This window comes from Melitaea cinxia, chromosome 19 (assembly GCF_905220565.1).
Source record: "Melitaea cinxia chromosome 19, ilMelCinx1.1, whole genome shotgun sequence".
NCBI classification, from domain to species: domain Eukaryota; kingdom Metazoa; phylum Arthropoda; class Insecta; order Lepidoptera; family Nymphalidae; genus Melitaea; species Melitaea cinxia.
Window position 1 is genome coordinate 7,495,956 of NC_059412.1, and position 144,179 is coordinate 7,640,134.

At 35.8% G+C, this 144,179-nt stretch overlaps 9 protein-coding genes, 1 long non-coding RNA gene and 1 pseudogene across 11 annotated transcripts in view; 6 read left to right on the forward strand and 5 right to left on the reverse strand.

Annotated features, from left to right (window-relative positions):
* Window positions 1-2,167: 2,167 nt before the first annotated feature.
* On the forward strand, window positions 2,168-3,511 carry LOC123662709. Its single transcript, XM_045597513.1, has one exon. The coding sequence runs from the start codon at window positions 2,168-2,170 to the stop codon at window positions 3,509-3,511; it is 1,344 nt and encodes a 447-aa protein (XP_045453469.1).
* A 15,803-nt stretch (window positions 3,512-19,314) lies between these two features.
* LOC123662710 lies at window positions 19,315-22,880 on the forward strand (annotated as a pseudogene).
* A 6,059-nt stretch (window positions 22,881-28,939) lies between these two features.
* LOC123662651 lies at window positions 28,940-41,192 on the reverse strand. The gene is made up of 2 exons (XM_045597461.1): window positions 40,324-41,192; window positions 28,940-29,242 (listed from the first exon to the last, which is right to left on the reverse strand). The coding sequence occupies exons 1-2, from the start codon at window positions 40,730-40,732 to the stop codon at window positions 28,995-28,997; spliced, it is 657 nt and encodes a 218-aa protein (XP_045453417.1). The 5' UTR covers window positions 40,733-41,192; the 3' UTR covers window positions 28,940-28,994.
* Window positions 41,193-42,810: 1,618 nt separating this feature from the next.
* LOC123662652 lies at window positions 42,811-58,002 on the reverse strand. The gene is made up of 4 exons (XR_006744535.1): window positions 57,909-58,002; window positions 57,222-57,227; window positions 53,079-53,085; window positions 42,811-42,821 (listed from the first exon to the last, which is right to left on the reverse strand). It is a non-coding gene; the product is annotated as an uncharacterized LOC123662652 (long non-coding RNA).
* A 19,675-nt stretch (window positions 58,003-77,677) lies between these two features.
* LOC123662711 lies at window positions 77,678-78,103 on the forward strand. The gene has a single exon (XM_045597514.1). It carries the CDS (start codon window positions 77,678-77,680, stop codon window positions 78,101-78,103), a length of 426 nt encoding a protein of 141 aa, XP_045453470.1.
* A 4,671-nt stretch (window positions 78,104-82,774) lies between these two features.
* LOC123662712 lies at window positions 82,775-83,842 on the forward strand. The gene has a single exon (XM_045597515.1). It carries the CDS (start codon window positions 82,775-82,777, stop codon window positions 83,840-83,842), a length of 1,068 nt encoding a protein of 355 aa, XP_045453471.1.
* A 1,172-nt stretch (window positions 83,843-85,014) lies between these two features.
* LOC123662967 (telomere length and silencing protein 1 homolog) lies at window positions 85,015-89,286 on the reverse strand. The gene is made up of 2 exons (XM_045597733.1): window positions 88,403-89,286; window positions 85,015-85,720 (listed from the first exon to the last, which is right to left on the reverse strand). The coding sequence occupies exons 1-2, from the start codon at window positions 88,824-88,826 to the stop codon at window positions 85,230-85,232; spliced, it is 915 nt and encodes a 304-aa protein (XP_045453689.1). The 5' UTR covers window positions 88,827-89,286; the 3' UTR covers window positions 85,015-85,229.
* A 664-nt stretch (window positions 89,287-89,950) lies between these two features.
* On the forward strand, window positions 89,951-98,823 carry LOC123662966 (malate synthase, glyoxysomal-like). The gene is made up of 7 exons (XM_045597732.1): window positions 89,951-90,201; window positions 90,847-91,105; window positions 91,513-91,840; window positions 92,095-92,269; window positions 93,928-94,036; window positions 96,459-96,713; window positions 98,518-98,823. Exons 1-7 carry the CDS (start codon window positions 89,951-89,953, stop codon window positions 98,767-98,769), a joined length of 1,629 nt encoding a protein of 542 aa, XP_045453688.1. The 3' UTR covers window positions 98,770-98,823.
* Window positions 98,824-104,743: 5,920 nt separating this feature from the next.
* On the reverse strand, window positions 104,744-109,048 carry LOC123662968 (AN1-type zinc finger protein 2A-like). The gene is made up of 6 exons (XM_045597734.1): window positions 108,732-109,048; window positions 108,597-108,639; window positions 107,588-107,774; window positions 106,834-106,988; window positions 105,996-106,098; window positions 104,744-105,592 (listed from the first exon to the last, which is right to left on the reverse strand). The coding sequence occupies exons 1-6, from the start codon at window positions 108,784-108,786 to the stop codon at window positions 105,446-105,448; spliced, it is 690 nt and encodes a 229-aa protein (XP_045453690.1). The 5' UTR covers window positions 108,787-109,048; the 3' UTR covers window positions 104,744-105,445.
* Window positions 109,049-115,627: 6,579 nt separating this feature from the next.
* Window positions 115,628-126,189, forward strand: LOC123662965 (probable pyruvate dehydrogenase E1 component subunit alpha, mitochondrial). Of its 2 annotated transcripts, none has more exons than XM_045597729.1 (8): window positions 115,628-115,810; window positions 115,922-115,996; window positions 116,322-116,490; window positions 117,341-117,564; window positions 118,041-118,212; window positions 122,042-122,191; window positions 123,746-123,921; window positions 125,460-126,189. In XM_045597729.1, the coding sequence occupies exons 1-8, from the start codon at window positions 115,754-115,756 to the stop codon at window positions 125,637-125,639; spliced, it is 1,203 nt and encodes a 400-aa protein (XP_045453685.1). In that variant the 5' UTR covers window positions 115,628-115,753; the 3' UTR covers window positions 125,640-126,189. The 2 variants fall into 2 exon arrangements, with proteins under 2 accessions (XP_045453685.1, XP_045453686.1); XM_045597730.1 differs by lacking the exon at window positions 125,460-126,189 and adding an exon at window positions 123,945-124,124 and having other exon boundaries at window positions 123,746-123,840.
* A 928-nt stretch (window positions 126,190-127,117) lies between these two features.
* The window catches only part of LOC123662969 (multidrug resistance protein homolog 49-like), a 37,683-nt gene continuing 20,621 nt past the window's right edge, over window positions 127,118-144,179 (reverse strand). The window contains exons 8-24 of the mRNA XM_045597735.1: window positions 141,338-141,462; window positions 140,621-140,810; window positions 139,475-139,696; window positions 138,897-139,138; window positions 138,699-138,786; window positions 138,283-138,491; window positions 137,804-137,973; window positions 137,233-137,495; window positions 136,669-136,820; window positions 136,419-136,533; window positions 135,665-135,914; window positions 133,873-134,068; window positions 132,921-133,083; window positions 132,311-132,505; window positions 131,336-131,545; window positions 129,103-129,249; window positions 127,118-127,808 (exon numbers count right to left, since the gene is read on the reverse strand). Of these exons, the coding sequence (XP_045453691.1) occupies window positions 127,566-127,808; window positions 129,103-129,249; window positions 131,336-131,545; window positions 132,311-132,505; window positions 132,921-133,083; window positions 133,873-134,068; window positions 135,665-135,914; window positions 136,419-136,533; window positions 136,669-136,820; window positions 137,233-137,495; window positions 137,804-137,973; window positions 138,283-138,491; window positions 138,699-138,786; window positions 138,897-139,138; window positions 139,475-139,696; window positions 140,621-140,810; window positions 141,338-141,462 (3,180 nt within the window). The 3' untranslated portion in view covers window positions 127,118-127,565. The remainder of the gene's footprint in view (window positions 127,809-129,102; window positions 129,250-131,335; window positions 131,546-132,310; window positions 132,506-132,920; window positions 133,084-133,872; window positions 134,069-135,664; window positions 135,915-136,418; window positions 136,534-136,668; window positions 136,821-137,232; window positions 137,496-137,803; window positions 137,974-138,282; window positions 138,492-138,698; window positions 138,787-138,896; window positions 139,139-139,474; window positions 139,697-140,620; window positions 140,811-141,337; window positions 141,463-144,179) is intronic.

Genomic DNA, 144,179 nt, shown 5'->3' on the forward strand with positions numbered 1-144,179 from the left:
AAAATGAAGGGAGACCCTAAGGAGTACATAAATTAATAACATTTAATTGTACTGTTCCTATATTGGATCTATATGTAATTGTTTTTTCTTTTTCAGGTAACCGATATAAGAGCTCTTAAATATGAACCATCTGGAGAGATTTTTTACAAACTTAAATTTTCCGACGATTATTAATTGCTCAATCAACGAAGGAATGCCCGAGTCAACAAAATTCCATTTGAAAATATAACAAACTTATACAACTTAGCACTCTTGCAAATAGCGCAAAATAAACTCATAAAGGTTTTATTCCATTATGACTTTTTAACCTCAACTGACAAAATTTATAGAGAAACTAAGATAATGGTCATTTCGCAAACTTATATATACAACACTTGCATATCGATTCGAAAGATTCTTAATAAAGATATACATACTCACCTAACTTTCACAAAAAAATCTGTAATTAGTAAAATTAGGCTTAGGAACGCAGATCACATTGTACTACATAGACCGCGAACAAATTACGGTAAAAAAAATATAATGTTTGAAGGCGCTCAGCACTATAATAAACTACCTCTAGATATAAGAAATTCTAAGACGATAATAACTTTTAAAAAGCTTTTAAAATTTTATATTCTAAATAAACAAATAAAATAAAAATAATATATAATTAAAATAAAGAAATAGATATTAAAGAAACAAATATTAATAAACACTACATACTAAATAAATTACGCAATAATAATATACACAAAATTAATATATCTTTAAAGTACACACATGCCACATCCAGTTTCGCATAGTCTGAGGAATCTTTAAGCATAATATTCATTTGTAAACAAACTTTATGTAACTACCTCCAATATTTTTTACATTTTTTTGATTGTACGTAGCTGCCTACTTTTTATGTTTTTATGTTTAAACTTTGTTCTTATGAAAGTGAATTATTCTTATAAGAAATAAAGTTCTTAAACCTTACAATGAACGCCGAAAAATAACTAAAAAAAGTATTTAGATTTACAACAGTTAAAGAACTCAATGCCACGAGACTACCAATACGTACTATGACAACCTTCCTCATGAAGACTAAAATTTAATATTATTAAAAAAGTGTTTATATTTTATTTTACTCAATTAAACTTATTTTTAGATGATAACCAATAACATCAGCTATTTAATTTTTCCTGTAAAGTTAATCTTTGTGCAGAGCAGCCAACTCCTAGATTACATATTTTTACAGGAGAGGTAAAACGGATAACTACAAAAAACGCTGTAGTATTGTAATGATAAGGTATAAAGGATTGTATATAATTATAAATAATAGCCTAGGACATCATGTACCAACGGTATTTTTTATTTTTTCATTAGTAGTCTAAAAAAATATTACAACGTTTTAAGTGTCTCCTGAAAAATTTACTCAAATGGAGTTGGCTGGTTTGCCAATTAAGGTATCGACATAACCAATCACTCACACCAACACAATGAATTGCGACACATAACAACTACATACGAGTACACATTACACCATCACACGAACAGAAGTTACACCGTATTCTTCAAAAAATGATTGTTGCAATTACAGGTACAAGGACAAATATATCATTTGCATGGTTCAATGGTGCCAACACCAGATGAACCGCATCAATTTCTGCGAATGTATTTCATTTCGTCGATGGTGGATCAGCTGAGTGTGCGGTGCAATATACAGGGAACACAACAGTTAAAGAGACGAATTATTGAACAGTTGCAAGCATTTTTTCACGCTAATAATGCTGTGGTTAATATGTTCAAAACGGCATTGGAACGAATGCCATCGGATAAGCACAAATTTGTCATAAGAGCGGATTGTACCCCAACAGGTGAACATGTGCGAAGATTCAATGCACCCACCGTTAATGATGTTGCTGCAGTTATTGTTGGCAATCCAACTAAATCGTGAGACATTGTCGTTCAGCGAAGAAGCAATATCATGCATCGTGTAAACGAGACACATCGTTTGTACGATGCGTTACAATATCCAATCATTTATTGGCAAGGGCAAGACGGATACAACATCACGTTGAAGATGGTCGATCCAATTACAGGTACAATATTCACACACTAATTATTGCTATTATTGGTTTCCATTAACAATTCATTTAATTTTGCATTTTCAGGCGTATCAACGAATAAATATCTAAGCGCAATGAATTTGATTCGAACACATGAGGAGAATGTCATTCTGAAGTGCCATCGGCTATTCCAGCAATTCGCTGTTGACATGTATGTCAAAGTCGAGACCGAACGTTTAGCGTTCATCCGATTCAATCAGGCAAAGCTACGATCTGAGTACTATATACACTTGCGTGATGCTATTCATTCAGATGGTGATGTTCAGAATATTGGACGTCTGACGATTCTCCCATCATCTTATATCGGAAGCCCACGCCACATGCACGAATACGCTCAAGACGCTATGACGTACGTGCGAAATTATGGAACTCCGGATTTATTTATTACGTTCACATGCAATCCGAAGTGGACGGAAATTGAACGTGAGTCGGAACCGGGCCAAAAACCGCAAGATCCCCATGACATAATCGCCAGAGTATTTCAGCAAAAACTCAAGGCTATGATGGATGTGCTTACTAAGTATCGAGTTTTTGGTGACACACGTTGTTATATGTACTCGGTGAAATGGCAGAAGCGTGGACTACCGCATGCTCATATCCTAATTTGGTTGCTAAACAAATTACATTCAAATGAAGTGGATGACATCATATCAGCTGAAATTCCTGATTCAGTCACTGATCCCCATCTACACGACATTGTGACGACACAGATGGTGCATGGACCGTGCGGTGCATTAAATCCATTATCGCCTTGCATGGCTGATGGAAAGTGCACAAAACGATATCCGCGACCGTTAGTTGCTGAAACAGTCACAGGGAACGATGGATATCCAGTTTATCGTCGGCGTTCAAAAGAAGATAATGGTCGAACTATCAAAGCTAAAGTTCAAAATCAAGAGATTGAAATCGGAAATGAATTCATTGTACCATATTGCCCGCTGCTATCACGAATTTTCGAAACACATGCAAACGTTGAGAGTTGTCATTCGCCCAAATCAATCAAATATTTGTGCACGTACGTCACAAAAGCCAGCGACATGGCTGTGTTTGGTATTGTGTCGGAAAATGCGATTGACGAAATCAGCAACTTCCAAATGGGCAGATACGTCAGTACTAATGAAACACTGTGGCGATTATTAACATTTCAAATTCATGAAAGATATCCCACAGTTGTACATTTAGCAGTGCATTTGGAAAATGGCCAGAGAGTTTACTTCACTGAGGCTAATGCAGCACAACGAGCTGAGAGACCACCATCGACAATATTGACTAGCTTCTTTGCAATGTGTGAAGCAGATCCATTCGCAGCGACGCTGATGTACGTTGAAATGCCCAAGTATTACACTTGGAATCAATCGACAAAGAAATTCCAACGTCGCAAACAAAGAACCCCAGTTTCAGATTGGCACTTCCACTGATGCACTAGGTCGCATGTATACTGTTCATCCTAGAAATGATGAATGTTTTTATTTGCGACTGCTGTTGGTAAATGTACGTGGACCAAAATCGTATCGACCAAAATCAAAGTCATACAAAAAATATCCAAAAAAATTAGCTAAAAATTATTTAACTGCCCTACCGAATCTACCGTCCTATTTCTGCAGACAATCTACGTCAACGTTGCACTTAGAACCAATTATACAATCAAAATCACAATTGTATCGTCTTTATATCGATTACTTGGTTTCGGAAAATAAATCTGTGGCATCTACAAAAGTATTTGAAAGCGTTTTGTATGAGGAGAATATTTTATTGTTTCAACCAAAAAAAGATGCTTGCGAACAGTGCTGTGCTTACAAAATTGGTCATTTCAGATGAACAGAATGCTAAACATATCGAACGAAAAGACTTAGCTTGAGCTGTTAAACCGTCTGACAAAGAATTAGCACAAAAAGGAATCATACATGCATTAACAGAAGATCTTCAGCTAGTCAAACCATCTCCTTTCCTCAATGCCAGTGCCCTTTACTTTAAAACGAAACTCGCCATACATAACTTTTCTGTGTACAATCTTGGCAATAATGGAATCACGTGTTACTGGTTTGACGATACAGCATGCGATTTACGGCCGATTCCAATATTCAAACTTCGATCTAGAGATCGTGGCAATCCAAGATAGAATTCTTTTTCTCGATCGATCCTCGATCTGCGTTTCAATACAACGATCTTCAAACGCCAATCGAGTTTCGACGAGCATTTGGAGATCAATCCGTACCCTCCCGTGCGTTACATTCTAAGCAGTATTTATGTGACTGCGTATTACTCATATTTCTAGATTTGAGAGCATTTGATAACTTTTTTTATTTCATTTATATTGATATTCCCATTTAATATACTTTAAACAACAGATTATATTATAATTTTCTAAATATAATGTTATGTTTTATGAAATAACATAACTTAAAACTTTTAAACCACCAAAATTGTGCTTTAAAAAGTAGGCAAACTTAAGTTACAAACTACAATATTGCCTAGCTAAATATCTTTTAAAATAAATAAGTATCAAAGCAAAAGTTTTCATACTCGTTATGATTATAATTTCTTTGCTACTGTATTTTTCACAAAGTCTTTAATTACTATACAATATTATTTTAGATATCGTTAGGCATAGTTGTGCAGGTTTCTCCGAATTTACATACAAAAGTGAATATGATGTAGGGTTGTCAATGATAGATAAATAAAAGAAAATAACATATCATAACGAAATGTATTTTCTGTATGAGATAAAATCAACAATGAAAAACATTTTCATTTTACATAATAGGGTGCTTACCTAAATTGTAACCAGTCTTTTCTTCGCAAATATCCTTAAGTCCTTAAGAAAAAATATCTATCTATCTTTTTTCTGTTTAAGGTTTCAACGAAGCCCCTAACGAAGGATGAACAAATACTTTGCTGTATTTTATAGAAAGCAGCAAAATAATATGCAATAAAGCTACCAATGCTATCACCAAAAAAATGAAAACGGAGGAATGGAAACGCATCGCCGACCAATTTGATGCAGTTTTTACATCATGCCACCGTACACTTCAACAACTGTGTTTAAAGTGGGAAAATTTAAAAAAAAATCTCGCCAACGCCGTACATTAATTAGGATGAACAACATTAAGGCCTCCTGTATTATAGATTATGTATTTCGATACTTGCTTTACTGTTTTGTATGGGTCGTACATGGTTATGGTTAAGTTTTAAAAGTTATCTTATTTTGGCTAGGCTTAAGATTAAGAACCGCATTTTGAAGTTGGATGGGTTAGGATTATTTTTTGTTTTTGTTTTTTTTTTATCAAATTATGTCGATAAACAGTCTAATTTGGTAGTTAGATAGGTTAGGGTTATTTTTTTTGTAACGAAATTATGCTGATAAACAGTCAAATTTTAAGCTTACAAGGAAAGTCTTTCCGCTGACCCCCTTCGATTTCAATTAAATTGAAATATGTTATTCTACATCAAAATCTAAGAGACACGTATTTTTTTTTATCGGCGGAAAAACGTTTCTAAAGGGTGAAAATATCCCCTAAAGTTGAGACCTCCGAGGGTAGTTTTCAGGTTTCGCCTATTTTCACTCGAGATAAGCGAATGCACCCAAATGGATAATCAACTTAATGATAAACGATGGAAAATGCAACTGGTTTCATATCGGGGGGTTGCACAGGAAAAAAGTTATAGGGGTTGAAATTCACAAAATCGTTATAACAAAAAAACTATAGCACCTATCTCGATGGTTTCAATTGCATTTTGAAGAGGGCAAAAAAGTAGTAGATACGGGTTTTTGCGTTTTTACCGCAAATGAAGTTAAGGGGGTGAACTACCCCTATATATGTTTACAGTAAATCTCAATAAAACGGCAGTATTTCTTTGTTTTCTTATTTCTTCTCCTTGTGATACGTGTTTTCTTTCAATTTTCAACGTCTACATCTCAAACGATGGATAGATTTTTCTGGAAATAGCATTTCCATAACTGGTGAAAGCGATAGAACCAAAAGTGTGCGCCCAATCTTAATAAGTTGTTTTTTATTTGAAGGCAATTTAAGACACTAGTTATACTTAAAAGATTTAATTTCCAATGTATTTAAGCAATGAATTTTACCTAATTGAGCAAGGAAATTTTGAAACAATAAAATTTCCCTCTGAAAATTCTACCACTCTATCAATTTTTTATTTTTTGTCACTTTTTACGGTATCCATACCAATCACATCCGTAGTTTCAAAGAATTTTCTTATTTATTTATTTTTCCCGAAAATTACATATGGGTTAATTTTTACGGATCACCATTTTTTTTATAAGTCAATATTGAATAAGCCAGAAGATGAATTCCAAAAATATCTACACTTTTTGATCTCACGAAAATTTAGTAAATATTGACGCAGTTTCATAGTTATCATAACTCAAATTAAAAAAATTCAAAAACAAACTTGATAAAATTCATTTTGAATCTCTAAGAAACGACAGTAACAAGTTAATGAAGGAATGTTATGATAGATATATTGCATCAATTGAAGATAATTTGACGAAAAATCCTAAAAGTTTCTGGACTCATCTAAAAAATATGAAGCAGTCAACAAATACATATCCCGCAAAGATGAAGCTTGGTGATAAAATTGCCACTGATGGCTCTAGCTTATGCAATCTCTTTGCGGATTTCTTCGCATCAGTCTATGACTCGAGTGAATATTCACAAAATTACTCACATGTCTTGAATGTTATCTCAGGTAGCATTTGCAATATTAAAATTACCATTGAGGATATAATCAGAAAGCTGAAAGGACTTGATGTAAGAAAAGGATCAGGTCCGGACAATTTGCCTCCTTTATTCATTAAGGAATGCGCTGTTCCATTATCATTACCACTTCACTTAATATATAACAAATCTTTATGCACAGGTGTTTATCCTGAGATATGGAAGTTAGCAAGAATAGTCCCTGTTTATAAGAATGGCGATCGTGAATCTATAACCAACTACAGGCCTATATCAATACTCTCGACACTATCGAAAGTCTTCGAATCTTTGCTACATCCAATCTTGTCACGCCACGTTCACCATGCTCTCTCAGAATCTCAACACGGATTTATTGACTGTAGATCTACCATAACAAATCTAGCTAATTTCATGAACTTCGTTACAACATCTATAGATGCGTGTAGACAAGTCGATGCAGTTTACACAGATTTCTCAAAAGCATTTGACAGGGTAAACCACAAACTGCTGGTGGCAAAACTCTCAACTTTTGGCATAGGAGGGCCTCTTTTGTCTTGGATTTCTTCATATTTAGCCAACAGACGCTCATACGTAGTTATCAAAGGTCACAATTCTCTATTTTATCTCGCTGTGTCTGGTGTTCCTCAAGGATCAATTTTAGGACCATTACTATTTAATATTTTCATTAACGACATTACTAATTGCATCAAGAATTCCAAATGTTTAATTTATGCTGACGATTTAAAGCTTGCTAAAGAAATTACAAATAAGCATGACGTTAAGTCTTTACAAGAAGATATCAATAGAGTTTTCGAATGGTGTAAGTTAAATGGAATGGAGCTTAACCCTTCCAAATGTTCATATATTACTTTCACACGTAAACGATTTTTTGTTGAGGGAAAATATTTTATTGGTACGCACCAATTACAGAAATTGGAGTATGTTCGCGATTTAGGTATTACTATTGATGGTAAGTTACGTTATAATGTACATATTGATAACATATGCAGGTCGGCACGCAAGATGTTGGGGTTTATTTTTAGAAATTCTAAACAATTTAAAAAACTGAAAACCAAAAAAATTTTATTCACTACATTAGTAAGGAGTAAGCTAGAATATGGAACGCTCATTTGGAACCCTAACTACCAGACCCATAAAGATAGATTGGAAAGTATACAGAGACGGTTTACGCAATTTTATTCTATTGGACAGGACAAAAGAATGCCCTACGACTCACGGCTAAATAAGTTTCGGTTAAACTCACTCTCTAACCGGCGCAAGCTACTTGATATGGTATTCTTACACAAACTAGTGAATGGAACTGTGGATAATTCAGAACTCCTAAGCAAAATTTCAATTAACGTTCCCTCTCGCATACCACGATATCCCCTTTCACTATTTGCTTATAAAACCCAGAGAACAAACCTCGGTTATTATTCCCTCATCCCTAGACTGAGTAGGCTCTACAGAGAATTTACAGTTAAAAACAAGTCATTAGACATCTTTGCAGATAACTTAGCTGTATTTAAAAAGAAACTATTAAAGTCATTTGATTCCTCAAATCAAAAGTTATGTAGCACTAATATTAACTTATCTTAATTTATAATAGTAATAGTTATGTATTTAGTTCTTTATTTTGTATGTATTTTTTTTTTAATTTAAATCCTATATGTTTAAAATCTTTTGATGCTGATCAACTCACTCAATTGTCAAAAGCGCATGCTGTAACTACCTTTAAGAGGAATTATATGTATATACTTAATACCTTTGCATATATCTAATTGTAAATTTTTTAAACATGCAATTCTGTTGGTGGTTCTAATTAAATAAATAAATAAATAAATAAACTCCCCTCTTTCTTAACGGTGTTATCTGGGAATCACTTCTGTTCAGTTTGTGACTCGCTCTCAAAATTAGATTTCAAATACGACGTAGAAGCAGTAACAAAACAGCGATCGCGGCATATTTTCACCACAGTCGGCTATTTTTTTTTACAGGAAAGCAGGCACTTGTAATTCGAGACTATTTAAAACGAAATTGTAAATATTAATCAAAATGAAGATAAATCCTTTGAACGTTATTAGAATGCTTCTCGCAACTTTTGAAGTTATGCATTTACCGGATTCACCAGTAAATAACGATGAAATACAATTGAAAGAAAACTTTGAAAATATTTTGTTGACTGCAATGAACGAATACAGTGTTTTTTTTTACTGCAGTACTTACAACGGCTAGAATAGCCTGCGATTATATATTCGCTTCTATCTATCGCTACAGTGATTATTTTGTTAGACTGTTTACCTATCATCAATAAAAGATAAAAGCATGTTGCACGTTTTCGTTTTTTTTCGTTGACTACACAGTTTTTCTATGTGACATCCCGAAACTTTGTCTATCTACCGAAACAAATATGTGTAAGCGCTTATCGTACGCCTATATAATCTCATTGCCAAATATAAATCAATCGGAATTATCGATAAGCCATATATGTATACTTTTTCATCGAAAAATCGATCTATAAATAAGTTGGCTTCTAGATAAAACCGTTCATTTCATGATATATATGTGGCACGGTTGTTGTAAATTTGAAGAAAACACGTATCACGAGGAGAAGAAATAAGAAAATAAAGAAATACTGCCGTTTTATTGAGATTTACTGTAGACATATACAGGGGTAGTTCACCCCCTTAACTTCATTTGCGGTAAAAACGCAAAAACCCGTATCTACTACTTTTTTGCCCTCTTCAAAATGCAATTGAAACCATCGAGATAGGTGCTATAGTTTTTTTGTTATAACGATTTTGTGAATTTCAACCCCTATAACTTTTTTCCTGTGCAACCCCCCGATATGAAACCAGTTGCATTTTCCATCGTTTATCATTAAGTTGATTATCCATTTGGGTGCATTCGCTTATCTCGAGTGAAAATAGGCGAAACCTGAAAACTACCCTCGGAGGTCTCAACTTTAGGGGATATTTTCACCCCTTAGAAACGTTTTTCCGCCGATAAAAAAAAATACGTGTCTCTTAGATTTTGATGTAGAATAACATATTTCAATTTAATTGAAATCGAAGGAGGTCAGCGGAAAGACTTTCCTTGTTAGATAATTCGACGGTTCTTAATCTAACCTTTTACACCCGAAGGTATACGATAGTGCGTAGTGCGGGTACTTTAAAAAAAATCTCAAGACCGCGCGGATTTATTTTTGTGAACACAATCGACAACAATCTATCGTGAGAGATGTGTATTCACTCGTAGTGTAGCCTGATTCGTGAAATAGTAATCGAAGGAACAATATAGCCGAGTTTTTTTGATCCAACCGGCGGCACGCGTAAGTATCGTGTTTATTGTGTTTATTGTTATATTTTGCGAATCCTTTTTGTTTTATTTTACTATTGAAACATTAATCAAATGAAATACAAACTATTATTATTATTTCGTTTTATAAGCTAGAAATAAATTGCAGCTAAACTTCAAGTAGCACGATCGTGACTCTTCGATTATGACTCATAAAATGCATTTCAACGTAGTTTTTTGTTTATTGATTAAAAACTGGTATTGTGGGTAAGCAGTTGTCTTGTCTTTTTTATTTTAGTGCTTCCTATATGTGATGAATGTATTTTGGAACTCTTTGGCGATGGAAACGAGTCAGAAGTTGAAGAGTTTCACGAAGAAGAAGATCTTGAAGAAGAGCCGCGTGTTCTCACTGATCTTGTTGGCAAGGACGACAATTCTGAAGGTTCATGCGCTAAAATGGAACCCGAACCTCCAAGTAAGGTAATGAGATCAAATAGAACACCCTCTCCTAGTACTACTTCGCTGCATATTGGAAGCAGAGGGCATTCTAGTGGCAATGTCTCGCAAATAATGCAATCACGCAGAGAACGTTCTCGTACTACGGTGACTCGACAAAATCTGCAGCCACATGGTCGTGGGGGACACCTGGAAGAATATTCCTTTTACTGATAAGCCACAGAAATATACTGCAAATTTACCAAAAAAAAAAAACATTTATTTATTAAACACCATCCGAATATCTTGATGATTATTTTGATGAACGTTTTTAGGAGGAGGTTGCTCGTTGTACTCATTTATATTGCAAGCGTAAGACTGGCCAAGAAATGAAAACTACAAAAGCAGAAATAGCCAACATGTTTGGTGTACATATTCTCATGGGATGCCTATCATACCCATGAATGCCGATGTACTTTACGCGATGCTCTCTATGTAGTTGATCACAATCAGCCAACTGAAACTGAGATGAACAATCAACTTTGGAAGGTGCAACCGATAATCGAACGGGTTCAGGATACCTGCAACAAATTGGAAAAAGCTCCATCTTGTTATTGCATAGATGAACAGATGATACATTTCAGTGGCCAATGTTCCTTGCGTCAGGTCGTCAAAAATAAACCACTAATAGAATGTTTAAAATATTTTATTCTTGCTGACTCTCTACCTAATTTTCCGGTATAAGACCGCCGCGAAGACGAAAACAAACTACCTCCTATCAATAGACAATACAAACCGATACGCCCATCACACGGCAAAAGATATGATGGGTATGATCACATCGCTGTGTTTGATGACATGAAAACACTAAGGTCTTGTAAGATGGAGGGATGCCATAGCCGATCAAAGATTAAATATTCCAAATATTTACCTGTGTCTTTCTCGAAACTAAAACTGTTTTCAATTTTATCACCTCAAACCATAATATCCAGTTACGTCTTTTCAAAATATGTTACATTTTACTATTCCTACCATATTAAATAATTTGTGATCTCGTTTTTGTTCCTAATAGTTAATATAATTGTAATTTTGTAATGTTAAAATTTTTAGAGGCTGATTTTGTTTATTTTACAAACTTGATATTTGTTATATAATTATTTTTAAGAACGCATTTTTTTTTTGTTTAAATATAAAGATAGATTAATGAAGAGGTCATTGAAACAAATAAATAATGATAATTAACTAATTCGTTGTTTATTTTTATGAAAATCAAATAAAAAAGATAATACTCACGATCGTGAGACTTGTAGGTTGCATCTAAGTGTCTTGGGGGTGCCTTTTCAGGAAAACTGAAAATTCAGGGATTTTTTATGCATTTTTCCTATCAAAGATTCAAAAGGAATGCTTGAATCAGTCTGCTTTATCTGTCATGCAAGACTGCCCTACACGGTATAATCAGTTTATCTGTTAACTAATATTATACATATTTCCATTTGGTTTGTAGAGAATAAATATTCACCTTATGGAAAGCTACATTATTTTAGCAGTAATTAATTATTTAATTCGTTTTATTTTCAGATGGAATAGCACATTCTATATGATGTAAAGGTTTTCGAAGCTCAAGGATTCGATTGTCTTGTACCTGAATGCAAATGCAATTGTTATAATCTCCCCTGAAGACTGGGTGAATGTTTTAAAATTTGTACAGTTAATGAGACCTTTTGAAAAAATTACTAGAAACTTAAGTAGTTCTCAAGTGAATATTTCATCAGTCATTCCCTTGATTGATGTTCTTATCACCACCTTACAACAAGAAGAGATGAAACCTGATACTTCAGAACAATTCCGAAATTTGACGAGAAAATTTTCCTAAAGACGATAAATACACAATTGCGACGTATTTAGGTCCGCAGTATAAGTCTTATTTTTTTCCAGCATCACTACGGGGCAGGTTGAAGCTAAAATATTAAAAATGACGATCAGCAGAGTCAACTAACTCCACTAATGATGATAGTGTATCTTGTGTAGTGTACCCCAAAAGGTGCCGAACTCAAATTGAGAATGAAGTCCAGCCGACGTCATCATCAATGATGAATTCATCATTTCAAATGTTAGAATCCATATTAAGTACGAATGAAGACCAAGAAATCTCGACTACAACTAACGAAAGCGACAATCTCATTTCGGAGATACAGTCAAATCTTCAGGAGTACAAAAAAGAAAAGCGATTACCTTTAAGTGAAGATCCTCTTGTGAGGTGGAAATTAAATTCACACAAATACCGTAATCTTTTGCCATTAGTGCGCCAATATTTGTCGGTACCCCTCAGCAGTGTCGCCAGTGAGCAATTATTTAATGGAGCTGGTCTTATATTCGAAGAACATCGAAACAGATTGTTAGGTGCAAAAGCGGCCAAATTACTTTTCATAAAATATAACTTACCACTACCAAAGGGGACTGTCCATTTTCGGCCCAGCGTGAACAGAATTTATACAAAAAAACAAATATACCAAAAATTTTCATATATTATATCATGATTATTCGTGATTTTCAGTTGTATCAATAAAAACTGATAAAAAGTTTATATAATAAGTATTTTAATTCATTAATTATATACGTCTAGTTTATTTCCGGTTGGTGATTTGATTATACCACGTTGCCAGTCTTAAACAAACAATTATTATTAACGAACAATCGATTTTGAAATATTTTTAAATCAATTATTTGTTAAAATCGATTAAAAGTATTGTTAAATCGAATTATGTAATTAGAAAAAAAGTCTATAAAAGTGTATTTAGTAAAAAAAAATTAACTTTGATGAAAAATAAACTATTTTAGAAACATTGTTATTGACTACATAAAAAGCAAGAAATTAATTATATTAAATTCGATTATCGATTTAATCGATTTATTTTGTTTATTGAAAATATTATTTGTTATGGCAACCCTAAACTACAGACTTTTGCGTCATACATTCATTTGACTTCCATATTCTTTCATAGTGATATAGCAACCTACTGAAAGGTTTTCCGTCAACCGAGAATTCATCACTACTGCGACGTAAAATACACAGTAGGCATATTTATAAGTAGGAAAATATATTTTGTATTTATTTTATATGTAAACAATAAAGGTCAGGCAGAGAAGCCATAAAAAAACATTATTGCAACTGCATGGTAGGTCGACGTACAGTAGGTTGTTGTGCCCATGTCATGACAATTATTTGGTTTTTGGGCTGGAAATGGTTTCAAGATTTTATAAATCTACCTGCCTAGTTTTTAGATAACATTCTGTTAACGTACGAATCCAATAAGTAGAACAAAAATAACAAAAACAATGATTTTTTATTTCAGAAACCTTCTTGTAATTATCCACAAAAAAAACAAAAAAGAAACACCTGGACACAAAACTATATCATTTTTCTAATTCCTACTTGTTAGTACTACTAACATAATATATAATTATTATTCTCAGTGACTGTCCACTCGGGGCCGAAACCCCCATACAAAGTGGACAGTCCCCTTTGAATATTAAAATAATTTTAAGTTGCAATATTGTTTTCTATTGTAGATTTCTAATATATCTATATCTTATCTAGGCTTGGTGTGTATTTAATACTTAATATGGAAATATATTTGTAAATTTATTGATTTTTTTATTTACATTTTCGTTTCTGCATCCGTTTCCGTTTCCGTTTCTGCTAAAATTTACTTTTGACATCTGTTTCCGTTTTTGGTTCCGTTAGTTCTTACCTGCCAAAAGGTTGCCAACCACTGATTTAAATAGTGATATATATTTTTCTTCCAATCTTCAACTTTCATACCGTAGTAAATTCTTTGTTTTGTAATTAGAAACGTTAGTTATTAGATTTAATAAAAGGTGTTTGTTGTAATTGTTTTATTTTTATTTTTTTAATTGTAATTTAAATTCTGTCGCGACAATTCACAACCACGGTAGGTGGCGGGCGCTCCTCTTGGGGCGTAGTGGAAGGGCCTCCAGACGGGCATATGGATAGCGGAGGTTCTAAATTCTAGGCACCTGCTCTGCATTGACAATACGAGCCTGGAGTGTCCACGTCACGCAGAATACTCTTCCGTTTTCTCCGAGGACTACACGGCTGCTACCTTTACCCATTCGGACACGGAGTCCCACGCCCTTGTTCCACGGCTGTTTCAGGGGAGTAGTCCTACAATTTCTAAGTGGCAGAATCATAATTAGGCTCTATTATTCGCCATGGGAACCTATCATTAAAAAAACTTATCGTCCATCATTGTAAACTATTATTGTACCAAATTGTAATAAAATTAATAAATTTAACACCGGTTTATTATTTACCCAATAACGGCAGGTCTTACAACCTCTGAATATAACTTAAGGGCAACTACAGACACCACTTTAATAAGAAGCGAAATAAAATCGTGACTCATTTCCAGGAAACAAAATTATGTTTATATTCTAATTGAAAATAACGGTTATATGGTTAATGGAGTATAGTCGAAAACTGTTGTGATTGTTTAGTTGCTCGGCGTACTATAAGGTTGTTGTGCACACGTCATGACAGTCGTATGGTACCTAGGATGGGCCAGGCATGGGACAAATACAATATTTGCACCAACAGACTTTCTCGATGACATAGTCGTATGAGACCTAGATGATGGAGAATAAAAAAAATATCTAAATTTGTCAGTGTGCCATGGGCTGAAAAAGATTGAGAATCACTGCTCTAGATCATTGACGACCTTTTTTTTCTTGCTGTTAGCTTCAATGCTAAAAACGCCTTATTATATTATTATTACTCATTGTTGTATAACGACAGAAGATGATAATACACACGAACTCTTCGCGGCAAGAAGAAAACCGAAACTTTTGAACAACGGTTTGATCGTATGTGCTTTTATTTGATGAAAACATGAAGTTTGACAAACAAACTTGACTGTGTACAGGGCCCTATAAACTTTCAGTCAGACCAATCCAACGTTAAGAGTGATTGGGCATGGTGGGAGAGTACAGACGGTCACATGCTAGTTACGCAAGCGATGTAGAGACAGCAGCTGTTTGTAGTCAAGATGGCGTCAGTTTTGTGATATTGGTGTATTCGTTGCTGTTTTAATGTTTTTAACAAAATTGTGTTACAATGGCTAGAGATAAATTAAAATGTGTTTTTTGTAAAGAAAAAAATTGAAAAACAATACCTTTTGAAGAAGATAAATTAAAAAAGAGTAAAGTTTAACAAATGCGTGTAAATGGTAAACTTGAATATGGATAGTGTACAGTTACCAGAGCAAGTTAATGGCACTGATGGATATCAGAGACATTGTTACAGCACTTTTACAGCTTTAATGGCAAAATACCATAATTAAATTGAAATTTATTTCTCAGCAGCACGTAACAGATAGTGCCTATTTATTAGTGGCACTAAACGCCAGGTCACAAGGACAACATTTTATAAGCCATTTTTCCAAAGGAATAACTACTGCATCCTAGTTCCTTGTCGCTAAATGTCAGGGATTGCAATGCAGCTAACGAGGATATCACCTCCAAGCTGTTCTACGATCCGCTACCTATGGACCCCGGTAGTAGCTAACAGCTTCGCCCCACCAATCAATCAATATTTTAGTTATTTAATTAGGTAGGTATAGAGAGTGTCGGTGAACTAATATCTAGAGTCTGCATTTCAAGTGGGAGTATCGCATTCAGTACCACGTCCCGCCATGTATGTATTATGGCTGATGTACAATAATTCACAAACGGATAATTTAAATGTCAAAAAGTCGTAAATTCGTAATACATTTAATCAGAATTATAATTTGGAATTTAGGTCACCTAGGCCGATGTATGCTCGATTTTCATGCAGTTTAGTGAAAAAAAAAGGATAATTGTGTTCGCAATAAATTATTAATAAATCAGAGCATACACAATTTCATGTCAAAGAAGAGCAATCTGATTTACATACGTTATCATTTGACTGCCAAAAAAATTTGGGTTTACCGAAGACTCCCGATCAGTCAGATTATTATTTCTCTCGCCAAGCCAATTTATTCATCTTCATTATATATGGGATCATCGAAAAGAAAATTAGAATTTGGAACCAGCAAATGTTTTTTGCTAATTGCTGGATAGAGAATTCATTCCCTAAAGCTTCAAACCAAATCGCAACAGCTCTTTACCAGCTAGCTGAGGCTCCTCGCCATGTAAGGTCTTTAAAAGTTATTCGTTGCGTGTTAGTTGTGCGTTATGGATAAAGAACAGTGTCTTACATTAATACAACTATATGGTGAATATAGACGACTTTGGGATGCGCAATGTCCTGATTACACAAATAGAGGACTAAGGGAAGATGCATGGAGAAAAATAAGCCAGGAAATGAACCTTCCAATAGCTGACTTAAAGAAAAAAATGGACTCTTTACTAGGGTCTTACAGGAGGGAAAAGTCGAGAGAGAGAAAAAGCCGAATCACAGGATCAGGTATTTATTATTTAATGTTTATGATTAGGGTTAACAACATTCATTTTATTATATCCAAAGTTACACCGGTTTTTATATATTTATACTGCAGGTCTTCTAATATTATTATTTTTATTTTATACTGCAGGTCGTGGTGAAATATATGATTCGAATTGGTATGCCTATGAAGCCTTCAGTTTTCTGGGACATATAAATCACCCAGGAAATACACAAGATACCTTAGGTGAAGAAGTGAGTACCTATTATTTACTGATAATTATTCTGCCAAGAAATTGCTCCGTTTGTTATGAAATGTCTCCCTAAATGTAAACGTATTTCTTTTATATTTGTTGAACCTCGCCGTGGTATGGCTTGAATAGATAGCATTGATGACATTTCTGTATCCTGTCGCCATCGGCCGGGTATTACTGTCCCTTCAACTTCGGCATCGAATGATCCTGTGGGAGTGAACCTTTGTGAGGAAGCTTGATCTCTACGCAAGTAGTTATATAAGCATATGGTAGTCAATACGACTTTCGTAGCTTTTTCTGGTTCTAATAGTAGCGGCTTCCTCAGTACTCTAAAAACGGAGCTTAAAATGCCAAAGGCATTCTCCACAACTCTTCTTGCTTTGGACAGCCTGTAATTGAAAATCCTTTCCATTGAACCTCTTTCTGGGGTACCTTCATAAGGTTTCAATGTGTAATCATTGAGAGCAAAAGCTTTATCGCCTAGAATAAAATAGGGCACTGCAATTTTATACGGTATTTGTAATATTTCTGGCGGAGGAATGTTCAATTCCTTCTTTTCGACCTTTTCATATAAATTGGTGTTTTTAAACACACCGCCATCTGATATACGTCCCTTGCTGCCAACGTCTACGTACAGAAATTTATAGTTAGCGTCAACTAAAGCAAACAGCACTATACTTGGAAACATTTTGTAACAGTCATAATCATTGCCACTATTTATCGACGACTGTAATATAACATGCTTCCCATCCATTGCTCCTATGACATGTGGGAAATTCCATTTGCTCTCAAACTCTTTCGCTATGGTAAGCCATTCTTCTTCGGATGATGGTATCTGTGAATAAAATTAAGTAATAATTTCTATCTTTACAGAATGCAAGTCTGGATAATACTCGAAATGATTACAGTCATAACGAAGAAAGAAATGAAACTTCAAACTCGACGATAACGGAAGGACCTAAACAAAAGTCAACTAGACCTATAAAGAGATCCAAAATGAATGAAAGTGATGATCTAACTGATAACGCCATATCTGAAGCAATAACACTTTTACAACAGTGTGCAAGCGATAATATATCGGAAAAAATGATCCCTATAATGTGTATGGCCAATATATAGGAAATGAGTTGAGAAAGTATGATAAAATTACATTAGCATACGTAAAAAATGCAATAAATAAAATTATCTTTGATGCAGAGACATGGGAGCATACAGTGGTTATGGTTATTATACTCAATCATATGGTGAACACGACAATTTAAGATATATGTCTCATCCCTCTTCCTCATCGACGCCATCTACATATTCGATGCCTGCTGCCTCACCAATGCCTTCTACCTCACTGATGCCTCCTACCTCACCGATGCCTCCTGCCTCATCGATGCCTCCTACTTCACTGATGCCTCTTGCCTCGCCCATGCCTCCTACCTCACCGATGCCTGCTGCCTCACCGATGCCTCCTATCTCACTAATTTCGATGCCTCCCCTCCTCCTTCTCCAGCTCCTCATCATTAAATATTTGTTTGTTTAATTTTCTTATATTATTTGTCCAATTTTCTAATTTGATTAATAAAAAAATAATAATAATATGTAATTTTATTTTACCTTAACATAATCCTTTAACACCTCAATTATAGCATCACAGACTTCAGGAACTATAACCGATATCCTTTGTTTTGATATACGAAATAGATACTGTAGACTGGTATAAGAATCTCCTGTGGCCAAAAATCTCAACGTCACTAATAATCTTTCCCTAGCGGATATTGCTTCTCAAAAATTTGTGTCCTTCTTGCTAATTTTGGCGTTATGAGAGAATACACATTGTCAAATTCGATTTTACTCATTCGAGTGAAATTTTTTTCTTCGTCATCGAAGCACAACTCTTCAAACAATCTTCCCAGCCTGTAATCTATTTTTGTATAAGAGTTTAGTCCAAAAACGTTTAGTTTTCTGTTTTCTTTTTTTTGCAAGCCTTAGAATTATTAAAAAGGCAGTGGTAGCGACAGCTTTCCGAATGTGCGGCCTCATGGTGGTCTCGGGCAAACTATACGCACGCGCGGTCTCTATTCGACTTCAAGTTAAACTGAGCGTCAATGCTCACGGCCGAGCCACCGTGGCTCGGCCTTGCCGCGCGAGGCAGCCTCGGATTAGAAAACTTACAGACCGAGGCCGCCTCGCGCGGCATACGTACTGCGGCAAATGTCCGAGGCTGCCTCGCGAAGCCGCTCGCTTGGGGAAATTGTGTACAAACTTTATACAAAATCAACCACGTACAAAATTCTTCAAAACGCATTTTTCAGATATTTTAAAACATTTCAAGCACTCTAAACTTTTGTGCTTACTTGCAGCGCCACCGAGATTATTTTCTGCTATAAATATAATGAAAACTTAATTACGCATCAAAATATCAACCGTAAATACACATTAAATCTTCAAATTAATAGCAAACGGTTTAATTCGAAATATAGAAAGAAATTTAACAACAATATGTATGGTTTTAAGAAATAAAGTAAGTCTGAAAATATTAAGATGACGCAATTGAGAATGAAAGTGGAAAATAATGTTACTTTAACAATGTATGTGAGTCCTGATAACTAATGAAAGTAGGTAATTATTTTAATTACACGAGGTAAGTATGAAATCTACCTTTTTTACTTTACCAACTGTTTTCTCCTGTTTTTTATTGGTGAGCTGCTGTTTTTTAGTTTCTTGGGGTTGGCAACACAGGGTGCGACAATATCGTGATATTATCAATAGAGACTTAAATATTAGTTTTCACAAACCCTAAAGAGATAGTTGTGAAGAATGTCACATATTTAAAAACAATAAACAGCATACAGAGCAAGAAATAGCAAAACAAGTAAAATATTTCGCTATAAAGTTAAAAGCAAAAGACAGAATTAGCACAACAGAAACCCCACCGGACTTACCCTATGGAAACATTGGCACAATTTAGCATAACTCGTTTTCGAATACAGTAATACAGTAACATTATTCGACGATTGGCGCAGCGGTCATAGCACTGGCTGTTACGCTGGCGGTCGCGGGTTCGATTCCCGCTCACGACAGACATTTGTATCGGCCATATAGATGTTTGTCGTGGTCCGGGCATTGTGTTTAGGTATTGCGTGTGTCCGGACCCCCCAACACAGGAGAAAATCCTACTGGGGATTCGTTGAGTGTGAAGCGTATATTAATTAATTATAAGATGACCGAGCTTAGCTCGGTAGTTTTAGTAAATCGTGTTTTTTAGAAATCATATTTAAATACGCATTACATATTTATAAAATATGAATAATATTTTTTTAAAAAAATATTAAAAAAAAACAAATAAATATAAAAAATAAAAAATTATAATGATAAAACATGAATAATGTTTTTCGATTTTACTGACATAATGATAAAAATTAAGAACTGGCTATTTATATAAAAAATAATGAGTGCAATTAGAAAAAAAAGAAAAAATTATAGTCGATCTGGAAAATTTGAGAATTTGAACCATGTTCTTTCCAGTCGCAGATTGCGACCGTCGATTTCCCACCTGCAGGCTTAGCCAAGTTGACAATCTACAATCGATAACGCTATTAGAAAACTAACCAAATGTATAGGAATGATATCATCTCAACGTTAAGTCACGTGATCACAACAAACGAATAGAAAATTCGTAGACAAGTTTACTCGTTCGCAATGTTACAACGAAATGTAATCGTTTCTACAACGACGATCACTACATCCCATACAAATGGTAGCCATGTTACAGTTTTGACAAGCGCTAGCGAAACGATGTCGAACTTTTTCAACAATAGCTAAAAGGTTGCCGAGACCCAGTAGTAAACGTTATAAAATGACGTCTACTATGATAATTTGAAAGATAGTTGATAGTTGTGTTTGGACCGAGAATTGTTTACTTAAGATAATTTTAAACTATATTTAGCATTAAGCATTTAAAATGCATAAATTAAATATGTTGTGATGCGCTCATAGTGAAGAAGTGTGGCTTAGGTGCCAAAAAAGAGTCTTAAATCGTCAGTGCATGGAGACAATACGCGAAATGCCGGAAACGTTATTTGTGCAGCAATTTCGGCTAGACAAGACTAGAAGAGAAAACGACTTTCCAAGCCCTTTGTCAAGAACTCCAACAAAACACTTCTTTAAAAGGAACCAAGGAGATTCCCCTAAGTTAAGGTTAGTGCTTATTATGCTAACTGTCAAAAAGTATTAACAATTTTTTTTATTACATATCCATCATTTCAAGTCCTAAATATTTGTGTTTTTGTAGGTGTTATGCGCTCTTAGTTTCCTAGCCACAGGATCCTACCAGCGAATTGTTGGCGTCACTCACCATCTTGTCCAACGCACAGCTAGTTGGTGCATCAGACAAGTTGTTGATGCTTTGAACCACCCAGCTGTCATGGCAAAATAGATTATGTTTCCGAAAACACGACAAGACAGAGCGTTAAGAAAACAAGAGTGCGTACTTAACAAACGATTTAACAAAATTTTTAGTCCATGTAATGTAATTTAAATTAACGATTAATGTTTCAGGTTCCAAAGAAGATTTGGCCTGCCTGGTGTAATTGGGTACATTGATTGTACCCACGTAGCTTTAGTAAAGCCCAATGATGATGAAGAGCATCTTTTTTATAATAGAAAAGGGTATCATTCATTAAACGTTCAAATGGTAGATATTATATTTATATATTCTGGTTGGTATGTTATAGCTAGATAAAACATTTCTTGATAAAAGTTTTATTTTTCAGATTTTTAACAGTAACCTTTTGATTTTAAATGTGAATGCAAAGTTTGGTGAAGCTACACACGATTCACATATATGGTCTTCCAGTATAGTTGAATCATATATGCGTGAACTTCATCAAAATAATGAACAAGTATGGCTATTAGGTAGGTATCTAAAATAGTAAAAACATCCAATAGTAGTTAGTTTTCCTCTGTTTTGTCTACAGAAACTAATTTTTCAGGTGACTCTGGATATCCACAACGCCCTTGGCTTATGACACCTATCCCCAATGCAGTTCAAGGTTCTTGAAGAACGATACACGCAGAAGCATGTGCAAGCCCGTAATAATAATAATAATAATAATAATAATAATAATAAATACTCTTTATTGTACACCACAAAGAAACATTACAAAAAAGTGATACATGAAAAGAAAGATGTACAAAGGCGGTCTTATCGCTAAGAGCGATTTCTTCCAGACAACCTTTGGGCATAGGACATTGCGAAGAAAAAGAGAAGCGGGAGGGAAGTGCACAAACAGTTGATAAAGAATTGGCGTATATTTAACAAGCAGTATGATATTAACAGAAGTAAATATACATATACACATATATATACATACACATACATAACTGCATTGAGCGCTGTTTTGGATTACTCAAAGCACGGTGGAGATGTTTGCTTAGAGATAGGGTTCTTCACTATCATCCTCATGTAGCTAGCAACATTACAATGGCATGTTGTGTGTTACACAACATAGCTTTAAAGGTTGGCTTACCTCCATTACAATCACTTTCTGTTGCACATGACGATGGGGATGATATAACCATGCAAGATCCCACACCCACTGCGACTTTGGGCAGCCAGAGTGAATTAATCCAAGGAAGAGCCATGCTGAGATGTTTATTAAATAGGTTATAGTAAGATTATTTTAAGTTAATAAGATTTTATTTACATTGTCTAGTTATAAGCTTTTATGTAAGTACATATTTAATTTATCTTTTACCATAGATGAAGTAAAAAAAAGTAGATAATGCGCGGCCTTTGTTGTTACTGAAGCCACAAAACTCGGCTCCTTCAAGTAAACACACGCGCTCACGCACACATATGCATCAAACTACGTTCATTTTCGTCAGTATCTCACGGGGCCTCGTACAGTAACTTTGCCTGCAAAATGCCGTTCTTTTGTAATTAAATGGTGCAAAAACAATACCAAAGTGAACAAAAAGTCTGAAGAAATATCGTTTCACACGTAAGTACATACAAAACTTTATATTTTTTGTTATTCCAAAATAATATTGAGGTTATTCGGAACTTATAATCTCCATGTCCCGAAATGACGTACCGAGGGAGTGTTACCAGTAATTCTTATTTCCATTAGCCCAAAAGGCGGGTAAGTAAATTGTAGGCAATCATAGAAAAATAATTAAGTAGAAAGTGGACATCATTATTGTGTTTTTTTTTTTTTATCGTGTGATTTTATGTTTTACCTAAATTGAAGTCAAGCTAAATATGAATTTTTAACTCGTTTGTGTCTGTTTAAATTTGTGAATTAACTACTTATATTTTACTACTAAATATCATGATTTTAGGTTTCCAACGAATATTTTAATAGATGAATAGGTTTTTTTATTTTTATATATCACTAGGTCGGCAAACAAGCGTACGGCTGACCTGATGGTAAGCGATTACCGTAGCTTATAGACGCCTGCAACACCAGAAGCATCACAAGCGCGTTGCCCATCGAATCCCCAATCCCCCAGGAGCTCACCTTACTCACCAACAGGAACACAATACTGCTTGAAAACAGTATTATTTAGCTGTGATCTTCTGTAAGGTCGAGGTACTACCCTAGTCGGGCTGCTCCATATTTTGAGCAGGAAATTCCTGCTGTGCCCTACCTCAGGTAGCTGCTGTACGACTGAGCCGAAATGAACTACAACGACATCCATCCTCATCTAGTATGGTTTGTTCAAACCATTATAAAGCTGACATGTATGGTACAAAACGTGGACTTCACAGAGTTCCATCACGTAGATACTACTACTTACTACTACGTATTTTAATGTTATACTTTTTGTTTTAGGACCTACCGGATGAGTCTAAAATCAGTCGTTAACCAAGATTCAATCTTTGATACACCTAGAAAACATTAACTAAGAGAAAAGTTTAAAAAAAACATGAACTTTATTAAAAAAAATGTAAAAAAATTAAATTATTACAGCAAATAGTTAGACGTCTTTAAAACAGGAACTTGCCCTTCAAAGGAATCATCAATTACTTAAAAACACAATTTTCATTGACACGGATTTATATAATTCATTAAATCAAAACATGGCTGCAATAGATTTATTTAACAATTTGAAGCGAAAAAAAGAGTAAATATATTTAAAACTATAAACAGATTTTTATTTTCGCATACCCATTTTACCACCTATATCAAATTAATTGTGTTTAATCCCACTTAATAAAACTTTCAGGGACTTTTTTTAAAAAGTGTCAACACTTCACTCACTCACACATATTTAAAAAAGTGGCTTCACTTTTTTGTTCTAAGTGCGTTATCTATTGTTTTACTTGATCTATGTCTTTTACCTACTATATGATTAATAAGTTATTGATAGTATTTTGTAAATTTCCAGTTAATTTTATGTTTAATGTAATGTACCTACTTAAATAGAAAATAATTAATAAAATATCATTATTATTACAAATAAGTTTATTATTATTTTTATTAAAACATATACACATTAAACGAATATCAATTCGTAGCATGCACAGTTGAAAATAATTGTGTTTGCAGGCAAACGAAGAAAAACCGACTTCAATTATATCGACAAGTAATACAACGTAGGTAGACGAAAAAATAGTCAAGTAAATACGCATTATCAAAGATTACTTCAAAAGTTGTAAATCTCGAGGAAATTTGAATGTGACCACATGATAAACATCGGCTTTCGATTAAATTAAAAATCATCAAAATAGGTATACCCAGTAAAAAGTTATGCGAATTTTTGAGTTTCCCGCGATTTCTCTGGTATCCCATCATCAGTAGGCCTAGCCAAGTTACAAACGTTTTGTATCGAACGTCTTTCTACAATCGTTCACGTCTCGGCGTAAGTGATTTTAAGATCCTGGTTTCTTTATCATGGTACCAAAGTAAGAATATCTCCTTTCCAACAAAAAAAGAATTATCAAAATCGGTTCATAAACAACGGAGTTATCTCTGAACATACATATATATATATATACAAAAAAGATCAATTATTTTACTATTAAGGTATATTAAATAAAATTTCATAGGGCCAGGTAACCCGAAAAATGTATATTTCATGAAATCTTGTAATTTAAGGATTATACTGACCCTTGGAGTTATTTTACTGCCTTTAATGATTATAATTCTGAAAATACCATACATCTTACGGCCGCCAATCATACTTTCATCATTACATCATTACAGCCTATACAGTCCACTGCTGGACATAGGCCTCCACAAGTTTACGCCAAAAATAACGTGAACTCATGTGTTTTGCCCATAGTCACCACGCTGGGCAGGCGGGTTGGTGACCGCAGTACTGGCTTTGTCGCACCGAAGACGCTGCTGCCCGTCTTCGGCCTGTGTATTTCAAAGCCAGCAGTTGGATGGTTATCCCGCCATCGGTCGGTTTCTTAAGTTCCGAGGTGGTTGTGGAACCTTGTTATCCCTTAGTCGCCTCTTACGACACCCACGGGAAGAGAGGGAGTGGCTAAATTCTTTAGTGCCGTAGCCACACAGCACTTACTTTAATCAAAATAAAACCTAATACTGACTTGCAAATTGCAAAAATTTCGCGGGCTACCGTGGAGGTTCCATCTTAACTTAGACGAAATAAAAAAATTTGGGAAAAAGTTGTAAAATTTAGAGGTGGTTGATTGGATTTAAAATTTAGAGATGGTTGATTGGAATTTAGAGGTGGATTAATTGAGGTAGGGCACAGCAGGAAATTTCCTGCTCAAAATGTGGAGCAGCCCGACTAGGGTAATACCTCGACCTTACAGACGATCACAGCTAAATAACACTATTTTCAAGCAGTGTTGTGCTCCTATTGGTGAGTATGGTGACCAGAGCTCCTGGGGGAACTGGGGATGGGGTCGGCAATGCGTTTGCGATGCTATTGGTGTTGCATATAAGCTAGGGTAATCGGTTACCATCAGGTGAGCCGTATGCTTGTTTACCAAAAAAGATGAGAAAAACAAACAATTGGAATAGCAAATATACAAACAAAAATTAATTTTTCCTCTGATATTGCAGGCAATTTAAAACTGTTCATAGCCCTCAGCTGAGTTCACTATCACTACATTAGACATTTTAAGGAATAATGTCTGTCGAAGGTAGTGATGATGGTCTCAACTGTGGTAAAATTTGTATCAAATTGTCTAGAGTATCAGTTAAACGACTTAAAATTACATTTCGGCTTTCTTCGACTGCTATCCTTCGCGATTCTAGTCCCAACCTTTCCGTTTCTCTTTCGTGGAATTTTGTTTCCCGGTCTGCCTCTAATTGTAGCTGGCGATGCTCAACTGCCACGAACTCGCTTGTAGCTCGTTCAAAAGGCGTTTGTGTTCGCCGTGTGCGCGCTCGAAACTGCCTGCGGCGCTGCGGCGTGGATGTGGTGGGCGACGGGCTTACCTAATACCGCTGCCGCTTCAGAGGCCCCCGCGATGTGAACGCGGTAGGCGACGTCGCTGACGGCATCGGCGCGGATGCAGTATCGGGCGGACTCGTAGGCACAGGTGGTGGAGGATGGCGTGGAAGTTCTCCAGAGGGTGGCAGTGAAGCACGGGTGGTAGATGCTGGTGTTGCCGAGAATAAATAATTACCATCATATATTAAAATGTGCTCAAATGAATTACTTAGCCAAAACATTGTTTCTTCAAAAAATAAAAGGTACCTTGTGGAAAATCAGAAGGAATAAAATCCAACACAATTCCATCTGTGGCAGAAATTTGGGACGGACAGACAGTAGGCGCAGAATCTCTTGAGTTTCTCTCTGATGGTGGGGCCTTAAAAATATGAAGAACTTAAATTAAAATAAATGATAGTTTAATAAAACTAAAAAAAAACACGCTTTTCTAGCTAATCGAACTAACTAAACAGTAGAAAATACGCTTTTTACTCTGAATTGAATTATTCTCTTAACAACTTAAATTTTATTATAATTGTATTTCGAAGTAATTAATTATGATTGATTGTTCGATTTTCCACTACTGTAATATAAACTCTTTGTAATTAAAAATTATTTTATACTTTTTGTTGGATAAGCTATAAAAGCGTGGTTTCTTAGTTTTTTTTAAACTATAATTTATTCTTTATTTTTAGTTCGATTTTTCAATTAATTATTTGCGGGCATGTGATAGTATTGAAATGCCTTACGAACTATTTCGTAATCTAGTCATTTCGTCAAAAGCTCCACTGTTGTATGGGGTTTTTCCTGTTAACTAAGAGCAATCAAGTTCTTCAAACTGAATACCGTCTAAATTTGTAAGGATATTGGGAAACTGTTATTGAATTATTGCATTGTCATCGGTCCTCGATACGTGTGCAAAGTTTGAAATTAATCAAACTTCTGGAAATTGGTGAAAATTATGCTCAAAGATTCCATTATATACATACATACAACCCAAGTTAGTAAAAGCGTGGTAAAAATGACACTTTTTTATAAAAGAAAAAAATATAGTAATGAGCAAAGACCACAAGCAAAGGAAAAAACTAACATCAAAGCCTCTCTCCTCAATTTCAGCTTGACCAACAACAGCAGTCAAACCCATTATGCCTAACACTCACTCTTCTGCAGCAGTGAGGGTTTGTTTGCTACTTGGACCAACACCAGTACCAGAAGCTGCACAATGTAATCCCAAGGCCTTTTTTTTGTTTTCGTTTTCCAATCTGCCCACACCTGAACATATTTAATCTGTTAATTTTTGTCATGGATGTTTTCATCTATAATTTTCTAGTTTATGAAGTAAGATGATTGTTGTATGTACTCCATCTTGTAGAATACTAAATGTTAATAATAGGAAACCAAATAATATTTTACAGAAGTTTGTGTCACAATCTAACTTTTTTCCATTTGTCCACTGGCTTTGCTACTCCTCCACCAAGCGAGTTAAGCAGCTCTCCTAGTTCCTGCCACAGTCGAGGATATAAGACGTCGTCACTCATCGCTGGCGCGTCGTACGTTACTGCGCAATGATGTCGTCTCGCAAACGAAATGCAATTTTAGAAGAATTTATAGGAATATATAAATCGGAGCTCTGTATATGGCGATTGAAGGATAAAGAGTATCATGACCAAAATAAAAGAGCGGCAGCATACGAAAAACTTATAATTAAATTAAGAGAACTAGAGCCAAATGCGACAAAGGAGGATGTTGTAAAAAAAATTAATGCGCTACGAAGTAGCGTACGTAGAGAAAAAAGAAAGGTTGAAGAATCCACTAAGTCGGGAGCGTCAGCTGACGAAATTTATAAACCGTCGTTGTGGTACTATGACATGTTTGAATTTCTCGGAGATCAGGACATTCCTCGTACTTCACAGTCCAATATAGATGAAGCTGATCAAATTGAGGTAAGAAATACAAGTTTTTTTATACAAATGTGGCGGCGGTCGTATACGTGTACATGTGTGTGTGCGTTCGTGTGGTAATTAACAATATGTGGTTATTTTTATTATTATTTTTTTTTTATTATATTTTATTAGGTTAATTTTTTGTGTTATTTTTATTATTTCATTTCGTGTTCACTTCGCTCAGTGTGAAAAAACACGACGCGAATAGCCTAGCTGTAATCTAAATGGCTCAACAGATTTTGATGTTATTTTCTCACGTTTTCGAACTTGTACGAAAATTATTAATTTGGTTTTATTCTGTTTTATTTGACGGTTCATCCAGGAGACAGATATAAATACTTATTTGCTGTAAAGGTAATAAAACATTTATTAGCAATGCCATTATTTTTATTAGATATACCTAATCAAACTGAATACATACAATAAACTTAAGCCGCAACGAAGTTATCTTGCCACGATACGCTGCCTTCATTTACGAAGTAATTAGTAAATTTCTCTAGCACCTGTTTTGCATAGTTTAAAATGTTTCCTTGCCTTCGCTGTAAGTTAACCATAGTCGAACGGGTAGTATTATAGCCTTCCGTGATAACGGTACCATTTGTAGCATTTTCTTCATAAAAACATTCCCGGGGCGCACAAGAACTTCCTACGTGTTTCATTAAATAATTATGCAGTAAAAGCCCCGCAAGTTGATATTGCGATTGGCGGCCATCTTGGTGACGTAGTCGACGCCGACGTGCACCGTCAGTACCGTTCGCAAGGTCAGCCCGCGCTTACGTGGTTACGCTCCCTATTGCTTTTTGTTTGTGTTATCCAAGTTTTATTGTTGAGTTTTATTGTTGAGTTTTGTTGTTTAGTTTTGTTACCTGTTACCCTTTAAAATGAGTAAGAAATTAATTAACAGTCGTGCTCGTGAAATGATAATTAAAGTGGACAATTATTTTGTAAAAGAGAAAGAGGACTCTAAGTTGGTTATCCAAAATATAAACCGTGCCTTAAAAAATGCTTCGGACACTACTGAGGACATTTTAATGTCGAAGCATCTAGTAATAGACATTTTGAATATTTTGCAAAATTCTACCAAAGTCACGGAACGGGTGGCTTGTGCCACAGGCGTTGCAAAAAATACTGTGACGAAATTACAACGAGAGCATGAGTCAGCAACAGCAAGTGGCAGCAAAATGAGAACTCCTACCAATTTAATGAAACAACTTTTTTCGGATTTTATCGCGGTTTATTATTAACTTTTGATTCCCGACGTTTCGGATACTTTACAGCAACCATGGTCACGGGAGGACTGAGGTGTCAGACGTCCCAACGTTACAAAGTTATTCGAAACTACCCGACATACATCAATATCTTATTTAGTCCTATCTACGCAGAATGTGCTAATTGAGTCTTTAATCTGTGGTGAATTATGCTTGGTTTTTGATTTAATTATATTAATAATGGGGTCCCAAGCAGGTGGTAATTGCCAGCCATATTCTCTATTGAAATTTGGATGTTTTTTAATTTCAATAGCCTCACGGATCATCCTTGGTTGGAATCGGTGTTCTTTTGCGAGGATCTGTGGTTTATCGAATCTAATATAATGGCTAGCTGTGTCTAGACTGTGTTCACAGATTGCGGACTTAGTATAAAGACGATGTTTTAAGTTAGCTATATGTTCCTTAACGCGAGTTTGGATCGATCGATCGAAATAATAATGGAGTGACGTTTGAGACGTCAAACGGTACAGTTCATATCTGTGTATTCTCGCAATTTAAATAAAAATACGTACTTTTACCCTCTTTGAAACGCGTGGTTGTGAGTGTTGTGTGCCTGTGACGCTGTGGCATTGTGGGTGACACTCTGGGTGAGTTCTTTCCCAAAGAAAACTCGCGATATAATAATATATATCCACTCGTATAATATTATAGTAGAGGGTACTCTGTGAATTGAGCGTCTGCGCATTTATTGCTATACAGATCATAGTTTATAGCCTTGTCGCATCTATCGTGGAATAGTGGAACTAATTAGTACCAGTGCAAATATGGTTAATTGTGGGGGATGCGGTAAATTTCTCTCGCCGACAGGTGCCGTCACCTGCTCCCTGTGCCCGAACAAATTCCATAGGGCGTGTGTCGGTATTTCGGACAGGGGTCAGGTTTGCAGAGACTGGTCCTGCCCCGCTTGTAAGCGGAACTTTCGGAAAGGCGACAATAGCCAGACGCCGGTGAAGGGGATCGAGGAGGCGAGCGGGAGCCCCTCTAGCTCTCCCGGGGCGACGTCCAAGGACGTCGTCGTGGAGACTGCGGCCGTCGTCGTCGACCTTCGACGCGAGGTCGCAGAAAGCATCGCCGCTATGAGGGAGTTTCGGGAGGAGCTGGTACAGCTGCGGATGTCTCTCTCGAATCTCAACGAGCGCATGAGTAGCGTTGAAGAGAGGCTGAACGCTCTCGAGAAGCGCCAGGACGCCGGCAGCGCGGAGGAAGTCGTCGCACTTGAGCGCAAGGTCGAAGAGCTCAAACTCGAGCTCAACGAGCGGGACCAGGAGGCGCTGCTGTCCGACCTCGACATCGGGCACCTGCCCGAGGACAAGGGCGTGAGCGCGACGCATGAGGTGGCCGTGCTGGCGGCGCGGCTGGGCGTGGCGCTGGAGGCGCGCGACGTGGTGTTCGCGGAGCGCGTGGGCGCTGCGCCGGCGCCGGGCCGCCCGCGCCGCCTTGTGGTGCGCCTGGCGCGCCGCGGCCTGTGGGACGAGCTGCTGCAGGCGGCGCGCGTGCGGCGCGGCCTGTCGGCGGACGGGGGCGCGCGCGTCTTCGTCAGCGAGCGCCTGACGCGCCGCAACCGCGTGCTCTTTCACAGAGTGCGCGAGGAGTGCGGCCGGCTCAAGTGGCGCTACTGCTGGACGAAGCGAGGGCGAATCTTTGCACGTCGGATGGATGGAGACCCCGTTCATCAGTTTCGCTCGGAAGATGACTTGTCACGGGTGTTTGGCGACAACTGTTCGACCTAAAATTGAAAGATTAGTTAGAATAGGAAATGAAACACAGTATCTACTTATACACATTGTATTTAAGTTCATTTACAGAATTTTTCAAACAGATTCAGCTGATGCTCACACATATAATGTCTCTATTACACTATATACTCATAGCAGTTCCCACTATTATACTCACTACTTAACATTTGCTTGCACACAAACAGTATTTAACTCATACATTCACTACTTTAACTATACATGCATGCTACACACAATATTCAAGTCCACACCTACGGTATCTAATAACAACTGGTTTATAATTCTCATTGTTACCTATATATCTATGTTCATTGCAGTAAACTATCTTTTATTTTTTATGTCTCTAATTATTATAAACAATGACTAACAAAAAAAACCTAGCTGTTGGATTTTTGAATGCGGGGTCGCTATCGACCAATCAGGATGAATTTATAGCTGCCATAACAGATTTTAGACCGGATATAGTGGCTATTAACGAGACCTGGCTCAGGTCTGGTGAAGAGAGTAGGGCTCCAAGTTTGGTGGGCTACACTCTGAGACACATCCCTAGATCAATCAATATTAAGGGAGGACGAGGTGGAGGTGTGGGGTTCTACATACGCAAAGGAATCTATGCCCGTTGTTGTAAATATCCCACGTCTGACAAGGTGGAACAAATGTGGATCACGACCCGTATACAAAACCAAACCATCACTATAGGTACAGCGTACAGACCTCCCTGGCAGGATCCTGGCATCTTTTTAGATGCCTTATCAGATTCCGTAGCGGCTCTGCATCGAAATGACGGAATAATTCTAATGGGTGACTTCAACATTAACCTTCTCGAGACAAATACCAGTAGGTTCAGATTATTTCGTGATTTTTTGAATTGTTTCTCACTACAACAGATAATCACTCAGCCAACTCATTTTACCTCCCGTAGCAGTAGTCTGATAGATTTGATATGCTCTGACATGCCTGTGGGCTTGGTTGATGTAGAACATATTCCAGAGCTGGGTGCGCATGCCCTTCTAAAAGCAGAATTCAAAATTAAAAGCCAAAGTATCAGCCAACTTACAGAACATTAAGACCACTAAAAACGAAAAAGCTCAACTGATTGGGAATCTCTTGAGCAGTGTGGTAGTGTCAGCGAGATGGTAGAGTCTTTTACCAACTGTTTAATCAAGATAATTGACATGCATGTCCCCATTATAAACTTGAAATTAAAATATCCCCCCCATCCATGGATTACCGAAACTATTAGGTCAATGATGCGCATTAGGAACAAATATCATAAAAAGTATAAAATAAAAAAGACAGAGAACACTAAGGAATCCTATAAACTAATGAAGAGCATAGTAACCAAGGCAATAGAAGAGGAGAAAAAGAGTTACTTTAATAAATTTATCAATAACAACATAGGTAACTCCAAAAAGCTGTGGAAAAACCTCAAGCATACAGTTTTACCTAATAAAAACAAAACTGCTGACTTACCTTCACCCTTGCTGATCCTGATGCAATCAATAACCATTTTCTCACAGTACCGGGTGATAATCAAACTAACTTTTCTGATCTTACTTATTTTGTGCATCATCGTCACTCCTCATCCACTTTCTCTCTTAGTCCGGTAAGTGAGGAGGTGGTTCTGAAGGCTATAATGAGGATCAACTCCAATGCTCAGGGTCATGATGGTATATCATTAGACAAGCTCCAGCTGACACTGCCACAAACATTGCGCACCATAGTTGCGATCGTTAATCGCTCAATAACAGAAGGAGAATTCCCAAGTGGTTGGAAAACTGCTATGGTCAAACCCATACCGAAAGTTAATGACCCTACTTCTGTGCAGGATTTGCGGCCCATCAGTCTGGTACCTTGCTTGTCAAAGGTATTAGAGCGTATTGTCTGTGACCAATTAACCAATTATATTGAGAGCAATAGTCTACTTCCATCGTTACAATCCGGTTTTCGTAAGAGACACAGCACGGCAACTGCCTTGTCGGACATTGTCGATAATTTGCTTACCGCCCAGGATCAGGGGATGGTCAGCCTTCTCATATTGCTTGATTTTTCACGTGCATTCGACTCAATAAACACTGCGCTGCTGCTGTCTAAGCTAACATACTATGGTATCGATCTCCACGCTGTAAGATGGTTTCACAGTTATCTGCAGAACAGGCAGCAGTATGTAGAATTGGTTAGGGCTGATGGGTCACGGTATCGGTCGGGAGTTCAGTCTGTAGGTCGTGGGGTCCTTCAGGGCTCTATACTGGGGCCGATCCTCTATGCGTTGTACAGTGCCGACATAGTAGAATGTATCACCTTTTGCAAATACCATCTCTATGCTGACGACCTGCAGCTGTGCTATTCGTTTTTGCCAGTTGATTATGACTCTGCTATTGATAAGGTAAATATCGACCTAAAGACAATCTCAAGGTGATGCAAAACAAACTGTCTTGTCCTGAACCCCGAGAAATCCAAGCTCCTCGTAACTGGTTCTAGAAAAAAGATTGCTCTGTATGATAACATACCCATAAACATAATGATAGGTGGGGAAAGGGTGGAGCGTGTGGTCAACGTTAAGAGCCTGGGCCTGGTGCTCGATGGCGACCTCCGCTTTGAGAAACATATTATGGAGTGCGCCCGTAACTGCTTTTATAGATTGAAGCTTCTATATAACATTAGACCCTATATCAGCGAGAGACTAAGTTTAACCTTGTGCGAGTCACTCATACTATCTAAGTTAAACTATTGTGATACCGTCTATGGTCCATGCTTGCTTGTTAGAACTTCAAAACTCATACAGCGAGTGCAAAATGCTTGTGCACGGTATTGCTTTGGTTTGTCCTCGCGAGCTCATGTCACACCTGTATTAAATAATAGGAACATACTGAACATGGAGTCTCGCCGGAGGATGCACTTGTCTACAATGATGTTCGACTTACTGAGCACTGGCACACCGCAATATCTATTTGGCAAATTGGCGTGGACTAAGGTGCATGGAGGGTACCCCAGGCGTGCTTGTACTAGTGTTTTCGAGACGCCGGCGCACAGAACTGCTGCCTTTCGTGGATCGTTCAGGTTTGCGGCCTCCCGGTGCTGGAACGATTTACCGCCACCAATGCGCGAACTAAAATCCAGAGTCACATTTAAACGTCTTATAAAGGTACAGTTATTAACTTGGCAAAAAACCTAACTTACCTACGGGTCTACGCGACTTGCCGGGGCGGACTTTGTCTCGGTTTCCGGGGGGTTTGCACTCCTTGACTGGTCCCTACTACGCTCTATAACCACTGCCACGTCATGATATATAATTCTATTGTCCACGTCACGACCACGTTGCAAAAATACAACAAATTTTTTGTACAAAATATGTCGTCGTAACTCTTATTTGATGACAGTGACGTGACTTTTTCTCGCGTTAGCGGGTTGTCGCTCTGGACGTGTGCGTTTTTGGTGACAGCCTTGACAGAAGCTTGCACTCCGTATACGTTTTCTTATTTATTTATTTATTTTATTGATTTAATGTTATTATTTATTTTATGTATTACATATATATCTCTTTAATTATTTACTATAAGTATATTATTGACTTTGACTGTTAAATATGAGTGAGCATCTTTTGTGTGAGTCTAGTCAGGCTGTATGACTGTTATATTATTATATATTTCTTTTCTTTTTTTCTGGAATATTTTTATTGTTACTTCTGTTATTTTTTTCTCATTATTAAGTTTTTTTTTTCTTTTTTTTACGTGTCTATCTTTCGTTGATTTTTATTTTATATTCTCTTTTTATTAAGCACATTATGTTCTTGTGGCGTTTGGCGTCTGAAGTCGCCGATGCAGGCTCTGACGGAAGAGCAGCGCCTTAGCAGTAACAATTTGCTGCTAAGCAATGCTGAGGTAGAGACCTGGTTGGCCTTATAACTTAATTGTATTATTAAAATTTTAAATGATTATGGCCAATAAAGAACTTTTCTTTCTTTCTTTCTTTCTTTTCTTAAATAAGATATTGATGTATGTCGGGTAGTTTCGAATAACTTTGTAACGTTGGGACGTCTGACACCTCAGTCCTCCCGTGACCATGGTTGCTGTAAAGTATCCGAAACGTCGGGAATCAAAAGTTAATAATAAACCGCGATAAAATCCGAAAAAAGTTGTTTCATTAAATGAGTAAAATTCGCGTAAACATTAGAAAACAATTCCTACCAAAGCAAAAAGGCAAAGGAAGGAATATTTCGACGGATTTTCACTAACAGCGTTAAGAAATATCATTCATTCAATGTATACGGTGAGAAAAGAAATTCCTACAATGCGCAAAATCTTGGCGGCTGCAAAAGTAGACCTTAATTATACTGGTAGTGAAACTACATTAAGAAAAATAATTAAAAGTTATTTAGGCTACCAATTTAAACGCTGTTACCAAAAAAGACTGGCTCTAATTGAAAGACCCCAAATACAAGCGTGGAGGGCTAAATATTTACGCCGTATAAAACAAAATGACTCGCTTGGCGCTAACAAAAGACCCGTTATTTATCTCGACGAAACGTGGATACACGCGCACTGCACTGTAAAAAAATGTTGGCAAACAGCAACCGATGTAGGAGTGAGACGGAACGACAGCCCCGGCCGCCGATGGATAATTGTTCACGCGGGAAGCGAAACTGGCTTTGTTGACAATGCCCTTTTAAGGGACAACACCACTGTGACAGCTTCAAAAAATCGATTTTTTGAAAACCATCTAGAAAAATCTAGAATACATTTAGGAATCGAATGCCGTTGGTTGCAGGTCGAAAAAATAATTATTTTCGGAGATATTGAATGTTTTGTGGAGCGGTGCAGCGCTCCGTGACGCTCGGGGTCCCGCGCCGCCTCAGCCAGGTGCGGGTCTCAACCGGTCGGCTAGTATTCTTTTGTCTCCCTTCACAAAAACCGACTATGGTCATAAATTTCGTTTCGAAATAAGATATAGGTGGCAATAGTTGAGAAATTGTCAAGGCAGGTATAGGGATAGCGTCACAGCGACAGTTTACGAATAGAAACCACGCTATTCGCATCTAAACGCTCCGAATCGTTTCGTTTACAAATATCGAACGCTCAAAATTATTCTTTTAACATCGAAATGAATAACGAGAAAGTGTACGCGGGGAAAAAGGGTACGAAACGGAGCTATCCGACGAGGTCTCGATCGAAAATTTCGAATCGAAAACCTCCGAACCGTTATAGCTCTGAAAATCGTTCTGCAGAGAATGTGAGCAGGTCGGCGAAAAAGTTAAAATCGTCGGACGATTTAGAGATCGGTGTTACTAACGATTTTGGTTATCGTATAGTACACCTCTTTAATGCATTGAACATTATATCGACGTTAGTGAAGTGCAAAGTGTGTGATCACGATATAAAGTTCACTGAAAAAAGTTTGCGCGGACTCGGATTCAAAATCGAGGTCGATTGCGGCCATTGTGAAAAAGTGCAAATTAATTCGTGTCCTATGATTGACAATGCATACGAAATAAATCGTCGGATCGTGTTCAGTATGCGTCTTCTTGGCGTCGGTTTGGATGGCCTGATGAAGTTTTGTGCATTTATGGACCTACCGCGCCCCATATTTCAATCCTTCTACGATCGAATCGTAAATTCGATTTCGATTGCCACTCAAGCTGTGAGCGCAGTGAGCAAAAAAAAGGCTGCACTTGAAGAGAAGAGAATTTCGTTGGAAAATGGGATGGAGGACGGAATTATCGTTTCAGGCGATGGATCGTGGCGAAAGCGCGGTTTTAGTTCGCTATTCGGCATAACATCGCTTATCGGCTGGTACACTAAAAAAGTGATCGACGTTGTTGTGAAATCGAAATATTGCAAAGCTTGCCAGCATTGGGAAGCAAAAGAAGGCACCGCGGAGTACTGGGAATGGAAAAGTACCCACGACGATGAGTGCCAGGCGAACCATAGCGGCTCCTCCGGAAAAATGGAAGTCGACTCAGCTGTCGAAATGTTTCAACGGTCTGAAGAGCTCTATGGCATAAAATATAAATATTATATTGGTGACGGCGATTCCAAAACGTTTTTGGGCATATCGAATAGCGATCCATACAATGGTTTCGAGATAAAAAAAAGAGTGCATCGATCATGTCCAAAAACGCATGGGGACTCGCCTCCGCGAAATCGTGAAAAAACAAAAAGGATTGTCTGGCAGAGGAAAGCTCACTGGAAAATTGATCGACGAGTTGAGCACATATTACGGCTTGGCTATTCGGAGAAACAGCGATGATGTTGAAAAAATGAGGAAGGATATTTGGGCAACTATCAAGCATAAAATATCCACAGATAGTAAGCCACAACATGACGATTACCCAAAGGGAGCCGAGTCGTGATGTTCGTGGCAGCGAGCGGTTGCAAGCGGAAATATTTCTGAATATCGCCATAAGCCGCCTCTTCCTAAGGAAGTATTGGAGGCAATTACGCCAGTATATGAAAATTTGAGCAGAGACGATTTGCTGCAGCGTTGTTTGGGCGGCTTTACCCAAAACAACAACGAGAGCTTCAACAAATCGGTTTGGGCAATAGCCCCCAAGTGTCAGTCCGGGGGAAAAAAAATCATCGATATTGCCACTGATATCTCGGTATTATTATTCAACGATGGCCTGAGAAGCCTCATGAAAGTTTTGGAGACGTTGGGGGTAACCATCGGCCCAAATTGTTTCAATTTCTGCGTTGAAACCGACGCAGCACGGATCGAGCAGGCGGAGCGCTCGCTCACGGATGCTGCAAAAGAGGCAAGGAGAGCCTCTACAAATTCGAGAAAAGTTGCTAGAGACCGTGATTTGCTTCTTGAAGGCCAGCTATATGGTGCCGGAATCGCTGACTAGGTAAGAATTTTTTTTTCAATTTATCGCATAAAAACGAACTTCAAACTTTGAACGCGTTTTTCTCAAAACCACTTTTTTGAGTGCGGCACGCAGTAGAACTCGAGCAATTCTTATCCGATCGACTTCAAATTTGGACTGCATCAATAAAACTAGATTATCTAAAGAAGTACATAGGATTTTTTCGATATCTCAATAGATAAATAAATTATAGGCTTTTTTCGACGAGAAATATTGCTCGAAAATCGACTTTAAATTTCAATAGCGTCCCAATTTTTTAAAAATCAATATTTTTTCAAATCCCTATGTCCTTCTCTTCAAAATATCATATTATTAACGAAAACACTCGGTATTTTTTTTCAGATCGACTTTGAAGACAGTTCTGCTGCGTGCCGCGAATCACTGCAGAAGCAACGGCACCTGACGCGGGAGCTTCCCCAGCGCCACCATGGGGCGTGAAAATTTAAAAAAAATTTGTTATGTATCTTTAATAAACAACGAACAAAACAAAAAAAATTTTTTGAAATATCTCTTTTTTTTCCCACAAAAAAATTCTTGAAAAACGGCAACAAAAACAGGGGGTCACAGTGGTGTTGTCCCTTAATCTTTAAGGCAGACACCAAAACGGGGGATTATCACGACCAAATGAATGCGGACAATTTTACAAAGTGGCTTACAGAAAAATTACTTCCCAATATACCCCGCAACTCCATAATTGTGATGAACAACGCCCCTTATCACAGTAAGGAAGAAAATAAGCCACCAAACATGAATAATAGAAAACAGGTGATGGTTGAGTGGCTACAAGCTCACAACGTCGAATTTCCCAGCGAGAGTACAAAACCAGAACTATATTTATTAATTAAACAGCACAAACCACCGAAAAATTATAAAATTGACAAGTTATTAGCTGACAATGGCCATGAGGTCGTAAGATTGCCGCCGTACAACTGCGACCTCAACCCTATTGAGTACATCTGGAACCTAGTCAAAATGAGGGTGTCAGAAAAGAATGTGGAGCAGTTAGAGAGTCGAATCGAATCTCTGACGTTGGAGGCGTTGGCATCAATAACTCCAGATGACTGGCGAAAGGAAGTAAACCACGTGAAAAGACTCGAAGAGGAATATTGGCAGAAAGGTAGAATAACTGATGAGTTATTTATCATAAATACGGCAGACGACAGTGAATCTGAAACAATTGATATAGAAAGTAGTTCTGATTCGGAAGACAATATGAGTGGGATTGAAGAAATAGGCTAAGATTTTAAATAAACATACATTTTTTACATGCCAACCTGGTTTTATTTATAATTTACTAGCGGCCCGCCCGGCTGCGCCCGGGGTTATATTATATAAGCATACTGGACGGACAGACAGACGCAGGAAGTGACTTTGTTTTATACTCATCATCATCATCATCATCATCATTACAGCCTATACAGTCCACTGCTGGACATAGGCCTCCACAAGTTTACGTCAAAAATAACGTGAACTCATGTGTTTTGCCCATAGTCACCACGCTGGGCAGGCGGGTTGGTGACCGCAGTACTGGCTTTGTCGCACCAAAGACGCTGCTGCCCGTCTTCGGCCTGTGGTATTTCAAAGCCAGCAGTTGGATGGCTATCCCGCCATCGGTCGGCTTCTTAAGTTCCAAGATGGTTGTGGAACCTTGTTTTATACTACGTAATGATAATTATTTACCACATAACCCAGACATTAATTAAGAAATATTTTCATATTTACACATCAACAATATAATTTTTATGTACTTATGAGTGTAATCATTGTTTTTTTATAACAAAACTAATCATTTATGGTGCTTTTTTCTATCTGTACTTTTGTGTGACGGATGACGTCACGCAGCTGTTATTGTGACAAGGTTCCATCGCAATATTAACTTGCGGGGCTTTTACGCATGTTGCCATCACTATTTTTTCTATATTCTTTGGCTCTAGATTTATTACAGTATGGTATATTCGAAACCTAGATGCTAAAATACCAAAAGCATTCTCAACAATATGTCTAGCGCGAGACAATCTATAATTAAATATCTTTCTTTCGCGTGAATGCAAGTCAGCTTGTCGAAACGGTTTTATCATATCAACTCTTAAAGAGAATGCGCCATCAGCAACAAATACATATGGGAGACTTGTTGAGCTGTTTTTGACAACTTCAGCGTCTGGAAGTTCCATTTTGTTATCTTGGAGCATTTCAAAAAACTTGGTATTCTGTAAAACACCTCCATCAGAAATTCTGCCATTTGTCCCAAAATCAACCAGCAGAAATTCGTAATTAGTTTCTACTATTGCCATAAGCACCATACTGTGTCGTTTTTTGTAATTATAGTAATACGATCCGCTGTCAGCAGGTGGAACTATGTCAATGTGCTTACCATCGATCGCACCTAAGCAATGAGGAAAATTCCACCTTTCTTCAAATTGTTGCGCTATATTTCTCCATTTTTCAGATGACTTAGGAAACTATAACAAAAATTATTGTTTTAAGAAATTGCTGATACCAGGGATGCCAATGAAACTTCGGATACAGTAACTCCAGAAAATATAAATATAGCACAAAACTCATCATCCCAAGAACAGCAGCAAGAGTCAGCGGCGAAACGACCAAGATCATCAAGACCCGGTAAAAAAAAACAACGAGCCAGAAAAACTAACGAACGAAGTATTAACTTCTATTAGGGATCACTTTAAACGACCTGCAGCTTCACTACCACCCCAAGAAGACCGGTATGATTTTCTAAGTAAATCAATAGCATTGAAATTAAGGGCGATGGAAAAACGCCAGCGGGTTATAGCTAAAAAACTTATAAATAATACTTTGTTTGAAGGAGAAATGGGAAATCTTACCACAGAAAGCTATCAGAAAAGAAATATTCCACACTATCATAGATGTCTATACATAAATTCTCCTAGTCCGACATCCATCTCAAGTACTAGCCCACATCACACACAAAGTCCAAGTCCATCATTGATGCAACAATTTCAATATACTCAATTTAATGCGAACTCTCCTCAATGTTAATTAAGTGGTCAATTCGTGGTTAATTGTTTTCTCTTCGGTATTATAATTGTTTATCATTATCGTAATCTTTTAGTCAATAATATAAGTGGTACGAAACATTGTGTGCTCGCCTTCTTTTTTAACCCTTACTACTTCTGGTTCCTAAATATATATATATATATATATATATATATATATATATATATATATGTATGTATATATAGCTACTCTGACTGACTGATTGATCACCCCTCCTGATATATCAACAATGTTGCCGCATTTGGGGTAATTTTCGAGCTTTTTCCCAAAATGTACTCCCATAAAATTTTATATGAAAAGTTTTTTTTTTTCACCGATGGTTTTGTATACATAGAAGAGAAAAATTAAATCGGACAAAATTTTGGTAATTGCTGATGATTGAGGATTTCGAAGACGAATGAAGAGCACGCTTTGGGTATTGGAGATAGGTGGGGGGTGCTCGACCAAATGTCATTCAAAACCTCGTCTAATTGCCAGTGAGCTGAAAAAAAATTCAAAATGGCGAAAAAAGATGGCCGCCATACAAACTTTAATGGTGTCTATCTCGGAAAGTATACAAGTTGGAAGAGTAATTTCTTAAGAAGAGATAATCAGGACACGAAGGTCTACCGATGAATAAAATAAAAATTCAAAACGGCGGATTTAAAATGGCGGCCATACAAACTTTGTCAATCTCGGATAGTATTAACGATGGAAGAGTGGTTTTTTAGCGAAACATGATCAGGTTTTGAAGGTCTACATGATGAACAGAAAAAATAAATAATTTTGTATAAAAAAACTTGCAAATATTCAAAATGGAAACTATGCAAGACTTTTATGCGGTTCTTTGGAGAACTCCCAGAGAATAATATGGGAAGAGGTGATCATAGAGGGTTTGGCCCGCGAGCCACATGTGGCCCGCGCCTCCACTCCCCTACCCTACTAGTCTAATATATTCTTGTAAGTTTTACCTAAATAAATACTTATCTACTTATCAAATTATATTTTCTTTTACCTTTACCTTTAGATAATCCTATTGTAAAACTTTAAAATTGCATCACAAGTTTCAGGAATAATTTTGCTTAGAGCCTGCGGCGATATCAAGGCCGAATATTTTAAGCATTCATATGACCGTCCTGTGGCAAGGAATCTCAAAGTCACAGATAACCTCTCGTGTGGTGATATAGCGGTTCTCATAATGGTGTCCTGCTTTTGTATCAATGGAGTCACCTTTGATAACAACGTAAGATAAGTTTTTTCGTTCATTCGTAAATAATTATGGTAATCTTTCGGATAATAGTCAATTATTTCAGTAAGTTAACATGGCTGTATTTTCTCCTCTTCAGTAACCACTTTTTACACCACTCTGTACGGCTTCGTTGTTTATCTCTCTTTTTCTTCAAAATTACAATTAACAATCCTATTAACGCTATTGCGTCGATGTCAACCACCGCTACCGGTGCCATGATGGAAACTGAGAGCTTGTGCAGGTATGTTGTTACGTGTGTGTGCCCTATGAAACTCGGTCGAGCCTGTCGGTTTTGCTTGAACAGGCAAAACTGACAAGCATAACCTAGCATGTGTGGCCACTTTTACGTCGAGACGTTAACGATTGTAGGAAGACGTTCGATACGAAACGTTTGTAACTTGGCTAGGCCTACTGAGCTATTACAACTTTATTGACAAATGCGAAATTTACCTCCGTATTCTAACGATATTGTAGCCATTTTTTCAGTGTCTAAAAACTAGGATAAAACGACATTTTCTAAAAATGAATCCTAGCTAGATTTATTTATCTCCACCGGAATCCCCTGCATACTAAATTTCATGAAAATCGTTGGAGTTGGATACGAGAACTCGTGTCGCGGTGTTTGTAATATTATGAAATTTTGTGTGCATATGAGGTAGGTCTGAGAATCGGCCAACATCTATTTTCATTCCCCTAAGCTATAAGGGGCGGGGGAGGGGGATCGAAAAGGTTAATAAAATATATGGCAAAACAAAGTTTGCCATGTATTTTATGATCCCAGAATTCTTGTATATATATATGTAAGCTTTGTGTTGACGTTGACACAGACATTGACATTTGAGTATGTAACTATCAGTTAAGCTACAAGAGGGAGCCACTAGTGGGGAGAATGTAAAAGCGTTTTTTTTTTCTTTTGTCCAAATCGAATAGTTACAATTGATTAGATTAACAAAACTCGTGCGTATATGTATAAAATTGACAAATCAACGCGTATGACATCAAGAAACATGAGTACCTAAATAAACGGCACAGAGACCACTGGCCGCTTGTCGCGTACACGGCGAAAAGCGTTTTTTTTTTTTCTTTTGTCCAAATAGAATAGTTACAATTGATTAGATTAACAAAACTCGTGCGCATACGTATAAAATTGACAAATCAACGCGTATGACATCAAGAAACATGAGTACCTAAATAAACGGCACAGAGACCACTGGCCGCTTGTCGCGTACGCGGCGAGACTGGGAAAAACCAAAAACAGGTTATAACATCTTTTGTTAACGCTAGCCTACGCACCAGGGCTGCCAGATGTACGATTTTAATCGATACAATTTTTTTTTTTCATTTTTACTCATGTACGATCGCTAGACTAAGATACGTGCGTGACGTACGCAGTGTACGATTTTTATATTCCTATTACCTGGAAGCATTTCATAATTAAAGAAACGTCATTCACCGGTAAGCATAAATTTCGTTAAATTCCCTTACTTGAATGAACCTACATCTTTTACTTGAATGGAGACTCTGAAAAATCATATAAAGGCTGTACTTGTTTGCTTTCTAATAAAACTTATAATTTATCTTGTGGTAATAATTGCGACTTGAAAAAAAAATACATTTTAAAATAAAAAACAATTTGAAAATTATAAAAACACTGGCTCAATTTGCTTTAAATTTGTTACAGTGCAATCTGTAATGTGAACGAGAATTCAGCGAAATTAATTTAATCAGAACAAAACTTAGAAACAGTTTATCCAATGATACACTTAAGGGCATTATTAACCTAGCAATTAATAAGAAGAAACGAAAATGATACGAATTTTAAGCCAACAAATTCTTTTGTTAAAAAATATGACCACAGAAAATTTTGTGAGTGGGACAAAATTTTCTGGCAGCCCTGGCACAGTTGGCCAGTTGTCCTTTACACGTTCTCAGGGTCATTGCAACACACGTGCCACGTTGATTATTTTTTTCAGCTGTTGCAAGATTTAATATTTTAATGTTAATAATAACGTGGTATTTTATTATTAATAATTGTTGTTATTGTTGTTTGTTGTCTTTATCGCATTTGTTGAATTGCTCGAGCAAAAGTTTCGCGAATATTTCGATGTTGAAATAAATATAGTCAATGTTGGCAACTAAATAATTAAATTTATTAAAAATTGTAAATTTGATATGCCATGTGTGCTCCCCTCGATATTATTACCCTATTATACCTACTTGAAAAAACTATGTTAGATTCAGAATTTACATTTTCAGAATTTAAAATTTAAGCATTAAAAGAAACAATAAATTTTTAAAAAACAAAAATTATAAAAAGAAAATTGTTAGAATCATACTTAATATTAAAACTATTTAACAAATGTTTTTAATATGTCTTAACATATCACTAACCTACCAAAATAGATAACAATTTTGCACGTTTTTAAATTACGCGTACACGTAATATTACGAAGTGACGAATCGATTGTTTGTACCGATCGCGTACAAAGAGTCATTAACATTGAGGTATAATAATTATACTAGAGAAGACACCTCGAAGCAAGTAGTTATGCTACGTATTGAGGTCCAGTGGACCACAATGTATTATGCTAGCTCTACACTCTCGTCTAGGTTAGGCGAGGGAACGCGAGCACGAGAGTGTAGTCGGAGCCCTCGCGTCACATCGCCGCGCCTTGCCTCGCCTCGTCTGGTCTCCGTCTGGAGTCGGTTTTTTGGGCGCGAGTCAAAGGACGCGAGGTCCGGCGGTAGGCGAGGCGAGGCGCGGCGTCCACATTCTCGCGATCATTCAGTCAGTATGCCACTACTTTGTTGTGAGAGGTTGTCAAATTTTATCGCGGAATAATGACTTACGAGTGGACCCAGGACGATTTAGTTAAGTTTATGGAGTTGAATCAAGCGGAAGTAAATATATGGGATCCGAAAAACCCTAACCACAAAGACAAAATCAAAATTAATAATGCATGGAAAAGAATATCGTGAATATCTTGTACACACTAAAAAAATACTTTTGAGTCAAATTATGTTTTTACGTGGTTTTTTTTTCATAACTATTTTTTCAAGGTTTCTTCGGCCTGTTCATGAAAAAAGGGAGTTGTGGATAAAATTTGTCCAAACCAATCGTAACGAGGAAACATGTTTACAAACATGCATTTGTTCATTGCACTTTAAAGAACAAGATAAATACAACACAAAATCAGGACGAGTTTATTTAAAAAAATGTGCAGTACCGTACGACTACAAAAAGGTATATTTTCTTGTTAATTTAATGCGTTAATTTGAGAAGATGAGACGTGGTCCCTGGCTATGGGCTTTTTAAACAAACTCCAAGTCGCACAGCGTGCAATGGAGAGGGCTATGCAGCCCAGCAGTGCACATCCAATGACTGATATGATGATGATGCGTTAATTTTGTTGAACACTTTTTATGATATCATTAATATTGTTTTCTATTTTATTTTTAGCATCCGGTACCCCGACCTTCCACACCCCTACAAGTTGAACTATCAGATCCAATATACCAGTCAGCGATTCCGAATCTATTTTCGATACTCTTCGTAAAATTGTTCTAAAAAAGAAACTATTAAAAGAAACAACTGCTAGAAAGAATCTTACAAAGAAATTTAAGGCATTGCAAAGTAAAACAGGTGTTTAAAGAAAAAATGTGAATCTTATATAAATATGGTTAACACATTAAAAGGAAAATTTAATTTTGTTTTTCAAACTCCAAACGATTTAATGACCAAAGCTGAGGTTGCAGAGTTTTATATATACTTGTTGCACTTATATGTATCGAATCATTAAAAACACTATAAAAACTTAATTGAAGAAGAAAAATGCTCCAGTATATATCTACCTATCGTCTAGGTCAAGATCATTTGGAATTATTTTTCGGAATCATTAGAAAACACGGTGGTTATAATAACAATCCCAATGTTCTTCAATTTAGAGCTGCATATAAAAAATCACTTAATCATTTGGAACTGCGATCATCATTTACTGGAAATTGTCTGCCTTTGGATAATTTCAGATTCTTAATGCCTCATCTGAAAAAATCACTAACAGTACAACCACTTGAAACATACATGGTGAATCCTCATACGAAGTTTTAGAGACAACACGATTGCTTGAATCTGATATTGAAGCTGAAAATAATTGCAGTGTTTTTGCAAACATGCTGGATAACGACACGATAACAGATGAACCTAAACTCATTGTAGGCTACATTTCAGGATACATATCAAGAAAACTTACAAAAACATTAAAATGTGAAGAATGCGTCGTCAGCCTGACCACAGCGAAGAAACTCTCACACCATAAACTAATAGATATTAAGGACATGGGTGGCTTGTGTTATTCCACTGAAGATGTGTATTAGATATGCCTATCTACAGAAGTGGTGATACGTCGCTATATACGACAGAGTGGAGGAAATGGTTTGGCTGCGGTTTTATTACTACAAATATCTTAAAATGTTTTGTTGATACGGACTTATTTAATTGTCTTAATGATCACTCATTTAATCAGCCTGCCACATTGAATCACAGGATTCACCTTATACGTGCAATTATAAAAAGGTACACGACTATCCGACTACACCACGACACAAAAATAGCTAACAGTTCATTAACTGAGCGGCAAAAGCTCACTAAGTTGATATTGTTTAAAGGAACATAAAATAAAAATATTTTTACCTAGGTTACCGCTAGATGGCGCTAGTTTCTTCGTGTGTTCGTATCATTATGTTTAAGTTTAAAAAAATTAAGATCTCATTTCTCTTGTCACGACAGTCACAGAATGGAATATCCCAGTAACGGAATGCAAACCTAGTGTGACATAGTCTTTAGGTTTCCATTCCATTGGGGAAGTGACGACCCCACCGCCCGCTGGTAGGTCACACTACCAGTGCAGTCAGTCTATGGTTGATCCGCCATGCCTTTACACAAGACCACTTCGGTGTAGGAGGCGAGCACTGTCCGTAGACAAACGCACCCGGTTTCTACAGCGATGTGGCAAGGCACAGGGGAAGTGCCTCAAAGGGCGCACGCCAGGATTCGTATAGTGGCGTATGGCCAATCTCCTGCAACCTCTGCTTTCTGCCGGTCGTATCGGCCATCCGGTCCACCGGCACTGGGAGGCCGAGGTCGAGAGAGTGGATCCGCACCTGCGCAACTGCCTATCCACTTAAATATATTCACGCGCAGATGACTCTTGCATGTTACCTGGTCTTCGAGCGCAAGCCCTGCGGCGATGGAGAGCCGATGGTGGGGGGAGGATCGGTGTGTCCAAACCTTAATTGGCATCTGCACCTAGGCGGTTGTCTGGTGATGGTCGTTCTGGGTCCCGATCGAGGCGGGGGACAAGTTCGGCAGCTCAGACGATGACAAAGCAGCCCTATTCAGGGAGCGCTCTGCTTTCCCCAATCCGGGGAGGGGCCTAGAAAAGGTGGCCCAAAAATAGCCCGTCTCATCCTCAAAGCAGATGGCAAACCGCAGTCATCTGTTCACCACCTTAATGCGGTCGAAAAATGAAACTTAAACAAAAAATAAAAGATCTTATAATAGGAACGTGGAACGTTCGTACTTTATTAGACAATGACATAAACTTATGTCCGGAGAGAAAGACGGCTCTAATCGCGAGAGAATTGGCCAGATATAACATAGATATAGCCGCAATAAGCGAAACCCATCTTAGTGACTCGGGAGAGCTCTGCGAACAACTGGGAGGCTACACCTATTACTGGAGCGGGAAGCCAAGTACTGAGAGAGCAGCTAGTGGAGTCGGGTTTGCCGTAAAGAATCAGCTGTCAAAAACACTCAAAGAACTACCGAAAGGCATAAATGACAGAATAATAACACTTAGACTTCAGTTGTCATCAAAGAAGTACCTACATCTCATAAGTATATATGCCCCCACGCTGCCCTCTCCAGAAGAAGAAAAAATCAAATTCTACAGCGAGCTGAATCAAGTCCTGACTAAGATACCATCCACAGATAAGATAATTTTGTTCGGAGACTTTAACGCACGAGTTGGTAACGATTTTAGTGCTTGGAGTGGAGTTCTTGGTCGTCACGGTGTTGGTAAATGCAACGCCAATGGCCTCGATCTTCTCGCTCTCTGTGCCGAATTTGATCTTACAATTACTAACACCTGTTACCGATTGCCAGAAAAGCTCAAGACCACGTGGATGCATCCGAGATCTAAGCACTGGCATCTCTTAGACTATGTAATAGTACGCAAGAGAGACCTCACTGAAGTACTTATCACTCGAGTAATGAGGGGTGCTCAGGGCTGGACCGATCATCGGCTAGTCCGATCAAAACTACGGTTCCACTTAAAAGCACCACGTCGAGCATCTCACAAGATCCCGGCAAAAATACACTGTGAAAAGCTTGTTCGCGACCCGCATTTAAGTCAAGAGCTAGATGATGCATTCTGCACCAGTATGCCAGAGACAAAAGAGGGCATGTCTATTGATGAGGAGTGGCGTTTATACGCTGAGAATCTTCACACCTGTGCCTCACGAGTTATTGGGAAACCGGAAAAGAAAAATCAAGATTGGTTTGATGATTCCGAAGTGGAAATCAAGAAGCTCGTTGAGGACCACAGACGTACACTTCTTTCGTCAGACGTCTCTGAGCGGAGAACTGCTAATCATAGCCTAAAAGTAAAAGTGCGTGCTCTCAAAGATAAATAAATGGTGGGTAGACAAAGCCAATGAAATCCAGCGTTATGCTGATACCAATCAGACTGGCAGATTTTTTGAGAGTCTCAAAGCTATTTTTGGCCCAAATTCTAAGAAAGTAGCTCCAATTTTCAACAAGGACAAGACTCAACGGCTTACTGAACAGAAAGATATTCTTGCCCGATGGGCAGAGCATTTTAATGACGTCCTTAACCCTAGTGCACAGACAGCTGACTTGTTGTTTATAGATTCCCTCGAAAGTTTACCGGTACTTGAAGACCTGGCAGAACCACCATCCTTTGATGACTTTATGAAGGCACTGGATAGGCTGAGAAATCACAAGGCACCTGGGGTAGATGGTTTGCCGTCTGAATTATACAAATACAGCGGCCCTCACGTCAAAAACAGGTTATTCCAACTTATCCTGAAAATATGGGAGAGTGAAGTAATTCCGCAAGACTGGAGAAATGCCTCCATCTGTAAATTGTACAAAGGCAAAGGCGACATCGCCGATTGTAGCTCGTACAGAGGTATCTCTCTTCTCTCAGTAGCTGGGAAAATCTTATCCCATATTATAAACACCCGTCTATCCCAACACGCAGAAACCATACTTTCCGAGACCCAGTGTGGTTTCCGGTCAGGCCGAGGTACGGTGGATGCTATCTTTGTCGTAAGGCAAATCCAAGAAAAGAGCCTGGAACAATACCGTCCTCTTTATATGTGCTTTGTAGATCTGGAGAAAGCCTTTGACAGAGTCCCGCGTGAAGCCCTGTGGATAATGCTTAAGAAAATTGGCTGTCCTGGAAAGTTGTTAAACTTGATACGTCAGTTTCATGACAATATGACGGTTAAAGTTCGACATGAAAATGACTTTTCAGACCAAATACCAGTAACCAGTGGCGTGAAACAAGGCTGTGTCTTGGCTCCCACTCTGTTTTCCCTATACTTTGCCTTTGTTATGCGGGATGTGGTCAGAACTTGCAATAGTCAAATTGAAATTAGCTCCAGAACAGACAAGAGCATATTCGATCTATCCCGTTTCAGAGCTAAGAGACATGTTTCCAGGCTCTCTGTTCTGGACGTTTTATATGCCGACGATGTTTGCCTTATGGCCGACTCAATAGAGTCTCTTCAAGCCTATGTGGACTCCTTACACACGTCATGCCGCAGGTTTGGTCTGGTTATAAGCACCAGCAAAACTCAGGTTTTAAAGCAACCTGCTCGTGGTTGTCTTGCTGACCAATCCGCTATCAATTTGGATGGCTCTGCATTGGAGGAAGTCCCATACTTCAAATACTTGGGCAGCAGACTAAAGCACGACAACACACTAGAATCAGAAATACCAGCCCGAATAGCAGGTGCTTCAGCGGCCTTTGGCAAACTTAAATCCCGTGTCTGGAATTCACACGACCTCAAATTGCAAACTAAAATATTAGTGTACAAAGCGATTGTCCTGCCTACATTATTGTACGCTTCAGAGACCTGGTGCTGCTATAAAGCAGATATCAAGAAGTTAGACACATTTCACCTCAAATGTCTAAGATCCATATTGCGCATTAAGTGGCAGGACCGAATTTCAAACACGGAGGTATTACGTCGTACAGGTATGTCTGGAATTGAAGCTCTCGTAATGAAGAGCCAACTGAGATGGAGCGGTCACGTCCTACGCATGCCCGATAGCAGACTACCGAAGGCAGTCTTCTTTTCTGAGCTTTCAAACGGAAAACGAAAACAAGGCGGGCAATACCTTCGCTATAAAGACGTGCTCAAACGCAATCTTGTGGCTTGTCATATACCAACTAAGAGTTGGGAGAGTCTGGCACGTCAAAGACCGGAATGGCGTCGAACCATTCACAAAAGTGTCGACCGTTTTGAATCTGCGCGTCTGGAAGACCTTGATGCGAAACGCCAAGTACGGAAGACTAGGCCAAAACCCTCCTACTTTTACACATACGATTTGGCTGGCCAACTATACTGTGCATCTTGCAACCGAGTCTTCAAATCTAAATTCGGTTTCGCTAGCCATATTAGAGCCCACCAGCGTAATTTATAGGAGTCGCCGTCACCGGATACGGTGTGGACGACATCATCATCATCAGGTTTCCATTCCGTTACTGCGATATTCCATTCTGCGACTGTCCCATTAGATTTAATTTTCATTTAATAAAGCTAAGATTTATACTTGTTTAAAATTAAAGTTAAGTTCCTACAACGTACCTTAATTATTAAAAAAATTTAAAATAAGGTTTCTATTTCTCCAAAGAGTAACGTAATGGAAATAAATAACATTGATTAGTTAGTGTTTTTTGTAGTCGATTATGGTTTTCGTTTATTATAATAAAGATTTTAAGTAATGAAAAAAGATAAAATACTTGAAAAATTATGAGTTTATTTTATTTTATTCTTAAGGCTAAAAACTTCTGGTCACGGAATGGAATAGATTTTGTTGCCTGGTTGAATTAAAACAGTTATATTTCGGTAAATAAAGCATAACCACAACTAATTTTATGGTTTTTATATTAGTAATTAAATATAGAATCAATATTTAAAAAAAAAAAAAAAACACTTCCTGTGAAAATGACCCATATCGACAGAGCGTATACTCTGCTAAAACTCTTCCGATACAACCTATTATTTGGTGCCCTATTGCGACGTTGCCAAACTGACTGTATTTGAAGGTTTTGAAATATTCAATCAAGTCAAAACAGATCATTTAAAAACAGTTTGGCGAAGTTGCTACGCACGTGTCGCTGCTTATTTGACGCTCGGTTGCAAATTACTGCTTAAGTAGTAAAATAAAATAAAAGTACACTTACAATGAAAAAATGAGTCTTCAACGACTTCGTAGTGCAAGGATTTTAAAATTAACTGAATGCAAAGGACCTACGTTCGTCTTCAGGTAAGTTTTGATTTTATTTACTATTATTATATGATTTTAGTTGGCCTCATAGACACATTGGTATGTCTATTACTTGTCTGTTGAAATTTGTATGTGTACCGGCGTGTACCTGGATGCATGCTCTTGAATGCGCAAATGTGAAATTTGCACCGTGTAGGCCGTGTTACATAACATATACCTACGAATCTAAGTGTTGCGAATTGTTCAGTGGTGGTTTTATACGACAAAATACAGTGTTTTGTGATTATCCAATTAATTTATCAACAGTGACAATACTGAAAAATGGTTGTCGTTGCAGATATAGATATGTTTCTAAATAAAAGCTATATACAATATATTTTTGAATCCAAATGTAAGTGGCCGTGGTCTAGGGTACATTTTATATTGCGAGTGAATTGTTCTAATTGTGGGGTTGTAATAAGTCCTTTTGGAAAGCTAAATCACATCGTAATGGATATGAATAATAGGTTTAATATTATTTGGTGCTTGCAGAGTAGTTCTCTTTTCTACCATATCTGTAACTTTTTATTATACGATCATTATCCACTGGATGAGTGTATCATGTGCGTTGTTTAGGTATAGTAGTAACTTATTACAAAAGTATTTTTTTATTACTACCTATAGGTTTGTACATATGTAGATTCCATAATTACATATATAATATGTCATGGATCAGATACATATAAATGTAAGTTGGTTAGTAAATAAATACATACCGTTAGGATTAAACAGTTTTGAAAACTTATACCTACGTATTTATATTTCTTTGACTTTTTTAGGACATCAACAAAACAATAATGACAAAGAATCTGATAGAAAAAAAACGGTCATCGTGCCTGGTAAGTATTGGCTATGTTTATTTGACACTAGCTTCTACCCGCGACTTCGTCTGCATGGTCCCTAACTTCCCCCGAAATAAAACTATCCTATTTGTTAATCTAGATTATAAACTATGCGTATACCAAATTTTGTCTAGTTCTATTCAGTCGTTTTTGCGTGATTAAGTATCAAAAATCAAAATATCTAAACATTCACACATTTAAACATACAAACTTTCACATTTATAATATTAGTAGCATTGAATGAATTATCTCTAAACGTAGTAAATCGAAAGGCATTGGTACATTATACGTGAATTTCCTTCACTACGTTTTCATTTCATTTTTGTATTCCCAATTGACTGATTTTGATTTGATTTGAAGATTTTAAATTGAAGTGTCAATGAAATTTAAGAAAAATAGCGGCCCGCCCGCCCCGGCTTCGCACGGTTTTATCAAATTTTACATAGAACCCTAACTTTATGTACATATAAATTATACATAAAAACCTTCCTCTTGAATCACTCTATCTATTTAGAAAAACCGCATCTAAATCTGTTGCGTAGTTTTAAAGATCTAAGCATATATAGGGACATGACCCGAACAGGGAAGTGACATGTTTTATACTATGTAGTGATGATATAATCATATACGGACGTCGAGTATGAAGCGCAATGAATAGTAGGTTTAGTTTACAGCCATCCGACATCCGTATGTAATGTAAAGGCTACGCAATACGTAAGAAATATACGGACGTTAGTTTGACGCATACTGTTCATAGCCACTTTATATGTTAACATTAAAAACTGTCTGATAGCTAAAGCAATATTGAATTAATCTGAGACCTAGAGACAAGGGCGTGAGTGGTAATTGTGTTTGTAATGTTTTTTATTTATTTATTACAGAGATCCAGAAGAAAATCTATACAGTACTATAGACATTAAGATCAAAATGAATCGTATCTAGATATAACTGATCCAATAGATAAAACTTACATGCCATTGTCAGATCAAAGTGAAAACGATACAAGTCAGCCGTTCATACTAAATAACAGTGATGTCAACAAATCAGTATATCGGAATAGCACTCCTACCTGCACAAATACCTGCAATGAGATAAATATAATTAATACTCCGAGCGACACTGACTACAGTTTGGTTCAATGCACTCCAACACCTGCAATTAACCATACTGACGTCTCTTCAAGTAATCCTGGTGATAATGAGGCACATTCCAGTGGCTTGAAATGTGCCTCACAAGTTTGGAGTCCGAGGTATTCTGTTTATATCGACAGGATCGAAAACATTTAGAACATACATACAGACATATAAGTCCGACCAATACGATCAGATTTGTCGGAAGCACCATCTATTACCGTTAGCATATCGTCGCAAAATAGCCGACACAACATTCTTGATTAAAACCGTTTCTAATGGTGTTAATTGCCCCGACCTTCTGTCTCTGTTACAGTTCACTGGTAATCTTAGAAATTTTAAACCTATACCTATGTGCCTTTGGCAAAAAGCAATTATAGGCAGAATTCATTTTTACTAAGAGCTGGTAAACTTTTCAATGACTTGTGTATGACTATTGATTTCGATCTGTTCAATGTAAGTCATATCTCTGCTAGACGCAAGCTTTCAAACATTTATTTTGAACTAAAATAAAACCATGCTAGTATTATTATAAGTATATTACATAAATATTTACTATGTCTACCACCAATATCATTATGTGTATAAGTTATTTCTATTGCGAGCTCAACTTATCCCTTAATTACTATTTCATGTCTATCTGTGTGAATTTGTAATTGGTTTTTGTAATTTTTTAATATGTATAAACTCTAATTGTGTATTATTATAACTGTAAATTCACCTTAAATAAATAAATAATGTGGTTCAAACTGCTCCAACAACAGAAACTACAACTTACGCTGGCGACATTGAGGTTCAATATACTCCAACACTTGCAATTAATGATACTGCGCTTTATTCAAGTCATACTGACGATAGTGTGGTTCAAACTGCTTCCACACCTGCAATTAACAATACTAGCTGTCTTTCATGTAATTACGGTGACAGCGTGGTTCAATTTGTTGCAAAACATGGAATTAACCATACTTACATTCCTCGAAACAGTGCTGATAACCGATTTGATTTAATTTAACCTGATCACTTAAATGTACTTTCCATCCAATCATCTGAAATGAATGGTAGTTATGAAAAGTTTAATAATATTGATGATACATTTTGGCTCGAAGGGAATTTTTCTGAATCTGTAAAAGAACATATTATTTTACGTGCCAGTACACCTATAAAAAATCAATTGCACCCTCAACTCGAGCACGCCATGAGTGATATTGAAGAGCCTGACGATGATAAAGATGAATCTTATCATCCTTCGAGTGAAAATTCTATTAGTACTACATCCGAAGATATACATAATGATGAAGCAATGCGAGACTGTAGTTTATCGGATATCCACTATATCCGTTGTAACAAAAAAAATTATAATTCACCATAAGATTGCCACAATTTATTTCTTTGGATGCATATTTTTCTATTAACCGACCATTTCTTTGTAACGAGCGTCCATAGGCCGTTGTAAAAACAAGAATTTGAATGAAGTAAGAACTGTCAAAAGTAAGAATACTTGGCCAAGTAATAGTCGTCAATTTCACTACTTAAGTAACGTACAGTGCTCAGCCAATGCAATTTTAGTACATCATTTTTAGGTTATTTCATTAACTGTCTGTCGGTCTGTGGTATTATTTACGTTGTGTTGTGCAAAATAAAACAGAATTCATCATTGGATCATAATGGAACAAATAGATACTTTATTTGCAAGTTTGGATAATGTAACTGCTGATCCATTGGAAGAAGTCGAAAATAGTATTCGTGTAATTGAACCCCGAGTATACAAAATTTATTTTTGCGATAGAGACCCCCTTCATGAGTATACAGAATCAGATTTTAAGAAGAGATTTCGTTTTGGAAAAAATGTCGTTATGAATGTAATATTACCAATGATTATCGATAACATTCGCTATGAAACACAAAGAGGTCTTCCTATCTCCCCAGAATGTCAACTCCTACAGCATTAAGGTTTTATGCTACAGGTAACTTCCAAACCGTAAGTGGAGACCTCATACATATATCCCAATCAACAGTTTGCAATATTGTACAAAAAGTAAGTCGCTCATTAGCTTAATAGGTTCATTGGTGAAACTTGGGGATGAAAACGATGAGGCATGGAGCAAGAACACTAATTGTTATGCGGACATTCCCGATTTACCTAATAAAACAATAGAAATGACCTTAAAAGAAAGTACATCTACACAGTGCATATCAGAGGAAAATTTAAAAAAACATAGTGAACTCTTCACAATGAAAACCCCATTGAAAAAAAGTAGTTTTGGGGAGAAATATATGAATAAAATTGATTTATTAAAAGTAAAATTATTAGAAGAGCAATTACAACACCAGCAAGAAATGCATAAAGAAGAATTAAAAATAAAAATAATGGAAAGGGAACATAAGGAAAAAATTTGGGCTATAGAATTAAAAATTAAAGAGAGACAATTGTTAGAATAAGGCTTTAATAAAAAATTAAGTACATAATGGTTTTTCTCTTGTTGTAAATACTAAACATTTATTTTTAAAGCTTTTTTTATGTGAAATCTCGTGTAATAATATTAGCCCGAAGAAGCATGCCATCGCTTGTTCCAAGAGTAGTTGCTGTGCTAGCCTATATCGCCTCTATGTCTGTTTGCATTTCTAAATCATCAATGGGGTCATTTGTTTCTATAGCTATATTATGCAAGACCGCACAAGCTATTATAATGTTAGCCGTGTTTCTTAGTTTTGTAGCCATACCTCTTTGTAAACATGGAAACCTCCGCTTCCATACCCCAAATAATCGCTCGATTGTGTTTCGAGTCTTGATTTGCGCCTTGTTGTATCTTTCTTCAGCTGGACTTGAAGGATTAGATATTGGAGTAAGTAAATGTTTTGTGCATGAGTAACCTGCATCGGCAACTAACGTACCTTGAATTTCATTATTCTGTAATTTGACATTTAACATGGAATTTCGAAAAATGCGACTATCATGAGTGCTTCCAGCCCAACGTACGACTATATCAAATATTTACAAATGGGCCTCCTACAACTTGAACATTCAAAGAAAAGTAACCTTTTCTATTGCGGTATTCTTCGGTGTGTTCTATTCCTTGGGGTTTGGATATCTTTATATGGGTGCAATCCAATGCTCCAATAATATTCTTCAGTCCACCATATCTTCCTAGACGTCCGATAGATTCAAAGTCATCCTGCACTATTTTTAACTCTGTTTCTGACCTTGGAAATTTGATGAATCTATGCATCAAAGTTAAGAAGCTGAATCTTTTAAGCGGGAAGCTACAGCTCATGACTATTTAGAAACAAAAACAAAAATTCTAAAAAGTCTTCAATTTTTTTTTTAGAAATTTTTAAAGTTGTTCAGGTGGAAAATTCTCAAAAACATATAAAAAAAATCATAACTCGAAAACTATGCAAAATCGCTGAACATACATAGGGGTGATTCGGATACCCCAAGGGGTGCCCTATCTCTGGAATTCCGCTTATCACTACTTTTTGGGACACCCTGTATATACTAGCGACCCGCTCCGGCTTCGCACGGTTATAAAATATAATTATAGCCTATGTCATTCACTGAAAAATGATTAAAATCGATCCAGTAGTTTTGATTTATTCATTACTGCCCGTGGCCCGCACGCGTTAACTTTAGAGTAAAAGCCGGCCGGAACTGCCGCAAACGCTACGTATCGCAATTTTTAAATCTATCGGGTGGACCGTGGCAGTTTTACAACTTAAAATTTAAATATTTTTAAAACCGTTACACGAGGGAACGGAGGAGGGGCAGCGTTCGACGCGGCATTCGTGCGGATTGTTTAGTCACGATGTCACAGTGGACCAGTGAGCAACGCGCGTTCGCAGTAGAAGCGTACTTTAAGAGCAACGATTCGTGTACCATTGCTCGTCGACAATTTTGTGCGCGTTTCGATATTCGACGTTTAAGTGACGGACCCAGTGTAAATTTAATTAGAACATGGGTGCAGAAGTTCCGAGCAACAGGTTCAACCGTAAACAACCCACGGCCGGGCCCTAGTCGAACGGCAAGAACCGAAGAAAACATTCAACGAGTTGAAAACAGCGTGTTGCAAAATCCGCGTCAGTCCGTGCGCAAGAGAGCATCGTCTTTGGCACTGCCAAAAACGACCGTGCAGAGAATTTTAAGTAAGGATATGAAACTTCACCCATTCAAGGTCCAATTGGTGCAGGCTCTTAAACCAAGTGACTTCATAATGCGTAAGGAGTTCTGTGAAAACATGCTAAGCCGATTTCAAACTGTAAACACCATTTGGTTCAGTGACGAAGCACATTTCCATTTAAATGGCTTTATCAATAAGCAAAACTGCCGGTACTGGGCACAAAGAGGACAAAACCCGCGATTAAAGCACCAACAAGCTCTGCACAGCCCGAAAGTCACTGTTTGGGCCTCTTTATCGACGAACGGAATAATTGGGCCGTTTTTCTTTGAAAATTCCCGTGGAGCAACTGTAACTGTTGATGGTGATGCTTACCGCCGCATGATTAACGAATATTTTTTACCGAGACTTCGAGAATACCAATCGTATAGTTCACACACGTGGTTTCAACAAGATGGCGCCACACCTCACACAGCGAGAGCCACCATGACCCTACTCCGTGAACAGTTCCCTAGAAAACTGATTAGTCGATATGGTGACATCGTGTGGCCACCCAGATCGCCAGATTTAACCCCGATGGACTTTTTTCTTTGGGGGTATCTTAAGGCAAAAGTCTACGATAGCAACCCAACAAACATATCGGAATTAAAAGAAAATATCGTTCGAGAAGTGAACGCTATTCCCCAATCACTATTGCAACGCGTCGCTCGGAACTGTGTCGAGAGATTCCGTGAATGTGTACGCCGCGATGGAAAACATTTAGACGGCATAATCTTTAAAAAATAAAATCCGCATGTGTAACGGTTGATTTTGTATACAATACATAATAATTTTTCACATCTAACATATATTTGTTTCATTTACAAATCGTAAATCTGCCAAGGTACACCCTGTATAATATCTTAAAAAATATTCATTTAAATCATGTGCTGTAAAGGGCCATATAGATCTATATTAAATCAACAATGTATTTAAAGTATTTAATTAGATTAGGATTAATGCTGTATTGGTTAAAATTGCTTTGAAAATTAGCCATTATTTGTCGTAAAAAGTAAATGACAAAAAAATGTTATTGTGGGATATCCATAAGAGATAGACATATACCATAGCGGAGTTTTCTGTAGAACTTTTCAATGTGTATAATACTTAGTACATTATTTTGATAAATCTCGTAGGGTTCAGGCTGTGTTTGCAATGTAAGCGGAAAAAATGTAATTATTTACGACATCACATTAGAAACCTCAAAAATAACAGTATTTTTCCACTATTTAATGGATGTTATTATACATATAAACCTTCCTCTTCAATCACTCTAATAAAAAAACCGCATCAAAATCCGTTGCGTAGTTTTAAAGATTTAAGCATACATAGGGACATAAGGACAGAGAAAGCGACTTTGTTTTATACTATGTAGTGATATTATATATATATAATATATATATATATATATATATCGCACCTTCGGTGCAACAAAGTCAAAACAGCTCATTTCTTAATTTTACAGGAGAGGACTTTTAATCTTTTTTTTCGCTTTTCTTCCTCATTTCTGGATTACTATTTATGGTAGGTTTGAAATCCATATAAAAATAATAGTTTACTTTCTTTGCTATAGCTTAAAAATCTTATATTAAACTAGCGACCCGCCCCGGCTTCGCACGGGTGCAATACTGATACTAAATATACTACAGAATGTCTTTATTTATAGTATGAAGCTAGCTTATGACATGGTTATTAACATAATAATAACATTCAAATATGCGTCGTTAGATTACACGTTGTTACAGAATCCGTTGAAGAAATAAAGGTTTACTGCTCGTTCCCCGTAGGCGATAGCGTGATAATATGTAGCCTATATGTTGACCCGACTTCCTAATAATATTCGTGCCAAATTTGAAGTAAATCCATGCAGTACTGTTTGAGTTTATCCCAGACATACATACAGACAAACAGACAAACAGACAAAAATTCTAAAAACTATATTTTTGGCTTCGGTATCGATTGTAGATCACACCCCAAGTATTCTTTTAAAAAAAAAAATTCAATGTACAGTTTTGACTTTCCTACCATTTTATTATATGTATAGATTATCAAAAAGTCCTAATAAAAGACATAACAAAAAAAGTGTCCTGAATTGTGACTTTGTTGCACCGAAGGTGCGATATATATATATTGAGTTTCCTTCAGCCGAATTGAGTAACCTCCTCCTTTTTTGAAATCGGTTAAAAAAGACTTCATCCAAACCGGCAGCGAATCATTTTAACTCTCTCTTCTACTACTAATCCTTCACGATTTACTAAAAATACCGAGCTTAGCTCGGTCAACCAGGTTCTAAATTAGTAAATCTTTATAGTGATAACGGTAGAGAATATTTATCTACCGACATGAAAAATTATTGTATTGAGAAAGGAATTACTTACCACTTAACTGTACCACGAACACCACAGCAGAATGGTGTTTCAGAACGAATGGTTCGAACTATAACTGAAAAGGCTCGTAGTTATATTAAATGGTGCGAAATTAGAAAAAGTTTTTTGGGCTGACGCGGTATTAACTGCTGTATATTTAATTAATATTACTCCAACAAAGGCTTAAAAAGAATTTCGCACACCATATGAGTTATGGCATAATAGGAAACCTACAATAAAATATTTAAAAGTATTTGGTTCCACCGCTTATGTCCATAACAAAACCAGTACATCAAAATTTGATGACAAAACTTGGAAAGGAATACTGGTAGGCTATGAACCAAATGGTTACAGAGTGTGGAATGTAGAATGCGAAAAATATGTTACTGTAAGGGATGTTATTGTTGATGAGACAACTTTTATGAAAACCAGGCCTGCTATAGGGCTTGAAAGGAATAGTAAAGAATATTCCTGTCATGAAACTGATGCATTTAAATCAGTGTTATTAAAGTCTCAGGAGCCTAGTAGCTCTAAATCAGATGCAAATAAATCTGATAAAATATATAACAGTCCCATAAAAATTCGCAAAGTCAATACTAAAAATGTAACTTCACAATTAAGTAACAATCAAAGTGAAAACGCAGAAAACACGCAGGAACTTAGAAGGGGTGATAGATTAAAAAATAAGCGCCCTATCCATTATGGTAAAATTGAAAATGATTATCTAACGTATGTAGGATGTAATATACCTAATTCATATAGTGCAATAGAATCTCGTGATGATAAAATCTTATGGGAAAATGCTATCAAGGATGAGTTAAATTGACTTTTAATCAATAATACTTGGACTTTAGTTCCTAAACCGATAGGTAAAAATATTGTAGATTGCAAATGGATTTTTAATATTAAAAATGATGAATTTGGAAACCTTTAAGATATAAAGCTAGATTAGTGGCTAGAGGTTTTAGTCAAAAATATCTTTGCGATTATGATGAAACTTTTGCACCAGTTGCAAGAATAGCTAGCTAGTTTTCGTTTTATCGTTGCCTTCGCTAATCAATTTAGTTTATTAATTCACCATTTAGACGTAAAAACTGCATTTTTCAATGGTGAACTGAGGAAATATACATGAAAGTACCTGAAGGTATACAAAGTAAAGATAATTATGTATGTAAATTAAATAAAGCTTTATATGGTCTTAAGCGGCTAGATGCTGGTTTCAAGTTTTTGAACAAATTATTAAAGAAAAAGGTTTCCAAAATTCATTAGTAGACAGGTGTATATACATTTTAGACAATAAGAATATAAATAAAAACGTTTATTTAGTATTGTATGTTGATGATTTAGTGATAGCTTGTGGTGATATTATTATAATGAATGATGTAAAAAATTATTTAATGAAAAAATTTCAAATGACAGATTCACAAGATATTAAATTATTTCTTGGTATTAAAGTCACTAGAGAAAATGATAAAATAACTTTGGATCAGAGTTCTTACATAAAATCAATATTAAATAAATATGGTATGCAGGATTGTAACCCTATAGGTACTCCATTAGAAACTAAACTTAATTATGAAGCATTAAATTCAGATGTCGTATGTAATGCGCCGTGTAGAAATTTAGTAGGGAATTTAATGTATCTTATGGTATGTACTCGTCCTGATTTAAGTGCAAGTGTAAATATATTAAGTAGATATACCAATAAAAATAATGAGGAATTGTGGAAATATCTAAAACGGGTATTAAGATACTTAAAGGGCACAATTAATTTAAAACTGACATACCGAAAATGTAGCAACTATGATAATATACTAAGTGGTTATGTAGATTCTGACTGGGGTGGCAATGATAATAGTGATAGAAAAAGCACTACAGGATACTTGTTTATGTTATTTGATCAATGTACGATTACCTGGAATACAAAGAGGCAAACATCAGTAGCTGCTTCTTCTACTGAAGCTGAATATATGGCTTTATATGAAGCCGTTAAAGAGGCATTGTGGCTCAAGTCACTGGCAAACAGCATTAATTTTTGTATTAAAAAACCTATGCCGATTTATGAGGATAATAATGGGTGTATTTGTATTGCCAGTAATCCAAGTAATCATAAAAGATCAAAACATATTGATATAAAGTATCATTTTTCAAGAGAGCAAGTAGAAAGAAATATAATTAAACTAAATTATATTCCCACAGGTCAGCAGCTTGCAGATATCCTAACGAAGCCACTTCCAGCTGTGTCTTTTCAATACTTAAGACCTAAAATTGGTTCAGAATAATCCATTGATTTATATTGTTTAATTTATAATTACTGTTATAAATGATTTATGGTCTGCTCAGGTTTTCCCTGGTTTTCCTGATCCTTGGCAACTTTATGTTCTAACTTTACTATTACCTATATTTTTTCTTCCACAGGTAAAACTTGCAGAGACAGATGGAGACGTATAAGAGATAATTACAGACGCGCTAAAAAGTTAAGGAAAACAAAAAGTGGACAAGCTGCTACAAATATGAAGAAACCAAAATATGAAGATTTATTGTCATTCCTTAACCCCTATATTAGCAACGAGGATGAAACTTTTTCAAATTTTCCACCAAATAATGTTTCCCAAGACTCAAGTAATGAGGATAATAGTCTTTTAGATGATACTCATAACCGTGATAGCACTGGTTCAAGTGCTGGTACTTCACAAAGCACTATAAGAAATCGTCCTGGTTCTTCAGAAGACAGCTCACCTCGTCTTTACAAAAGAAATTCCAGAAGCTTAGATACTCCACCACAGCTTTCACCAACATACTCGTTATTGCAAGATTATTTAGAAAAAAAAAATACGGTGCCAAGAAAAATAAATCAGACAAAATAGTTGATTTTTTCAAGAACTTGGGGGAAACTGTTTCAAATTTTCCGGAAGATGTACAAATTCGTGTAAAACGTGAAGTTTTTAAAATAGTTACCGATGCAGAGGAGTTGGTTTTCAAGGACAAGTCTAGACCACAATATGTATTACAATTATCTCAAGAGAACACATTGCCCATAATCGTTATTAATTCAAACGATGTTGATACGCAACCTCCAAACCAAATAATAACACCAACTTCAACAAACGTTGTGAATCCAAATGATATTGACACACAGGAAGAGATGTGTCTTGATGATAACGAATTAAATGCTTTTTTAAATTCTATTCAACAAAAAAAAGATAACCAATGAATGATATTATGAGCGATGGGTTTATAAGAGGCCAAACACAAAGAGAAGTGGAGGTTGTTGATTAAATATAGTTTTACTTCTCTAAGTTAGAAAGATTTTTGTTCTGTGATTTTGTGATAATATAATTTTGACATTATGTCTTCCGTTTTCTTTTCTTTAAAATGAAAACATACCGTAACTAGCGCCGCTGCTAACTATTAAAAAGACAAATACTGACGTACCATTTTTCGAATTAGCTTAATTAGAATTTATTTCATTGAAGCCTTGAACACATTCATGTACAAGTATTATGACTAAAAATTGCTAGCTTGATAAATATTTTTGACTTGGTGTATTTTAAGATTAAACTTTAAAAACGTAATAACTTAATTTATTTATAAAGATTTTTCTCGATTGGCGGCTTTAATGACGGTCTGTTTTCACCAAAACCACAAGATCCTAACGTACCACCTCACTAACAATTTAAGATACAATTTTCACAGGATTAAGTAGGAGGATAAAAGGATACTTAAGGAACTATAAATCAATAGGTATGCTATAATGAAACTTACCTCAAACACACCACAAGCCGCTCTTCTGGTCCGATAGGCTCACGAAAAGTTGTCGTTTTTATATGCAGATCCCCCTTTATTATTTCAAGTAATTGAAAATATCGATCAGGAGTCATACGAAAATATCCCCAAAACTTGTCTTTGTCTGCTAAAAGATCGGGAAAAAGATGATGGTATTCGCCGAATACCTTTCTCTTGGAACAAATTAGATGTATCCATATTTTACGTTTTCTTTTTTCACGAACTTCTTGTCTATGTTCAATAACTTCATCTTCTAACATCAGGCAAAAAAAAGAAAGTTCTTCGTCAGAGCTATCCATAACGTACTGTTGCACGCAAATTCTGGCAGTACACTGAACTCAAAATTCGTCAATGCACTGTGACCCGGCCCATCACAATGTGCTAAGTAAACATTTTGCGCTGCGCTGCGGCCCGCTCCACCCCGCTGCGGCCCGGCATAATGTGCTCGTGTGTGTGAAACAATTGCTTTTTTTGGATTCCGAGGTTGCTTATCGATTGGTTTTTGGTGAAAATGGATGCCTGTGTTACGTGTAACCGTTCACTTAGACGGCTTCGAAGACATATTCTCTCTCAATGTTTTTTTGAATCTCGACGAGATTTCGTGGAGCATATAATACAGGATCTACAACCGCCACGAGAGGTGAGTACTTTAAATATACCTATAATATAGTACGCATAATATTTTCAGAACGACAGAAACAGAGGTACTTTCTTATATAAGTATATCAGTAGACCAAGTAACCGTGTCAGTTGTTTTTTCTTCGTGCAAGCAACTAAACTAGTAGGCAAAGGCGGTCTTATCGCTACAAACGATCTCTTCCAGACCATTTTTATGAATTAGTATTTTTGTTTCTTGTTACAGATAGCATTTGATGGAACGAGATCGATCTGTCATGCTTGTTGGCACAGGATCGATCAGGAAGTGCACCACGATCCAGCACTCCAACCCGACCCTCAAGCTGTCGCTGCGATTCCTGTTCCGGGTCTTAGTAGGGTAGCAAATACATCACGGCGTTGTATGATAGATGATTGCAATAACTTGCAACTCTGCCAAATGCCTAACAGCATTAAGGTATATCTTATGAGTTATTACGACTTGCTTATACCCCCACTTGCACGGATATGTCAAAATCATTTGACTAACATATCTTTGGAAGACATATCTAATACAGTGACACGGCGTTATTTCGATTTCAGTGCTGACAATTATCTGGATATTAGAAATATCTATGTTCAGGCACGAGAACAAAGAACTCTAATAGATTTTGAAAATATTGACGAAATAACAGTGGAAGATCTTCATTTCTGGACTGGTTTAAATCACAATCAGTTCAATGAACTGCTTGATCAAGTACCGAGCCTGCGTAGAGGTTCAAATACACCACGTACAGACTTAGGTATTTATCTCGGCAAAATAAGGACTGGTGAACCGAGCATACGTCTGAGTACAGTTTTTAACAAGTCAAGACAAACTATTGACAGAAAAATCAATTTTACAAGAAGATATCTGTTCAATGATTTTGTTCCCCTGCATTTAGGACTCGATCACATTACACGGAGCGAAGTCATCGAACGAAATAGAGTTTTACCAAATTATATTTTTGGGAGTGGTGAAACACCTAAAGCTATTTTAATATGTGATGGTTCATACATTTTTATCCAAAAGAGCTCGAACTTCCTCTTTCAAAGAAACAGTTACAGCTTGCATAAATATCAAAACTTGATAAAACCGTTTATGATAGTATGTGGGGACGGATACATTATAGACGTTACAGGACCATACGATGCAACAACCTCTGATGCATCAATAATGCAGCAGATTTTACAAAACCACGACCGTCCTATGGAATTTTTTGGAAGAAGGTGACGTCTTCATATTGGACAGAGAAGTTCGTGATAGTATTCCTCTTCTAGAGTCATATGGCTATGTTGCACATGTACCCCTGTCTGTAACACGTGATGAAAGTCAGCTGACAACTGATCTGGCAAATAAATCAAGAAAAGTCACATTATGCAGATGGGTCGTAGAGACAATTAACGGTCGATTCAAGCGCGACTTTAAAATATTTAGACACAAAGTATTTAAACGCACTTTACCAATGACCATGAAGGATTTTAAGATAGCCGCAGCCATCATCAACTGTTTTCAAGAGCCCTACGAGGACCGTAGGTACACAAACCAATTCATTGATATAATAAATAATGTAAATAATCCCAATCATTTGTGTGATTATGTGCTTGAACACAACTTAAATCGACAGAGGGTGGCGTTTATACGAATGCAAGCCGATCTTCCTGAATTGGCAGACTTCCCAAGACTAACACATGAAGATTTGATTTTGATTGCTGTGGGCACGTATCACTTGAAAATCGCCCGCTCTTATTGCAGTGAGCATATCAAGCAAACAGGTGTTTATGAACTTGAAGTTTTTCGTCATCCCGAGTTAATACACATTAATGATGAAAACTGTGTCTTAATAAGATGTCGCATACAATCGAGGCACGTAAGAAGCAAGATCTATTACACCTACATTCTTTATAAAAGGGAAAATGGCAGGAATGGCATATCAGGATATTACTGCTCCTGTATTCATGGGAGGAGAACATTGGGCTGTTGCGCCCACGTCATGAGCGTTTTATATTACTTAGGGTGGGCTAGACATGAGGAGCAGTTCGCGCATCCCGCATCGTTTTTGGATCATATCGTGTTAGACATAGAGAATCGATGACTTTTAAGCGTAATTATTAAAATGACAAGTACATTCATATCGTGTTTTTAGTTCTATCATCCTATTACCTTGTAAAAGTAGTTGGGATAGTAGAGAAGTTGCCATAAAAATGTCATTATATACACTCTTAAACCACAACTGTATCTGTTTACTGTTCTTTTTATAGTTCGCGTCATGTAAAAAGAACGCTGGCCTTGAAGCTGCGCAGAAGCGATTTATCGGTCTATTTGGTGGTATGGGGTAGGGGACGGGAGTGTTTATCACGTGTCGCATGCTTGCCGGTGTGCTATTGGTTGGACAGTTCGACGTCGACTCAAAATATTATCCCGCACAAAAGTTTTAAATTACAAAATTCTCCATTTACTATTTATTTCACTAAAAACAAATATCAATTTATCATTTTAAACACATAAAAACTATTAAGATACGAATATCGAGAGTACAGATAATTAATATTTTTGAATGCGACATTTCAATAACTAAAAAATTTGTTATTGCTCTTGTTTAAAAAAAATGTGATTTTGTAAAGTGATAATTATTATACTTATTTAGTCCGAATTATTCGCACTTGTATTTCTAGTATTTTTTAATGTACCTACCAATAACCATTATACGAAGCCGCGAGTGAAAGCCTAATTAAAAAATAAAACAGTAGTACTTGTGCGTGAGTATACCCATGCGCAAACGCAGCACTCCAGTTTCTTTCAGCGTTCTTTTTACATGAGGCGAACTATACTAATACATTATGTTACCTCTAAAACCTCGAGTAGCAATGTGGCGCAGATGTTAAAATTCAAATAGCAATTTCACACATATAGCCACTGATTTCGATGATGCCCTCTATGTAATATTTAATTACTTATTTTTACCTATATTTTGAGTTACATTTCTTTTGCGCCGGGCCTGGGTTTTATTCTCATACTTCATGAGCATTGTCCTTTAATCAATTTTACTACAGACAGCCCTAAGCCTGGAAAGTATGAATGAAAGTTCGTTGATCTATAACGCTTCATGAGATATTATTTTATTCTTTCGTGTACAGCGCGTTGCGAGTACTTACAAAATTGCGAGATAACTAGCATGCTGCCAGAAAAAATGATAATGGCTCTGCGTTTATACTGCGGTCAAGTTTTATAACAACGTGTTATGATGATAGCGTATAAAACAACAAGCTAGAAAAATATAGGCAAATTCTCATGAGCTCTCACCGAAACTCGCAATCTGCACTCGATAACTAATTCGAAACCTTCCTTTTTGTCGAACTGACTCTCCCCGCTATTAAGAATTTGATTTAATCGTATTCACCTTTTAAATACAAGTTTGACAGCTCGCACAAATATTGCTATTAAAAAAAAGGTTAAATATTCTAGTTTTTTTTTTAATTTCTAGTAAGTCCCAAAGGCATTATTTCAAATTCTCACTTGTCAAGCATAAAAAATACAATAAAGGCGTGAAACAAATAAAACGTATTAATAAAACTAAAGTTGGGATAATCTTTGATAGATGCTGTTGACGCCGACTCACAAGTTGATGCAGTGTACATGGACTTTTCTAAAGCCTTCGATAGGGTGAATTAACGATTATTACTCACAAAACTGACTAATAACGGTGTTACGGGATCCCTTTACAATTGGTTTCAAACCTACTTACATAATAGAACTCAGTATGTAGTCGTCAAAGGTTTTCATTCACAAACTTACGCTGTCACTTCAGGAGTACCCCAGGGCTCGAATTTGGGCCCGTGGTTGTTCAACGTTTTTGTTAATGATATTCTTGATAACGTTAAACATAGTAGTGCATTCTTATTTGTTGATGATTTAAAGTTGTGTAAAATTATAAAAGCTTTATCTGATATTGACTTACTACAAGAGGATATCAATGCTATTTCTACTTGGTGCTCCACAAAAAATATGTCACTTAATATAAAAAAATGTAATCACATAAAATTTACACGTAATATTGCTAAGATTCAATCTAAATATCATTTGGATGGCAGTACAATAGTTGAGGTAGATGCAATAAGAGACTTGGGTATCCTCTTTGATTCAAAACTTACATTAGTTTCCCACATAGATGCCATTGTAACTAAATCATCAAAAATGTTAGGTTTTATAATCAGGAATAGTAAATTTTTCAAAAACTCAAAAACTAAAAGAGCTATTTATAATGCGTATGTAAGAAGACTAGCCCGTTGGCGCAGTTTGTAGTGACCCTGCTTTCTGCTCCGAGGGTTGTGGGTTCGATTCCCACCCGAGTCTGGGTGTAATATAAATATTTATTTATATATTTATATATGTATTATTTATAAGTATGTTTATCGTGCTGTGTGGCTACGGCACTAAAGAATTTAGCCACCCCCTCTCTTCCCGTGGGTGTCGTAAGAGGCGACTAAGGGATAACAAGGTCCCACAACCACCATGGAACTTAAGAAGCCGACCGATGGCGGGATAACCATCCAACTGCTGGCTTTGAAATACACAGGCCGAAGACGGGCAGCAGCGTCTTTGGTACGACAAAGCTAGTACTGCGGTCACCAACCCGCCTGCCCAGCTTGGTGACTATGGGCAAAACACATGAGTTCACGTTATTTTTGGCGTAAACTTGTGGAGGCCTATGTCCAGCAGTGGACTGTATAGGCTGTAATGATGATGTTTATCGAAAAAAAAAATGTAGCTATATACCAGTCGGCTGTTACCTATAACACAAGCATTAAGTTGCTTATTTTAGGAACAGACGACCGTGTGTGTATTGTGTAAATATTTATTATTTATTCATAAGAAGTATACTCGAGTATTCTAGCGTGGTGTGGACACCTGGTTATAATACACATCAGTTACGAAATTGAACGTATTCAAAAAAAGGTTTCTTAGACATCTTGCTTTTTCTGAAGGGATCCATAAGAATCTTCACAATTATACTGAACGCCTCAAACATTTTGGAATGGATAGCCTCTTGGTTCGTCGTGGATTGCTTGATATGATATTCCTCTTTAAAATTTTCAGAAACATTGTCGACTGTCCTGTGCTGTTACAGGATTTTAAGCTGCGAGTACCAAGAGGTGCTTTAAAGAGAGCGGCTCGTGTCTCTGGCTTTTTCTATCAGCCTTTCGCTAGAACTAAACTCAAGCAGCACTTTTTAACCGTCAGACTAATTAGGACTTATAACCAGTTATGTGGCAGTGTCGATATTTATAATGATAGTGTCCAGAGCTTCAGGAAGAGCGTGTTAACCTTTTTAAGAGAGTCTAATAAAAATTAAGTTAAAATAGAAATTGTAAGTAAAATATACGCATTTAATTAATTTCATAGATTAAGGCATAGTTAAAGTTGGTTAATAGTGAAATAATTTCATAGATTTAAGCATGCTGTGACACCTTCATAGGCTGTACAACTACCTTATTTGTTATTTAGTGTTAGTATTAGATATAAGATTTGTTGTATTAGCTACTGGCTGTCCATAAATAAATAAATAAATAAATAAAATAAATAAATAAATAGACCTCCTTTGCTAACGCGGTCTTAGACAACAAATATATCTTGATGGGTACTAAGTCAAGCTTTCCTTCCGGCTGCCACTAGAGGTCACTGGGGTGATTTCTCACGTGCCTATTGAATTATCTAACAAAGAAATATAAAATATCATTTCTATTCGAAGATTTATGCGACGTATAACAGAAAATGGACAAATAAAGTTCATGCCCACAAAAACAATTTCTGTAACTTTTTCATGTCCCAGTCTGCCAAAGAGTGTGGACCTCAATAACTGGCGATTCGAAATACGTCCCGTCGGTAAAGCATTGTCTAAAGTGTTTAAGGTGACTGTACCTTTATTTATTATATGCATCATATGGCAAAATTTTGTAAAAATTCATAAAGATGCAGCATTTGTGGAGAAGGTCACAATTTTAAATAATGTCAGACTCCTTCCACTGCAGCCAGTTGCTGTGACTGTTCTGGTAATCACATTGCCATGTCCTCTACATGCCCTGGTAAAAAAGAAAAAATTCAGATTTACAAAGATTAATTTCAGAAAAAAGCTTTGATGACGCTTTAAACACCTCTCACTTTCCTTCATGAAACAAATCTAACCAGTTTTTATCTCATTTGAATTCTGAATTAATACTTAAAACTATAACAGAAGTTTTAGTAAAACTTACAGTGGCGTGCAAAAGTTTCGGGCCACCTTATTTTTCCTCTATAATTGATTAAATATGTAATTTTTTCATTCGTTTGTCATTCTAATATACGATATATCTTCTCAGTGACCGCGTCTTCGCGTTGACTGAGTAGAACATACGGGAAAAGAAATGAATTGTTCGAACCGATGAATATTATGAAATAATATCGAAACGTGCCACGGTGCCACTACCTTGTCAAAGACATACAAGTACTTGATTGGTATCAGGTACTTGAGGGTATCAGACATGACACTTTTAACTGAGCAAATATGCAAGCGAATTATTATAAAGCGTTCTCCTCGGAACATCGCCGTACGAGGTGAGATATCGTATAGAAATGACACCAGTACTGAAAAGACTGTAATGATAAAAAAAAACACAAGTGTGTATCTTAGAACTAGAAACAGCAAGCAATAATACATTTCATGTAAAGAGGGAAAAAGTCAGAAACGTAGATTTAATATTAAAGAAACATTATGGTGAAAGCCGGAGGGTTATAAAATCCTTAGAATACTACAAACAAGTTATATCAGAAGAAGATGAAATCATTGCTGAAGTGCAGGAAGACGAAAGTGACTTTTATAAATCTATACAAATAAATAAAATTGGAGTGTCTGTTTGTAATAATAAAATAACCGCTTTTCACTAAATGCATGTGGATGTATATACATATATATGCATATGTATACACGATACATATACCAAAATATTTTTTTACAAGGTTTGTCTATTTGTCTGTTTGTTCTGGCTAATCTCTAAAATGGCTGGACCTGGCAGATAGCTGATGTAATAAGGAGTAACTTAACCTATTTTTATTTTAGATTGTTTTTTATAATTTAGCAAATTGAAAAATAACTATTTTGTTCAATTCCACGCGGACAAAGTCGCGGGCGCAGCTAGTACGTAAATAAATCCTTACCTTATTTTTTACCCTTTACCTTTCTTTACCATAATCCTTATATTAAATTTAAAAAAAAAATACTGTATTTACACTATACCTGACATCGATAAACTGAGGAACTGAAATATCGACATTTTTATTTGCTTTATTGGTTACACTGTTACGTGTTAGCTTTTTTTGCAACAATTAATCACGCTTAAAAAAACCTATTTATGTACTATGTTTTGAATGGTTGTTAAGATTAAACAACCTGCAGGCCTAGCATGCGCGCCACGACAAAATTTTGTCTACCCCTTTTCTCGTATTATCTCTCTATGTCTACAGTAGCTAACATGCGTGCACGCGATACTCTTCTCGTTACGTCAAGAAGAGATAATCATTAAATTTTAGTGATCTGTGATATTTATCTCTACGGAAGCTAACATGACATCGTAATTTTGTCGAATTTTGTCGTTTTAGGAAGAGAAACTTCTCGTCTTCAATATTATCGACGAGAAAGACGATAAATAAAAAATAAATAAAACCGGGTGCCTATTTTTTGTATACCATGGCGTTTCCCTATTATAATTATATAATTTCGGTATACGAAGAGCGGGAAATGCGAAAAGTCGAGTGAAGTGTGCCATATAATGACACAAAAAACGTATTTGCGCCCTGTTGCTTCTTATTCTAAATAATAATAATAGTAATAATACTTTATTTCAGACCAAAGTATAAGTCGATATTGGGTTAGTACAACAAGACAAGACAACATTCAGAATAAAAAACAAAACAAAATTATATTAAAAAAATCAATAACTAAAAATAAAATTAAATAGAATAAAAGTAAAATCAATTTAAAAAAAAAAATTCAAAAAATTTTAAAAATTAAAAAAAAAAAAAACAATGCGTGATAGAATTACAATTATCTAATGTGGGACAAGATATAAAGCACAACACGAGCATATTGTTTTACATATATAATTAAATTCATTTACTAACGCCGTTTTATTTTCCATATTAGATTTTTTAAATTAGATATACACTTTTTATCTTAGCCAAAAGGCCGAGAACATTGTTAAATAAAACATGTGTCACTCGTTTGAAATTGGTCAATAACCTTGTAAATTCAACTTTACGACATAAGATATAAGAATGATATTCAGTTGGGATTGTGGTTGATAATGTTTCTCTACTCGACAAGGCGAAGTCTTCGGAAGAGAATTTTGTCTCTCGTAGTGCGCATGTTAGGGTAATCGAGAAAATACTCGATGTAGACATTAACTCTCTCTCTCTTCAAGAGATATCTCGTTGTATGCATGCTAGGCCGGCTGATCACGCTTATTAGTTTTAATATAAAATTAATATTTTTTCCTTTGAGATGTTTTATGAAGTTATAATTTTTCAGAAAAAATGTGGAAGGAAAAATTTAATAACCCTTAATAAGCCTAGGGTTTCAATTTTGATACCAATCTTTTAAACCGAATGTTCACATTACTATTAGTTTTTTTTTATAGGTTGGCTGTACGTATTTTGCTGTTGTATAATATTCTTACCAACGAAATTTAAAAAAAAAAACAAATGTTATTAATGTTTTATTTTATCTATGACATATTACTTGCGCGGCAAAGTGAACAGCGAAACACATTTTACTAAAAGTTTTGTTGAATACAAATTTGATATATTTTCTTTTTCTGTAGAATATAAATACTTTTGAGGTAAGTGAATATATTATTTTCGCTAAGATATAATTATTTTTTGCGAGTGCATGTTTTACTTGAAGAAACTAGTGCTATTTTTGTGGGTTTCAATTTTGATACTTCAGGCATTCCGCCCTACATAAAACCTACCTACTAATTCTTTAGGTATAAAAACTTTGAACTTCCCTTTCATTATTTTTCTGCATGGCTTGGTGTTGGGATTACTTTTATTTTTATTTTATTATAGAAATTTATCAAAAATGCGACCAGAAGAGATTGAGAGCGTATTGAAGCGGTTAGAAAATGGTGAAATTTCGGAAGACGATTCCACCGACAATGAAGATGACATAGACTATATGACATAGACTATTACTCGAGCCAAAGAGATCGTCTGATGGAGCTAGAAGATGAAGAGGATGTAGGTTATTTTCCCACTGACCCAGACTTGGATGCAGATCCGCCTGCAGCAAACGTAGATACCGACATGCAACATAATTTAGAGACTTTTGAACGAAGCCCAACTCCTACAACCAGCAGCCAGAACAACCTGCAAACTGCACCCTTCAACTCTAGAAACTTAGTGTAGAGAGAAAAGAATATGGACCTAGTCCAAAACGTTTTCCAGTTTGCTGGAAACACTGAGTATTCACAAGAAATTATGAACTTAGACACTCCTTTTCAGTTTTTTCTTATTTTTTCGGTGAAGAAATTTTGAAATTTCTAGTGGACGAGTCAAATAAATATGCCTTCCAAACGAATCCCAACTTTACAGAACCTTTAACTGTATTAGAATTACGTACATTTATTGGAATTCTTATTTTTACAAGTGTATATCATTATCCTAGTGTCAGGTCATACTGGTCAAACATTACAAAGTTTGAACCCATAGCACAAACAATGAATCGCAACAGATTTGATAAAATCAGACAAATTTTTCATATGAATAACGACTCAAAACAGTTGCCCATTGATCATCCCCAGCACGACCGACTGCATAAAGTAACACCAGTGATAGACTATTTGAACAAGAAATCTATTACTGTACCATTTGAGCATCGTCTATCACTAGACGAGCAAATGTGTTCCACTAAAATTAAACATTTTATGAAACAATACTTACCCAACAAGCCCCATAAGTGGGGATTCAAATTATACGTTTTATGCTCTCTATCTGGGTATGCCTACAGTTTTGAGATTTACTCAGGAGCTAAGGACATAGACCATTTACCTGGCGAACCCGACCTCGGAGCTGTATCGAATACAGTTATTCGATTGTTACGACGAGTACCAAGGCACGTCAATCATATAACTTATTTTGACAATTTTTTTTACGAATATTCCTCTGCTACATTACTTGACCAACGAAGGTATTTATTATCTTGGAACAGTACAGAGAAACAGGCTTGGAAAGTCGTGCAAGTTGCCGGAGAAACGGGAAATTATGAAGTCTAACGTACCCAGAGGAACATATCACGAAAATGTGGCCTCTCACGAAGGCCAAGAATTGTCGCCCATAAGTTGGAAAGACAACAAACAAGTACTATTACTTTCCACGTATGTTGGCGCTGAACCAGCGGATACTATTACCCGCTACGAAAAAAAACTTAAGGCCAATGTTCAAGTATCATGTCCTCGGGTCATAAAAGAATATAATGCACACATAGGCGGCGTTGATTTGATGGATAGCTTCATTGGTCGATATTGCATCCGCAGAGAGTCGAGAAAGTGGACAACGAGGCTCTTCTACCACTTGTTAGACATGACTGTCATCAAAGCTTGAGTACTATACAAAAAGGTAAACACAGTGAGAGGAAAACGTCAGAAGAATATTCTGAAGTTAGCAGATTTTAGAACTGAGCTTGCCGATACTTTATGTAGATATTAATGTCACTCGAAAAATAAAAGGGGAAGAGTCAACAATCTACAAGATACTAAAGTACCTTCTAAAAGACCCCGGACAGGTGTACAAGTACTACCCTCTACTGACGTGCGTTGCGATTGTATTGGTCATGAAAAAATATTTATGGATTCTAGAAATAAGTGTAATATATAACTCAAAAAGGGTTTAGTTCTAGTACTAGTAGTTTTGTCACTTCCATTGAAATTCGCCAACTTCTAGGTATAATTATATTTATGTCGGTATATCATTACCCTAACGTGAGGGCATATTGGTCAAAGTATGGTTTTACACATATTATGCAGACAAGGACGTTGAACCGCTTTGAAAAGATAAGGTCGGTAATTCATTTTAACAATAATGAAAATCACAAGCCAATTGGACATCCTCAGCATGATCGCCTTCACAAGATTAGGCCTATTATAGAGCGTTTCAACACCAAATTCATAAATGTTGCTCCACTACAACAGAGGCTTTCGCTTGATGAGCAAATGTGTGCTTCAAAAATCGGCCATTTTATGGAGCAATATCTGCCGAATAAACCCCACAAGTGGGGTTTCAAGCTTTTTGTGCTGGGCTCTTTATCTGGCTATGCGTATAATTTTGAGATATACTCTGGTAAACAAGATAATTGCATGTCACCCGATGAACCAGATCTAGGGGCTGTAGGAAATACGGTCATGTGGTTGTGTCGTCCAATTCCTCGAAGAATCAATCACATAGTAGATACTACGACAATTTTTACACGTCAATTCCGTTACTTTACTACTTGGAAAGTCAGGGTATTTATGCATTAGGTACGATTCAAAGAAACCGCCTTGGCAAAAATTGTAAACTACCAACACAAAAGGAATTTATGAAGGATTCTATACCTCGAGGTACGTATGAAGAACAAGTGGCCGATTACGAAGGTGTAGACATATCAGTCACTTGTTGGAAGGACAACAAGATGATGACTTTAGCGTCTACCTACGTCAGTGCTGAGCCCGCAGACACAATACAGATATGACAAAAAAGACAAAAAGGAAATCACCATACCATGCCCCAAAATCATAAAGGACTGCAATGCCCATTTGGGAGGAGTAGACCTCATGGACAGTTTCTTAGGAAGGTACAGGATCAGAATAAAAAGTCAGAAATGGTACCTTCGGCTTTTTTATCACATGATAGACATGGCGGTTATAAATTCTTGGGTGTTGTATAAGAAAGCTCATATAAATAAAGGGACAAAAAAATTATGAACATTGGAGAATTTAGGTCAGACTTAGCAGACACATTATGTAAGTATAAAAAGTCTGTCAAAAATAAAAGAGGAAGACCATCCAGTAGCAGTTTAGAAAAAGAATTTGATGCAAAAAAGCACCGAGGACCTATGAAGCCTGTTCCACCTAAAGACGTTAGAACTGATGGGGTGGACCATAATGAGAAACGGTGTAATACAAAAAATAGGTGCAAATTACCAGGTTGCAAGGGGTTTTCACGCACAGAATGCACCAAGTGTCAGGTGGCCTTTTGCTATACAAAGGAAAGAAATTGTTTTGCTGCGTTTCAGTTTATGTATGAACAAGACTTTTCATCACCTACCTAGACGCATAATGTTGCCAAAAGTCAACATACTGTTTTTTTTAAATATACTTTTTATTAATATCAAGATTTTTTTATTATTTTTCCCTTTATCTGTGACTACAAACTGACTGACAAAATCTATACTGAAATATTTATTTCATAACTAAATAAAAAATCATGCATTTAAGGGTTAAAGTGATTTCACCTCTTGAATCTCAACCGAGGGTGAACAATGCTGAATTTTGTCAATCAGAATCCCCCATCAGGTTAACTTATAAAGAAATAAAAGATGCAATTAAAAATATGAAGAGAGGTAAATCTCCAGGACACGATGGACTCAGCATCGAGCACCTTCAAAATGCTGGTATACATCTGCCAGGAGTGTTGACAATGTTCTTCAATCTCTGTACAGGACACTCTTACCTACCACATATGTTGGACACAATAGTTGTACCTATTATAAAAAACAGGACGGGGAACATAGCGGACAAGGGCAATTATCGGACTATTTCACTGGCAACTGTGATAGCCAAAGTATTTGACAGCGTGCTTGACTCTCGTCTCGGTGGATACACACAACTGAGAGTGCCATTTTTGCACTGAAGCACGCTGTCAAATATTATACTGATAGGAAAACACCAGTGTATGCTTGTTTCCTGGACCTGTCAAAAGCCTTTGACCTTGTTTCCTATAATATCCTGTGGCAGAAGCTTCGGGGGAGGGGCATTCCTGCGTCACTCATATCTATATTGTCCATCTGGTATGACAAACAGAGACATTTTGTAAAATGGTCAAGTGCATTATCTGAACAATACAAACTTGAGTGTGGGGTAAGACAGGGTGGTCTCACTTCCGCGAGGCTTTTCAATATTTATATTAATGAATTACTTGTTGGACTCAGCAACACACATGTCGGATGCCATATAGATGGTGTATGTGTAAATAACTTAAATTCCGCAAATGACATGGTGCTGCTGAGTCCCTCAATATGTGGAATTAGAAAGTTACTTGCAATCTGTGAAGGATATGCTGAGCAGCATGGCCTAAGATACAATCCTAAGAAAAGTGAGTTGTTAGTCTTTACAGGGAAAAATAAAAGTCCAACATGTGTCCCTCAAAAACAGTAAATAGTTGCATTTATCAATATTGTTTAAATGAATATCGTCGTCGTGTTCCAGAAAATATTATTGTTTGCATGCTCTGTCTCATTATAGCTATTTTGCCGGATAGCGCACGTGTATGCAATGAACACTTGGAACAAGTCTGTGGTTATTGGATAATTTATCAAGCTTCAGATTATTGAACAAAAGAAAAACTATATTGGCGACGGCATTAGTTAAGCTAAGAACTGAAGACAATCAATAGATCAAATGCGAGACTAGCAAATATTTTCAAAAATGGGATTTATTTATTTCAAAGAAAATCATACAGCCATCATAAATATAGAAACATCCTTAAACCGTGTAACGTTGTGCTGGAACGTTACTCTAATAAATAAGATCTTGTAGTAAAAGTTAAGTTTTTTCACTTTATTTTTATCATGCTTCTACTTGTGGCGCCATCTATCGGCATGTTTCAACACTTCGTGACTATTGGTGTTTCATATCGGCGTTTTTCTCTAACGGACTTGATAGATGCCGCTGATGTTTTTTGGTAATTATTGATCTTTCTTTAATAAAATCAATTTAATTGTAATTAGAAATTCTAAATTTAATATTCCTGTCTACTCCTTAAATTATAAAATAATTTAATATCTAAATTTATACTTAATAATTTATAAAAATACAGACTATGCTTACGCGTGGACTTTTGCTTGTCAATATTCCCGAGCGCGGGAAGGAGCGCCTTGCTCGCGTGTCTTTGTTTCTCTTTTTCTTTGCATTTCGTTGCCGCCGAACCTCGAGACCTAACCTCGACCCTAACTCGGCTTAAATCCCGCTGGGGTAAGTTCTCATGATATCTATTATAATTACATATTGCTGGTGTTCTTAACTTAACGAGAAAATTGTAATTATTTATTATTTTGCTAATTGTGACACTGGTTTCTGAATTGTTCTTTTCCTGACTCGGAACTTTCTTCGTTCCAGGATTTTTACTTTAAGATTTATATCTTTAATTATACTTTGCTACAAATCGAGTCACTGTCCTCGATTAATAACGGGCTGACTGATTACCGGCATTTACACCGGTGGAGATCTCCGCCGGTCATCGGACGAAGACGGAACTGAAGACCATCATCGCCGGGAATTAGTCAGGCCAGTGTCCTTCCATATTACTTTCTAAGGTACGTTGTTGCGGCGTGGGCCAGCTAAGGAAATAAAGGCTGAAAATCAGGTGCCTAAAGCGCCTGATTCCGAACCTACCCCCTGTTTTCTGACCGCGTGCTATTAAAATTTATAAATTTAAAATAAGTTTATTATACTATTTCTACAACCTCTAAACCCACAAAGCGCGGCAACCGTTCCTTTTGGTTTCTACTGATAGACATATTATCGAAGTAATGGGGCCATACGCTGCCGTGACATCTGACGCCGATATAATCAATGATATCGTAAATAAAGAGGAAAGTTTTTTTCACTGTTTTTATAGGAGTGGAGATGTATTTATTTTGGCTCGCAGATTTCGGGATACAACGGAAAATCTTCACAGCTGCGGTTACATATCACACATGCCAGAAACAAAATTATTTTCAGCTGTTGCGAAACATATATAACAATAGAGCTCATAGGAAGATGTTCGACTATTTCAGAATTTCAGCAGCCATTTCAAATTGATTTCATGTTTTAATTGAAGATAATCCACATGCTGCAAATATTTTGGAAATTATTAATAAGAGGATGCATATGCCAAATCGATTAGCGGAACTCGTAGAACGCCATAATTATAACCGCAGACGAACTCAGTTCAACCCAATGTCAGCAGATATGCCAGAGTTTGCAGATTTTCCAAGAATGAGTGAGTATGAATTGTTTTTATTCGCTCTTGGCGTATCCCAGTTGAAGCAAGCAAGAAGTTATTACGCTGAACACATCCTCGATAACGGATCATTTATAATAGAGCTCTGTAATGCTATGCCGGATGAACACCTGACCGAATTACAGGGAACGAATTTTTGGATGGTTCGTGGGCGAATGCAATCCCGGCACATCAGAACAAGACAGTATTATGTATATATTGAAGAGAAGCAATAGCTCATTATTATTATACATGCGTCATTGGCAAAAGAACCATAGGGTGCTGCTATCATATTATGTGCATGATGTGGTGTAGAGCTATGCTCGACATTACTAGGTATATCTCTTTCAGCTTTTGGATAGGAGACTATCATTGTTGTGTGTGGGCGCGGATTGGAGGCGGAAGCAGTGCATTTTATGGCAGGTGGCGATGGACGGCTTTTACTTGCTTTGTTGGTTACATAATAATAATTATTATTATTATAGGTAAATCCGGAAAACTTTTGTTAGAGGAATATGATTATGAAATAGTCTATAAACATGGAAAATTATACCAAAATGCTGATACAATAAGTAGAATTAAATCAGAAAATATATCAAGTGATGTTAAGAAAATAAATAGTATAACTCGAAATAGAGAAAGATATTCGTAATTTTTAAAGAAATTGAAAGAAAACCGATTTTATTCCACAAACTCGAGGAACATAACGCTACCAAACAAGCTACCAAATAGGGTAAACGGAGTGGTTTTTATATCGATAGATTTGGACGACGAGAATGATAAGACGCTATTAGAATATAAACTTTATCTAAAAGAGTTAAAGTCCAAGAAACTAATTTAATATGATGTCCCGAGTATATCAGAGTATAGTAGGGAAATTTATTTTTCTTTTCCAAGACATATTTATTTATTTGAAAACCAACAGCGTTACAATGCGTATATACATAAAATTTAACATATGATTAACAATAATAGGGCCAATTATAGGTTTCCCTATCTATACTCTTAGTACTGTTACAAAAGGGCAGTATTGAAAGGCGATATTAACATGACTTGAAAAACAAAACAAATATTTGAGTGAAATTAATTTCACAAGTTTTGTTACCTTCATCTCAAATGGCATAAAATAAAAACAATGGTTAGATATATATTTAAAGATTCAGATATAACAATCAAATACTTTCACGGGAATGTTCAAAAGCCAAAAAGGGAGGATATCCCATCTATATTAGAAGAAAATCATTCTAATGTAATTTCAGTTCATATAGGTTTTCATAAAACCTGTAAAAAATTAAAGCTAATTATAAATACCCATTTACATACAGTATGAAAAATGGTATAAAGAATTTATTAAAAAACGCGAATCATGCCAAAAGAATAAAATTATTAGAAAAAATAAATAAAAAGCCAATGGAAATCACTTCAACATCTACAGAAGCATTTCAGTAAGTTGCTCTTGAAATTGTGGGTCCACTAACTTTGTCAGAAAATGAAAATAGGTACATTTTAACCTTACAAGATGATTTGACAAAATATTTTCAGGCCTTTGCCTGATCATGATGCCGAAACAATTGCAGATTGTTTTGTACGCAAATTTATTTGCAAAATTGGAATTTCTGAAATTTTTTAACAGACCAAGAAACTGATTTTACCTCAAATTTAATTTAAGAAATTTCAAAACTATTATAAAAAAATACAAGTGCTTATCACCCACAGTCTAATGGAACTTTAGAAAGAAGTCATTCAACGTTAGCAGACTATCTTAAGTATTATGTTAATGAAGATCAAACTAATTGGGACAAATGGATCGTTTTGCTATGGTTTCCTACAACAAAAGTGTTCACTTCAACTAAATTTACACCATTCGAATTAATCAAATATTTTTGTGCCCATTATCTAGATGACCTTAGATCCATTTTCTTAGCGCTTTAAGAGTAAAAAAGAAAAAAACGATGTCTAAAGTAGATTTTTCTAAAGTAGACTCTTCCTGAAACATTAAACATGCTTCTTATTCATCAGAAAGTGAGGACGAGACAAATTTATTTGAATACGTATATATTGTAGTTGGTACAGTTGGCAAAGTCAGCCGCGGTCTTTGTTTAATACGACGCTCATATTGCTCTTTGTCAGTGTGATTTTATACGTCGCATGCGCTCTTCTTTACTGTGTATTTTCAACGCCTACAACTTTTTGATATTGGACTCTGTTTTGCTTTGCGATTTGGACGAATTGGATTCGGTGATCTTGACAACTTGGCTTTTCTTATGGACTTGTCTTGTGAATTGTGCTGGAAACTTTTTTCTGTAATTTAACTGAAACATGTCTCGGTACACACCGACTGAATATGCAAACATGCATTTCATTTACGGCTTATGCAACGGCAACGCCAATAGAGCTGCTGCACTCTACCGGGAAAGATATCCTAATGTTCGGCATCCTGATTACCGTGTCTTTATTCGAGTGCACAATTCACTTTTTGAAGGAAGATTTCCCGGGACTGGCTTAAGCAGAGCTAGCGAAGGACGGCTTCAACGACATAGTGAAGTCGAAGTGCTAGAATTGGTTGAAGAAGACCCTTCTACATCCTTAAGTCAAATAGCAAGACGTACCGGTATACCGAAGAAATCTGTACATAGGATTTTAAAAAGACACCAACTTTATCCGTACCATTACCAAAAGGTTCAAACTTTGATGCCAAGAGATGGTGCATTCAGAGTAACATTTTGTCAAATAATGTTACGAAAAATAAGAGAAGATCCAAAATGTTTCGACAAAATTTTATGGACAGATGAGTCGACGTGCCGGCGAGATGGATTTTTAAACTTACATAATTTACACAGTTGGCAACTTGAAAATCCGAAGCTGATACGTGCAGACAGAGCACAGCAACAATTTAAAATAAATTTGTGGACGGGAATTGTTGGTGGGAAAATAATAGGTCCATATGAGTTGCCAGCGACATTAAATGCTGAAGGGTATTTAATTTTTTTACAAAATAATTTACTTGAGCTGCTGCAAAACTTATCACTTGAGACAAGAGAAGGAATGTGGCTGCAAAATGACGGGTGTCCCGCGCATTTTGCTGTTCGGGTGCGGGAATATTTAAATGAAGCATACCCAGATAGGTGGATTGGGCGCTTGGGTCCAATTTTATGGCCGCCACGATCGCCTGACTTGAACCCCCTGAACTTTTTTTATTGGGGATGCATTAAGGAAAAAGTGTACAATAAAGCAGTGTCCACAGTCGAAGAATTGCGCACACGTGTGCAATTAGCCGCTGGTGAAATTGAAGCATCAGGCTATGCACGCCGTATCAAAAGGTCATTTATAAGGCGATGCCGAGGCTGCATTGCTGCTAATGGGGGGCATTTTGAACATTTACTTTAATGTAATAAATGCGTTTTTATTATAAAAACCTTTGTTTTTTTTTTTTTTTCTTTTTGCACATTTAAGTAAAACAAATGCTAATGACACAAAACGAACTTACCGACCGTCATAAGCTCTATTCGCTCATACAAAGTAATTTTGCTTGTCAAGTACTAATTGTTATACCTTTTTAGAAACTACACAAACTAAGTATTTTTTTTAAATACTGGGCAATTCTAGTGCAGAACTTTTTTTTTTTCACAATCAATGGTTAAATTTTGACAAAAAGTAACGAAGAAAAATAAAAATAACTTCTAACGCTAATTTTTATAAGTTTAGAAAACATTATGCCAGAAATAGTAATTTCATTAGATAGTACAAGTATTCCCGAGTAAAATAAAATAAAAAGTACACTAAAATACCTCAATTTGTAAAAATTATGACCAAATTACCAGTCGCGGTAAGAATTTTTTGAAAATATTCATAATTTTCACAGTGTTGGCAACCCTGACATAAAAAGTACATTTTCTTGAAGATCGACATCAGGCCTCCAGTTAACGGACTATCCACTATTTACGACACACCCTGTATTTGAGGTGCCTGATGAAAATCAAAAAGAAATTATTAAAATTTAACACCTCAGTAACTTGAAAGATACATTCGAGGCAGGTTATTTATCTGGAAGATTTCTGGAGCCATTGTATTAATATTAGTAAAAGCAATTGTATTTTCAAAGATTTATGTAAGCAGTTCTCAGCGCTGCTGATAATAAAAAATAAACACTGGAACCGGATGATGCCAGTACCAACATTCGTCTTGCATTGAGTAGCACTGAACCAAGGGTTCCAAAGCTAGGTAAGTCTGCATTCAAAAAAATTACATTAAAATTTAATGTAACTTTTGTGACTGTGTGCTCTTTTCTTATTTGTTTAAAATAATTTAAGTAGTACATACTATATAAAATAATGTATGTGCTGTAATATGAAAATAAACACTTTGAATGGTTATATGCATTTTTCATTTAAAATTGATTGTTTATATACTAATTCTACTTTTTATTACCCAAAAAAAGGTTTTATAATTGGTAATCCATTGCATCTTAAATGGTCCCTGATAAGTAAAATTTTAAGAACCCCTAGTCAAAATTCTAACAATATTTTAAAATAAATACTGAAATAAAACAGAGTAAAGTATTTTGATCATACATTTTTTTAGGGAAAGCCAGTATTGTCTTAAAAAATACTATTTGTATGTATTTTATTCGCAATAGTTACTAGACTTACTAGAATTAAAGACTTAAAAACTTATAAACCTAGTTTTCATAAAATAAGTTGGAAGGAATAAATGTGGAAGAAATAAATTTATTTCCAGATGATTGATTTACCGTAAATTAAATAATTGCAGTCTTTTAATATCTCCTGAATTGTTTTCTAAACTTCTCATAATGATAATCATCAGTAGCCCTTTCCCCTTTCGCTTTTTTAACAATTTTATTAACACTTTCGTCAATCACGTTCGTTTCTGCTTTTTTACTTTCCGGTTTTTCTACTTTCCTCTTCTTTGAATTAACACTATCTAAATTAAATCTATTATGTTGAACAAAGTTTACAGCCATGTTTGTTGGAACAAACTGCGATGGACTATCTTTTTTGTTATGCCTTTCCCATAAAAGTTTCATTTTAGCTTCCTCTGTTGCTTCAATGTTCTTTATTTTTGCATCAATTCCTAAATCGACTTCTGGGATACCACTGAGCATTTGGTTAGACAACATTTCTTCTGATCTATGAGCTGAAGATGCTCGTAAATGTTCTGGTAACGATAGTAATGCTGCTTCCTCTGGTGCTAAATATTTTAACGACTCACCATCGTCATTTTCCCTCTTGTTATCATCAGCACCTTCTAAAAATTAATAAATATTATACATACATATTTTATACATTTTTTTACTAATTATTGTTAATTTTGCTTCTTTATTTTGATTCTTGTTTGGTGTTACAATAAATAAATAAAATTAATAAATATTTCATTTAAACTTAAATGCATAGAAATACATTAAGCAAACTATTCTTTCCTATTAAAAATTATGATAGGCAAACTATAGACATGAAAATAAATCATATAAATAAAAAGGATCATTTAAAATATTACTACTTAATTAATATACAGACTGCGACCTCGCCAAATATTTGTATATTTATGCAATAAAATAAAGTAAATCAATAATGACTGTGAAGCAGAATTATTAATATTAAACAAAAAAAAAACGCTCCAATAGATTAATTTTGTTTATTACATAATTATTATATGGGATATACAATAATACTGTTTTGTATGTTAGGGGTGTTGGGGGGTGTGGGGGGTGTTGGGGGTGTGGGGGTGTTGGGGTGTTGGGGTGTTGGGGGTGTTGGGGGAGTTGGAAGTTGGAAGTTGGAAGTCGGAAGTTGGAAGAGGAAGAGGAGGAAGAGGAGGAAGAGGAGGAAGAGAAGGAAGAGGAGGAAGAGGAGGAAGAGGAGGAAGAGGAGGAAGAGGAGGAAGAGGAGGAAGAGGAGGAAGAGGAGGAAGAGGAGGAAGAGGAGGAAGAGGAGGAAGAGGAGGAAGAGGAGGAAGAGGAGGAAGAGGAGGAAGAGGAGGAAGAGGAGGAAGCGGAGGAAGCGGAGGAAGCGGAGGACGCGGAGGAAGCGGAGGACGCGGAGGAAGCGGAGGCAGCGGAGGAAGCGGAGGAAGAGGAGGAAGGAGAAGGAGGAGGAGGAGGAGAAGGAGGAGAAGGAGGAGGAGGAGGAGAAGGAGAAAGAGAAGGAGGAGGAGAAGGAGAAGGATGAGAATGAGGAGAAGGAGGAGAAGGAGGAGAAGGAGAAGAAGGAGAAGAAGGGGAGAAGAAGGGGAGGAGAAGAAGAAGAAGTCTTATAAAACGTACCGTTGACCGCGTGGCCGTATGGAAGAGCAAGGAATTACATGGCCAGTTCTACAAAATTTTGACAGACCCAGATGTAGACCAGCCTAGCTCGATATCCTGGTTAGAACACGAGAACCTCTTCGGAAAAACCGAAGGTTTTGTCTGTGCAATTATGGACGAAGTTATTAAGATGAATAACTACATTAATTAGTACAGTTATTAAGATGAAACATATCATGAAAGACGGAACTCCAGACATATGCTGAGCTTGCCATAAGCCTGGAGAATCCATTAGACATGTTGTTTCCAGTTGTAGTCATCTTGCTAACGGTGAGTACTTGCACAGACATACCAAGTAGCCAGAATTATACACCAACAACTTGCTATTCGATACGGCCTCGTTGAAAATGAGTTGCCATATTATAGGTATAACCCAACGCCATTCCTTGAAAATGGTCGTGCATTGCTCTACTGGGATCGATCTATTGTCACTGACAGGTTTATTGCAGCCAATAAACCTGATATAGTGCTAGTAGACCGATCAGCGCATCGAGCAATTATTGTTGACATTACAGTTCCACATGACGATAATCTCGTAAAGGCTGAAAAACAAAAATTAAGTAAATATTTAGACCTTGCCCACGAGATTACCAGTGTGTGGAATGTAGACTTAACAATAATTGTTCCAATTGTTGTATCGGTTAATGGTCTATTGGCGAAGAGTTTCGACAACACCTTAAGAAACTCTCACTTGACTGTTGGATCAAGGGTCGGATTCAAAAGGCAGTGTTGCTTGAAATGACCCGCATTGTGGGGAGGTTCCTCAGCCTGGAACCGTAACTACCAGCGACCTGGGCCTCAACCTGCCACCGGAGGACTACTACTTTCATATTTTTAAATTTTTTTTATTTGTCTTTTTTATAAATATACAGGGTGTGGCGTAAATAGTGGTCCACCGTTAAGGATTCGATAAACTAGATAATTTACTTTTTAGATTTTAAAACGATAAAATATTGTAAAAAAATAAAAAAATAATAATATTTCCGGAATCTTTGGGTATAAATGGATAAAATTGTAATATGTTACAGTAAATTATCTGGTTTATCAAATCCTTAACGGTGGACCACTATTTACGCCACACCTGTATATAAAAATGTAATCATAAGAAAATATATTGAATAAAAGAAATGATATTCCGATCAAATAATTCCGATTGGTTCAATAGTTTTCGCAGTATAACCAAACAAAAAACCAGCTCTTCATTTATTACTATTGATACATTATATACTTATTTCTGTTATGCATGCAGTGTATGTATTGTTATTTTTATTTCCTTTCACTTTTTACCGTACATAAAGATTATTTCTCCATACATTCATATTTATCAAATAAATATGTAATCAAAAATATAATATTATAATAGTTTGCCAATGTATGTGTAATAAAGGCTAGACTTTAGATTAAGAACCGCATTTTGAAGTTAGATAAGTTAGTGTTTATTTTTTTTGCAACCAAATTATGTTGATAAACAGTCTAATTTGGTTGTTAGATAGGTTGGGTTATTTTTTTTTGTAAAGAAATTATGCCGATAAACAGTCAAATTTTGACATTAGATAATTCAACGGTTCGTAGTCTAAAGCCTTACCAAAACATGTTTCGAAAGAAGCACTTTAGACAATATTTCTAACCTTTCCGTTTTGCCAATTGCTCTTCTATGTATTTCATCATTTCTTCATCTTCATCGCGTTTATTAGTTTCAGCAGAAAATTGAGTGCCGATACCAGTATCATACGCATCATCTACTTGTTTGACCTTCCCACTTTTTAACGCTTGCATATTTACCATACCACCAGATTTAACGTTAAAGGGATCTTTACAAGTTATTTCCTCAACTAAATTTATTTTTTGTCCCGTGGCTAAAGCGACTATGCTTACTCCGTTCGGTCTTTCTCTTAATTTCTGCATTTCTTTTGCTTCTTCTAACCTAGCTAAAATTAATTCTTCATCTTCAGATTCTTCATCTTCAATTTTTACTCTTTGTCTCAAGTTTTTCCTTTTTTTTGGTTTAAATTTTATTTCTTCTTCGACTATTGATTCTTTTGATTCTTCCATATTATTTTTTTTATCTCTACGAAAAACCTCATAAAAGTTCCTATAAATAATGTCAGCTAAAGAACTCACTCATCACAAACTGTTGTTAGTGTGTCACACAAATTACTCCTACTTTTAACAAATGGTTTAATTACACAATACTTATAGGTAGTCTTCTACAAATAAAATATTTAAAATTAGTTTATAATAAAAATCAATTAACAAATAGGTATTTAACAGGTTTGTACACTTTTTATAACCAAAGAGTACCAACAAAGTACCAACGTCACGTAAGATCAAAGAGTAAAATAGCTTGCCTATACAGGAGCGTAAGATGGAGAAGACACGACGGAGATTGATCACTGAATTAGAGGTAACAATCTCAGTAGAATTTTGAAGACTGCCAAAATAGTAGGTAGTATCATGGTAGTATAGAATTATTCTATACTACTATGATATTACCTACTATTTTGGCATTAGATCCAGTATATAAGTGTATAATCTGGGTATGTATTTATTTGTGTAATTATTTATTATTAATTTATTTATATGTTTATTATTTATTTATATTATTATTACATTATTACATTGTCGGATTCACTTCGTTTTGCCTTTTTGATGACCCTACTCTGTTTTGTTTTAAAATCTCCTCTACCCCAAGAGTGTCTGGAAGAAATCGCTTACCTAGCGAAAAGACCGCCTTTGTGCATATTATTATTTTATAACTTTTTTTTTTAAGATGCCTATGTACTTTAACTTTTATGCACAATAAAGTATATTTCTTCTTCTTCTTCTTCTTTCTATAATCTATGGTATAGATCAAACTATGAAGGAACCTAAAACATTTTTGTTCCTTATAGCAGCATTACCGTTTATTTGTGTGTTTGTGTAAGTATTACTATGCTCTGTGTTTATATGTCAAAGTCTTGCTTATGTCATTCACAACTTCAAGTAAAGTTTACAAAAATACGAACATTACGATTCATTAGCGAAAGATAATATATTACACAATGATAATTTTAATTCAGTTTGATATCAAGAAGCTAAAGTACGGTTGTGGACATACTTGGAACATCTTTTTTAATACTTTACATAAGAAATATATAGTGACGTTATTTTATCAGTGTTTAATTACATAGATAATTATGTCTGGAGTTTTATTATTGCAATCTTCCCCGCCTAAATTAGAAGATATTCAGAAGAAAATATTTAATAAAGGCGCTCTCGAATTTTTAGCGAATTTACATAGAGAGTTTGATTGTAAAGTTGATCAACTTTACAAAAATAGATTGAAAACTTCAGTCATTTTAAAATCGGGTGTATCTTTAAATTTTAAAGAATCTCCCGAACGAAAAGACTTATCGTGGAAAGTTGCTCCTTTACCATCGAGACTTCAGTAAGTGTTTTTATTTTTATACAGAGTTTCTGGCATAGCTTTTTATTGTCAAAACTATTTATTAGTACATTAAATATACTGTTTTCTTCAGTGTTCATTTCCTTTTGATTGTAAGTTACTAGAATTGCTTTGCTGTCTTACTTGCGGAATTTGTAATCCTGTGAGTATTATTATAAAGAATTTATACACATATATATCTAGGTCCTTCATTAATTATGTACCAAATTTAATAAAAAAAAAACAAGTATCAACAAAAAAAAAAAAACATAAATGATTAATAACTAATACATTTTTTGTTTTGTAAATAAATAAATTTTTAAATAGAAATTTAAATGAATTCCCATAGACCTAACAATTACCTTACCGTTTTTTTTTTACTGTTCATTGGAATAATTTCATTCCGGACACATTTGTACGTACAGGATATCATTTTTTTTTCAAGAATGGTGTATTACCTTGTATTGCGAGTAGTATGTGGGTTTAAGGGGGACTTCCCATCACCCTTCACCCCTTTTAACACTGAAATTATCTTGCCAAACAATTCTAAATCAAACCCGATTTTTATATAAATAATTTATCATTTGAATGTACATTCTCTTAAGGAGTAGAAAAAGGAAATGATATACATTTGTTTTTTTTTTTTAGAAATCGTCACTTAGATTTAGGTGATGTGTCTGCAGCAAATGCTGCGCACTTTTCTGCTGCATTGGAATCGGATGTTCAGGGAATTCAAGTAGACTTTGATGATGGACACTGCCCGACATGGAGAAACCAATTGCTAGCATATAATAATATAAACCTTGCTATTCATGGGAATCTTCCTGGGGCACCTATTAGTATCACGACATGCCCCATTTTAATGCTACGACCAAGAGCCTGGAATATGATAGATCATGATATTTTAGTGAGTATAACTTTAAATTTGCTTTTGGACATTCATTAAAGTGAGCGCTATTAATACTTTTAACTAAATATTTTCATTTTATTTCAAATATAACAGGACAAAAATAGCTTTAATTTAAAAATTATGATTAAAAAAGATCACTACAATCAGTGAAGCTACTAATTAGTTTAAAGTTTTTGGAACAGTTGGAATTTAAATAATTAATAATTAATAGTTCAATTGCATGAGATAGATTAAAGATTTTAATTTGCTATAAGGAATAGAAAAATCTGGTCACCAAAACTGATTTCAATATAAAAAGTTCATATATTATCTTTTTGTTTATTAAAAAATGCATTAATTACTTCTTGTTTTTTAATACTGATATGCTTTCTGCAAGAGGTTTCATTTTGTTTTATATATTTTAGATTGATGGCAAAGAAGCTATTGGGCCATTGGTCGATTTTGGTATTCTTATGTACCACAATGCCAAGAAATTGTATGAAGCAAACTGCGGCCCTTACTTTTATTTATCTAAACTGGAAGGGGCATCAGAGGCACAACTCTGGAATGAAATCTTTGTATGGACTCAAACTCAACTTAGTATTCCAATAGGAACAATAAAAGCATGTGTTTTGATAGAAAATATTGTATCAACTTTTGAAATGGATGAAATATTGTTTGCATTGAAGGACCACTGCATAGGTTTAAATTGTGGCATATGGGATTATTGTGCTTCGATTGTCGCTAAATTTGGTACGATTATTTTTATAAAGCATTTATTATTCGTATAGATATTTATTTCCTAATTTATTTATTAGTATTACTATTATTAATAGAATTTAGAACAATAATCCAAACATTTATTGTAAATTTATATATTTTTAACTTAAATTGAATAATTTTAGTAACTTACATTTTTGATAAAATACCAGAGATGATAAGGATATTTACAACAGATAAAATTAAAAAAAAAAAAACGAATAAAACAAAACTTATTCGTTTTTCAGGAGATCGTAAAGATTTTTTACTGCCTGACAGGAATAAATATGTAAATATGGATCAAAAATTTCTCAACAGTTACATGAAAATTGTTGTAAACACTTGTCATGCGAGAGGTGCTTTGGCTACAGGAGGCATGGCTGCATCAATGCTAAAACCAGGCACAGACGGCTCTGATGATTTGTGAGTTTCATTAAATAATGATTATAGTATATTCTTAATGGCAAACCAGAAAAATAAAAATAAATTACAACACACACACATCAGCCTATCGCTGTCCACTGCTGGACATAGGCCTCGACAAGCTGCCCTTTACTGCCCCTCTTCGATCTGTATATTTCAAAGCCAGCAGTTAGATGGCTATCCTGCCATCGGTCAAATTTTTAAGTTCCAAGGTGGTAGTGGAACTGTGTTATCCCTTAGTTGCCTCCTACGAAACCCACGGGAAGAGAGGGGGTGACTATATTATTTGCTGCCGTAACCACATATTACAAAAACAAGATAAATTACAAAGGCATCCTTTTCGTATAAAGCAATTATTAGAACGATTATTTTTACTGTACAGTTTGGTCTATGATGTTAATAACATAAAGATCTAAAACTTAATCCTTTTACCCATGATTTTTCATTCAGAAGTCATTCATAGATTCTTTTGCCTTTAGAAAGTAATCTATTTGATCATATAGATTTAAATAATTCATTTTTGCTTATAAACATGTATAGTGTGATGATTGTAAAAGTTTCTGCATTGTAAGAAAAGGGTTACAAAACCATGAATAACAAACATTTACTTAATATAAATCTACAGACTGTCTCAATATGTATAACGTTTTAGGTAAGTTTGTATCAAAAGTATGATGATTATTATGCATTTGTCTATTTTACTAAAAATTAAAATATATGTAACAATAATTTCCAATGTATAAATAAATATGATTTAATAATTTTGTGATACTTATAGCCTACCGCTAAAAGATCATTTTTGTGTGTAGTTTTGAATATATTGATAAATAATTTATCATATCGTGTCGTAAAATTTTATGTTCTATGCCAAAGGTGAAATTTTTTCTTTGTCCTAGAACGACTTGACTTCACTTTGACTTTGATTTAATTACAAGAAGTCCCTTGAAGTTTATTCTGATACTTAAGAAACATCTTTAAACTACTGTCCTATTTACTCATATTTTCTTTACTTTATATATTACATGAAGCAAAATTTTTTACTACTACTTTTATCTTTATACTTAATAAATCAACTTTCTATCCATAGATTATACACTTATATACTGGTATTCTATCTCTTATGATTCACTATGCTACTATACTATACATAGACAGTAGTATAGACAGGATTCGCGATTGATTTTTGCTGACATGATTACTATTAATAACCTTGCATAGTAATTAATCAGGGTAGTAACCCTTGAGATAAGAGATTAATATATTCAAATATAAAACTTAAAATTTTCTTGCATTTTATCAGAACATATAGATAATCCATAATTTGTTTACGAATTAAAAGTCTAATTTCATTGAAAGATAATGAAATATTTAACAGTGGAAAAAATCGTTAACATAATACTTATTCAAACTTTCATGCTTTTAAATTTCAATTTTTAATTATACCCTTTATTTAATAATGGTATCTCTATTCGTATTGCAAAACAATGTTTGTTAGATCAGCTAATATATTTTCAAAAATTTGTAGTCAATAGTAACATAATAATAAGCACTAAACATATGCAATATGAAGTTGTCATTTTCACTAAACAAAAAAATGCATTCAATTTTTTTTTTTTTAATTGTACAGATATAATAAACAAAATATATTTCTTTAAAAGGTCAAAGATCATTTTGAACAAAGTTCTCGAAGCAAAGCTGAAAGAAATCGAAGCGGGAGTGGACGGTTTCATGGTCTACGATTCTCGTATAGTACCGTATGTTAATGAGGTAAGGTCTGTTATATTTACTGACTAGCCTAGACGACGCGTTGGCGCAACGGTCACAGCACTTGTTTGTGGCTATTGCGCTGGCGGTTGTGGGTTTGATCCCCGCATATGACAAACGTGTGTGTATTGGGCATGCAAATGTTTGCTGTGGTCTGGGTGTTAGTGCATTCCTTGTGGGTCTCCCCACCGTGCCTCGGTGAGCACGTCAAGCCGTCGGTCCCGGTTGTTTTCATATACACCTGATAGCAATCGTTACTCATAGTAGGGAATACATAACAACCCGCAATGGAGCAGTGTGATGGATCCGTATACATGGGGAAAGACGTCTATGCCCAGCGCTTCGTAAGCGTATGTTTGTAATGAATTAACAAAAAAAAAAAGCTACTGGATGGATTTTAGAAATTCTTTTATCTATTAGTTGATAGCTTAACGTTATCACTTATTAAGCTATATTATGTACAGAAATATTAAAATCATGCAGTCCACTCAGGCGAAGCCGCGGGTTATAAATGTGAACATTGTAACAAAATAATGATCTGGGCAAAGTCCTTCGATAACATGAGTAATTAACTCTTAATTACGCAGTAAGGTATAAATACAAACAGTTTAAAAGTGAATAATTGTGTTTGCTTGCAAATTAAAAAAAAACGACTTTAATTACATGGATCAGTACTACAACTTAGGTTGACGAAAAAAAGTTAAGTCATAGCGCATTATTATAGATAACTCAAAAAGTACTAGTCAGATCTCATTCCAATAAAAGGGGACCACACGAAAAGCACCAGCTTTCGATTAAAACAAGAATCATCAAAATCGGTACACCCAGTATAGCTAATGTTATAACTTTATGAGGTATAATATAACGTAAAAACAGTCAAGTAAATACACATTATTATTATTAGCTATAACTGAAAAAGTACCTGTCAGATCACAATTAAATTTAAAAGGAACCACGTGATACGCACCATATTTCGATCAAAAAAAAATCATCGAAATCGGTCTACCCAGTCAAAAGTTCAAAGGTAACAACATACATAAAAAATACCGTCGAATTGAGAACCTCTTTTTTTTAAGTCAGCTCAAAAGTGCTAAGTGTGTTTTACACGTATACCTATTATGACGTAAGAAAACGTTAATGAGTTTTTAAACAGAAAAAAACTAATTTGTCTGAAACTTGCTAGCGATAACGATTTTTTTTTTTTTTTTTTTTAATTTACGATCGTATATTTTGTTTTATCTATCGTTAATTAGTGTCATTGACATGAAAATTTAATGTTTATCATCTTCAGTCTTGAGCTATAATTAAGTATGTTGAAGACTAGTTTCACAGCTTATAGATAAAGTATATACTGCAAATCAGGCTCGAATACATTAACAGCAGGCAGTGCATGCCATTAAAAACTGTTTTTCCTCAATTAATAATTTAGATTCATATTTGCAAATGTAAATATTCAATTTAAATTGCGAACATAATAGAGAAGATTCTAGGTTTTTTCTTTATTTATTTATTTTAGAAAGATGGGAAACTTTTTTTTTTGAAATGACATTGAAATTTAATCGTCTTTAAAATGATTAGTTTCGGTTGATTTCAATCGGCATAAAATTACGTTTTACTTATTTATTTTTTATTTTGTTTTGTTACATCAAAGAACGATTTAGCGACGCTTTTTTGTTTAAATTAAAATAACAAATGATACCGGAAAGTCAATTATTTAGCGTTAGACTTTGTGGTTAAAAAAAAAAATATAAAATGGAAAATACTGCTTATAAATAAATAAATAGAATATTCCATTGAAATGAATACAAAATTACTTTCAACGAAAGAAAAAAAAAACTTTGTTCACGCGTTGGCGCAGCGGTCACAGCTCTGACTAGCGTTAACGGTCGCAGGTCCGATCCTCGCTCACGACTGACATTTGTATTGGCCATATACATGTTTGTCGTGGTCTGCGCGTTTGTGCTTGAGTACTCTGTGTATTTCCGGATTCCTGAGATAGGAGAAAATCCTGCTGAGAGCCGTTGAGTGTGAAGCGTTTATTAAGCGTGGAAAAAAATAGAAATGGACGTTAACAAAATTCATCGAAGTTTTTTTTTTCGAACATAGATGTAAAAGCTGTAGATATACATTACAAAATATGTACACCTTGATTATTTTATTTTACAATGTATAGTATTACAGTAGATATATAAATAATAATAAAAAAATATTGTAATTTACTAAACGAAAATTTATTATAATATTATTTTCTTAATAAATGATAAATTCCAAAACTACTGAATTAATCCTATCAGTGGATTACTAAGTTAATGTTAATTTAGAAAATTAAATCGCAAAAAGGATTAATTTACCTACCATACAAAGTTGGAATTAGTACGACGAATTAAAAATTTAAAAAGTAGATAATTACTAACTATTGTTTCAGCTTTGGAAGAAAAGCGGCGCTACTCCTAATCAAATTCATCGTATATTAGACATTAATGTTACACCAAAAGATTTATTGTTAATACCAAGCGGAGGAGTTACAATGCAAGGACTGAAACACAACGTAGCAATAACAATTTTGTTCATTTACCACTGGCTGGCGGGAATCGGACATTTCTTTTACAGTGGTAATGTTGAAGACTCGGCTACTGCGGAAATTTCTAGAGCTCAGATCTGGCAGTGGATTAGATTTTCTGTAAGTTAGATTTCAGTTTGTCATACTAAACCAAAATTTGGAAATGGGCGGGAAAGTAAAAAAATAAATGTTTTTTGTTTATTATTGACGTTTTAAAATCTACGTAAAGGTCTTAATAATAATATTTCATATCATAAAAAATAATTAGAAAAAAATTTGTAATAACACTGGTTGACAAAATTTTAACTTTTTTGGCACATGGATACTTATATCAAATTTTGAATGTATTAGGGCCACGAAACAATAATATGTGAATGAAAAAAAATTGACATGTCAAGAAGTACAAACTTCAGCTATATTTAGAGAAATTATTGCTTAATATAGAATAAATACTTATGATTTTCGTAAATTTTTAGCTTCTGAAAGGTATTTTTTAAGTTTCCAACAATAATCTGCTAGCATTCCTGGACTCTATTTCCCTTGATAGCACTTCTCCGTTAAGGAAATGTCCTGATGGAACCTCTTGCCTTGTTCACTCACAGCACCCAAATTTGCCGGAAAGAAATCCAAATGAGAGTCCAGTATATGTATTTTTAAGGACATATTACACCCCGAAGCTTTAAATGATATTACAAGTTCATTTTAATTTTTCGATTTATGGTTTCCTACAAAATTTTGGATAACGTTCAGAAAACATTTACATAAAATATAATCACGCCTCTTTCCCATAGGGGTAGGCAGAGACCACTTCTTTCCACTTGCTACGATCCTTACATACTTCTTTCGCTTCGTCCACTTTCATTATTCCCTTCGTACATGCTCTTCGGTTTAGGGTACTCTTGACCTGGCCTTTTTTCAAGACGTCCCTTATTTGGTCTCGGAACGTCCGCCTAGGTCTACCCCTTCCAACCTTTCCATCCACACTTGCCTTATACACTTTTTTCGTCAATCGTTCTTCACTCATTCTCTCGACATGACCAAACCATTGGAGCATACCTTTCTCAATTTTTGTCACTACATCTTTCATCACATTATTATTTATATTTCAAAACATTTCCAAGCGAGTTTTTCCTGATTATTCAGTTTTTCTTCAAAGCTCTTATCCTTTATGTTTGCTTTAATCTTTGCTTCGCTGAGTTTGGAGAATTTCTCTTTAAGAGATACAAATCTACTGCCATCTATAGGCTATTACGAAAAAAAATCAGTTCGGCACTATGTAGGATAGGTCTGTTGATCGAAGTTTGGGTACTGGATAGTGTGTTTGGAATTGTTTGTAATAAATTAGGTTTGGGTAGTTTAATTTTCGAAGTGAAATTTCTTTAGGCGCATGAGGGTAAAATTTTTACGGATAAAACGGCAACGATTTTGTCGATGGCGCTGGAACGGAAATCTAAAGCTTTAGATTTGTATAAATATAAACGAGACTTAAAAATTAATTTGCCAAAGAAGTTTCACTTCTAACATGTGTACTTTCTACGCACGTACTGTTTTATTTATTTATTGGTAATTTTTGGTTGGTTTGTAATCTTTGATTGATTGCATGATAGATAGGTTAAATGGCTGCTTTTTATCTTCAATAAGAACACTAAAAATTTATTACATTACTTTAATATTGCCATATTTACAATACGAATTTATTCCTGTCTTAATTAAGCTACATACTGGATTCATAATTTAAACAAATTGTTTTTTTTTTTTTTTACTTAAATTTCTTTCTAGTATAATTTTAATCTGCTTTATAACATCCCATTATATTATGGACGAGTTTTCCACTAAATATTTTTATTTAAATGTTCTCGTAGTAGGTATATAATTTTTCACAAATTAATATAATATATTTTTATTTGTATTTTAATATTTACAGCCGGCTTTAGAAGACGAAACAAAGCAACAAGTTACGCTGAAATTGGTAGAGAAAGTCGCGTCTAATTTCACTGCGCATGCACATAAGAATCTCTGTCGTTCCAGCGCTGAGAGAAAACGACTCACAGCAGCCAAGTATATGAGTTTGGAGTTATTTTTATGTCGTAACCCACCCGAGTTTATTACTTCATATCTTAACGATAACCATAAATTTAGAACATTACATAATAAATCCCTTTTGAGTAACCTTTAATATTGTGATTTATTTATTTTTTATAATCTAATAGAAATCATAATATAATAAAAATAATACATTACACTTCAGCCTGTAATATCCCACTATTGGGTATAGGCCTCTTTCCCCATGTAGGAGAAAGATCAGAGCTTAATCCACCACGCTGTTCCAATGCGGCTTGACGGATATTTTCCCTACTATGAGTAACGATCGCTATCAGGTGTACATGATAATAACCGGGACCGATGTCTTAACGTGCTCTCCGAGGCACGGTGGGGAGACCCACAAGGACTGCACCACTGACCCAGACCACGGCACACACTTGTATGTTCAATACAAATGTTTGTCATGAGCGGAGATCGAACCCGCAACCGCCAGCGCAACAGGTACAATCCATGGCTGTAACCGTTGCACCAACGCGGCGTCAATAATATATTATTATGGCTTTATAAAGTTATTTATGTTACAAGGAAATTAACCAAAACGATGACTTATTTGTGTAGGGTTACAGCTTACTTCTAGTTTAGTCTAAGGTGCATTTATTTCTTTTACTTACGTGCATTTTATATTTACGTGATTATTTGTTAATTACATCAAAATGTTGTATTAATAAATGTTTTTTAATAAAGGATATTTTTGTTAATGATTTTTTCTTTATTGCTAATTGCTGTTGCTATCAATGTCAGTTAAAATTAAAATCTGCAAATTGCTGTGCCAGCTGACAGATTTGAATGTCTGTCTTAACCGATCGTGCTAGTGTTTTAAGTTAGATTTACCGCATCACTAGTTACAAGGCTCGACGCAAAGCCACACCAAACACCACCGCCACAGCCACCAGTGGACCTACCCCACCCCAGCCTGCAAAATAATATTTGTAATAAAAAAATTACCAATCAATAGATTTTCAATAGCTCAAATCAACTACGTTGTCCTTTAAAATTGCTCACCTTAAATTATTTAATTAAAAATCAATAGTCGTTGAAAAAAAAAATATTTATCAATATTTTCAAACTGTCTATATCTTTTGATGTATACAATATTTTAATTGCTCAGTGTTAGAAAACTGCTCAAGTTGCACTTACAATTGCTTACGTACAGTTTGTAACAGCTCCACTTTCCTGAATTGTTAAATAAATATAAATAGTTTTAACAAATTTAACGTTTAGATAATAGATAGCTAAGCGCTGCGCATGCGCACAGAAATGGATTAGATATCTGGATCCAGATAGCCTAGATAAAAATTGTATGAAAATTTTGTAATCCCTGTTTTAAACACACAATAGTTTACAATAACTCCCCAAACAAATCATCGTTTTTTATTTAAAATTTTCAGCAGAGATACGAAAAACAAACCTACTTCAGTGACATCGACAAGTAATATAACGTAAGTAGACGAAAAAATAGTCAAGTAAATATGCGTTATCAAAGATTACTCGAAAAGAAGTCATCAGATATCGGTCTAATATAAATAGGACTACAAGACAAGCATCGAATTTCTATCAAAACAAGAATCGTCAAAGTCGGTATATCCAGTAGTGTAAAGTTATGCAGTATAACACAACGTAGGTCGACGTAATAAATGTAAATACACAACGTAGGTCGACGTAATAAATGTAAATACACATTATTAGATATAACTCGAAAAGTACTTATTAGATCTCAATTAAACTCAAATGGGACCACATGATACACCCGCTTTTGATTAAAACAAAAATCATCAAAATCGATCCACCCCGTCAAACGTTCTGAGGTTAAGATGCATTTAAAAAATAATATAGTCGTAATGAGAAGCTCGTCCTTCTTTTTGAAGGCGATTAAAAACTCTGTATATCCTTAAAACCAAATAACTTTATTAAAAATTGATTGACAATAATAATTGTAAGTCAATATGAGAATGAACCAAATGAATTTGCTAAAGTACATAATTAAAATTTAGATTAATCATGCAATTATTAACAATGATAACATGTAATAACATTCAGAGCTATCATAAAATTAAACAAACACATGTCTAAAGTAATATATATTGATTTAACAATGAAAAGAGTACAATTATACATTGATATAGCAAAAATATTTTTAAAAAATGTTGAATTTTTATTACAATTGTATGCTATCTATTCAGAGCATTTATAATGATTTTGTTATATATTATTTAAATATACTATTGGACATTTTTAGTGTTTGTGTATTATTCACTAATTGTTAAACTTCATTGTGCTGTGTGGTTACGGCACTAAAGAATTTAGCCACCCCATCTCTTCCCGTGGGTGTCGTAAGAGGCGACTAAGGGATAGCACAGTTCCACTACCACCTTGGAACTTAAGAAGCCGACCGATGGCGGGATAACCATCCAACTGCTGGCTTTTTAAATTCACAGACCGAGGACGGGCAGCAGCGTCTTCGGTGCGACAAAGTCAGCCCTGCGGTCACCAACCCGCCTGCCCAGCGTGGTGACTATGGGCAAAAACCCCCATGAGTTCGAACCTAAAAATAAGGCCCTCAGTTCCCGGCGGCCCCACTATTCCCGGCTACGGCAGCGGCCGTGGTAACGGTGGGGTAGAGGGTGCTAAGAATCACCGGGGTACGGGAGGCTGCCATAGAAAAATATTCCTGGCTACGTATAATGGACGCACGCTACGGTTGGACCATCACCTCACCGAACTTGAGGTAGAACTTAGTCACATTAAGTGGAGCATACTGGGGTTGTCTGAAGTCCGAAGAGAGGGAGAGGACACGATGATCCTGGACTCCGGGCACTTGTTCTACTTCCGTGAAGGTGATGGGCTTTCCCAAGGTGGCGTCGGTTTTCTGGTTCACAAGACTCTCACTAACAACGTTGTGGAAGTCAGTAGTGTGTCGACCCGGGTAGCGTACCTTGTACTTAAGCTCACCGACAGGTACTCCCTGAAAGTGATACAGGTATATGCGCCGACCTCGGCACACTCTGACGATGAAGTCGAAGCCTTGTATGAAGATATTACAAGGGCCATACATGGCACTACTTCGACCTTCTACAGCGTTGTTATGGGAGACTTCAACGCTAAAGTGGGAGTACAAGGCCGCGACGGATCGAGCATCGGACCACACGGATTGGGGCACAGGAATCACAGGGGGCAGACGCTTGTCAACTTCCTCGAATCGGAGGGGCTCTTCTTGATGAACTCATTTTTTGAGAAGAAGCCCCAAAGGAGGTGGACATGGCAAAGCCCCGATACTGTGACGAGGAACGAGATAGATTTCATCATAGCGGATAAAAGGCATATATTCAGAGATGTCTCAGTGGTTAACAGGTTTAACACCGGCAGCGACCACCGGCTAGTACGGGGCACTCTGAATATATGTCTCCGAAAGGAGCGGACCCGCTTGATGAAATCTACTCTCCGACCTACGCTGCCCCAAATACTATGTGGCTCCGAGCAGTTTCAGTTGGAACTCCAAAACCGATTCGATTCGCTGGAAACTACTAGCGACGTGGACGAGATAACCGACAACGTGGTGAAGACGGTGTGTACACTGGGTCGCAGGCACTTTCCACCAACAAAGCCAACGAAGCAGTCCAAACTTTCTCCCGAAGCCTTGGATCTGATGCGGCAGAGGCGCGAGTTGCCGGCTGCTTCGCCAGAACAGAGGGCTCTTTCCAAGAGGGTACGGAAAATTATTCGCCGAGACCTCCGCTGCTCAAATACGAGAGAGGTTGCTACTCTGATTGAGCAGAATAGGGGGTCCAAAGTTTTCCAAAGACCATTGGGGAGAAGCCTTCTTGCGAAGCTTAAAACAGCAGATGGCAGAACCGTCTGCTCTCGCCCTCAGGTCCGAGAAGAGGTTGAGAATTTTTATGGACAGCTGTACTCGTCGAGCGCACGCAAGCCTGCGACTTGGGACACCGAAGATCCACGGGCACCATTGTTGCGCCATTATTCGGAGTGTATTCCGGACTTCGAAGAGGATGAGATTGGTGCAGCGCTCGGGCAGCTTAAAAACGGAAGGGCCCCGGGGGATGACGGAGTTACCACTGAACTCCTTAAAGCCGCAGGGCGACCTGTCCTGAAAGCCTTGGCAAGACTATTTAACGCCGTCATCCACCGAGGTACCACGCCGGAGGCGTGGTCCAGGAGTGTGGTGGTGCTGTTCTTTAAGAGAGGCGATAAGTCTCTGTTAAAGAATTACAGACCGATCTCACTTCTGAGCCACGTCTATAAGCTGTTTTCGAGGGTTGTTACGAATCGTCTCGCCAGAAGACTCGACGAATTCCAACCACCAGAGCAGGCTGGGTTTCGAAATGGCTACAGCACCGTGGACCACATCCATACTGTTCGGCAGATTATCCAAAAGACGGAAGAATATAATCAACCGCTGTGTATGGCATTTGTGGACTACGAGAAAGCCTTCGACTCCGTCGAGACCTGGGCTGTCCTGGACTCTCTGCAGAGATGTCATATCGACTGGCGATATATCGAAGTACTAAAATCTATGTACGACGCGGCGACGATGACCGTTCGTGTCAATGACCAAAGAACAAGACCTATTTCCCTCCGGCGCGGGGTAAGACAGGGTGATGTAATATCACCGAAACTGTTTACCACTGCGCTAGAGGATGTTTTTAAGACCTTGGATTGGGGGGAACGGGGCATCAACGTCAACGGTGAATTCATCTCTCACCTTCGTTTCGCCGACGATATTGTCATCTTTGCGGAGACGCTGGATGAGTTAGGCCAAATGCTGGCCGGCCTAAACGAGTCCTCCCGACGTGTCGGTCTCTGTATGAACTTGGATAAGACGAAAGTTATGTTTAACAACCAAGTCATACCGATACCGGTATCGGTCGATGGTACCCTTCTCGAAGTTGTTCAGGATTATATTTACCTAGGCCATACTATCCAACTAGGCCGCAACAACTTCGAGAAAGAGGCCGATAGGAGGATTCGGTTGGGCTGGGCGGCGTTTGGCAGACTTCGTCGAGTCTTCACTTCGAAGATTCCGCAATGCTTGAAGACAAAAGTTTTCGAGCAATGCGTCCTGCCTGTGTTAACATACGGAGCCGAGACGTGGACACTGACCAAGGGACTGGTCCACAAGTTTAAAGTCGCTCAACGTGCAATGGAACGGGCTATGCTTGGGGTCTCTCTCAAAGACAGGATTAGAAATGAGACTATCCGCGAGAGAACGAAGGTAACCGACATAGCCCACAGAATTAGCAAGTTGAAGTGGCAGTGGGCTGGTCATCTGTGTCGCAGGACCGATGGCCGTTGGAGTAGACGGGTCCTAGAGTGGAGACCGCGTCTTGGCAAACGCAGTGTGGGACGTCCTCCGGCCCGTTGGACCGACGATCTACGTAAAATTGCCGGTGTAGGCTGGATGAGGATTGCGGAAGACCGGGATGTGTGGCGCGAACTGGGGGAGGCCTATGTCCAGCAGTGGACTGCGATAGGCTGAAGTGTTGTGTAAACTTCATTAATTCAGTTATAATCAACAATGGAATGAAAGCTTTTTTTTTATTTATGATATGTCATTATCGTTGTATTTATTATCACAAATATCATGCTAAAGTTAAATGACTAAAAGTTTAAATCGTTTTTTCATTTCATTTGATAATCTTAGTTAACTAATATTTTGCCCTTGCGTGTATACAATGTCACAATTTTAAGAAACTTACACAAATTAAATTTCAATGCCTCTTTTTAATTAAAAAAAAAAATGTTAAATAAGGGGATTACATTTAGGTAAAAGTAAAATTTAGAAAACGAACTATCGTAACGATTGGTCTTGGAGAAACACTTTCTCAATTAATCTATATTATCCTAAAAAGCTTAAATATTAAGGCAGTTTGTGTTTTTGATATTATTTTTAAGTTTCTTACATTTACGATGCCTAATATTTATTGCAGTAATATTGACGTATTTTAAAATTCTGTATGTAGTACTAGCAAATGTTAAGGCTATGCTATGTGAATAATATCATAATTAGATAATCTTATATGACAATAATTCGATTTAAAGAAAAAGCCTCTTTTTATTTATATAATTGCAAATATTTACAATGTTTTCCTGTTTTCTTCGTGGACATATTTAACGCAGCAAAGTTAAAGAGTAGTGATTTTTTTTGTACATGTTTAAAATTCAAATACACGGCCATTTACAAATTTGAGACTACAAACAAATATAAGAGAGAAAAAAAACATTTTTGCAGTGTTATTTGCAGTAATTTGAAAATATAATTAGATAACTTGTAGATAATTTCTTGTAGTGGTCTCAAACATTCGACCAGCAGTGTAAGTGATTACTGTTACATATATTGTTTACTAAAACTTTAACTTAACTAATAATTGCCCTAATAATAATTAATATATTCTCTATATATATAAGCTACTAGCGGTAGAAACATGAAATTTGGACAGATGTTTCTTTTTGCGACGTGAAAGCTTCTCAAGAACCACAATTGTTTTTACACACAAACTCGCCTATTAATTGTTTAAAAAAAAAAAATTATATATCTATTTCAGCGGTTGCCAAAATATAGTACAGAAGCATTAATACCTTGTGCTTTCAAACTAAATGAAACAAGATTTAATTATTATTTTTTTAAAGTAATGTTTGAGGTTTTGGAATTTTTGACAAATGAAAAATACATTTAGCCATCATGGAACCAAATAGCTGTGACTATCATTGATATTTCTATTTATTTTAACATTATGCTAAGATACTGAACATCTTGAATTCTGTTCACCACCCACTCGTTGTCTGTTTAACGCTCTGGCAAAGTTATTGTCCCTTGTTCTTATATCTGAGGTTTGATCTTGCATTGATAAAGCGAGTGCTCTAGCTAATGCTTCATCTTCAGACTGAAAATAGAAAAAAAATATTTAATGAATAGTCGGTCCATGTGTGTCTATGTCAATCTCAAAATTTAGTTATGTAATTTTAATAATTGGTAGTTTTTAAATTAAAAAAAAATAACATTTCAATTTAAATCGAAAAGTATAGTGCAATATACATTATTAAGCATAATACAAAAACATTTTGTCAAATCATGCTCTAATTTTAAAAAAGACCACGCAAGAAGCACTACCTACCTTTTGAATAAAGTTTTTAAAATCAGTACACCTAGTAATATTTATGAGGTTATACAAAAAATACAGTTGAATTGAGAATCTCTCCCCTTTTTTAAGTCAGTTAAAAAAACAGCTATAGTGTATGTAGTCTGAGTGTTCCAGTAAACTTTGTACAAACTCAACTTATACTAACCATATTTCCTTGTACTTCAGTAAATGCTGTCACAGGATTATTAGCTGCTGTTCTGCTTGTTATGTTGATTTCATTTGCTCTCATGCGCGCCATTGCAGCATTACTGAAAAATTAATTTTTTTTTTATTAATACTAACATTACAAAAATAAGATTATTTTTTGTTAGTTTTAACATTATTTAATATTTTATAAAGAATGTTTGGATGACACATCCCAATACTCAAATGCAAGGGGTTTTGATAATATTATTATGTTATTATTACTAATACTCTTTATTGTACACCTTTAAAAGAAACAACAAAAAAAAACATAAAATGAAACATGTACAAAGGTGGTCTTATCACTGAAAGAGCGAACTCTTCCGGACAATCTTTGGGTATAGGACACGAAACAGAAACTGCAGTTAGTTAGTAAACAAACAAATAATTGGTGTGAGAATTAGAATATTTGAATAAAGTACATATAGATAATATATAATAATAAACATACATAATACTTACATATACAATATACATAAATATATAAAGACATAATAAATATATATTATATTAAAGTATTACTAATAAGAACATTATCTTTAAATAGATAAGTTTGATTTATTGTTGTTTGAGTTTTGTTAAAATAATTTAGAATTAAGTTGTTAAGTTATAGTTAGAAATAAGAACTTTTATGTTTTTGAGAAGTAATGTAGAAAATTAACAAAAATTTTCATATAGTATTTCTAAAGTGTAACCTACTTTTCACAGTTTCGTTACTTTTCCTACTTTCATTTAAGTTTTATGACCTTTAACAAATTCTTATTATGAGACTAATGTAGAAATATTAAATAAATACTTACGCAGCTTGTCGTCTCTTAGCAGCTAGTTTTCCTTCACAAGCATGGTCAGCTGCATGCCTGTGACGCAGACAGTAATTCAACGAACATTCACTACACACTAAAGGCACCATTTCTTTTGTTTTGCATCCCTTGTAGGAACACCTATTTGTAAATACCTGAAAAAAGGAACAATTATAAACATGTATTTCAGACACACATACACATATTAGATTATGAGAGAAAATTGACTGCTTTTGAATTTAAGTCATCAATAAACAAGAATAAATAATATTTTCAATACTTTTTAAAATCAGACACAAAAACTTTTTATAATTGTAAATTACTTATTCTTAATATTTACATATTTATATAAAAGGTAAAAGATTTTCAAGAATATTGTGCTGGTGTAACAAGATGCATTTATATCACTAAAATGTCAAGTATTTTATTAAAAAAAGATATTGAGATAACCTAATGTTTTTGTTAACCTTGAATAACACAAATCTGATATATCGAACAATGGTATAATAACTTCATAAGAATAACATTGTACATTATTTAATATATTTTTATATGTACTAATTGACAAACCTTAAGTTTTAAACATTGACTATCACTATTAACACTTTTTTAATTGTTTTTATTTTATTTTATGACTATATTGTAACTTAAAATAATTAAATAACTTTTATTATTTGTCAAACTGTTAACTTAAAAGATAAATACTCTATTAGTTAAACACTATAAAAAAAAAAACTTATTAAGATATATTTACCCGATTTCGTCTCTCTCTAGCGGGATCAGAGGTACACTGATTATCTATATGAGCACCCACAGCTACATCCGGTGGTTCACCTCTTTTACCGGGAACTGGAGCCCCGCAGAGAGGACACTGCGGTACTTGAACATCCCTTCCATAGGGTGAAGGGCATTCATGTTTTACGTATGCAAAATGGTCTGAGCTGAAAAAACAAAATACTTTCGTTTGTAAAAATATGTATATTTATATTACAATCTTTGATCAATGAGTGTAATGGAAAACATAGTTTGATTACTAAGAAAAAACCATTACTACTAAGTTCTCAAAGCTACTTAAAAGTAAATATGAGTTAGTTTTGTAATGTATAATTTGTTCTAAAATAGTAAAAGTAATTATTCCAATGACATGTCAATAACGTACAAAAATAGTTATTTTTGTTATAAGTTATATGGCTGAAGAGGCCTTGGATCTCCACAACATTTACTTTTTTCTAGTAAGGCCAAGTAATATGTTATTATATACATTTTATATACTAGCAGTGCCCGTGACTTTGTCCGCGTGGAATTTAACAAAAAATTGTTATTGTTCAGTTTGTAGAATTATAAAATACATGAATTTCTAAAATAGGAGTAGTAAAAGTTACTCCTTATTATATCAGCTATCTGTCAGTAAAAGTCCCGTCAAAATCAGTCCAGCCGTTTTAGAGATTAACCGGAACAAACAGACAGACAAAAAATGTAATTTTAGTATATGTACCATCCATATTGCATTAGTGAAAAGTCGTTATTGTAATATTACAAACAGACACTTCAAGTTTATTTATTTGTATTTTGTCTAATATATAATGTACATTGTCTTATGTTGTGAAATTTAATAGCTACCCACACGGGATGTGTAATGACTCCTAGAATGACTCATCTTTTACTTAGAAATTATTTGTATTAAAAAAATTGTTCTTTTTTTATAATATTGGTTTCATTTCAAGGTTTACTTTAAACAATTTTAAGATACTACAAACACTTACCAATAAACTTCCTTGCAAGCGTCACATTTCATTGGCAGAAAGTCTGTAACAATAGACATAATTTTATTAAAAAATTAAATTGGAAAAGACTTTCTTTTTTTTATTTAAGATTAAGACTGACTAATATTTACTTACCCAGTTTATTACATGATTTATATGAACAATTCTTTCCTATATGAGGGAACTCCATTGTTAAAAATATTTTACTATTTCCCCAGAAATTTACGCGTCCAACTTTGTTTAAAGTTTTTTAAAGAATGATGAAATATTTTGAAACAAGCGCACTATATATGTATATCTTTCAAATATTGCGGTGAATACACTTTTAACATCAAATAAACTCTATGATTAACGAGTCAAATACTTAGAATAAAGTTAAATAACAATGAAACGACATTTTTTTACGTTCGAATTTGTTAATGTCATAATGACTGATTGTTACATACATCTTAGGCATGGAGCATAGAGTAGGGATGAACGTATATCATCGAAAAGTTTAAAACGTTCGATTCCTCTAAACGTTGTATCAAATTAAACCGATTTATTAATAATAATAATAATAATAATAATAATAAGCGTTTATTTCAGACGTGTACATCCATAGTATATTAGTGTGTTAGTAACAATATTTACTTATAATCTATGTTAGTTATTGTTAGTAAGATGATAATAAAATAAAATAAAATAATCATTTTAGTTGGCCCGTCATTGTTTCTATCCAGTATTTTTGAATAGAACAATCAGGGCGAGCCGTGATTGTCCTCAGGATGCTGTTGTTGCTGGCCCTCATGCGCCGCAGCAGAGACGATGCTTTTTTACGCATAATCGCGTGAAATCCATCAACCCGTGCATCCGCGAACATTCCTGAGGCGCTGCAAAACCGCGGTAGCCGCAACAGCACTCTGAAGGCATTATTATACTGAACACGTAGTGCGTTGTAGGCTCGACGCGTGTAGGTCACCCACAGACCACCCGAGTAAAAGGACTGACAAAAAGCCCGGAATAGGGTAATCTTGACACCCGCAGTACCACGTGCGAACCTGCGTGCGAGCATATTGCTTCTCACCGCCAGCGCCCTACGCTCTCTCTCAATATCGTCATCATCATTCAAATCAGCAGTGATTATGTGGCCTAAATATTTAAATTTGTTGACTCTGCTTAATGCTGCCCCGTTTAAGGTAATTGTCGGTACATGACCCGGTAACCGTTTACCAGCCTTAAACACGAGGATCTTACTTTTCTTAGCATTGTACACTAAGCCGTGAGCCCTCGCATACGACTCGCAAATCTCTAGTAATTTTCTTAACCCTCCGATTGATGGACTCAGCAGCACCATGTCGTCCGCGTAGCTTAAATTATTGACGCATTGTCCATCGATATAACATCCTACATGAACGCTGCTGAGACCCTCAATCAGCTGATTGATGTAGAGATTAAAAAGGGTGGGAGAACTAAGTCCACCCTGTCTCACACCACACGAAAGGGTATACTCATCCGAAACGGCTCCCGCCCACCTAACCTGATTTTTTTGGTGCTTATACCAAAATTTCAAGAGTTCTGTACATTCCGCCGGCATACCCGTGCCCCTCAGCTTCTCCCACAGGAGCTCATAATTTACTAAATCGAAAGCTTTGGATAGGTCTAAAAAGCAAGCATACACCGGCGTTTTCCTCTGAGTATAATACTTGACAGTATGCTTAAGACTAAAAATAGCACTTTCTGTAGAGACACCTTGCCTGAACCCGAATTGAGCATCGTCAAGTTCCACATACCTACCGAGGCAGCCGTTAAGCAAACTGTCAAGCATTTTTGCAGCTGTAGTTGCAAGCGATATAGGCCGGTAGTTGCTCGTGTCAGATGTGTCACCCGTCTTATTTTTAACACAATTGTACGCATTAACGCTTCTGGTAAATAGGTATGTCCCAGACTACAGTTAAAAAGCATCGCAAGTATACGAGGCAGATGCTCGCCGGCATACTTATAGTGTTCTATACTTAGGCCATCGTGCCCAGGAGACCTTCCTCTCGTCATTTTAGTAATAATTTTAGACAGATCTTTTGCTAAAAACTGAACAGATTTCCCAGACACGGTGTTTATATTGCTACCCGATACAGAGTCCAAGAGTGATGTCACCGTGAAATGTTTTTTAAAAACATTCGCAATATCTTTTAAATTATGTTTACCCCCTACGCTTACGGGGATACTGGGCCTAATATTTAATTTATTTGTATCCCTCCAAAATTTTCCAAAATTCTTTTCCGATAAATCTGATGCCAAGACATCCATTTTTATTTGTTCTTGCCTGCCTTGACACCACCTTAATTTGCTTTTAAAATGTTTCCTACTTTCTAACATTTCTTCATAAATTTTTCCCACACGCGGTTTTCCCTGTTCCACCCAAATTCTAAATTTAAGCCGTGCCACTCTGTATGAGTCTGCGACATACCTATTCCACCCGGCTATGTAACCATTCTTTCTGGGACACCTGCTGCGATACGTCGCTGCGGCAGCATCAGACAGAATGTTGATTACGGTGTCGTATATTTTGTCAATAATAGCCCTATGCTCAGAATTATTACAATACCTATCACAACAATTAGTAATTTCTTCCGGAAAGTTAATTTCTCTAAGCTTAGAGTTACAAATCTCACTATAATTTTGTATTTGAGAAATATTCCTTTCCCCCCACAATACTTTAGCCCTGTTGCCATTGGGCCGACAATTTGGTAACATTATTTTAGGTTTTACACAAAATAAATCACATTCTAGCACAAGTGGAAAGTGGTCCGACCAGTAGACGTCATATTTAATATATATATTATTTATTGTCTTACTAGCTGACTCTGTGACTATACAATGATCCAACCACCTTACACTACCATGCACATCGCTTATAAAGGTATAAGAATTTGAGTCTATTCCTAGATTTTTAACATCCGCACATAACCACTTTTGCTCAGCACAGAAATTAATCATCTCATTAAAAAACAACTCGTTAGGGTGAGCATTAAAGTCTCCTAAAATATAAAAAGATTCAACACCCGAGTTCTCCTCTGTTTCCATTATAGATCTTATTGCACTTAAACACTCCGTAAAAATCGGTAAATTTTCATGAGAACAGGTCGGCATATAGACACTAAAAACAACTATAGATCGAGTAATTACAGTTAATTTAACGGCGGCAATCCTAACGTTATCACAATCTAATACAGATACCTTTTCAAACGCACTTTTACGCCACAAGATCGCCACACCGCCGTGAGGACGGCCGCTGAGCAGTCCGGTCGATGCGTCAACCGCCGACGTTCCGGTGCACCCAAAGTTCACGTCCACCGTATTAAGTAAGGGCAGGTCATGGGGCAGCAACCACGTCTCTTGCAGGGTTATGATGTCACACGACTGGCAAAGCGATCTTATGCCTTCAATAGACCTCTTAAAACATTTGCAATTAAAACTAATTATTTCATGTGCCGGTTTACTATGCATTATCCTTTGGTTGTTTTCCGTCATTATTTGGTTTATGTAATACCCGTTTTATATGCCCGAAGTTGATGAATTGCCGATACGATACTCCAATCGGCCAAAATTCATCACTCAAAAACAAATCTAATTTGTGTTTAGGTACAAAAATTTTGTAGGAATCATATTCTTTTCTCGTTTTCATGTTCATTTTTTCTATGGTAACATGAACATTTGATTTCTTTTCAATGTATTCTTGGATGTGACACACGGCCACCTCCTTTGAAACATTGTAAATATAAATTGGTATAGTTCGCGTCATGTAAAAAGAACGCTGGCCTTGAAGCTGCGCAGAAGCGATTTATCGGTCTATTTGGTGGTACGGGGTAGGGGGACGGGAGTGTTTATCACTGTCGCATGCTTGCCGGTGTGCTATTGGTTGACAGCGGTTGACAGTTCGACGTCGACTCAAATTATTATCGCGCACAAAAGTTTTAAATTACAAAATTCTCCATTTACTATTTATTTCACTAAAAAACAATTATCAATTTATCATTTTAAACACATAAAAACTATTAAGATACGAATATCGAGAGTACAGATAATTATTATTTTTGAATACGACATTTCAATAACTAAAAAATTTGTTATTGCTTTTGTTTAAAAAAAAATTGTGATTTTGTAAAGTGATAATTATTATACTTATTTAGTCCGAATTATTCGCACTTGTATTTCTAGTATTTTTTAATGTACCTACCAATAACCATTATACGAAGCCGCGAGTGAAAGCCTAATTAAAAAATAAAACAGTAGTACTTGTGCGCGAGTATACCCATGCGCAAACGCACCCCCTCCAGTTTCTTTCAGCGTTCTTTTTACATGACGCGAACTATACACTGATTTCTGCCGCTTTGAATTTTTCATTAATTTCGGTTTCAGCTTTCCCAGTTTTCCCTATAAATCGATTCCGCAATTTCTTTTTTTGAACCACTTTCCATTCTTCACTACGAGAACACTCTTTCCATTCACCGCTACGGACAATATCGGCCATTGATTTACGACCGGCCGCGAGTGCCGTGTGTCCGCTCACTAGTACCTCGGTAGGCGAGTGACTCACCGCTTCGGGTAAACGACCGTTGATCGCCTCTTCAAATGTGCGGGTAGGTTTTAGCTTACTCGCACCCGACATACCCTCAACAATATTATTTATAGGTGGCTGCGAGGAGATTCTTGGTGATGAGCTCTCGCCCTGTGCAAAATCTGTAGACACGTTTTGTGGTAATGTATTTAGTGGCATGGGCGGTAATCCCATGGGTCCACTATCATAAACGTAACTATTCATTAAGCAGGCTCCACGTTTCATGGTGACATTTTTATGATGATCATTCACTATTGGCGCATTTTTTAGAGCATCTATTTGCGATTTTAGCAACGTTATTTCTTCACTCGTTACATAACTTTCCTTAATCTGTGTGATATCTGACTTAATTTTTACGATATCTTTCAATAGACTTGTAACATCTACATGATCGAACGAAACCGGGGGTAGTTTTTGCAAGTCCCTGGCCACGAAGATAGGAATACACTCTGGGTCTGTATCCTTCAACAAGCATATGATGTCCTCAATCTCTCTTTGCGTTTTACCTTCTTTCTTACGGATTTTCTTTTTTGACTTCGGAACAACAGAATCAAACAACAGATCTTTCGCTGTCGTAATTTCATTGGGTGAAAAAGCACTCACACATATTCTACAAATACTGTCCTCGTTATTGCTGACACTAATCGATCTAACTATCAAGATTTTTGAAGTATAACTTCCTTGCTCATGCTTGACTTGAGGACTAAGCTGATGAATGTGTGATGAGAGCGTTACGAAAAGTGTTATCGTGTGAGGGGAATGTCGGAATAGAAGTTGAGAGGGAAATATAAGTTAGTGGAGACAGAAAGAGAGAGAGGTAGGTGTCGTATATTATTGTAGGGGCAACTAAAAAAGTTTTAATTCAATCGTATGGTCTAAAGCACTCTCTTTTTTTAATTCGATATATGAAATAATTAAAATATATGTATTTCAACTTAATAATTGTGTTTGCAGGCAAACGAAAAAAAACCGACTTCAATTACATCGACAAGTAATACAACTTAGGTAGACAAAATAATAGTCAAGTAACTACGCATTATCAAAGATAACTCCAAAAGTCATTAGTCTGACTACAGTCAGACCTCAATGAAATTTAAATGTGACCACATGATAAACATCGGCTTTCGATTAAATTAAAAATCATCAAAATCTGTACACCCAGTAAAAAGTTATGCGGATTTTCGAGGGTTTCCCTCGATTTCTCTGGAATCCCATCATCAGATTTTGGTTTTATTATCATGGTACCACGCTTAAGATATGTCCTTTCCAACAAAATAAGAATTATCAAAATCGGTTCATAAACGACGAAGTTATCCCCGAACATATATACATAAATTATATATATATATATATATATATATATATATAATTTATGTATATATGTTCGGCGTATATAATTTATATATATATATATATATATATATATATATATATATATATATATATATATATATATATATATATATATATATATATATATATATATAAAATATACGAGTATATAATATACGGTTGAATTGAGTAACCTCCTCGTTTTTTGATGTCGGTTAAAAATAATGTATAAAGTTTTATGTTACTCAATAGTATATTATATAGCTTTTTTTTTTTAATTTAAACGAGAAATACTTTAAGTGCATGACTCTGTATCTATGTGGTAGAATGTATCGAAAAAATCTAGATGTATTTTGTAAATGTTCCTCTTCAGTAATCACAACTTTTTAAAAATATCATAATAGGCTCCATGATAATAGGTATCGAGAATAGTAAATATCGTGCTCATAGATAATACAAAATAGTAAATGATTGTTGCAATTTTCTAGTCATAGATTTGTTTAATCATTATATACTATGTATGGTACATCTCTAGAATTCTTGCGCATAGAATTTGTATTCGTTACTTGTTAATTCTATATATTAAATTATTTTGTAATCGGCATAGCCATTCAATGGCGAAATGCTGCCAGCATTCTTGGCACAATTCCACGTGGATATGATTTATACCAAAACTATCTGTAAATATTTAGTTCTTTAGTTGTGAATTGTTAATATGTATAATTTAATGTTTAATTAGATATATTTGTCGTTGACAAAACAAATTCGCACTAATGTAAAATTTAAAAATTATTATTATTTATGAAGAATTTATATATCATATTATATTATTACATTATTACTACTTATTTATATTTATTTATTCAATATAAAAGTTTTAATAGATATTTTATAGATATAATCAGATTTTAAAACATTAATTATCATTTCAATAAATTATTTATATTTAATTTATTCGATTTTTTTCACTTCTTTTGTTTTCGAACATAAGCAAATGACCTTTTGTCCTACTACGAAATGATTATTATGACATACGTCAAAGTGAAATTGTCACCGCCAATCTTATTCCTACCAGTATATAAGTGTATAATCTATGTCTTATTCCCATATGTCTGGGGTCGGCCGAGAATTTATTTCGTTACAATAAAACTGTATTAGAAAAGAAATCTTTATATACAATACAGGAATTTAATTTAAACTGGGTTTTATTGAAGATATACTAAGTAAAATGAGTAAACTCATTCCTTCCGCCGCTAAGCTCTTTAGCGGAACTTCAGCGATCACGGTAGGCTTAGTGTTTTTTGTTTGTAATAAAATAATAGTGAAATATTGAGTAAAATCTGTTGAGTGCAAATTGAAATTCATTAAAACCAATGGTTTTATTTTTAAATTGTAGAAAGCGGCCGCCCCAGTTGCAGTCACTTCGAACGCAAAATACAGTACAAAATCGGAATCTACATTCGAAATAAAAGTATGTGTTTTTGAAATTTGTGATTGAATATGTAGTTTGTCTATCTAGAATTTCATACTTACACTAAGATATGTAAGGACTTAATCATTAATTTTGAGTTAACTATTTATAAATGTAAGTTTTTATCGTAAAAGTTTACTTAAATTATGTAACCTAACCTTCAAAATGTCAAGAGTAAAGATGTTATCTTGTGTGTGTTTGCAGTTGATCGTTATGAGTTTTATTTGAATAATAAAATATAAATTATAATTCAACTAAATTATACATTAAATATACACAAATTTGAAAATGAAAAGTTTTTTAATATTTTTATTTTTAATTTTAGCCTTTCAAACTCCATAAATTGGATAAAGGTCCCGCTCAATCAGCTACACTTACTGCTGAAGATGCTCTCAAAATGTATGAAAAACTTGCAGCTCTTAGGAGAATTGAAACAGCATCAGGAAATTTGTATAAGGAAAAGATTATTCGTGGTTTCTGCCATTTGTATTCAGGTATAGTTTTCATTATTTTATTGAAAAAAAAAATCTGGAAGATATGTTTACCAGCATCAGTAAAAGTCTTGAGATGCATCTGCATAATCTTTGAACCTGATCTTGACACTAAAACACTTTATCATATATACCATAATACATAAAACTAATAATGATTGATTGTCAGTTAAATTTTGATTAAGAACTAGTTTTATGGTATGATTTATGTAGATGTAACTGTAAAAATTAAAATAAATAAAATGGAATAGTTTTTGGAACTTGCTTTAGAAATCTTTTCTATATAACGAATAATGTAATTGTCTAGTGATATAATGTATTTCATAATCTTAAAATTTTTCTATTTTATTTTAAAATTTATTTTAATTTATTTTATTTTATTTTATTATTACTAACAATAACTAACATAGATTATAAGTAAATATTGTTACTAACACTAATACACTATGGATGTACACGTCTGAAATAAACGCTTATTATTATTATTTAAAAATAAAAAATGCAAGTATTTGTCTTAAAATTTAACTATATCATAATAAAAAAAGTCAAATTAATCCTCTGCTACAATATTAATTAACTGTAGGTTTTTGTAACTTTATTGTCTCTTTGCGATGTAAGTAAAATAGGACATCACTTTTGTTCTGTTCTACTATTTATATTTTTTCTCTTTGTGTGTTTTATTTTATTATTTATTAATTTAGCAGTACCATTATGAGCATTTGTTATTATGCATGGTGTTTGGTTGGAATATGATATATGACTGGAATATATCCGGAACTCAAAATGACCAACAATATACATGGTAAATATCCCATTTTACATATAATATCACCATCTTTATTGATATTTTCAGGTCAGGAAGCTGTAGCAGTGGGCATGCGTGCAGCAATGCGTGACGTTGACACTGTTATCACTGCTTACCGTTGTCATGGATGGACGCATTTGATGGGTGTCAGTTTAGTCGGAGTCTTGGCCGAGCTGACTGGCAGGAGATCTGGTTGTTCGAGGGGCAAAGGTGGTTCAATGCATTTGTACGGGAAAAACTTTTTTGGTGGAAACGGTATTGTAGGAGCTCAGGTAAGCTTTTTATATTTAAATTTGAAAACTATTGTATTTGATTAGGTGTACTTGGAATGTTGTTTACAAACCATTTTATTTTAATTGTATTTTCTAGCTGTTACAAATTATTTATTGTGCAGTTAAAAGAATACTGATAAAAATGTCCAACAAAATCATAATTATTAATTGATACTTTTTGAATCAATTGTATGGAATGGAATGGATGATATGAATGGATAGGAATGAATGTACATGTGTATTGTTGTACAATATTACTTGTAAATTGTATTAAATTTTGCTAAGGTTCAAACCTTTCAAAGTGTAATTTTTCTGTATGGTTTTTTTTTTTCTATTTGGAAGTGCTATTTCTGGATTGTATTTAAAATCTGCGATATTTTGGTGGGTTTCTGGGGATGCAATAGAAGCCATAAAAATTGGAGTAGCATGAATGTGAAGCTTTTTGGTAAAACTAATTATAACTTAATTATTTGTAGGTACCACTTGGTGCTGGCTTAGCATTCGCTCACAAATACCGTGGAGATGGTGGTGTTAGTTTCGCTTTATATGGTGACGGAGCAGCTAATCAAGGACAATTGTTTGAAGCGTACAATATGGCTAAACTATGGGATCTTCCGTGTGTGTTTGTATGTGAAAACAATGGCTATGGTGAGTTACTGTTTATTTACATGATTAAATAATATTAAGTGTTTTTAATATCAAAATTACAAGTTTTTTAAAATTCATTCATAACATACAAAGAAACAACAAACATAAATTTAAGCAAATTCCATAAAAAACTGACTTAATTCTAAAACTCACTATGCAGGCAATTCTTTTGCTTTTTCGTTATATTAATTACTGCGTATACATACAATGTCGTCTGATTTTTTTGTGAAATTTTTATTGTTTATTTATTTAAATAATGCAAACAATAAAAACAATATATCATTTTAAAAAACAACCATGACCATTCAAACAACTAAGGATAAATTAAAATAACTAAAAATTACGAAACAATTACAAAAATAATTGTGTTTGCTCGCAAACGAAAAAAAAAAAAAAAAAACGGCTTCAATTACATCGACGAGTAATACAACGTAGATCGACGAAAAAATAGTCAAGTAACTACGCGTTATCAAAGATTACTCAAAAAGTAGTTATCAGATCTCAATAAAATTTATATGTGACCACATGACAAACATCAGCTTTCGATTAAATTAAAATTTATTAAAATCAGTACACCCAGTAAAAAGTTATTGCGGATTTTTAAGAGTTTCCCTCGATTTCTCTGGGATCCCATCATCAGATCCTGGTTTCCTTATCATGGTACTAAACTAGGGATATCTTCTTTCCAACAAAAAAAGAATTATCAAAATCGGTACACCCAGTAAAAAGTTATTGCGGATTTTCAAAAGTTTCCCTCGATTTCTTTAGGATCCTATCATCAGATCCTGGTTTCCTTATCATGGTACTAAACTAGGGATATCTCCTTTCCAACAAAAAAAGAATTATCAAAATCGGTACATCCAGTAGAAAGTTATGCAGTATAATACAACGTAGGTCGACGAAAAAAGCGTCAAGTAAAAACGCATTATTAGATATAACTCGAAAAGTAGTTGTTAGATCTCAAATAAATTTAAATGGGACCAATTGATACACACCACCTTTCGATTAAAAGAAAATTTGTCGAAATCGGTCCTCACGGTCAAAAGTTCTGATGTAACATACATAAAAAAAAAGATACAGTCGAATTGAGAACCTCCTCCTTTTTTGGAAGTCGGTTAAAAAAATAGAATCAGATCCATACTTGAAAAAATAAGTAATAATCAATAATTAGGCCATGTCATATTTAAGCTATTTATTATCGGTATCTAAAATTCAATGATAGACTGTTTTTGAGACGCCTGTAAAATCACGGTTGTCAAAACCTCAATCATGCGCTGTAAAAACTATATCTGCTGTAGCTATAGATCTAGATTGTTCCTTTGTAAATATCAACGTAAAATTCGCGAGAGAAAGAGCTAATGTAAAATCCAACGTAGACTATGGGTATCATCTTGTTTAATAATATTCATCACATCTTGTTATATAACATTTTATAAATTAAATGTTAATATTTAATATATATCTGTAATAGATGTAAATATAATATACATATATAAATAAATAATGAGTTTCCTACATGTATAAAAATATAGACATTTTGTGAGGTGCTTTTAAGAGTCAAAATTAGATACTTATATATGAGGCAAACTAGTATATGGTACATTTTTTATATTTTGCAATACAATTAGTCTATTTTTTTTAACACAAAAGTACTGAGTATGTATCTTGCACATTTCCGATATTGACAGAGTGAAATGGGTCTTTGATAGGGGTAGGACCAACACCTTTGTTCTTGTTTTGAAATTGTAAAGGCCTGTTCATATTGAACATTTCTAAAATTTATTGTAGAAAAAATTTAATTACTTTTTATATAAATAATTTCTTAAATAAATAACAATAAAATAATATTTGATACAGTATTATATAATAGATCTGATCTTAAAAACCATCGTCATCACTTCTTTCTGATGAACTTTCTTCAGACACGTGAAAAGTAAACTGCTCTAACATATTTTCTACATTATTGTCGACTTCGTACATTTTTGTTTCGATCGTGGTTATCACGTGATTGACATATGACGACCATTTTTGGCTATCCACTTTAGCTACTCCTTGTAACAAAAGAGTTCGAACTTCATCAATTTTATAACTTTTGTTATTTAATGCCACTTAGCCCTTCACTCAAGCCCAGACAACCTCAATTGGATTGAGCTCACAGTAAAACGGTGGCAAACATATGTCGCGACGATTTGTGGACTTAGCCATCACACTACGACAAATTTTTCAAAGCGATTTTTGTTTTGTTGACTAAATCCACAAGTTGCAAGTTTAATATTGATACGACTCAAGAACTCAAGCTCCTACAACTTCATCTCGCAAACAAGAAATTGAATGGCTACAGTAGAAATATATTATTTCTACTGTAGCCATTCAATTTCTTGTTTGCGAGATGAAGTTGTAGGTGCTTTGTCAAGCTTTCCAGAATGATACGATGCATTATCTAAAACAATAACTGCATTCTCATCCAATGCGGTAAAAGTCTTGGAACTAATTTTCAAACTCTTTGGCGTCTATATCTTGCTGCCAGTCACCGGTTTTATTAGATTCAAAATATTGCAGTTCTGAATGTAGGTCTCGACGTAGTCACTATTGTCTGTCTAGACTTTTGATTTTGTGTGACCGGCATTTACCCACGTGTCATCTAAATTTATTATTTATTTTATTAAGATATATCTAAGAATATAAAATAAATTACTAATAATAAGATGCCACATAAACTCATTCAAGTTTTACCGGACATCAGCATTGTCGACATCATCTCTAGGTAATTAGGTACGTACATAATTTATTTGACTTAATGTTGAAGTACATCATTTTATTTTCAAACCATTTATTAATTATATAATAACTGTAAACTTCGCTAGGATAGCTCTTAGTTTGTCTCTGATGTGATTTATATGGTCTGTCCAATTAAGTCTGTCACCAATAATCAGTCCTAGATAGGTTTGTCTGTATACTACTTCTATGGACTTACAGTGACATTCAACATTTTAAGAGCTACCATTCACGAATTTATTTAAGCATTCATCATCAGACAAGTAGTAATTTTACTTCTATTCTGGCTAGGCTGTGTATTTTTCAGCGATCTTGTCAATAACAGGTATAACTGTAATTTTCGTATTCGTTTTTTTATGAATCGGTCGAACAATGCCTATTTTTAGTGATGCTGGATATTTATGGCTAATTATACATCGATTAATTAAATTTGCGATAGCACTATTTATATTCTTGCATAGTCTTATCAAAACTATTGTCCGGATACCATCTTTTCCTGGAGCTTTGTTAATATTTAACTTCCTTATGATAGATTTTTAAATTTTGAATCTGTAATATATAGTAGTTCCGTTTTGTAGCCAGCTACTTTTACTTCGGCTTCCAGGCCTATGTTTGCCTACTCGGGCTCTTCCTCTCCGATAGTATCCACTATCGGGTGATTATAGTGGTTATAGGAAAATCCTAAATTTTTTAGTGCTTTGTACAATGTCGATCTTGACATAGACAGGAAATCATCTTTTCTGACGTTCAGGATTTTATCTCATGTAGGCATGACTTACGCACAAACAATATAGTCTGGTTCACTCACTAAAACTCGTGCTATTCGCTGATTCAGCTGAATGTGCATGTAACTACAGCGTTTGTGTGAAACGGATTCTATATTGAGTATGTGGACCAATAACGACGCAGTCAAAGTTTTCGGTACTCGTTTGTTAGAAAAAACTGACTATAGAAAATGTATCTATATTATAATGATTACATGCCAAATTGTAAATTCTTATTGTATAATATTGTAGATAAAATTATAAAAATTAAAGTTTCATATTTTTTGCAGGTATGGGTACAAGTGTGGACCGATCGTCCGCAAGTTCTGAATACTACACACGAGGCGACTACATCCCCGGCATTTGGGTGGACGGTATGGACGTGATCGCGACTAGGGAAGCCACCCGGTTTGCCATCGATTACTGTTCCAGCGGAAAAGGTGAGAATGACTGTATTTAATGTTTTTCGAATAAGTATGGAGCTATAAATATATGATGTTATGAAGCATAGGGATTAGTATACCTAGGAGATTGTCAGTATCTTTTCAAGTGATAGTACATATTTATTTATTATTACTCGTTTTCTAATAACATGATGTAATGAGATATAGTTCGCGTCATGTAAAAAGAACGCTGGCCTTCAAGCTGCGCAAAGGCGATTTATCGGTCTATTTGGTGGTATGAGGTAGGGCGCGGGGCGTGTGTATCACGCGCCGTATGCTTGCCGGTGTGCTATTGGTTGGACAGTTCGAAGTCGACTCAAAATACTATCGCGCACAAAAGTTTTTAATTACGAAATAGTTTTACATAGAGAAGCGATAAAAAATATTTATAACGTATAGTTCGCGTCACAGTGTTGCCAACTCTTGAAAAAACTTTTCCATACTGTCCATTTTTTTGGAACAGTCTTATTTGGTAAACAAACCCCTGTCAATCGTAATTCACGTTTTTTCCACATTTATCACTCACTTTCACAACACATTAGTTTACGGACATCTCATCCATTTACTATTTATTTCACTAAAATCAAATATCAAGATAATTAATATTTTTGAATATGACATTTCAATATTTTTTTTTATAAAGCAAATATGATGGCACGAAGCAAGCAAGAAGAGGTGTGTGTGGCTCCCTTTTTAGAAAAAGCCTCATAATTATTCCACATAAATTATATATCATTTTATACATAATTGCTTGCTCTACCGGTGACAACAATTAAAAAATTTGTTATTGTTTCTGTTTGATAAATAATTGTAATTTTGTAAAGTGATAATTATTATACTTATTTAGTGCAAATTATTCACATAGGTATTTCTAGTATTTTTAATGTACCTACCAATAACCGTTATACAAAGCCGCGAGTGAAAGCCTAACAAAAAAATAGAACAGTAGTACTTTCGTGCGCGAGTGTACCCTTGCGCAAACAAACCAGTTTCTTTCAGCGTTATTTTTACATGACGCGAGCTATATCTAATTAAACACCCAAACAATTTTAGTCTATAGTGTTGTTTCTAATAAGAATTCAAACTGATTCTTACGTAATATTTTCCAAGTCGATATTTTATATTGGAAATCGCCCGGACAAGTGGTTTGGCAGGGATCATATTTCATTTGCGTCTTTTAACTACTGATAAATTGTATTCCAGAAGACTAGACATTTATATAAGAATACAATAGTACAATGGATCTGTAGTTAACAGCAATAAAAGTCTAGTCAATAAAAGTACTAGGTCTATATTTATCTATTGAAAATCCATCTTTGTTTTATATTAAACTGGAAGTTTTAGTTTAACTGATCCTTTCTAAAATTTTATTATTTTGAAAAACGAAATGGAAACTTACCTTAAACCCCCTATTTTAAGATTTTAGAGGTTTGAAAAATCTTACGTACCTTTCATTTCAAAATCTGGCAAACTCATCCTTATGTACTTAATGAATGCCTCCTTACGTGAACCACAGGTGAACCACTGATGTAAATAATGTTTTGTCTGCAGGCCCGCTAGTGATGGAGATGGAGACATACCGCTACTCGGGCCACTCGATGTCGGACCCTGGCACGTCGTACCGCACGCGAGATGAGGTGCAGGAGGTGCGCCAGACCAGAGACCCCATTACCTCCTTCAAGGAGAAGATCATCGCCAGCGAGCTCGTGACGCCCGACCAGCTCAAGGTATGTCTGATGAGCTCCAGGAGGTGCGCCAGACCAGAGACCCCATCACCTCCTTCAAGGAGAAGATCATCGCCAGCGAGCTCGTGACGCCCGACCAGCTCAAGGTATGTCTGATGAGCTCCAGGAGGTGCGCCAGACCAGAGACCCCATCACCTCCTTCAAGGAGAAGATCATCGCCAGCGAGCTCGTGACGCCCGACCAGCTCAAGGTATGTCTGATGAGCTCCAGGAGGTGCGTCAGACCAGAGACCCCATCACCTCCTTCAAGGAGAAGATCATCGCCAGCGAGCTCGTGACGCCCGACCAGCTCAAGGTATGTCTGATGAGCTCCAGGAGGTGCGCCAGACCAGAGACCCCATCACCTCCTTCAAGGAGAAGATCATCGCCAGCGAGCTCGTGACGCCCGACCAGCTCAAGGTATGTCTGATGAGCTCCAGGAGGTGCGCCAGACCAGAGACCCCATCACCTCCTTCAAGGAGAAGATCATCGCCAGCGAGCTCGTGACGCCCGACCAGCTCAAGGTATGTCTGATGAGCTCCAGGAGGTGCGCCAGACCAGAGACCCCATCACCTCCTTCAAGGAGAAGATCATCGCCAGCGAGCTCGTGACGCCCGACCAGCTCAAGGTATGTCTGATGAGCTCCAGGAGGTGCGCCAGACCAGAGACCCCATCACCTCCTTCAAGGAGAAGATCATCGCCAGCGAGCTCGTGACGCCCGACCAGCTCAAGGTATGTCTGATGAGCTCCAGGAGGTGCGCCAGACCAGAGACCCCATCACCTCCTTCAAGGAGAAGATCATCGCCAGCGAGCTCGTGACGCCCGACCAGCTCAAGGTATGTCTGATGAGCTCCAGGAGGTGCGCCAGACCAGAGACCCCATCACCTCCTTCAAGGAGAAGATCATCGCCAGCGAGCTCGTGACGCCCGACCAGCTCAAGGTATGTCTGATGAGCTCCAGGAGGTGCGCCAGACCAGAGACCCCATCACCTCCTTCAAGGAGAAGATCATCGCCAGCGAGCTCGTGACGCCCGACCAGCTCAAGGTATGTCTGATGAGCTCCAGGAGGTACGCCAGACCAGAGACCTTATCACCTCGTTCAAGGAGAAGATTATCGGCAGCGAACTCGTGACGCGGGCGTCAAGGAAACATATCCGCCATGACTCACGTACAAACGCTATCTTCTGGTTCATTCACTAAGACACGGTGTAAAATTAACTCTATCTTAACTACGTGGACCAATTACAATGCAGTCAAAATTTTCAGTACTCGTTTGTTAAAAAAAAAGAGTTCACAGATATCTTTTTTCAATTACACAAAAATAATTTATAATTAACTAACAGCTAAAAATTTATTTAAGCTTAAAAATAAAATTGTCAGTTGGGAAAGTGTTATTTGTATTACAAATAATTTCTATTTTATAATAAAAGTGAATTAATGACCAAACGTTATAAACTTTTTTTAATTTGTTATTCTTTGTAATCTTTCTACATACATTGTTGGGATCACCATTTTTATGCTAAATGTATGTTCGTTGTTACAGGAAATTGATACAAAAGTGCGTAAAGAAGTAGACGAGGCGACTAAACAATCCAAATCTGACCCCGAAGTGGGCATCGAAGAGCTCTCCGGAGACATTTACTACAACAATCTCGAGCCCTTCATCCGCGGTGTTCACCCCGACGCGCCTTTAGAACATATTAACGTTATGCCACGCAATTAAACTTTTAAATATTAATATTCTGCTACAAAACTATTGTTACTAGTTCTTATTGGACCTCGTATCAAAATCTTTTTATGCCCTCTTAATTTTATATGGGGGGAAGGGGGTTATAATAATTATTTTACAAGAATTTATGTCTAGAGATGTAAGGAGTGTGGAAGATCCCTACAGGGTTCAAGAAGTATAGGGGGCCCCACAGTAACATATAAAGACCTAGCTACGCTACTCATAGCAGCGAGTATATATATGTAAATATTCTTGATATGGGCATAGCTCATTGATAATTTTTCAATCAATGGACGATAGTAAATATAGTTGCCATGGTAGATTTTAATTTAGTAGCAGAATAAACACATTTTTATTTGGATAAATAGATCTTATATAAATTGTAGATTATATTATATTACCAACAAGATTAAAAGTTAATATAGATTATTATTAAAAAAATGTTACCTGTTGTTGTGTAATTCATTTACGACTCATTTCGATATTCATTTTATTTTTTATTTGTTATTTTTTTTTTCATATTTTTGAAAACTGCCAATTCATAGTTATTTGTTTAAAAAAATTAAGTAGATAATTGCACTTTTATTTTATGTTTAAGAGTAATAAATATTTATCAAAATATATTAGTGTTCTTCAATTTTTTTTTACAAAAGCAGTGAGTGAAATTCGCTAACTTTCTAAAAATAAGTTTTAAAATTGTAAAGCTCTCTAGACTGTAAAGTAATATGGAATTCAAGTTCTTGTGCATCCTAGGAATAATTTCTAGCAAGCCAATTAGCACACAAACTATATAGCTTGTATGCCCTGCCACATAATACGGATTTGAGTTAAAAATAGAAATAAAAGAAATTTATATTTTACACAATATATTTAAATTATAGCCTACCCAATATTACAACTAATTATTTAAATAAATATTCGCAGAAGTTATTGTACAAAAATATTTCATAATCACATTATTTATTGAGCTTTTGTGTCGGTAGTCCTATTTCTACAAATGCTAATATTATTAAAGCGATTTTGATTGATTTTTAAATCATGCAATAGTCTAATTTAGCTTAGGCACATTTCTAGGCAAATTATATATTAGGCATTCAAAGTCACATGATTTTTATAAAGGCACAATTCAGCTATAATGATAACTACTTAAATTTGTATTTTTGTTAGAAATTAGTTAACACATGTATATACAACAAAAAGTACATAATACATAACAAAATTAAACTATTAAATATAATAAAATTTTAGACAGTATTAGACATAAAAAGCTGGAAATGATGTGTTTATGATGGAATTGGTCTTATTTATTTAAGAGGGAACACAAGTTTTTAAAGGCGACAAAAATTAAATTATTAAAATTTTTGGTATTAAACCTTTAAATTTTGGTCTTTTATAGGAAACTTAAAGATTACGTCTTTTACTAGAGGAATGTCAAGGATTTTGGTTTATAGGAATTAAAAGAAAACATTTTGTATTATCTACAGAAAATTATCATTTTAGGAAGTTTATACTAAACAGAAAAAGAATTGTTAAGTAATTTCATACAACTCCATTTTATAATTTATTTTTTAAATATACGAAACTATAAAGTTCAGAAATTGACTAGAAACCTTACCTTATAGTGTCATTATAATTAACAAAGTAGTAGACATATTTATTATTTTAATAACAATTCCATTTCAAACACTATTTCTTATTTTTTTTATTTGTATTAGCCTAAAGAAATAGACAAAATATTAGTAAAACGCTGCGGTGAAATGAACGCAAAAGGCACTATTTTAAAAACTTATTTTAGTTTCGAAAATATATTTTTTATTAAAGTTTTCTAATAATTTAAATTATTTTATTTTATTACTTATGGGCTAGTCGATTCTGTTACATATGACTAATATTTAAAATAAGTTTGTTAATTTAAATTACTTATGAAGTTACTCCATTTGGCAAATTTTCTTCCTCTGCTTCTTCCACGAAGCCACATTGTAGTTCGTACAGCCTTGCGTAGATTTTCTTCAGAGCGATTAGTTCTTTGTGAGTTCCCATTTCGGCGACTACTCCCTGGTCTATGACGCAGATGACGTCAGCGTTCTGTATGGTTGCAAGGCGATGGGCGATGATGAGACATGTTCTGCCTTCACTAGCTCTATCTAAGGCTTCTTGAACTACCTACAAGAAATAAAATGGAATATTTTAGTAGGTACATACAAAAAAGGCTTTTTTCTTCGATAGTCGGAATTTTATTCTTTGTGTCCATTAAAACCCGCGTTTTCGACGAAACAAAATCCCAAAATAAAAAGGATAATTTTTGGAAATTTGTGTGTACAGTGAAAGCATGCTATGTTTGCTGGAGCAGCGAATCTAATAATCTTTGAGTGTGTATTTCACAGCACTATCAAGAAAATATTTTTCGAGTGAGTATTTGTGGCCTCGTCCAGCGGCACACCCGTGAGGGAGTGACGTGCTAGTGAGTGTTGTGTGGGAGTGTGTTACCCGCTCGCTGTGCGTGTCGAGCGCGCAGGTGGCCTCGTCCAGCGGCACACGCGTGAGGGAGTGACGTGCTAGTGAGTGTTGTGTGGGAGTGTGTTACCCGCTCGCTGTGCGCGTCGAGCGCGCAGGTGGCCTCGTCCAGCGGCACACGCGTGAGGGAGTGACGTGCTAGTGAGTGTTGTGTGGGAGTGTGTTACCCGCTCGCTGTGCGTGTCGAGCGCGCAGGTGGCCTCGTCCAGCGGTACACGCGTGAGGGAGTGACGTGCTAGTGAGTGTTGTGTGGGAGTGTGTTACCCGCTCGCTGTGCGTGTCGAGCGCGCAGGTGGCCTCGTCCAGCGGCACACGCGTGAGGGAGTGACGTGCTAGTGAGTGTTGTGTGGGAGTGTGTTACCCGCTCGCTGTGCGTGTCGAGCGCGCAGGTGGCCTCGTCCAGCGGCACACGCGTGAGGGAGTGACGTGCTAGTGAGTGTTGTGTGGGAGTGTGTTACCCGCTCGCTGTGCGTGTCGAGCGCGCAGGTGGCCTCGTCCAGCGGCACACGCGTGAGGGAGTGACGTGCTAGTGAGTGTTGTGTGGGAGTGTGTTACCCGCTCGCTGTGCGTGTCGAGCGCGCAGGTGGCCTCGTCCAGCGGCACACGCGTGAGGGAGTGACGTGCTAGTGAGTGTTGTGTGGGAGTGTGTTACCCGCTCGCTGTGCGTGTCGAGCGCGCAGGTGGCCTCGTCCAGCGGCACACGCGTGAGGGAGTGACGTGCTAGTGAGTGTTGTGTGGGAGTGTGTTACCCGCTCGCTGTGCGTGTCGAGCGCGCAGGTGGCCTCGTCCAGCGGCACACGCGTGAGGGAGTGACGTGCTAGTGAGTGTTGTGTGGGAGTGTGTTACCCGCTCGCTGTGCGTGTCGAGCGCGCAGGTGGCCTCGTCCAGCGGCACACGCGTGAGGGAGTGACGTGCTAGTGAGTGTTGTGTGGGAGTGTGTTACCCGCTCGCTGTGCGTGTCGAGCGCGGAGGTGGCCTCGTCCAGTAGAAGCACGCGCGGGTTCCGCACGAGCGCGCGAGCGATAGCGATGCGTTGCTTCTGACCGCCCGACAACTGCGATGCGCGTGCACCGATGCGCGTTGAGTAGCCCTACAGATATTTTATCATATTCAAGGCTTTGCAAACATTCTCTGTGACGAAGTAATAATGTTTATGGTAGAGTTCAAAATGATAAAGTAGCCTCTTACTGAAAGGACAATGGCCAAAAAAAAAAACCCACGCTGAACAGATACAGGATGTAGCTTAAAATTATGGTAATATTGGGTGATGAAAATATATGATATCATCACCATCAAATTCGGTGGCTAAATGTGTGATATTGCTATTTTTATTTCATCAGGGATGATTTTTTTATCTTTAAGATATTTTCAATTTGGGTATCTCTGATGATGTAAATACGTTATTCAATCGTTTTAATATTGCTTCATGCAAGGCATCTGTTTGGTATAGGCGTACTGGACGTTATAAACGACGGGACGGACGATATTGTAATACTAATAATTATCACTTTTAATAGACTAAAAGAAGGAAAGTGGTTCCCAATTCGACTTTTATTTTTATATATGTTTGGGAATAACTACTTTGTATTTGAAACCATTTTATTGATTATTTGCGTTGAGTTCAGTATAGAGACATACAGCCTCTGTGGTCTAGTGGTTATAAAAAAAAACGTAAATACAGAAATATCTTTATTTTTATGTTTCTATATCTAACGTGACATACTCTAGGCTCAGAGCGGGATCTTGGAAGTTGTCTTCGTGCCTTGCCCACCCCAGATAATATAATACGCTCATTACATCGGCGCAGCTTCCCAGGGTTCTTTTACCATGGATACAACTACAATAGTATTCCAAAATGGAATGTCTCCCATCTCCTCTTTTATAAAACACATAAGTGTAACAGGTTTTTCTTCTTACGTGCCTGGACTGAATCCTGCATCTTATTAAAATATTGTTCTCTTCGTAACCTTCGAGTGCGACCAATTCTGGCTCTCTATAAACTTCGATTTCATATTCTCCGGTTCCTTTAATGTGCTCGCTGCAATAGGAGCGAGCGATTTTCACATGGTAAGTTCCAATACCAAACAATATCAAATCTTCTAGAGTTAGACGTGGGAAGTCCACCAAGTTTAGGTTGTCACCTTCCATTCGCAAGAAGACTGCTCTTTGCCTATTTAAATTATTTACCTCCACATAGTCTGCATTGTTATTAAACTGTGTTGTTAAACTTCTCAGTGTTGTTAAACTCTACTCTGTTCTCAGTGTTTTTAAACTCCAGTGTCGATGGGAGTGTAATAAAACGATTGAATAACGTATTTACATCATTAGAGATACCCAAATTGAAAATATCTTAAAGATAAAAAAATCATCCCTGATGAAATAAAAATAGCAATATCACACATTTAGCCACCGAATTTGATGGTGATGATATCATATATTTTCATCACCTAATATTACCATAATTTTAAGCTACATCCTGTATCTGTTCAGCCTGGGTTTAATTTTCATACTTCCATAAAGATATTTCTGTACTTACATTTTTTGTGTGATTTTCTTTTCATAAAGATATTTCTGCTCTTACATTTTTTTTTATAACCACTAGACCACAGAGGCTGTATGTCTCTATACTGAACTCAACGCAAATAATCAATAAAATGGTTTCAAATACAAAGTAGTTATTCCCAAACATATATAAAAATAAAAGTCGAATTGGGAACTACTTTCCTTCTTTTAGTCTATTAAAAGTGATAATTATAGTATTACAATATCGTCCGTCCCGTCGTTTATAACGTCCAGTACGCCTATACCAAACAGATGCCTTGCATGAAGCAATATTAAAACGATTGAATAACGTATTTACATCATCAGAGATACCCAAATTGAAAATATCTTAAAGATAAAAAAATCATCCCTGATGAAATAAAAATAGCAATATCACACATTTTAGCCACCGAATTTGATGGTGATGATATCATATATTTTCATCACCCAATATTACCATAATTTTAAGCTACATCCTGTATCTGTTCAGCCTGGGTTTAATTTTCATACTTCCGTGGCCATTGTCCTTTGAAACAATTTCACTTGGGTCAAATGTCGTAAACAAAAAAAAAAAAAATGACTATTAGCGATTAGATTACGCGAAAATGCCCGCAGAAAATAGAAATTTGGTTTACATCAGGTAAAGCAGCGATAAACGAGTGCACGTTTGCTGCCTTTGCTGCGGTGACAATCTCTTCGATCGGTACATTTCTGGTGTTGTCTCCGTAGGCGATATTCTCGGCAATAGTTCGGTCGAAGAGCACTGGTTCCTGTGATACTATGCTGAGGTTGCGACGTAGAGTTGTCAGTCGCATGTCGCTGACGATACTGTGATCATCTAGATACTGCAAGGAAAATTACTTTTATTATATAAAGAATGATATGAATTGTCAAGCTTATCTGATACAATAGGTAAATCAAAACTTCTAGCCAATCGTCCATTTTTTTTTTAGAGTTTACTCCTTAAAAATCGATTTTCATATAAGGCTACTGGTATGAAAAAAATATGAGGAGTTAAATCTACTAAACGAATGACTTTGGATGAACCCTATTGGGTTCTTTCATGTACCGTTTGATATAGTAATTATCTTTTTCTTAGATTAGTAAGGTTTTTTGTGCCTATTTAGACAGTCGAAATGAAGGAGTAAGCTTCAGTCGTGCGTCGGAGCTGACACGTACACTTTTTATTTCAGTTTTATTCTTACCCTCACTTGTCATACGGTAGTATCTCAAATAAATTGTTGTTTTAAAAACGTGCTTTTTCAAACTCGTGCATATTATATTTAGCAAAAACCTAAAATCTGTAAAGCTCTTGATCGTTTTAAGCACACAGCATTTTATTTCAATTGCTCGTACATTTCCATAAACAAGTTATAAGCATAGCTGTGAGTTATTTCAGTGGTATTCTTTCAAAGCTAAGATTATAATTTTGGCAGATCTTGTAACATTAACTTTTCCTGTGTCACATCTCACAATCTATTGTTATTATGGTACTTAGTGCGCTTAATTTACATACAAACATATATAAAATATATTTCGAAGATACTTTAGATACAGATATTACAAAAAGAATGAAATGAAAATTTTGATATAAAAATTCTAAAACTTACCACATTGCCGTCATCCGGATCGTACAGTCTCTGCAGCAGTTGTATGAGAGTAGACTTGCCGCAGCCGCTGGGCCCGACCAGAGCGACGCGCTTCCCGCTCGGTATCAAGAGGGAGAGACCGCGCAACACTTGCACTTCGCGACGAGTCGGATAGCGAAACTTTATGTTCTTGTATTGGATTTTGCCATTGGCCGTCTGTGAATTAGAGCGACTTGTTCAATATACAGTACATTTGTCTAAACTGATATTCGTAATACATTAGTCTAATATTGGGAATGTGTGACATTATATGTACTTATACCACCGGTATACGACGATACGTATCTGCGTGAGTGGTTATGTAATTCTGAGGATTTTCAAAGATAGAAAATTGACTGAACAGATGAAATTGTATTTATAAAGATATTAGCATCGTAACTGTTCGGCCATATCATTAACGAATAAAAAAAATAAGTTACTGATAAGTGATAACACTTCTGCTGCCATCATTTTTAGTAATGACCGAAGATATAAACTCGTATAGGCACGTGAAATATGCAATGAACTGAACGATGAATATAGGTAGATATGTGTGAGTGTACGGGTAACGGGACAGCTGTGCGGCACTCACGTAGGCCTCGGGCACGGAGGGCGCGTGCGTGCTGCGGACGCGCGGGCGGCGCGCCAGCAGCGTCATGACGCGGCCGGCCGCCAGCACCGCGGCGCCGAAGTTGGGCGCGAAGGCCAGCGCCTGGCCCATCATCCACGCGCCGAAGATCAGCGCCTCCGACACCCTAACAAAATGTTACTTCAGTAAAAGTAAAATAGTACAAAATAGGCGGCCTAAAAAAGAGAAAGAATATATCCGTTTTTTTTTTACGAACACCGATATTGCCTTTTTCCCTTAGTAAGGCAATCGAAGAATATTAACCCGGAATGCTGAATCTTTAAATACACCACTGGACTCATCAAGGAAGCTTTTCAAAACTGGACAGTAGCTCAAGAACTTTTAAAAAATGTCAGCAAACTAATTTTCTGCAAGTTGTAAGTTTGGTACGGCGCGGTTACTATTTTCGAAAAAACTATTTGTTCAATTTCGAACTCGTCGTGTTTAAAATTGAACCCTTCCTAAGCATGTTAACATCTTGCAAATGACGTACATTATTTGACCCCAGTTATTAGTATTAAACACCCTATTTTTATTAGTTTTAAATAATTATTTAGATTGATTCTGTTGCTATCATCAGTCATTATCATCAGAGCAGCCTAATACAGTCCACTGCTAGACATAGGCCTCCACAAGTTCGCACAACAATGGAGTGGACTCATGTGTTTTGCCCATATTGCCCTGTTGCTATCGTTCTGTTGCTATTTTTTGTATTAAAAAAAAATGCATAATTTCAAAATATCTCAAAATGACTTAGGTATCTACCAGAAGTCCCACATATCCCGCGACACGGCATATTTAAAGCAAAACAAATCGTTTATTTAAACATAGAAACCGAGCTCCAATCGTTTTGATGCCTAAAATTTGACTACAACACGTGGATAAACAATCCATTATCCGGTCCAATATCGCTCACTTGATGACGTCCTTGTAGTGCACGCGGCGCTCGGCGACCAGCACGCCGCCGTACCACAGCGACAGCGCGTAGCCGGCCACGGGCGCCGTCTGGCCGAACGCGAACACGGCGCCGCGCCAGCGCAGGCTGCGGCGCGCCGCCTGCCCCGCGCCGCCGCCCGCCGCGCGGTAGCGCGCCAGCGTGCCCTCCTCGCCGCCTGCCGCACACCGCCTACTGCTTTACACCGACTAGAGTGACCGCTGTACACTTATCTTTTTACTTACATGGACTTAGGGGACATCCATTAGTTACGTGAGCTCAGAATGCGAAGGGTGCATTGAAATCTTTTTTAAACTGAGGGGGCGGGGGGGTTAATCGCTAATCTTATCTCAACTTTAAAAAATATAAAATATTACAGAAGTTAAAAAAAATGGAGGGTAATAATTTTATTAATTATTTAGTTTTTTGATTTTATTTAATTTAAATAAATTAACTATAGTATACCTTAACAGCTTATTATTTTCCCGAATACTAAGAATAAATTTAGTTTAAAATATTCGGTCCAGTTAATCTCTTTAAGCCTCACCCAAGGGGAGAGGGGGGGGAGTCTACTAGTGATGCCAGTGTCGAGCTTTTTACTTCGATAGTCAATGCTTGGGAGGAGTCGCGTGATGCTTTAGGTGTATTTTGTGATTTATCCAAGGCATTTGACTATGTTCATCATAACACATTAATCAGGAAACAGTCACTATGGCATTAAAAATACCGCACTAAAACTTCTGAGATCTTATCACTAGATAGAGCTCAGAGGGTTGAAGTGAATGGTACTAAGTCGTCTGGGTCTCATATACAGATGGGGTTCCCACAAGGCTCAATTCTTGGTCCATTCCTATTCTTAATATACATAAACGACCTACCGTATTTAGTAGAGAAAAAGCATGAGATTGTATTCTTTGCTGATGATATTTCATTAATATTTAAATTACGTAGACAAGAAACCAACTATGACGATGTAAACAATGCCACTGGTTTAGTGTGAATAACTTACTTCTCAATAGTAAAAAAACTAATTTTATCAAATTTTCTGCTCCAAATGTAAAACAAATTGATATTCAACCAAAACTCAATGGTGATAAATTGAACTTAGTTAACTCAACTGTTTTTCTAGGAATCACCATTGATTCAAAGTTGCAGTGGGGACCCCATATCTGTCAATTGACGGATAGACTTGAGTTCTGCAGCGTACGCGGTTAAAGAATAAGGTTATTAACAGATGTCGATACAGCTAGATTAGTTTACTTCAGCTACTTCCATAGTATAATGTCTTATGGCATTTTGCTGTGGGGCAATGCGGCTGATATTAATCTTATTTTTATTCTGCAGAAAAGGGCTATCCGTTATATTTACAAAATGGGATGTAAGGTTGCACATAACACTGGGTATATTACCTAAGTTTATAGTGTACCCAATGTTAAGATATAAATTTTTTATTTTATTGTTTGATTTTTTTTGCTGCCTTAACTTTCTTTTATTATTGTCGAGTTTTTTTATTTATTTATATTATTATTTCTGTAATTGACATTATTTTGACTTTCGTTAAGTGTGTATATCACCTTATGACGAAATAAATGTTTTCATTTCATTTCATTTCTACACGAATCGGAAAACAACTCACGTAATTAACGGTTGCTCCCTTACTGCAATTATTATTTTTAATCACATTGAATTAAATCGGGAGTTTTAAAAATCGTGTTAACGTAGAAGTAAAAGCGTCGATAGAGCAGTTAGTACCAGAAATTAAAAAAAGACTTACAGAACGCGGAAACAGTTCGTATATTGGTGATAGCTTCAGTCGCTATGGTAGTCGCTTTGTTCGACGCCTCCCGTATTGTAGCTATCCCTTCAGCCAGAACTCGTCCTTCCAATACTACGGCTACTATGACCATGGGAACTGACACCAACGAGACCAGGGTCATTTCCCAAGTGTAATACATGGAGACAATTATACCGATGAGGATGGTGGCCGTTGCTTGCATTAGTGCACCGATGCGAGTACCGGTTGCCTGAAAAGGTTTGATTATCTCTTAAATTTACTAAAGTAATCTGTAAATATCTTACAACTGAGCAAAATATATTTCTCCTATATCGAAGAAAAGTCCAAGCTTAATCCTCTATGATACTCTGCTGTGGGATTATGGATAATTTCTATAACATAAACGAAATTTGTGTAACAATATCCGAGGAACAATGTTAGGATGACCTCAAAGACAAATGTCCAGTCCAGAAACAAATAATTGTGCAAATAAAAATTAGAGTCTAGAGCGGCTATTTTTACATTGAGATTTTAACCAAAAATAATGTGGGGAAATAATATAGTTTTTAGGGTTCTCGTAATGTTTTTGTAGTATGACAGTCGCAATAAAGATTTGTTATTAGCACTGATGAGTATTTATTATTACATTTGACGTGCGGTTTCTTTGTATCGTCATCGTGTCGCGATACGAGAAGTACTGAATGTTAATGTATGCAAATAATTATTTACTTGTAAATATTAAAACAATACATACGCCCTGTACAGCCGCAGCGTCCGAGGCAAGTCTAGCACACAGAGCTCCGACGCCGTTGACAGCGTCGTCGAACCAGCCTATTTCCTGCTTTAACATCGCTCTAAAAGCTGCTACCCTGAATTGGATTATTAATTTATACATTCATATATTTCCCAGCTCCCGAACCATACTCATTTAAGCTAAATAATTTACGGATATAGTTTTTCATATATCTTATATTTAACCTTATAATAAAAATAATTATAATTACCTTAGTCTAGCCGTAAGTCTTACACCTGTGACGTTAAAAACAAAGATTTGAAAGAAGATTCCTATGCCGGTATATAATCCGACTAGCAAGAAAAGTATAGCTATAATATTGGTACCATTACGTACGTAGACTTCGTCCTTACTTTCTAACAACTGAAATGGAAAAAGAAAACTTTTGACTTATGGTACTAAAATTCCAAAAAAGAAACATCTCATAACATTCACATTTATATTTCATAATGAATATTAAACATATTTCGGTAATAATATTTGATTGCAAATTTTATTTCAATACAAGTTGCTTTATTTTAATCAAAGTATTTTTTATCGATACGTCAATATATAGGATTCAGTTTTCTGCAAACCAACAAAACCTTCTCTACGTTAATGTGTAAAATTTTAAAGTAAGCTCACAAATTTTATTTACAAGTTCTACTGTTGGTAGTGTCTCATTATTTTATATAAGAATAACATGACATTTTTTACTTTTGAGATTATATAATTCAGATTATCTTCATTAAATACCATATTATAACTACTTTATATTATTTGTTTTTTTACTTACACCATATGTTTCACCAAAAAGTATAGCAAAACACGGAAACGAAGAACCAACAGCGATGGCAGCAATAATTCCAACAGCCATTAAATATTTTTCCGGTTCACAAAGTTTCAAAATTTCCCAAGTCGTAGGTTCGTATTCTTTTTCTTCCTTTTCTTCAACTACAACACTATCTTCTGAACCTGAATCCTCTTCATCGATCGAGCTACTCTTCATTGAATCGAGGGAAACCATTTTTTGTAATTTCGATCTTCTAATTTTCGCATCTGTATTTGGATCAAAGTTAGCTGTGAATGTTTAATGGTTAAAGTTTTAGTTCTACGGTAGAAAACCTATCTGAAAAAAAAGTGCTATCATTTTCACGTTAATGGTTATGAAAGTGCGTACTTGGGTTCTTTTTATTGTGAAATTTTTAAATTTCTTTTGTTTGTCCTGTGACTTGTAACAAACGGTGGCTTTAAAAGCAGGCATTTGGTTAGTGCGTTTGTAGCTGTGTAGATTTTGAAATATCCGTAGATTACAAATATTTCAGCAGTTTATTCACATAAAAACAATTTTAACTCTTAATACTTACGATTAGTTGTGTTGTCTGTATTTTCACTAGGCGCAATGCTTGGTTCGTTTTCTAATACCAATTGATAGTAATGACCCCTTAGATTTAAAAGTTCTTCGTGAGTTCCTTCTTCTACTACTTCGCCCTTTTCAATAAATACGATTCGATTGGCATTTAAAACAGTTGCTAACCTAAAAGGTGATATTTTCAAAACTTTTATTTTACCACTGGACTTCTTACTATTTATATCTAGAAGTTCATTTTGATACACATAAAATTAAAAATTAGTACCACAATTTACAACATAGTTATTTTATAATATATTATCTTTATCCTAAACTGCCAAAAACGTGGAAAATATTTTTATATGTATTTACCAAAATCTTCATAGATTATCGTGTCAAGTAAATCAATAATCAAAATCTTTTGATTTACAATATTATAGAATTGAACCTAAAAGTATTCCAGTTTTTTTTTTTAATAATATTATTTTAATCTACCTGTGGCTAACCATAATTGTAGTTCTTCCATGCGCAGCCGCATCTAAAGCTCTTTGAACTTTTGCTTCACTTTGCGAGTCGAGAGCGGATGTTGCCTCATCAAGAATAAGAATCTTCGGCTTTCTGACTAAAGCTCTTGCTATTGCTATACGTTGTTTTTGTCCGCCAGATAATTGGGCGCCTCGTTCTCCGATTAAAGTATCGTATCCCTGTTTATTATAATTTTATTTATTATTTTCAAGAAAATCGGTAGGTAAATAGGAACACTTGTCTTGTTGTCTTCTTCATCTCATTCAAAATGTTACTAGACAGTTATGAACTACTGGGAGTGACTTTGATAAGTACCTAATTATAATTTTTTTTACTTAACATCAATATGCAAGTTTTTACTTGTATTTCAATAAGGGAATACTTACGTCGGGTAAATTCCTGATGAAGCTGTGACAGTATGCTTGTTTGGAAGCTATAATGATTTCTTCGTCTGTGCAAGACGGGTTGCTCATACTAAAAAAATATACTACTTTTTACTATATACAGTTACTATTATTATAGTGACTATTACTACTAGCTACGGAACATTTAGCTCAAAGTATCATAATATACATAATACATACCGAATGTTCTCCTTAATAGTACCAGCGAATAAGACAGGTTCCTGTCCAACAACAGCGACATGGTTCCTGAAGTGCCTTACATTGATATCTCTTAAATCGTTTCCGGATGCTGTGACAGATCCCGAGTCAGGATCATACATCCTTTGTAGAAGTTGAAGTACAGTGGACTTGCCGCTACCACTTGCACCGACAAGAGCGACCGTTTCGTTATTATTTATCTTCAAACTTAGTCCGTTTAGAACCTGTTTAAATGTTTTTTGTTTTATTACCTATTTTATCTAAGTATTTAAAAGTAAAAATAGGTTAATTTATGGCTAATTTTATACTACTTTTGTTATAAATGAAAGTGATTAGTTAACATTCTTATGTTTGGATTTATAGGAAATAATATTCAAGATGTGATAAAAATTTGCGAATTATTTTATTTTGTATTATATTCGCATTTCTATTGCTATAAACACACGCAGTACTAATAATTATAGACCAAAAATACAAGATTGGTAAAAAATCCTACAGAAATTTTTCAAGATATCATCTTGAAGAATTATATATCATTTAAAGAATTAATGAAAACTTACCTGGACATCAGGTCGAGCTGGATACCTAAAGTACACGTTTTTGAGTTCCATATCTCCTTCTAGCACCGGTTTACTACCTTCTTGCGACAGACTGTCTATGGTCGGTTTTCTATCAAGTACTGCAAAAATTGCTCCAGCGGAGGCTCTGGCGCTCGTTATTGCTTCAAGATGTGGTGCCGTAAGGCCAACATTTTGAGCGCCTTGGAGAACACTGAAGAAAATCTGAGAGAAAAGGTGGATAGGTGTAAGAAATGAAGAAATTTATCGACTAGCCAGTATATCTGTCAGCTATTTAACAATATAAACATATTAACAGCTAGCAGAATATCAAAATCCATCGTATTATACGAATTTCTAAAGACCAGAAAGGTCAACACGGTAAGACTCTGACAGTATATTGCATGTTTAATATAATCGGTGATTTCCACAAGGGCCGTAGCTGTAATAACCCTTACGGAACCGGACTAATAAGAATTTAGGAAATAATTCGATCAAAAAAATTAAGTTAGCTGTTGATGGACAAGACGCTCTAAAACTTTGGCCAGAAAAGGGACATTAGTTATTGGGCGTAAGTCGAAAAACATAGAAGAATTAGTTTTTGTAGGTAGGGGAATAATTAGAGCATCTTTCCAGCAGGTAGAAAAGGTATTGAAATTTAAGGATTCGTTAAAAATATGGGTTATGACAGAAACGACGGAATTGATTATAGGAATGATCATATTACGGCTGATATTATCAAAGCCCAACGCATTAGAACTAACAGCTAATATGCTCTTCCTAAAATCACTTGACAATTGAGTGCAAGTAAAAATTTACGATAGATGAGGAGTTTCAACGGCAAAAAGGTAACTAATAGTATCGGATTTGATTTCATTGTCTACACTGTAAGTTTTACTTCATCTACCACTGTAAACTCTACAGTGATGGCTGAAGTAAAATTCTTACTGTGCTTATTGAGATAAAAAGAATTTGAAGGCGTGTATTGTTAGATTTTGTCAACGAGTGTCTTTAATAGTTCCCAAATTTTTCAAGGATCGTAGTAAAATCAAGAAACAATTTAAAATTCCTATATTTAAAAATTAGGTATATAACAATGTACTTTTGTGTTTTCCGGCAACCTTACGATTAAAAAGACAACATACTTACAATCATTAATACTGCTGGTGTATAAACCGGGTTTTCTTCATGCCGACTGTCCAAAATTAACCCAACTCCATACCAAAACGCTAAAGCGTATGTCGCATAAATGATAAGCCACATGAACCCGCTACCTATACCCGAATATATACCCTTTTTAATACCGGTTTTCTTAGCTGGATCCAAACGTTTCTGATACCTGTAAAATGTGGCAAGTTCAGGGTATGCATATTTCTAAATATTATAAACGTAGTTTTAACGATAGCATGACCGATGTTTAATTTAATCACCTATATCACCTTACTGCTGGGTATAGCCCACTTTCTTCGTTTAGGAGTAGGGTAAGTATCTATTTATCTAACTTAAAGTAGCTATAAATGCGAAAGTTATTATGAATGGATATATGGAAAAAAAATTATATATATTTTTTTGCAATAACCCTAAAACTCATAATCTTGAAATAGAAGTTGTGCGTGTGATTATATCTGCGCAGCACACCTATCATAAAACGAAAAAAATAATAATATAAATTAGAGATATGACTGACTAATATATAAAGCCGTTATTTTGAAATCAAAGAACGTAGGCATATTTTATACTTCATGCCAATCATGATACCGATACTCATAATAATTGATTTATGCTGATAAGCATCAAAACAACATGTGATCCAAGTTAAATTAAATGCGGACCAAAATGATATAGAAAAGTCAATAATTGACAAACCTGTTTATTTCTTTTTCTTCGCCACCAAACGCTACGACAGTTCGAATCGACGATAAAACCTCCTCGGCGATGACACCGGCCACGCTGTACGCTTTCAACTCTTGAGATGTTAACGATGATTGAACCTTTTATTATATTATTTTATTTTATTGATTTTATTTATTTATTTTGTTTCAGACATAAGTAGTCCATATCTTAATGTTAGTATTACAAAAACAACTTATATCTAATGTTAGTAAATCAATATAAATATGAATAGAAGTAAATAAAGATATCAAACAACAAATAAAATCAATACAAATCAATAACAAGCAAAAGTAAAAGTAAAAGTAATAGCTATCTGGACACGACCCTCGTCAGTCAGAATGTAGCCGTATCCAGTGGCGCAGTATTGCTGAGTCCCAGCGGTCTGCCAGTGCACTCAGAATGCTGTTCGAGCTGGTTCGTAGCCTCCGGAGCATGGATGCACACCTCTTACGAATAATAGCCTTAAAGCGCGCCTCGTAGTAAACATTTCGGAGGCACTGCAGTAACGCGGCAACTCGAGCAGCACTCTGAATGCATTGTTGTACTGGACTCTCAGGGCGTTGTACGCACGCTGCGTATACCTGACCCAAAGGCTGCAGGTGTAGAAGGATTGGCAATATGCCTTAAACAGAGTTACTTTTACACTATCAGTACACCTTGCAAACCTTCGGGCCAGCATGTTGCAGCGCACGGCCAGTGCCCTGCGCTCTCGCTCCACATCCTCATCATCACTGAGGTTGTCCGAAACCCAGTGACCCAGATACTTAAAACGTTCTACTCTATTTAAAGCAACACCTCCAAGATATAAAGGTGGCACATTCGCATAGACTTTCTTGCCGGCCTTAAACACTAGGAGTTCACTCTTCTTCGAGTTACATCTGAGTCCCTGGGCCTCAGCGTACCTTTCACAAATCCGCATTAATTTGCGCAGTGCACCTATAGACGGGCTTAACAGTACCATATCGTCAGCGTAACTGATGTTATTTACGCAGACGCCCCCGATATGACAGCCAATGTTGCTATTTCTAAGTTCGGCAAGCAGCCCGTTCATATAAAGGTTAAACAAACGAGGAGAGGTCAAGCCCCCCTGTCTAACCCCACATTCCAACCCGTACATTTCTGAGTGCGTGCCCGCCCACTTTACAACATTCCGTTGGTTGTAGTACCAGTATTCTAGCACAGATGCAACCTCGCAGGGTACAGCAGTCTCCTCCCTTAATTTTGTCCAGAGCACATCATACCGTATTGTATCAAAAGCTTTTGATAAATCCAGAAAACAGGAATATACTGGAGTTTTTCTAGCTGTATAGTACTGTACAGTCTGCTTGAGGCATAGAATGGCACTCTCTGTAGAAAGACCCGGTCTAAAACCAAATTGGGAGTCTTGAAGCTTAATATGCCCCTCTAACTGCTTATCAAGCAGACTGTCCAGTACCTTAGCTATGACCGTAGCGAGTGAGATTGGTCTATAGTTGGACACATCAGATACATCCCCTGTTTTATTTTTCAATATAGGTACTACTATGGTGTACATAAGACCCTCCGGCAGATAACTGTGACTTATACACAAGTTAAAAAACATAGCGAGAACTCTAGACAAGTCAGGCTCTGCATACTTCAGTTGCTCAATACTGAGCCCATCGTGACCGGGTGACTTACCTCGTACCATCTGACTTACGACCCTCTTTACATCGTTAGCGGAAAATCTAACGCTTATTGACTTCGGTTGCACAGTATTGAGCATCCGAGTACCGGAGCTGCTCGATAGATCAACCTTGAAATGCTGTCTAAAAAAGTTTGCTATATCACGGGGTTCGTGAAAGCCAGCAACGCTCGCAGGGCGGCTATTTGACTTAGGATTCAATTTGTTTGTTTTCTTCCAAAATTTACTAAAATTTTTACTTGCGTGATGTTGCGCTATAATATCTAACTTTATTTGATTTTCATTTTCCTGACACAATTTTAATTTTGACTTAAAAACCCGTCTGCTTTCCCTCATCTCCTCGTAAACCGATCCCCCCTTTGGCTTACCCATAAGAAGCCAATTTTGATAGAATAATCGTGCCTTCCTGTGAGCGTCACTGACATGCATATTCCATATTATATTATTATATTAAATTATTATATATTAAATTATTATATATCCATATTATATTATTATATTAAAAATGTATAATTTATTTTTATTTATATAAGTAGGTAAGCGTTCTTTTTAGTCGTAGTGAGTTAGTAATTTTAAATTACAAGTTCTGTACCTAATTATTATAAACTAAGTCCACTTTTTTTATTTGTCGTATTTTGTTAATTGAAATAAATTGACATATTCGTAAAATAATATTAAAATAAGTGTTTTCATTTTTTTTATTGTTACTAAAAACCTTATACGGAAATGCATTCCAAGAAATATTAAACAACATAAGCAATAAATTTGTATTTATTTAGATTTTATGTTATTCAATGTAATTATATTTATTTTAAGAAATATCTTAAGGCTGCTTTGCATAAAAAATATGTTTCTTTAATAAGTTTATTATTGAGGTTATTATTTATTATTATAATTATTTATTGTTATTCTTTATAATAACTTTTTTTGTGAATAGTAATAATATTATCTCACGCAATTTTTACCCGTGAATTTCGATATTCTATAGACTAATTGACCTGTATACTAATAGTTTTATAACAATAAAAGTCATAAAATGTTAATTAGCCGTGCAACCTTTAGGAAAATAATTGCGATATTTCTCAAAAAAAAAAAAAAAGAAAAAGATTTTAATTTACATCGACAAGTTTAGTACAATACACATCTTTATAT

Excerpts from the sequence above, each read along its gene's own strand:
- LOC123662709 (XM_045597513.1), top strand. The coding sequence starts at position 2,168 with ATGAATTTGATTCGAACACATGAGGAGAATGTCATTCTGAAGTGCCAT.
- LOC123662651 (XM_045597461.1), bottom strand. The coding sequence starts at position 40,732 with ATGGTGCTTATGGCAATAGTAGAAACTAATTACGAATTTCTGCTGGTT. Across the intron at positions 29,243-40,323 it reads AATAGTGATGGCAACATGCG|TACTGCATAATTATTTAATG; the intron begins TAAAAGCCCCGC and ends TTGCGGGGCTTT.
- LOC123662711 (XM_045597514.1), top strand. The coding sequence starts at position 77,678 with ATGCATTTAAGGGTTAAAGTGATTTCACCTCTTGAATCTCAACCGAGG.
- LOC123662712 (XM_045597515.1), top strand. The coding sequence starts at position 82,775 with ATGTCTCGGTACACACCGACTGAATATGCAAACATGCATTTCATTTAC.
- LOC123662967 (XM_045597733.1), bottom strand. The coding sequence starts at position 88,826 with ATGGAAGAATCAAAAGAATCAATAGTCGAAGAAGAAATAAAATTTAAA. Across the intron at positions 85,721-88,402 it reads GCAATTGGCAAAACGGAAAG|AAGGTGCTGATGATAACAAG; the intron begins GTTAGAAATATT and ends ATTAATTTTTAG.
- LOC123662966 (XM_045597732.1), top strand. The coding sequence starts at position 89,951 with ATGTCTGGAGTTTTATTATTGCAATCTTCCCCGCCTAAATTAGAAGAT. Across the intron at positions 90,202-90,846 it reads CCTTTACCATCGAGACTTCA|AAATCGTCACTTAGATTTAG; the intron begins GTAAGTGTTTTT and ends TTTTTTTTTTAG. Across the intron at positions 91,106-91,512 it reads TGATAGATCATGATATTTTA|ATTGATGGCAAAGAAGCTAT; the intron begins GTGAGTATAACT and ends TATATATTTTAG.
- LOC123662968 (XM_045597734.1), bottom strand. The coding sequence starts at position 108,786 with ATGGAGTTCCCTCATATAGGAAAGAATTGTTCATATAAATCATGTAAT. Across the intron at positions 108,640-108,731 it reads TAAATCATGTAATAAACTGG|ACTTTCTGCCAATGAAATGT; the intron begins GTAAGTAAATAT and ends CTATTGTTACAG. Across the intron at positions 106,989-107,587 it reads CTAGAGAGAGACGAAATCGG|GTATTTACAAATAGGTGTTC; the intron begins GTAAATATATCT and ends TCCTTTTTTCAG.
- LOC123662965 (XM_045597729.1), top strand. The coding sequence starts at position 115,754 with ATGAGTAAACTCATTCCTTCCGCCGCTAAGCTCTTTAGCGGAACTTCA. Across the intron at positions 118,213-122,041 it reads ATGTGAAAACAATGGCTATG|GTATGGGTACAAGTGTGGAC; the intron begins GTGAGTTACTGT and ends TATTTTTTGCAG. Across the intron at positions 123,922-125,459 it reads TGACGCCCGACCAGCTCAAG|GAAATTGATACAAAAGTGCG; the intron begins GTATGTCTGATG and ends TCGTTGTTACAG.